The sequence below is a fragment of the Camelus bactrianus genome, chromosome 5 (genome assembly GCF_048773025.1).
Source record: "Camelus bactrianus isolate YW-2024 breed Bactrian camel chromosome 5, ASM4877302v1, whole genome shotgun sequence".
NCBI lineage: Eukaryota > Metazoa > Chordata > Mammalia > Artiodactyla > Camelidae > Camelus > Camelus bactrianus.
In genome coordinates, this window is record NC_133543.1 from 48,677,788 (window position 1) to 48,821,499 (window position 143,712).

At 36.1% G+C, this 143,712-nt stretch overlaps 1 protein-coding gene across 6 annotated transcripts; it reads right to left on the reverse strand.

Moving 5' to 3' along the window:
• Positions 1-313: 313 nt before the first annotated feature.
• On the reverse strand, positions 314-76,218 carry LOC105081966 (sodium channel protein type 1 subunit alpha). 6 transcript variants are annotated; one of them, XM_074363828.1, is made up of 26 exons: positions 75,958-76,218; positions 63,416-63,534; positions 61,242-61,331; positions 59,581-59,709; positions 57,761-57,852; positions 56,603-56,872; positions 53,675-53,738; positions 52,980-53,121; positions 52,291-52,497; positions 50,427-50,708; positions 49,237-49,450; positions 47,698-47,844; positions 46,108-46,346; positions 44,625-44,798; positions 42,722-43,078; positions 41,080-41,562; positions 28,398-28,518; positions 26,559-26,713; positions 24,560-24,733; positions 21,144-21,266; positions 13,556-13,837; positions 11,080-11,133; positions 9,371-9,508; positions 7,464-7,568; positions 5,633-5,903; positions 314-3,531 (listed from the first exon to the last, which is right to left on the reverse strand). In XM_074363828.1, exons 1-26 carry the CDS (start codon positions 76,216-76,218, stop codon positions 2,354-2,356), a joined length of 5,871 nt encoding a protein of 1,956 aa, XP_074219929.1. In that variant the 3' UTR covers positions 314-2,353. The 6 variants fall into 6 exon arrangements, with proteins under 6 accessions (XP_074219929.1, XP_074219928.1, XP_074219926.1 ...); XM_074363827.1 differs by having other exon boundaries at positions 47,698-47,830; positions 49,154-49,450; XM_074363825.1 differs by having other exon boundaries at positions 47,698-47,830; positions 49,103-49,450.
• Positions 76,219-143,712: the final 67,494 nt, after the last annotated feature.

A 143,712-nucleotide genomic window follows, 5' to 3' on the forward strand; every position in this document is an offset into this window, starting at 1 on the left:
TCTTTCTTCCCCCCCTGGGGCCCCAGGCCTTTCTCCTAACAGAGACCATACCCTACTGCTTGTAGCCCCTGGGCGGTCACTCCCCTCAGTCCCATTTCTACCCTAGGTTTTCTACCCCAGGTTTTCTTGCTGTCAGCTGGGTAGACCTATGTGTGCACGCACGCACGTGAGTGTGTGTGTGTGTTTAGCTCCCCTTCTCCCACACTTTGGAGAAGAAAAATAGCCTCATATTGTAATAAAACACTGTTAATTAACCAAAAGTAACTGGGCAAACGATAAAATAAAAAATGTAATCTTTATTAGTTTTGCACATTTTTAATGTTGGTTAGCATCATTTAGGGTAATAGTAGCATTTTCCAGCATGCAGTTCACAAATACAATTTATCTAAGTAGTTTTAAGAAAAAGGGTGCCTATGGTTTGCTTCTGTAAGAAACACAAAATGTCCTGATGTAATTGACTACATAAGTTCACTACTCTGTTCTTGGGGGAAAAAAATTGCAAAACTCACATATTTAGAGCAGTCTAGAGCAGCCTGACTCCAAAGAAATGAAAACATAAACAGAAGTTAGGAAAAAAGGACAAAAATGAAAAAATAAGAACTACCTTCAATCAGTTAGTGTAGGCACTACCAAAAATGTAATAAAAATTTATACCTTTATCCAATTGCAAAGCATAATTTGGATGAAAGTTGTGAACCTATTTTTGCCCTTTAAAATTATGAAATAATCTAAAATTAGCAAATGTAATAAAAAAGCAGCAATGTACAACTACCCAGTCTTGTTTTCATTTCTTATTTAGCAAATTTCTTCCATGAAAAAGTACTATGGACAGAAAGTAAGAAAGTGATCGTGGTATCAATCTTAAGATAATTTCCTCTTCATATTTATGTACATAATGCTGAAAAATAAAATAAAATGACTTTTTTTTTACAGTATTTATATTTGCTTAGAAAATTCTAAACACATTTTAACAGGTTAAGCAGTGGGTTTTTTTTTTTTTTTAACATGTCTGTACAGTCGGGCTATACACCATATGTTATCCACTTAAAATTAAAAACAACCAAAAAGCTGTTAAAGTGCTGCAAACTATTGCTTACTGAGTTAAAGAAATGAGATCTGTTGAACAATTTCCTTGACTTTACCACTGACATATGGTTTCTCATATGAGATTCTGAGCAGTGGGAGAAACCTGATACAGCAGCATGGTAATAGAAACATGCATTGATAGCATCCAAACTACCTATAATGGTACAGAGTACATTATATTACCTGTGTAAAGCTTGCACTCTACATTTCTTGTGGTACATATTTGATGCAATAAATACTGTGCTTAGGTCATTATTTGTTTGCTCAAACGTGCACCACAGGGTAAAATGACTATTTACATAATAAATAGCATTTCATTAGCATATACGTTGTCAACCTTGCTGAGCTGAAGATGGCTAAACAAAGTGCAGGACTAAGCAGAAATTTATAAAGGGTTCTTTTGGTCATTTCCGTCTTTCAGTGGGGAGCAATGCTCATTCTTCAGTTTTTTAAATACAATAAACAGAAACATAACACTTACGACTCCAGACATTTGAGCAAAGTTTGCACCTGCTAAGATTTAATGGGCTACCCACCCAAAATGATGGACTTGGCCTAGGGGCTGGATTTGACAAAACAAGATCAGCAAAGCACCTCCAATCATCACCTAATTACCCTCCCAGAAACATGGACGGAATTTCAGAACTCATTGTTTTCTTTGTGACTTTTTTTCATGCATGATCTCTAGTGTAGCATGCCCTCATGCAAACCATGTCTTTATGCAGATGGGAGGGCCGTGTGTTTGCCATAACCCCCGTGGCATACCTGTTAAAGAGGTCCTTTTGCCTATTTCCCAACAGAAACCCCATTTACAAAAATAGTCACATACAATAGACAACATATGGACTAAAAAAAAAATGAATCCACTAACAGATTTTGTAAAAATGTGACAAATGTGGCAGTTGAAATGCAAAGAGTGGATACAATTACTACACTAAAGTGTTTCATGTTTGACAACCCCCAGATTCTAGGTTTGCACCCCTTTGAAGTGGTCCCTACAGTCTGAGTAGCCATTTTGTCTCTCGTCTTCAGCAGTGTCAGCTGGTAGTGAGAACAGTAACCTCCTGTCAAGGTCGTCTCCCCTTTACACAGAGTCACAGTTTTCCGACAAGGGGTCACTGTCTGATTGTAGGCACTGACCTTAAGTAGACGTGTGTAAAAACAGTCAGTTTGGCATTGACCTCCTAAGGAGTCCTGTTGACAAAAATACATCACCTTCACAGGCTGTAAACAATTTGTCACCCGGTGATTTTTATTTATTTTTTGTTTACTTGCCTTTGGCTTTTTCATCTTTGCCTTCCTGCTCATGTTTCTCCACAATTGGCTTTGTTACCCGATCATAGGAGGGTGGACAAGCTGCTGTGGACATGGTCAGATCAGTTTTTTCTGTAATAGAGTTTTCATTTATTCGGTCAATTATCATGTCTTCTTTTACAAGAAGATTAGCCCCACCTTTGATTTTATTTTTATTATACGTAAATGAAGCTTGTTTTACAGTTCGTTTTAAAAGGTGGCGCCTGTAAGCACGCTGAATAATAACAGCGGACACCTCCTCTTGTTTTCTTTTTAAAGTTGTAGTTATTGGCTGATAGGAGACCTTTGATGGGTTGGAAGCCATGAATCGATCTTCCATCTGTATTCGAAGAGCGTCCATCTCTCCACTCTCCCCTAGAACCCGCTTCGTAAAAGCAAATAAGATGTCAAGACAGTGGATTCGGTCACCACTTACCATGGGCAAATCCATGGCAATAAGCTGGAGTTTGTTCGGTTGTGGTAGATTGAGGGGAGGTTCAAGAGCAGCTGCAAACTGAGACAGTTTTTCAAATTCCATGAACTGGGTGGCATCCGGATCAAACTTCTCCCAAACCTCGTAGAACATCTCAAAGTCATCCTCACTCAGGGGCTCTGCACTTTCTTCAGTAGCAACACTGAAGTTCTCCAGGATGACAGCGATGTACATGTTCACCACAACCAGAAACGATATGATGATGTAACTGACAAAAAAGAAAATCCCAACAGAGGGGTTCCCACAGTCTCCCTTAACTGAGCTGCCAGGGTTAACTTTATTAGGGTCACAGTCGGGTGGTTTACTGTTGAGAATAGGTGCTAGCAACCCATCCCAGCCAGCAGAGGTGGTGATCTGGAACAGGCAGATCATGCTGTTGCCGAAGGTCTCAAAGTTGAACATGTCATCAATTCCAACTTCCCTCTTAACATAGGCGAAGTTGGACATGCCAAAGATGGCGTAGATGAACATGACCAGGAAGAGCAGGAGGCCGATGTTAAACAGCGCAGGAAGGGACATCATCAAAGCAAAGAGCAGCGTGCGGATCCCCTTCGCCCCTTTGATCAGACGCAGGATTCGGCCAATCCTGGCGAGACGGATCACTCGGAACAGGGTAGGGGACACAAAATATTTCTCTATCAGCTCAGCCAGAAACATGCCTATGGATAAAAAATGAGAGTATCAACCAGTGAAGAAGTTATCCATTAAAATAATACTCAAATATCTGTTAAAGCTCCAAGGTAAAGTTCAGAGTACTAAAATTGAGTTACCTAATCTTAAATGTGACAAACATATTACATATATATATATATATATGTATATATATATACACACACACACACATATATATTACATTTTATAAATAAACCTTAATTTTGACATTCAGCATTAAATTTGACTCAGTATTTGCTATGGACTAAATTGTGTCTTCCCCCTAAATTCATACGTTAAAGCCCTGACTCCTTAAGGTGGTGGTATTTGGAGATAGGGCTTTGGGAGATAATTAAGTTTAGATGAGGTCATGAGGCTGGAGCTCTCAATAGGATTAGTGCTCTTAAGAGAGAAGACACTAGAGAGCTTGCTCTCTCTTTCTCCCTGGCCTGGAGGACATAGTGAGAAGACAGCCATCTACCAGCCAGGAAGATGGCTCTCGTCGGAAACCCACCACACTGGCACCTTGACTTGGACTTCTGGCCTCCAGAACTGTGAGAAGATACGTTTCTCTTGTTTAAGTCACCCAGTTTGTGGTAATTTATTATGGCAATCTGAGGTGACTAAGACAATGTTCAATTCAATAAGGATTTTATAGTACCTTTTTAATTTGAGGGAACAGCTCTAGACTATTTTTAGCTTACACAAAATCCCAAGACTGAATCTAACAAAATAAGTAAAAAAAAATTCTCAAGTCTGTCTGAAGAGTAGTAGCCAACAGTATAAATACGTTTATATGAATATAATTAATATAATTTTTTTCTGAACCTGCTAAATCATATACCCTCTATTCAGTCCTTATGCATCTAAAAGTATCTGTAGCTTTTAATGCTATTGTCATCTCTCCATGAACTTGATGCTTCCCTAAGCTTCGACTATAATATTCTTACATATTTTTATATGTGCTCTGGTGCATTTCTAAAAGGTTTTAAGCTGATGCTCCTTCTGGTTTCCTGTGTCTGGCATTGGTCTCTCAGTTTTCTTCTTTAAAGCTTCTTTCTCCAGTTGCCTTTTAAATAATGAAATAATAATTGAGATGAAGAGGAGCTCAAGAAACCAAGTATCTCTGAGTTACACTAACTCATTCTGTAAAAAGTGTGTGTACATGTGTGTGGTGGGGAGGAGACAGTGAGAGAAACAGAGGTGAATGCAGCTAAGTATCCTATTCACAACTGATTACACCAGATTAGTGTGGGAATTAATGACAACACATGAGTTGGATATAAGCTTAACTTTTTGGAGGGGCAAATGGCATAAAGAGCTGCCCAACAGAGATGCCCCATATTAGATGGTAAAATACTGACCCACTCATATCACCTGGTTTAGGAAGAATGAATATCTTAGGCTCACAGGCAGACTTCTTTACTGGAGCTAGAGTTGTATCTTTAATGAGATGAGCTATATTGCTCATGTGACCTGTTTAACATTTCAGGCTTTGAAGGGAATGAATGATAAAATGATGTTCCACGCTACATCACTTCTTCTCTGCATCATTACTACAAACCCATTTCAAGATAATTTAGAAAATCTCTGATCTGCTGCATTAAAGAACCTACCACCTGCATTTGCTGACATTTTGTTCTGAGCCTTATTCTCTTTTCACTCTATCCTCTTCCTTATTTGCCACGAGCTTCCACTCCTTTCTGCATACTAATGACTCTATGTCTGATGCACTGCCTCTCTTGAGTACCAGATTAAATTCCTAGTCCTCTTTTCAAGAGAGCTGTCTGGATATTTTAGAGACTATTCCATCTCAACATGTCAAAAGCATTTTTATCTTAGTTCATAGCACATTTCTAGTTCAAATGAATGAGACTCTACTATATTGACAAATAATATATCTAGTCTAAAATGGGTAGAATAAGATACAATACTCTAGGTATAGCAGGAGCCTCATTTTGTAAGAAAGACAGACACACTTGAGTGAAATACAACAAAAATTTTTACAGTGGTTTTCTCTGAGTGGTGGGATGACCTCTAATTTAAACTTAATTGTTCCAACTTTTACTTTTATTGAGCGGAACTTAAGAGATGTGCAATACTTCTTACCTACAATGGAGAGAATGACAACCACAAAATCAAAAATATTCCAGCCTATGGTAAAATAATAATGTCGGAGGGAGATGAGCTTCAACACACACTCTCCAGTGAACAGCACAATGAACACCAGGTTGATGCGTGACAAAATGCTAGTCACATATTCACTCTGGTCATCAGTTTCCACCATCATTGTGACCATGTTGAGACAGATGAGAATCATGATGCTTATGTCAAAGACTTGTCTGGTTACAAAGTCAAAGACCATTCCTTGAAATTTGTTCTGTAGAGAAACAGAAATGCTTTTAGCAACACAGAAGTTTTCTTGTACATATTATCTTCTGCATAAGTACTTTTTGCACTGACTGTCTAGTATTGTACATAGGAACCACTGGCCCTGAGTTTTGTAAAAGATGACTTATAGCCCATTAATTTTTTAAATTTAGTTATCTAAATTGTATTTACCAGTATGTAGTCCACAGAATAACAATCCCTTGTGAAAAGCGGATTTCTGATAAGAAACATTGCGTACTATATATTTCTCTGAGAGGCACAAAATGCATATTAATGTATTAAAATTACAAGAAGTTAAGAAACCTGCTCAATTTTGTTTTATCAGAATTTCCAATGATCAGTTGGACCATAAAGCAGTTTCAAAATAAAGTATCTATTAACATTCCATTTGCTTTCTTGTCAAAGAATTGTTATGGGGAACTTGGGATTTCCATGACACACCTAGAACATTATGCATTTAAAGTCCATGTGTGTCAGTACTGATGTTCTTCCATCAAACGGTCTTTGCTGACATTGTCACATACAGAATGCTGAGTCTACACAGGGATAATCAGACCAGAATGACATTCCTTACACTTGGATGTCAAAAACGCATGTCCCTTGTCACTAATCTGTGGTTTTGCCCACCCCGGTTCTGCCACTGTCATTTACTGCAGGCCACTGCCTGGCCCATTTCCCTTGGCCCCTCAGGAACTTTGAGGATATCTTCTATCTTACATTTTTCCCATACACATTCCTACTTCCAATGTTAAGGATTAACAGAGCCTTAACATTCTCAAGAAGGCAACTTTTGGCTAGCACGATATGAGTATGAATGAACAGAGTGTTCATTAATATTTTATTCCTCAGTACGCCCCAGAAATTATTTTAACCTCACAGATCATCATCATAAACATCAACACAGCATGGGATAACGCTTCTCCATTTCACAGTGGTAGTTTGGTTGGTTCCTCATAGAAACATGACGTTTGTTATTTATCATCATGAATTGTATTTATTGACTCTGACTTCTGTAGACATTTGTAATTTCTAACTTTGTAGTCATATATATGAATAGCAGAGACTGGAACACCTTCCTTCTCTGAAATACCCAATACCTCCAATGACAAATAAAATAGAACTAAGGTGTTATTTCACTCAATACTTCATCAACTTGTTAACCTAGCAGAAAAGTACATTTTTTTTAACCCCATCCAAGATTCACCCCTCTCCCTAACATCACTCAGCAACCACCCTTGAGTTACATGATCAAATTTCTTGTGCATATCACACTGTCTATGTGAACTTCGCCATGCCGTTTGGATTCCAGTTGTGACATTCTAAATGCCTTGAAGATAACGGTGCATTTTCTGTTTCTTTGTTTTCTTTTTGGCCTCTCCCTTTTTAAAAAATTTTACCATTACCATAAGAGGTATAAATTAATGATGCTCTAAAAGCAGAAGAAATCTTTGCTGCTGAAAATGTTAGCTGCTATCTCTTCTGTGAGAAAATCCATGCAAGTTTTTGTTTTTGTGTATTTTTTCCCCCCACATCATTTGGTATTTCTTACTCCTGGTCGAGGTATAGGCTTCTGTGGCTTTTTTGATCCTAATTTTTTCATTGCATTATAGTATTTCTTCTGTTCTTCTGTCATAAAGATGTCTTGACCTCCGAAGTATAGAAAAGAAAAATCAAAATTGATTAAAACTGTGTCCCTTTGCACATAGTTTTTCAATGTTAAACTTAAAATAGGAAAGGGACAGTTAAAAAAGGCAATGCAAAATTCAACCAATTAGTATAATTATGCCTGGAATTTTAAATTTGAAACATTAAAACCAGTTTTTAGGTACTATAATCTGATTCATTTCTCACAACCATCCAAAACTGACTTTCTTATTTTCATTATTATTTAACAGAGGAAAAAAATCCCAGAAACTAGGGGTTAAGTATTTTAACCAAGTCCATACACTCAGTGAGTGGTAAAATTTGGTTCACTGAGATACTAAATACTTGGTTCCTTACACTATACATACTGCCTTTCTGAAGTTAAAGACAACGATTTTCTTATTCATATATAGTAAAAAATCAGAGTAAGTATTGCATGACGGTTTTGAGTTACTCATTGAAAGCCACTTTCACTCTGCCAAGAATTAGAGCAAAAGAATAGAAAGGAAGCTGGACAAGTTGGTAGATAAGTTAAGGGAAAAGTCAGATGTCATATGTACAGAAGGTATGTGATAGGCCAGTAGGTACAGAGGATTGGAACTCAGGTTCATAAGTGAAATGAAAGAGTTTGATAGTGACAACAGAACAATGTTGATAATAATAAAAGGGGATGGGGCAGAGATGTTCTCTAGAGAAAGCATCCCCTACAATGCAAACACTCATTGTGTAAGAAGAAAACATACTGAGCAAATGAGATGAAGGATCAGTACACAGAGGAAAAAAAGAAATGGCCAAAAAAGCCCTTGAAAATGTATTCAAACCTACTAGTAATAAAAGACATAAAAATTCAAATTAAATACAATTTTCATTTATCAAATATCAAGTATTAAAAAACAGAATATTTAATGCTAGTGAAGCAGCAGTGACATGAGCACATCCACATGTCATTATTGGGAGTATGAGTAGGCATGTTATTTTGGGAAAACAAAATACCTTCCTCTAGGAATTTATCTTAAGGAAATAATTAAAGGCTTAATTTTTTTTTTTGGCACAAAGACTTTTGACCAGGCACTGATAATGAATATATGAAGACTTAACAAAATAGGAAAATATTTAAGTAAAAAAGAATTCATAATTATAGGTAAAATAATTCAATAATAAGGGTATGTGTAGAAAAAGTCTGAACAGAAAAACATAAAATGCAAATAGTGGTTACTTCCAAGCAATGATATTTCTTTACTGTCTGTGGTTTTGATCATGTGCATATATGATCAGGACGATAAAATGGGTTTAATAATGATAATAATTAATAAAATAAAGAGCTGTTCAATTCAACACTGGAACTGATCATTTATAATTACATATCATGGAGAAGTGTGAATAAACAAAAGAAACCAATAAGGGACAAAAATTATAAAAAGAAACACTAGAAGAAGCTCAGACATCCTGCCTGATTTATTGCAAAGATTCTAAGAGTTTTCACTAGAAAATATATTTTAAGGAGGGAAGTTGTAAGGAATAAAATAACAAGTTGACTTTGGGAAAGAGGCATATGCCTGAGTTCTTTTTTAATTATTCTCTTTCAAAAGAGAAAATGTGGTTCCGTGATTTTTTTGAAGAGGAAGAGGTTTGGAACCCATGCACAGGAATATGGGACACAGTCATTCCTGGCTTTCTATCTCCTGAAAGAGATGGGTAGTGAATGGCAGAGGGGAAGGATAAAAAAATAGATTCTAAAATATTCACTTGGTAGAGAAAATGTTTCAAATCATTTATTATTTTAGTGGGAGAGAAAATATTAGAAATACTTATCTTCTTTTTTTGCTGGTTGAAATTATCTATGATGACACCAATAAACAGGTTCAGGGTGAAGAAGGACCCAAAGATGATGAAAATAACAAAGTAAAGATACATGTATAGACTTTCCTCATACTTCGGCTGGAGTTCCACCTACCAAAGGAAGATATTTTGTAAAATATTACAGTACATTTTGATGCTGGAAGTCATTGGTGCTTTTCCACAAGAATAAAAAAGAAAAATTTCTGGTAATACTTAAGCAGTACTTTTCCTTTTTTCCTCTCTAAATCAGCTACCTGTAAAAAAAAAGTCTCTGAAATTAGTCTTTAGGATGATTTTTCATGTGAAAAATGGGGTATTTTAATGTGAAAAGTACAATTACTATGACTGAATGTATTTTTTCTAACTATAAATACAACTAATATCTTGCCATTTAGACAGCAGTGTGCTAAATTTTGCAATTTTTAAGGTACTACATTTTAATAGTTTAAAAATTACTAGTGAAAAAATTTTACATCAACAAATGTGTATAGATTATGTTTGGAAACAATCATTTGTACTTGCATGAATTTATTTAGCAAACAATAATTGAGTTACTTATTTAGGTGTTTGGCATCCTGCCTTCAACATTATAACACTGAATTTTTCAAATTGAGTAGATACAACTATACACTGCATCTTCTAAATCCTCAACTGATAATTTAATCTCTAGGTGGTACTTATGGTAAGTAAGTACACTTATTTACCACTGATTAAAGAGGTAAAGGAGTCACTATAGATAGTGAGTGCCTTAATAGATTCATGTCCTTCTAAAGACAGCAGAATTTAAAATCAACCAAACACACAACAAAATAGTAAGTAACAGAAATAACTCAACTCTGGGGGATATTAGAAAGGAACCCAACATAAAACTAAAGCCATTTATGGGAAATGCACATCAAGAAAGAGAAAAGTGAGCTCTATCAGGTCAATTTGAAGATGACAGGACAAAGGTCATTCCTTATAACGAGAGACTAAACAGATGCGATTTCAGAATGAAAAGATAAAGAGAAAATACTAAATTTTACAAAGTTTTGAAGAGCAGAGTTGGAAGGAGCATGGATTTCAATTCTCATCTTTTGAAGCCTGAAAGAGGCTGTTGTAGGAGAGATCAAAAAAGTGGGTCTTAGGTGGTATAAACTTAAAGGAAACTGTTGATCATGGAAGTGATAATAGTATCGGTAAAGACTCCAGTAAATTTATGGATTGTTTTTATCATACAAAAGAACGAATTTTAAAGTACAAAAGTATAAGGCTGTTAGAAAAATATAAGGCTGTCTAGACAAATTCTCTAACTTGTCAAATATGGAGGGTAAATATACATTCAACTACTGATGACAATCATGTATCTCTTCACATTTGCTCCAGCTTGCCAAAATAATTATTGATTATATAATTGGTGAATAAAAAGGAAACAAAATAGAAAAATATTTAATAGAAGGATATTTGTTAGTTATTAAATATAAGCATGTGTTACTTTACTTAGACTTTCACCATAATTTATGTTTTGATATATCTTAGTAAGATCTTTCTGATAAATATTGCTCTATTTGAATATTAATCTGAGTCATATTTTTACTTTAAAATAAATCATTGTAGAATCATTCCATTCAGTTGCTATGCTCAAATTAATTTTAACACCTAATCAACATTATGAAAAGACTTCGGATATAAAGAATACTTACATTTCGTGAATCAACAGCTGCGTACATTATATCCATCCATCCCTTAAAGGTGGCCTATTAAAAAGGATATGCATGTTTTACTTGGAGTAAAAATAATTCAGACTTGATGTTTAATAAATATCCATATTTCTTAAAAAGGAACATTTTGGAAAGATATCTTAAAACAAAGTTTACATGGATTTTGGACCAACACTATCTCAATAAATCTTTTCATTTCTAGATCATATAATGAGCAAAATCATCCTCTGGTATATCCTCCTGCTTGATAACCAATTCACAAGTACTTCTCAATTCTTCAGAATTAAAGGAATCATGCAATGTAAAGTGCTATCAAAATTTGGTGGAACAGTTTTAGAAAGATTTACAAATGCCAACACACTCGGCAATGTTTGCAGCAGCAAAACAATTACAACTTAGACCTCATGATCATCCACTGAAATCTACCTGCAAGGTGATCAAAGTGACTGAAAGTGTAAGATTCCTCTTCATTGTAATACTGTAAGGATCATACAGGTATACAAAAAGTCAGAGTTGTAACTAACATTTTAAGAATTCTGAAGCGTAATACCTAGAAATAATCCTATGTTCCACTTTCTCCTCTGTAGTTTTTGATGAAAGTGAGTTCATTTGGGTAATAAAAGTGGAAAATAGTACAGTAAACATTTGGTATTCTCAAGTCTAATAACTTATAGTAACTTGTTATTTGTTCTAGGACACGAGTTTTGAGCCCTGTGGGCCTGTGAGGATTCGTTGCTTAGTGAGCAAGTCTAGCAAAGCTTTCAGCATCTGTATCTCAACACATCTTTGTTGCTATTACACTAGCTCTTGTGAAGAGGAAGAAAGCCAAGTTAAGGGTGCTTGTCATGGCAGTGAAGAGAAAGTAATGATTCTTAGCTAGGAAACAGAACCTATTTGTATATCAAAAAGGGAAATGTTAAATGTGTCAGTGGCTGAGGTCAATGATAGAACAAGTTCATTACATACTAGGTACAGGAACAGAACAAAGTGATTCAAGGAACCATTTCAATGAATTGCTAATCAACAGAGACATGATTCTGTATAAAACCAAGTATAAATCGGTACTTTAGAGTTTCTTTAGTAGCAAGATTTATTTAATGGCTTCGCACAGGATCTTTACCCTATCTTTTCAGAATTGTTTAGCCTTTTAAGGGGTTGCTTGAAATTTTAAATTTTTCTTTCTCAGTTTTATGGAGGAAGTGATATACATTAGTGATATTTACAAGTGTGACTATTAGTTAAGGGTGAGGATAAGCGCCCAAGGAAATAACATCATGTATCGACTATATTTATATCATACTCGCCAGATTTTTTTAAATCTCTATTTTAACTGCATGAGCATTCGGCATAAGTCAGAAACATCTATGAGAGAAATAAGAATTTCTAACAAGAAGGTGGAAAAAACTTTAAAGGAATCACAGTACCGACATCTCCGATAGAGATGCAAGAGGGTTTTGACCAGTGCAAGTTTCTGTGCTGGCTTAGTCTCCTGGTTGAACAATGGAAAACGTAACCCCAGTGAAACGAAATCGATTTCTGCCCTAAAGACTCTATAGAACCACAGAAAAGAACTTATACAGCTTTTTCTTTTTTAAGCTGTGTTTTCAGTGGCCAAAATAGAACAGTATTTTTATAATGTTTTCCAAACAATCTGAACTCTTTTTATCCACTGCTTTGCTGTGATGCAGCTGCAGCCAGAAGCAGCATCAAATGGAAATGTTTAAGAGGCCACCATCTTTGGCGTTTTTATAAACTGTAAACTATTTTCTTTTGCATAAATCAGTCTTGGAGACCCAGTAGTGAAAACATTAATATTTAGGGGAAAAAAAGACCTTAAGTAATTATACTGCAAAGTCATTGGGGGTGAGACAAGTGCTTGGATTTCATTTCTGTGTCTCAGTGTCACCTAGTATTATTTCCATCTCACTATGAGGACTTAACCTAAAACCTAAATAGCCTTCCCCAATCTTCAATCCAAATGACACAACTCACTAGCAGTTAATACTGCCAGTTAGTTGCAATCCAATCAGGTGTGTTTGTGTGTGTGTGTGTGTGTGTGTGTTTGGTGGGGGGTGATCCATCAGTGAAACAAGCTTTCCAATTGCAACAGGAAAAAATATTAGCAAATGTATTGATTTATTAATCTAGTTCATGTGGGAAGAGAGAGAAATATGAGAAGAAAGAGAAGAACTTTGGAAAGAACTAAAATACCTGGCCACTATTAACTGTCTGCACTGCTTACATATACTGACATTTCTACCCACTGGGCTCATCAACTTGCACAAATGAATCAAAATTAGAAAAAAGGAAATATATTATAAACTTTCTTCTTAGTAACTAAATAATAGCTGTATGTCATACTTTTTGGGGGGGGTATTGATAACATTTATTTTGCACTCATTACTTTGCTATTACTCCAAACAATAAACACATTTCAGAGAAAAGAGTGTTCACTTACAACTTGAAGCAAAGAGAGATACCCAAATCCTACATTATCAAAGTTTACTTTCACATTTTTCCATCGGGCAGTCTCATTTCTTTCTATCAGTATTAGGCAATCAGAATGATTATTCACTTCTTCGATGTCAAACATGTCACCAGTTGTGGTGTTAACACAGTGGTAGAATTTGCCAGCAAACAAATTTACGCCCATGATGCTGAAAATTAGCCAGAATATAAGACAAACCAGAAGCACATTCATGATGGATGGAATTGCTCCTAAAAGGGCATTCACAACCACCTAATACACAAATGGAAAAAAAGAAAAGTCAGAATTCTTATTGATTAAAATTTAAAAAAAAAATTCCCCTAGTAATCTTTAGCCTTTCTAATTTTTTTTTTTACTATCAAGACTATTCTAGGATATTTAAAAGCAAAGTAAAAAAGTCTTAAGATGAAATACACTCTTTCTTAAGCAATACATTTACAGAAACAAATATAGACAATATAACAAAAAAAAGTTTTAAAACTGAGAAGAGGAAGTATGAAAAGTTTAAAGGAAAAGCAAAATCAGAGGAATCTGCTGCCAGATGAAGACAGAAAATTTGTTTATTAGAAAAGGAGAAGTAAGAAATCCTAACAGAGAAGATTAACTCATTAAAAAGGGCAATTTATTAAAGAATGAAACTAAAATAATGGCATAGGGGTTTATTTGACCAGTATATTTTAATAAACTAAAAATTTAGATGTATAAAGATAAAAATATAATTAAATACCTAATATAATTTTGTCCTTAATTATTCATGCATTGCTATGACTAATAATTTTTGCATAAGAAGCAAGACAATTTAGCATTATGTATTTCATTAGATCATCACATCGTTTATTTCAAGCTCCAGTCATATCAGTTGTTTCATTTACTGAGTTTAATTTGATAAACTTATTTTAAATGAAACATAATTGAAATCAGTTTCTTAGGAAAAGAAGAAAAGAAGAGATGTCATATTTGGGATGACAGTTCCCAAATCTGATGTGATTACATCAAGTTATGGATCAAATAATTATCTACTCTTCTTCTTCTTTTTTTTTTTTTTTTTTAATGGAAGCATTTTCCCCCCTCTTATCTTTATTTCTGGATCACAAATTAAAAATCTGAATTTTTCTATTTAGCAACCCTGTGGGGATGCCTGTCCTTGCCTCCATCTCTACAGTTCCCATTGGAGCTGCATATGAGTAGCTAAGAGAGAGATAAAGACAGGCCCTAAAATGCTGCTAAGTAGCAGAGGATGCCTAAGACTTGAACATTCATCACTAAGTTGAATTCTACCTATGAACTTCTATCATTCTTGTCAATGTGATCTCAAATAAACAACAGACATCGAAGTATCTCCTCTCTGCCATTTGATACTGATGTATTTTTTTGGCACATAGTCGATTTACAATGTTGTGTTTATTTCTGGTATACACCATAGTGATTAAGTATTGATTAGTAATTTTTTTTAATGGAGTTACTGGGGATTGAACCTAGACCTCATGCATGCTAAGCATGTGCTCTACCACTGAGATATACCCACCTGCCCTGCCATAACAATGAATTTTCAGAACAAATTTTTTGACTGTTTGTCTGAATAAAAGAATAGATGAAGCCAATGAAGCCATTCCTTATGCTTCTGAGCCCTTTTAAAATCTGTAAAGAACTCTAGGCCTCCTGGGGTTACAGTACAGTGTCATAAGTGGGCCAAGGGAAATAATTAATCCATTAATGACAGAGGGGAATGATAATGAAAAAACCAAGCCAGCTGAATATTCTAGGCAGATCCTTGCAATATGGGTGATGCAGCCTACCAAGCGGACACATGGTTCCTCACTTTATCTCATTTGGCTGTCTGCATTCACACAACGGAATGAATAAATCTTTGTTTTTTACTTCACTTCAAATGTGTGGATATACTTAGATTTCCTTTGGATGCAAGATTTAAAAAAGTTATTATTTATTTCCCCCCTTTTCCAAATATTTTGCCTGCTATCCAGATTAAAAAGCTGTTTCTACTGTGTATACACAAAGTATACGTTAAAATGCATGTTTTTACCTGTAACAGCCAAGTTAGGGCAAGAGCAGAACACTGGTAACCTATGCCTATTTCTTGAATCCTGGTCACATCAATCTGTAGGTTTCACACTTGTTTCTTCAGAACCATTCTCACCTCTGTCACTTCTCCACTTTCACAGGTCATCATTCTAGTTCTGACACCTATTAGTACATACTTGTACTGTTTTCAGAGTCTAACTTTCTCCTTCCTTTAATTCATGTAAGATGAATTAATCTTCTTCAAGTCTCATTTAAAATTATTTAATGCCTTCCCACTGATTATCAAATATTTTTCTTACCTTGATGTTCAAATCACTCCTCAATCTACATTTCTAGTTTTAACTTCCTGAGCCACCAAGCCTTCATACCCATCCAACTAATATAATTACCCCTGCTAATAACAGTACCAGAGAACTGAGATGCCTTTTCCTTTGTAATTACTCATCCAATATCTCCCCTTCTGACGTACTCATTCTTCTCACAAGCTGTAGACCAAGCAACACTTCTGTCACAGAGTCCGTCCCACCCCTCAGGTTAGCCTCCAAGTTAGAGATGTTTCCTCTTTTGAATTCAAGAATCAGAATTCCAGCACCGGACAGGACTATGGAGATAATTTACTATTGTGTTTTCATCTGAGGCTCAGGCGGGTTAAGTTCAGAACACAGACTAGCGGTGGCCTCTAGTTCCTTCTCCTCTACCTCAATAATTCTCCTCAGAGTTGCTCCCATTTATCTGGTACCCTCATTGCTCTACATTAGAGTTAACTGCATTCCCGTAATCTTGACAAATGGTAGGATCTTTCTTTTTTTAATTTAAGATGAAAAAATGTATTTGTGAATTTTCCAAGGCCTTGAATGCCTTGAATATAGGAATGCAGCAGAGTGCTTTGAATGCAGGACAACAAAAATGGTGATGGAAGGAATGAATGAAGTCAAGATCAGCTTCGCATTTACTGATCAAAATGTAATTCTGAATGACATTTCTGGAAATGGGATGAGAATAAAGAACTGGACACAACAAAAAAATTAGGGTTAGCTCATAAATCTGTGGTGTTTCCTTTGAAACTGGGGATTAGGCTGCACTAAAGTTAACTCTGTAATTCATGACATAAGCAAGCGCTCTGCCGCAGTGCCTTTCAAGATGCAGCTTACAAGGTCAGCATATATTTGGCCCAGGAAAAAAAGTTTATTTTTACGAAGAGAAAAGAATTTACTATCTACAAAGGTCCATTCACATTTAAAATTTCAATAAATTAGGCAATGAAGGATCAGAGGAAGGACTGTCTTTTCCCAAGAGCCTCAAGCCACTCCTTGGTTCAGCACAGAGGGAGGTGCATTAACTGTGTTCAGGCCCTAGGGAACTGCAGTAATTGCTTCCCCTGTGGTAAAGGCACTAGGCAGAACTGGACTAAACAAATTGGGAAGAACAGATTGAGGTTTCAGGCTGCATGAAAGGAGATATCTACAAAAGAAATTATCTTAATGAATTAATACTAGAGGTTGCTTCTCACAAATGTTTTGCAAAATGTCATCAAATAGAATTTCTGTATTTTAGCACAACCTGTTCTTAGAGAAACTCTTCCTGACTCCGGTCCATTTAATATGAAATGAGGGGTTGACAATTAAATATGCAAATTAACGTTGGGAATTTTGTAACACATAGAAATGTTCTCTTGTCTGAATGAATTGTCTTTGAACTTCAAATCAATACTACTCATAGATTCTAATGCTTCTCTAATTGAAACACTGAAAAACTATGTGAATAAAACTCAAAAGTAGGCAAAGGATAAATCACACATTTTAAAGCATGAAGAAGGGTAATAAAATCTTTCTCAACCTAGTATCTCCATTTGTGTTGTGGGGATTTATTTAGGGTAATTATGTTTGAAAGATATGATACATCAATTATCGGAACACAAATTGCAACTTTTTCCTCCCCCTTAAAAATAAAAACTGCCCTCCTTGCACATTATTCCTAAGTTTCAAGAATAAACAAGATGTAGAATCATTTTTGTTTTCACTGTGATAACTTCTAAGATACCAAGAAGTTGGTTGTGAGTGATGTATTCTATGAGGTGAGTTTATGCATTAAATTCTATCTTAATACACACAATAAGATGTTTTGTTTTATTTCTAGGTGGGTTTCTAGTCTGTATAGTTCAAATAAGTGGACCCTTTCATATTTACTTTTTTCCATTTAAGACACAAATCACACATGCTTACTCAACTCTATCTTAATATATCTTTGTTACATTTTGAAAATAACCCCTATAAACTTAAAAATGAGAATAATCATACAGTCAATACCAGTCTTATGAAGCCTGGAATATTGCACCCTAGCATCTGCTCACACATATCAACAAGGCAAAGGAAGCTACTGCTGGTTTCTCAAGGTCAATTTTAAGGACCCAGACCAGCGTAGAAAATAGCAAGGTGGTTTCTGTTTGTTTGTTTGTTTGTTTTTAATGCCTCAAAGAGCATCATTAACTTGACAAGTTAAAAATTTCACGCAACCGTTCTAAACCAGGGTCCCCCACCCTCACCAATGAGATGATATCCCCATACATGGATAACTCAGTATACAAACAACTAAATCATATTCAGTGAAACTTAATCAAGGTATCAGCAGTCGGGGTTCAAATCCACAGAAGGTAAATTCACAAAAGATATTTTGCTCAAAAGAAAATTTAAGACAATTGAAAACAGGGGATTTGAATGTAAATACTGTATTTCCCCTACCGTGGTGCAGTCGGACCCTTCCCAATCCCACCCTCATCCCACTACACAGTCACAGTGAAAGGATGAAAGGAAGCAAAAGGGGTAATACAGTACCCATAATAAAGGGCTGAGGGGCGGAACCAGCGCTCCACCCCATCCAAGTTGGAGCAAGATTATCCTATATAAAATAGAAATATATAGTTTGTTATTAGTTAGAAATCTGATATGACAGAACATTTGGTGTTACTTTTTGTATATGATGCTCTCTGTCTGTTTCCCTATCAATCAAGACTTGAGTTCTTTTGAAAACGAAGGTATTTAAGATTTCTCAGATTAGGAAATTAAAAATACAAATTTCATTTTACTCAAGTTATTCATGACATCAGTTCACTCAGTTCAATTTTACAGGTTGAAAAAATTTGGACTGGAAATTTGAAATACAATAAATGTTTAAAAGCTGTCAGCCATAAATGTGCATAAAACATGCAAAACATAAAGTGCAAAGTGATGATAATTTATTTACTTTCTAACTTCTTATCAAGCACTGTACAACATGCTTTCTCTGGTAATGTTGCATAAAAGCACATGCTTTGAAAAAGTGACAAAACAATACAAATAAAATGAGCCTGATTTATGCTTTAACATAGCTATTGTGATTTTATGCTGCTAGGGAAAAGAATAAAATGAGAGTTTCTGAATATATTCAAAGCTCACTTCCTGATTATAATCATCATGATTATTTCCATCCTCCCCATTACCCATGATTATGTTTTGTACAAAGTCAACAATTCCCAATACCAGAAACCAATAAAAATAGAATCAATAATCAGATTATTTTGTCTCTACAATGCCAAATATCTTGTTGAGATAATCAGCCACTTCAGTGTTGTGTAGATGCTGTCATTATGAGGCAAGGACCATATTCATAAATCTGAGATTTGAATGGGTTCATCTCTTGTCAGCATCTATAAGGAGTTTATGTTTTTAAAACTCCAAATTTCAGCAGGGGAGGGTATAGTTCAGTGGTAGAGTGCGTGGTTAGCATGCATGAGGCCATGGGTTCAATCCCCAGTACCTCAGCTAAATAAAAAATAATAAATAAATAAATAAACCTAATTACCCCCAAAACTCCAAGTTCCAAAAATTAGCCCCTTATTATAAAATAAAAAGAATTATTGATCGAAATTATATATAAGGTTATTTCTGTAAAAATTAAAGGTAGGCCCACAGGGCTAACACCACTATAGAAATGAGGTGTTAAATACGAATATATCTGGCTACTTGACTCACAGATTTAATAAACTTCCGAAGGGTCAAATTTGAAATAATTATAACAGGTTCAAATGCTTAGCATTGTTCAGATTTCAGAAAAGTTTTCAAATTTATTACTTTGATTCAGAAGACATGTTTTCAAGTAGAATGTAGAAAAAATAATGTTTTTCTTCAAAACTGAAACTACCAGTCTAAAACAAAAGTGACATTTTAATTGGAAAATAAAAGTAATTTTCACATATCCTGGATACAATGGCCAATAACATTTTAGTAAAAATGTGAGCATCTCTGTGAGAAATAAGACTGTGCTATATAGTGTTAAATTGCTTCTAGTGAGGAAACATTTTTTATATATGTTAGGGAAATTGAAGAAGTCATCAACTGAAGACTTCATTAAAAAGTCTTATGTTCTTAAAAAGTGACATTTATAATAAACTTTATTTTAGAAGAACTCATAAGGCTATGAACAACCTAGAACATGCAAATAAAAATTTACAATACAGCTTGGTTTCTTAAAACATAGCTAAACCTTAGGCAGCAAAAGAGCAATGCTTTTCCTGCTGAAATCATAGTTTAGCAGCTTTGTATTGGTAAAATTTGAAAATTTGAATTTAAAAAACCCTGATTTTTTTTATGTTATACATCTTATATATTAATGCTTCATATTTCTAAAAAGGCTTAGAAAATAACAAGTCAGCAATGGCAAAATTTTTAACTTGTTATGAATGATTTAATACTTCCTTAAAAGGAGTAATATAAAATTTTGTGTGACTCTGATAAATGACATTTAAGTTATGATTACTTCATGAATCATCTAAGTAACGAGTGAAGATGATATTTTCTGTTCATTATGTTATAAAGGTTTTACTTCATTTTCATGAAAAATTGTGTAGATGTATATAATCTTTAAGTTAGTATTATCATTTATATAAATTAAGAAGGTTAATGCAGCTACAAATTGAGGCTATAGTAACATAACTCTTTTTAAAAGTTTAAAATTCAGTTAATATTTAATGTCTACCCTTGAACATATTCAAATAATGCAAAATTTGGCATTGTACAGACAAAATTTCAGCAATAATTTAAGATTGTTTTCCCTTATGTTTATATTTAGGCCCAAGTATGATTCATATTAGTTTCAATAAAACTCATTAAGTACAGTTTAGATCACCACAAATGAGAAGCACATGATGGAGAATTCATTTAGTTGATTATCAGCGTTATCATTACACATAGTACTTCAATAGCGCATCTGCTTTTTTGTGTACAGGTTTGTAAGGAAACTCCCAAAATGGGTTAGGAAATAAAGTCCTTTTAATGAGCACAGCAGATAAATGATATTCTATCATTTCAAAGGAAGCCTAAGTTCTCTTGCATATCACCTAGAAGTAAATATGCAACAGATAAAAGGATAAGGTAGCAATTTTGCAAGGATTTGCCATTCATTTTGCATGCATGAGTTTTCCTTTTTTAAAATTTAATTTAATTTTGGCTATATGCACTACTTTAGGTTCTTTCATTTTCCTTACCCTCATCCCTTCAAATCGTGATAAGGCTCTCAGAGGTCTCAGAGCTCTTAGTGTCCTGAGAGATTTGATGGCACCAAGTTCTGAGTAACCCAAGGCATTTGCTGTTAAACTGACAAGTGAAACCTGCACACGCACAAAAATAAATAAATTAAATAAATACAGAGAATCAATGTCATCCAATTTGTAGTTACTGTATAATACAACAATTACAGTTTTTGTTTATAATTACTCAGAAGGTGAATGCTTACATATTTTCAGTAAACCTTTTCAAATTTTAAGGAAATATTTTTAGTTTGATGCAAAGAAAGTGGCTTTCATGATGTTAATTGAAAGCTGGCGGAATGAAAAACACTAAATGTCATGTGATTTATCAATTCCTCAATTAGTTAGAAAAACTAAATAAAAATTGATCTTAAAAAAGAAGAAATCCAAGTGTAAGAAAATGTCATTGATTATCTTTATTTTATTAAGTCGCTGCTGAATTTAGGGCTTTGTCAATGGCTAGTAATAAAATGTAAAAACTGCTACTATACCAAATAAAGCAAGAAATCTCTATCTTGTGTTAGAATTTTCAACTAATTATAATTGATACTCTCAGAAATGAATGTGCTAAGTCACATTCATTTTTAAGGTAATTTTTTGTTTGTCTTGCTAATACTTTGCACTTTCACTTGTCTAGAGCTTATTCCTATGTAAATAATGTAACTTAAAAGTAATTCCATCATGAAACTTACTCAAATTTTTTATACTAATTTAGAGCTTCTGTCATGGTACCTGGCCCAAAGTGGACAGTCAATAAATATTTATGAAATAAATAAATAAATAAACTAACTTCTTTGGCATGAAATATGCAATAACTAAGAAATAAAAATTTTAGATGTCTAATTCTCTAAATAAAGACCAAAACTTCATATCCAGAGTTAGAATTACTTTGGTTTGAGAATAGCTAGTATTGGACAGTTCCAAATACACTGGCTACTGTTTTTGCAAAATTTTCTATGCTTAAGTGTACTAAGTGGCTTGTATTTAGTACGCTTTTTACATTATTTGAGATTTGGTATCATTCCTTTTGTCTTGTTTTAGAGCAAAACACTGATCCTTATGAAATGATTAAAATAGAACCTTGAAAAATAAAAGTATTAGTATTACAAAACTACAAAATTCTCTATAGACTTATTCTCCTAAAATATTTCAGAAATGGCTATTAAAAACCAACTTGTAATAATAAATAAAATCATCATTCTTCTACTAAAAAGTTCAGATATGTAACGAGCATAACAGAAAAGCAAAGCTCAGGAATTGTCTAAAGGGCCAAAGTATATTTGGGTTTAAGGCCTAGTGTGAAAAATTATAATGAACTGAAATATAACATCTAATGCTTGAACCCTCGACATTAAAATTTTTTTTCTTTTTGTGATATGCTGAATTAATTATTCTTTTGAGGTTTCTTTCTTTTTTATTGAGATATAGTTGATTTACAATATTATATTAGTTTCAGGTGTACAACATAGTGGTTCAAGATTTGTATACATTATACTCCATTTAAGGTTATTATGAAACATTGGCTATATTCTCTGTGCTGTATAATATTGTAGCTTATTTATTTTAAACATATTAGTTGTACCTCTTAATCCACTACCCCATGTTGCTCCTCCCCTCTTCCCTCTCCCTCCTCGTAATCACTAGTTTGTTCTCTATATTTGTGAGTCTGTTTCTGTTTCATTATAGTCATTAGTTTGCTTTATTTTTTAGATTCCACATATAAGTGAAAGCATATAGAATTTGTCTTTTTCTGTCTGACTTATTTCACTAAGTATGCTACTCCCCCAAGCCCATCTGTGCTGTTGCATGTGGCAAAATTTCATTTTTAATGGCTGAATAGTATTCTATTGTATATATACTACATCTTCTTTATCCATTCACCTGTTGATGGACATTCAGGTTGCTCTGTATCTTGGTAATTGTAAATAATACTGTTATGAACATTAGGGTGCATGTACCTTTTGGAATTGATGTTTTCCTTTTCTTTGGATATGTACCCAGGAGTGGAACTGCTGGATCATATGGTAGTTCTATTTTTTTGTTTTTTGAGGAATCTCCATACTGTTTTCCCACAGTGGCTGCACCAATTTATATTCCCAGAAACAGTATATAAGGATTCCCTTTTCTCCACATCCTTGCCAACATTTGTTACTTGTGGTGTTTTTGATGATAGCTGTTCTGACAGTTGTGAGGTGACAGCTCACTGTGGTCTTGATTTGCATTTCTCTGATGATTAGCAATGCTGAACATGTTTTCATGTGCCTGTTGGCTAACTACAACTTCTTTGGAAAAATGTCTATTCAGGTCTTCTGCCCATTTTTAAAGATGTTTTCTTTAAACTGAGTTGTTTATATATTTTGGATATTAACCCCTTATCAGTCTTTTGATTTTTCTTCAGTTCACTCATTTCATAGTAACATTATTAAGCTTTTCAAATAGCTGTGGGTTTGCCCTTGTTCAGAATTAAGGAGATATAATGCATGCATGACTCTTAGATCTAGAAATAGTTTCCATAAGAAATCTGCATAACTCTGCTGGATTATCACCATTTTTGGGGAATAAAACTGCTATCTATGAAGTTTGTGATATTCTGGACAGACTTTGCTAGAGCTGAATTTATGCCAAACTGATAACATAAAACATGATGTTTACCTTTAACAAATCTCAAAAGCAGGTACTTGTTTTGCATAGATGAAGTATTAATCATTGGGTATACAAACTTGGTGAAGGACTGTTGGTACATTGTGGGCATGCCACAAATCTAGTCCACATTCTAGGGGAACCCTTGTCACTGCATGTAGTAGAGTTTTTCACTACACTCTGTACAACTTACTTCCTATAATGGAATTATAATCCATATAATCTACTCTTGAAACATATTCTTTAAAAACCTTGAGAAGATCAAAGAGAGTTTTTAAAATGAAAGCAGCTCCCACCATCATCACTGTTTATTGAGTGCCTTTAACCCTCTATGTACAAATACCATTATTTTACAGTCAGGAGTCAAGTAACTTACTCAGTGGCACACAACAAGTCAGTGGTGGGGCTGGGATTCAAACTCAAGTCTGTCTGAATCACAAATCATGTAAGCAACGTACCCTATTTCACCACTCTTCCTACAAACTTTTGATATGTTCTTTTTTCCCAGCTTTTTATCCCACAATCACAAATCCCATCCCCCTAGTGCTAAATCAGTACTAAGTTAGCTTATTTCTTACAAAAACTACACTATCATTCCATGAATTAGTTGAGTGTCTGTCAAGTAGCATATCCTGTCAACACAACATAGTGGCCAAAGATTCACTATTTCAGAATTAGTCTATAGATAAGACAAACTACCTTGGATGCAAGACAAAGATATGGACGATACTTACATCAACAATTAAGAAGTCCAGCCAACACCAGGCATTGGTGAAATATGTTTGATAGCCATATGCCACCCATTTTAGAAGCATTTCCAGAATGAAAATGTAAGTGAAAACCTTGTCAGCATATTCCAACATTGTCTTGATCGTCTTTCGTTGATCAATATAGATATCCTCAAATGCCTATAAAGAAAAGTTATCCGTTTTAGCTCTCTGAAACTATTATAATATTACAACTATTATAAGCTATTTTTTCTGATCACATGTATCTATCTATTCATGTATATATATATATATATATATATGACATTTCATTGGAATAGGAGGGCAGAGGAACAGTAACTACTGCTGGTTTTTTTTTTCCCTCTCAAAGATCTTTTAGTGAATCAGGAAAAAAACTTATATTCTCTGTTGATAGTATAGAAGGAAGGGGTAAAAGCATAACTTCAATGAATTAATTTGACTTGTTCAGGAAATAGTTCTTGATGTCACATTCTGCTGCTGCTACCCCAATTTGAAGTTATTTATTCCTTTTGTTTCATTTCTTTGGCTTCCTCTTGTTGGCTTTTTTTTTTTAACCATAGAAAGGAGGTTGACAAAATAAAACCTGAAGGTTTATATTTTTCATAAAGCAGAAATTGTAATTGATCATCACATTGCCTAACTTTACTACATAGTTGCGTTCATTTGTCCCTTTTTTGTTCCTTTCATTTTGTTGATAGTTTATATTTCTCAGCAGAGGCGTGACAAGGATGGTAAGATGAAATTACTTCTCATTTAGATCATAGTATGTATTCTACTTCTAATATGAACTTGATTTTTTATATCTAAGTATATAATATTCATTTAAATGATGAAAAACTATTTCTTGTCTAAAATGGCATGTAGAGAAAATTTATTTCATCAGAGAAATATGCAGAAAAATATATATGTTTGAAATATAAACTTAAAGAAACCTACTGGGTTCATTCCCCAGTACCTCCATTAAAATAAACAAACAAACCAACCTGATTACGTCCTCCCCAATTAAAAAAAGAAAAAGAAACCTAAGTAATTGTGTTTCAATCAGTAATTGTGTCTCTACCATCTTTTCATCCCGATCTGTCTGTTTACATCTACCTTACGGTTTAAGTAGTCTATTTGTTTCAGTGTTTTCCTACAATGCTATCTATATGCTATACTTTATATTTTTGTAAATGATTTTCACATAAATATAAATTGATTCTGATAAAATGAACACTCTTATATAAAGAGAAGCCAATCCTTAAATGATCACTTAGGCACGCTGCCCAATATTTATTGTTACCAATATTCACTGTTTTCTGAAGAGCATAGGAATAGTGTACACAATTCAAAAGGGTCAGAGAAGTGGTCCCTAAGGACTTATTGACTGTCCAGAAAGAGATAATACTAATCTCTTTCCTAGACAAAATTCATGAGAACTTAAAAGCTGTACATTCCCAACCACAGGGCTTCCATTAACTGCACAGCGTTGCCATGCTTACTTTCTTGTTAAAATACGAGTAATTAAATATTCATATTCTTCGGCTGTAATGAATAAGCTAGAGGGACAAATTTTCTAGGTTACTTAATAATAAACAAAAATTAATAAATAGCTTATTACAAATGTGTTTATACATGTTAAAAGTAAATCCAGAACTGCATAGTTATACACTAAGTCTGTATTCTGTAAGGTATGAAGTAGGGTAATTAAAAATGCATTGAAGGTGGGTAGAATGGTGGGTGGGTATATGGGTGGATGGATGGATGCATGGATGGATACAGCGATGTATTCATGTTTAAGGAAGAAGTCATAATTAGAGAGAACAGTTTGGTGGCTATCAAACAGAGGTGATAGCTGATGCCATGGAAATGGATGTAGAATGAGGGTTCAGGAAAAGTGATGCACTGGATAGTAAAGGGATGCAGCAGAAAGGATTAGTAAGTCATCAGCATTAGGTGATTATAAAACCTAGTTTTATAGCACTTTTGCTTAATATTCACTCACCAGAGCACCACTACTAAGGAGAATCATGAAAACAATGAAGGTCTCAAACCAGTTATGCTCAACTATTCGGAAACACGTTCTTCTCAGGTTCCACCATTGTTTTCCTCTCCCTTCTTCCACACTGATTTGACAACACTTGAATCTTTGTACACAACCTGCAAGTATAATGTTCAAACAGGAGCAGGTAAAAAACTTCTGCTGCTTCAATAATACCCTTTGGCGAGTCCGGGATTCACCTTCCTATTACTGTTGCCATCTGTCTTGCTAGGGTAACTCTCTAAGCCCGGGATAGTAAGAGCACATCCATTTGCTGTGTAAAGTTGTGACCATTATTCGGCCTCTGTAAACAGTTCCCTGGCTAACACCTGATTTTTTTCTGCATTAGCTGTTACCGTCCAAGAAAGAACATTGCAAAGTACAAATAAATGTAAAGTAGCCTTGCTTTGTACTGTGCCAACCTGCCACACTCTGCTGAAGTCACTCTAGAAAAGGACTTCAAAATGAAAATTAATAATAAACAGAAAACTTGCCTTTTCAAGAGGAAGCAGAGTAACAGCATAGCCCTTTCTCAACAATGCTGAGTTAACTACTGTTTAGGTTCTCTTGTGGTGCTCCTAGAAGAGCTTATGTGATTTTCAAGATGAATTTAGTCCACTAGAATGTGCTTTTGCATGGCCCTGCTTTGATTTGACATTGCCTTCCTTATGCTGCTTTCACTCACTTTAACATAAGAATTAAATCAACAGATATCTGTGTGTACCTTTATAATCACCACAGACAATACAAAAAAAAAAAAAGAAAAAAAGAGAGAGAAAAAAGGTAAAAAGGTACAGAGCATGGACTTGCCCCCGAGAACCTTACATTCTGGTTTTTAAGAAAAGACAGAAATACAGGAACCCTGCCTCCAGGCAAAATAAATAAATAAATAAATAAATAAATAAAAAAGTCAAGTATGCTGTAAGAACAGGGAGAAAGGAGAGGGAAGGGAAGGAAGGAAGGAAAGGAGGAAGGGGGGAAGAAAGCCAGTAAGGATGCATGGATACATAAACAGTTCAACAGAGCAAGAGAAAAGCTCTCCTAAGATGATACATGATCAGTCATCAGGTACATTAAGTGAATACATTTATGTATAGCTGTTCAGAAGAATAAGTTCTTTTCCACCATTGTCGGAGGAAGGTAGTTTTGAGCAGTTTGAGTGACGTGTACAATTTATACAGGAAAAGAGGGACAACAAGATATCAGACCCGTGAGGAAGAAATCACAAAATTTCAAAGAATACGCAAATATATTCATATCTGCAAAAACTCAAATTTCCAAGAAAATAATGGGAAATACTAATTACGGAGAAAACAGAGCTTTTAGACTCATTAAACAGGCTCAACTAGATACTGTTCAGGGATCATGTATCAGGCAGTGTTTATTTTCTACCCAATGAACATTGGAAAATGATGATTTCATTAAAAAATACATTTGAGCATTTGTAACTCATTGGATTTTAATAGGGAGAAAATTATTTTTCAAGTAAATTTTGTGTATAAGAATTCTAACTAGTGTTTAAGATGCCAACTTGTAAAATCACCATTTTATTTGAAAAAATTATAAATTAGTCATTAATTTTAATTACATTAAAGCATCTCTTTTCCATGCCCTATCGTCCTTTATGCATAATGGACAGATATAACCAAAATATAACAGGTAATTCTAAATCTGTTAGCATATTAAAGGTAATTGAAATAGACTGACTACAAATTTCTATTCTGAGTGGTCCATTTTGGATCGACAGCCAAAAAATACTGCACTCTATAAATGGAAGGTTAACATGAAGGGCATTTTCTTTACCTTCAGTGAAACAGGCTTCAGGTTCAAGGGTTTCCTCAGGTTCCATTACAGGCTGTTCCTCTGCAGGCGCTCCAATGTCCACAGTGCTGCCTTCAGAGGAGCTACTGCTTTCATTAAGTTTCTGAGCATGAGACGGACATAAAAGGTAAATCGCTTTAATTTTGGTAAATAATAAATAGCCTAGCAAGAAAGGATTAGTACTATGAACTGATTTTGGATTCTCCTTGAAATTAAGAGATTTGAAGTTTAGAGTAAAAGAACGATTGAATAAGAGGCGGAAACAAGGAAATCATCTACATTAACTCCCTTATCATAATTTTCAATGTAAACATGAAATCAGATTGCTATGCTGCAAAGTTATAAATGGCCATCAGAAATAGGTGCTAGGGAAATCACTGTACTCGGTATTAGAGAAGCTGCAGAGGGAGGGGCCGGGGAGGAGAAGTTAGTACAATTGTTATCATTTTACAGATAAGGAAATTAAGGCTCAGACAGGTTAAGGCACTTGTCTAACGTCATATAACCAGTAAGTGAGAAAGCCAAGATTTGAGAGAATTGAATTCCCCTTGTCTTCTGTGTAACCACACTGTTTCTGGGAATAAAAAGAAACAGTGTATTCACATGCTTATAATTCTTCCATCACTTTTAAAGAGATAATCATCCCCAGAAAAAATATCAAGATGAGTCTAAAAGATGAAGAGAATCGACAATTCAACCTTAAAGTGAGAAACAAAAACAGAGACACCTGTTCAAAACATAAACTAATATGGAATTTAATCCAAGTGTTCAGTATCTTCCTGGAAATTATTTCATCGGCTGCAACAAACTAACTTTTGGGTAGCTGTAGACATGAGTTCTATTCAATTTTTGTTTACAATAATTCTGACAAAATAATTAGAAACTTGTTATAAAGCAAATGTCATAAGAATAACTTAAGCACAAGCAATAACAACTCACAGGGAAATTTTTCTAAAGTACTACTTAAAAAGTCCTTAACATTTTTGGACAAATCCAGCTTTTGCTTATCGCAGTCCTATGTTCCTAAGTATATTTTCTTTTTAAGGCAAACAGCTGGGAATCAATCTATATTTTAGAAAAATTTTAAATGACATAAATGATGATTAAACATCCAGTATTAGTACTCAAATGGAAGATCTGCTCTTGGAAAGTTCCCAGGTATAGACAAGTGTCCTCTAGATGTTTACAAATTCATTTCCAAACACAACTTAAGCAATATAATTATATCCCACAGTCTGTCTGAACTCTTGTAGGGAAGCAGAAGTGTCCCTAATGTTACTTAAATTCAACATGCTCTCAATTAAAGTCACAACTTTTCTTTCTATCCTAAACCAACTTTTGAAACCAAGTTCCTGATTCTGATTGTTTGTAATATCATTCTTCAGCACCTAGACTCAAAATCTCCTTGTTTACTCTTATTTCAAATATTGACAGTAAAGTCAGATATAATTCTACCTTTGAAATAATTCTTCTCTCAGTCTTATCTTCCAAATTCCTATGAACTTTTCTGCTCACTCTTGTCACCTCCTTTTTGGACAGCTGTAAATAATAAGTTCACCCTTATTCTAGCCTCACCCAATTCTAGATCTTAGTGGACCACAAAGCCTGACTTTTGTTAGATGCCCAAAAAATATTTGGTGAATAAATGAATTCCTCTATTTCGGATATTACTACCAAATGAAGCTTTTGTCTCCAACTTAGCTTTCCAACCAAATTCCCCAAATCCATCTTTCACAGAAGCCGTGCTTTAGTCAAGGTGAATTTCTTAATGCTCTCTGGTTTTTGCCTGTAGTGGTTTTTATCCATCACTGTGGAAGAAGAATTAATCTCTCATCTAAACCTCCTTCACCACTTTTTCTGCACAACTCTTTGGGTACATATTGCTTTTTATCTAACCTACCTCCATTCTAATTGACTTACCAAATTAACAATGCTTGGCATTTTCTCAGTAAAACACAATGACTGATGCTGGTGGCATGCTGAAATTGCTCAGGTGGTTGGTTACACTCTAGTACACCTGTGCGTTCCTGCTCCCACCAGGAGACTTGTAAGCTTATCAAGAATAAGCTATGTTTTTCCAAATCAATTGTATTATTTTAGATTAATGTAATTATGCAATTTATTCTTGCATAATTTGATAAAATGAGTTTAAAAAGAAAATTAGTTGCTCAATCCATAAAAACTAAGTTGAAGCATGACATAAACTTAATAAAGGCAAACCACTCACACATCATACAAACACAAAAAACTTTTTGTAGAATTAGGTGTGAACAATTATTTTTAAAAAGGCAGATTTGGGATGTAAATTTCTGGAAGGATGCCAAATTCGTGTTGCTTTATAAGGTTCTTTAAAATCTTTGTCCTCTTTGAAAAAACCTAGACTGGAATCATAAAGGATGAATTACAGGTGTGACTCATGCTAAAGCGAGGCAGGAGAACTAAAGAGACATTTTAATTTAAGTATGTATCATTTTTCAACATGAAGCAGTATAATGTCTGGGATCCAGAAAGAGTCTGTATACTTTCCAGGAATAGGATGTGATTACAATTTAAGGTTTTTAAATTTAGTATTCATATCTAGTTTAAATAACTTACTAAACCAACATTTTGTAAAGGAAGCTTAGTAAGCCACATCCTGGCTGACCCCTTTGATAGACCCCAATTCTCATACTAGTTAGGGGAACTTGCCCAACGTTAAGTCGTACTGACATCAGATAAAGCGACAGGTGAAAGTCAGAAAGACCAAACCACAGGCAAGTCGGCTCAGGCTAGTTAATCAACCCTAGACAAAGCTAATCAGAAAGAAACTTGAATGCTAAGTTCACACATAATATAAATAAGTGAGCATTAGTGTGGAAAAGAAAAGAGAAACAAACACAATAAAACAGGTACAGAAGTGACTGGTCTGAAGTGTGCCTAGACAGTACATGTGAGGCAACAAGGGTTTTGATTGACAAGCTAAATGAAGAGCATTAATAAGTAAATTTAAAATTAATTAAATACTAAATGTATTAAATCAAAATAGATTAAAATACATGAAAATATTAATAAATTGAACCCTAGCTTATTGAGTGATTGGGGTCATCTTAGGATTCTGATGACCACACTAAAGTTTGTGTGTTTTATTAATTTTTTTCCTAAGGACCACTTGTTATGCTAATATCACCTGCTACATCGATTCATTACTTTTTCCTTATGCTCCCTTTGTTTTGTTGTCCTTTTTCTGATTTCTCAAACTAAGTTAGTTGTCATGTTCTTTCATCTTTTCTTGATCATCCCTGTTAAAATTAAGACATTCAATGACTGCTTGGTTCAATTTCATAGATTCTGAAAGAAAAAGTTCTTATTTTCTAAACAGCTACTTACATATTTTATTTTTTGCTTAACCCAGTATTTTTTTGGAAGAAAAATTTTAAATTTTCAAGTAGTTATAATTTTTGCTATTATTTCATGATTAATTTATTTTTTAGCTGCATTGTGATTAGATAATAACCCTATATGATGTCTTCTATCTTGAATTTATTGGGACAATAACCTATACAATGTCTGCTTGTTTTGAATGTATTGAGGTTTACTGTGAGATCCAGCAATTTATGTAAGTATACCAAAAAGCAGTTGAAAATAAGAATTTTCTGTACATACAATTTTTTGAGATAACATACATTCATATTTACTTTTATTATTTATATTATTTAAATTATCAATGTCTTTATTCACTTTTTCTTTCTTTCATCACAGACTAAAAAAACATGGTATTTAAATTCTCACAACCAGTATACGCCTATCAATATATTCTTATATTTCTCATTGTTGAAATCAAAGATGATGTGGCTGTGAGTTCTTTATCTGGTTGGAGTAATAACACTATTACTCAAAAAAGGAAGGAAAAGATTTTTTGATGTGTGGAAAGAATCCATCTCTACATTAGCACATGAGATATGAATTCAGATAAAATACTAAAGAAATTGGATAACAGCAAAACTAAAACATTCTCAAAAAAGTACTCGTATTGATTTGAAAACCAATAAGGCAATTAATTTCTTCTCTTTTGTTCTTACATTGAAATTTAATTTTATTTTGAGATACACCATTCAAATAATAAAGCAATTTGTTCTCAGAGTCTTTGTGATTAATAGATTACTTAAAATATCCATTTTAATTTTTAGTAAGTCATTAACCAACTCTTAATTTACTAATATCCAAATAAGCCAGTTCATTTTAAAATATGTATATTTTTACACATGATTCTCAGTGGCTCGATTCTATACTGACTTATACTGTCCACGTATTTTTGGCAGGCTGACTTCATAAGCGAGCCGAGAGAATGCAGGAACCACATTGTATTTGAAAGCAGCCACTTTGCCTTGTACACCAGGGCATTCAATAACCACTTAATACCTACAGCCCTGATGGTAAGAGCATTCTTCCTCTTCAACGGATTTATGCAACTTTTTTCTTGCTTTTTAAAAAGTTCTCTATTGTAGCAAATATTTCCACCTTGAGGGTGAAGCAAAACAAAGCAAAGCACATAATATGGTCCACAATATTTCTTTGAGTAGGTGATTAAATGTTTTTTGTTGTTGTTCTTGGACTTAATCTTAGGATGTTTATGCTTTTATTTTAGTCTTAGTTTGTTACAGGGAGCTTATTTATAGGGTTTAATAGAAGTTCAAGCTATAATAAGTGATAAAAATACATTAAAAATAAGTCTGGAATGTAAGGGTCAAAATGATACAGAATATGTGTGTGTATATTTAAAATACTTAATTTAAAAGCTAGGCATATACTATTTTAAAGGTGGGAATTTTACTGTTGTTATATATATAAACGTATATATATATATATAAGATATTTGTCTTAAATCATACATAGATGATGCTCAACAACCTCAAAAATATTACTATTAATATTTAATTGTGTACATTGTGCATTAGTAAATATTTCTCATGTACACTAAGCATATTAAAAATTAAAATGACTTCTATTAAAAACTCACAGCAGAGCAACAATATAATATCAAAATAACAGACACTACTGAGGCTTAGCATTTCCAAGAGCAACTAGAAAAGTCCAATATTAACTCATTAATTCTCATGTCACCCATAAAACTCAGGTGATTTCTTCATCATGCTTTAAGTTGGAAGGACAATCTTCAGTGGATTATTCATATTTAATAAATATTAAGTTTTTCTTATTAATTGTGGAATCTACTGATAGTCCAACAATTCCTAAGGTAGGGGTGAAGGCAAAAGAATACGGCTCTAGTATACTCTGAATTCTGCTTTAAAGTATGTCAAACATGAATTTTTGTATACATGATTAGCTATAAAGGAACAAAGGAAACAAATCTCATCACATATCAAGCCAAGAGAAAATTATTGTGATGCAAATAAATGAGAAACAAACAAAAAATTGTCAAATTGCACTTATAATTCCCAAGCCAGAAACCAAAATTGACCAAATAAACAATTACCATTGTTAAATTTATTTTGCCCAATTGAGCACTGTCTCTCTAATATTTTGGTATTAAATTTTAGTGTTAAATGATGACATATTTAACAAATAATCTTACAGTGTCTACTGCTTAGGGGACTATAACTATAGTGAAAGAGTGAAGAGTTCTATTTTGAGTCAGACAAGCTTGGGTTTAAATCACAATTACTGGTTTTATGAACTTTGGGCAATTATCTTGACCTCCATAAGCTATAGCTTCTAATTTGTAAAATGACCCCTGCTTTGCAAAGTTGTTATAAGGATTGAACAAGATAACACATGGAATATGTTTGGCACTTGCTTACTGGATAGGTGGTAACAATTTTAATAACAGTTTAATAACAGTTATAGTCTGTAATATGTGTAATTGCTAATGTTTGATCTTTTCACTCAAAGTATTAGTATAGGCTAAATATCAAAGTTAGGACCTGAAAAGTGAGTGAATATAATAGACTTTGTACCTGCCCTCAGGGGTTCAACATAAGAGAGGATAAGCAACAACTGGCACACACTATGATGGGGTTAGTGTTGGTAATTCTGAGAGTACCACCTAACTCAGTGTAAGAGTAGGGTAGGAAAAAGTGACATGAGGGTCCAAAAGGATAATCTGGCTGGGGGTGAGTCAGGTGAAACAGTATAGGGTAAAAAAGTATTAGAGACAGAGAGAAGGTGCAGCCACTGTGGAAAACAGTATGGAGATTCCTCAAAAGACTAGGAATAGATTTACCATATGACCCAGGAATCCCGCTCCTGGGCATATATCCCAAAGGAACCCTACTTCAAAATGACACCTGCACCCCAATGTTCTTAACAGCACTATTTACAATAGCCAAGACAAGGAAACAGCCTAAATGTCCATCAACAGATGACTGGATAAAGAAGATGTGGTATATTTATACAATGGAATACTATTCAGCCATAAAAACCGACAACGTAACGCCATTTGCAGCAACATGGATGTTACTGGAGAACCTCATTCTAAGTGAAGTAAGCCAGAAAGAGAAAGAAAAATACCATGTGAGATTGTTCATATACGGAATCTAAAAAAAAAAAAGCATAAATACAAAACAGAAACAGACTCATAGACATAGAATACAAACTTGTGGTTGCCAGGGGGGCAGGGGGTGGGAAGGGACTGGGATTTTAAAATGTAGAATAGATAAACAAGATTGTACTGTGTAGCATAGGGAAATATATACAGGATCTTGTGGTGGCTCACAGCAAAAGAGAATGTGACAATGAATGTACGTATGTTCACGTATAACTGAAAAATTGTGCTCTACACTGGCATTTGACACAACATTGTAAAATGACCATAACTCAATTTAAAAATGTTAAAAAAAAAAAAAAAGATCAGAACCTAGTAAAGCATAGGGGGTTTCAGGAAACCAAAGATCAGTGTAGTTGGCTGGAGAGAGGTGGGAAGTACTCTTACATGAGGCTGGAAAGCTCAGGAACGGTCACTTTTTGCAGGGACTTGTAAGCCATATTAAGAAGTATAGACTGGGAGCAATGGGCATCTCCTGAAAGGTTAGAAAGTGGAGAGAGCTATGACCAGATTTGCATTTTATAAAGACCACTTATCATTATGGGGGAACTAAATTAAGGAGAAGAATATTATTGGAGGGGGCCTGTTTGGAGGCTGCAACAGTAAAACTGAGAGATGACAGAGGTCTGACAACGGGTGGAGGTAGTGGGGATGCAGAGAAGTAGACAAAGATCGAAAGAGTTGGTGATATCCAGTAATCAATTAGGTGTAATAAGGGAGAGGGAGTTTGGGTATCCACTGGCCGGATGGTAGTACTCTTCATGGAGAGTAGCTGCCATTGCATGGGGATCACGGCCCTGAGGGATACATAGCTCAGGACAAGGAAACAGGCAAAAGCTCGAAGGACACTCCCAGTCAGTGCCCAGATGGGACTCCACAAAGTGTTCCCTAAGCATCTGTCTGGTAATGATACAAAAATTCTGAGTGTTTTCTCTTCCATCTTCTTTCCTCCCTGCCCTCTCCCCAGAGAGAGAAGCTGCATCCAAGAGCAAACTGCTTACTTAATTTGTCTTGGGAATAGTCTTGCTTAGCTTATTCTGTCAGAGAATATAACTGACAAAAACGTAGGTATTTATGAAAGGCCTGATTAACTTACATGATGCCAATCAACATTGATCAAGCACCTTATTGATATCAGGTATGTTGGGAACACTATGAGTAATAATAATAATTTATTAAATACTTAAAATTTGCCACACATTGTTTTAAGTACTTTACATTTATTATCTCATTTAATAATACTCCCCCTCAAAGTATGAAGTAGATGATTTTATCCCCATTTTTGAGATGAGGAAATTGACAACTGGATGGCCAGGTAAGGTCACACAGTATGTGGCTGAAATTGAGTTAAATAACCCAGTATTTGGCTTCAGAGAATAATCTATTAACCAAAATCATTATCATTGTGGCCTCACATGTCTAAAAACAAATGCTTCAAAAAAGTGTAATAAATGATGAGCACTGATAATTTCCCAAGGCATTAATATAATTTCAATAGTGCCTTGTTGTACATAAGACTTATTATTGAAATTCAGGAATGGAAGCATTAACATATTCAAATGGATTAGGTCTAATAGAGGTCATGAAAGGTAACATTTTGAGTCAATAAGGTATGTCCTAGCACGGAAATTCATATTTAAAGGTTGAAAGTCATCCTTCTAAAATGCAATTGATGTATGTGTGTATGTATATATATATACAAATATATACGTGTATATTTGCATATATATGTATATATTTATGAAAAAGAGTCATCTTTCTAAAAAAATGCATATATATTTATATATAAGTAGAATCATGGCTCATTTGTATCTTCTATTATCTAATACACTCCTTAGCATACGGTAACTGTGGAATACTTGGAGGTAGGTAGGCAAAAGAATAAAGGCTAAAACTGAAAGAACCAAGATGGCAAGGTTACTTTAATATATTTTAGGCTGCATTCCTAATATCGAATAAAGAATCATCCTCTTTGGGGGTATCTGTTTTCAATTTAATTCCACTAAAGGCAGAGTATCTCATGAATTGTGCCTTGCTTTGATGAAGAAAGTACAATATAAGACTAGGGAAGCAATGGAGAGAAACAATTTTGTATGGCTTTATTTCTGACCCAGAAGGAAGACATGGTGAAGAAAAGTACCAAGAAACGTGGGACAATATGGTAACCTATAAAAGAGTATTTGCAGAAAGCCAGGTTTAAAAATGAATAAAAGAAATTGAAATGTAATGGGGATGAATAGAAGGTTTTAATGTTTAATATAAAAATATCAATTGGATGAGAAACAACTGCATTTCAACAGAAATTCCTAGGGAAAAGATAAGGGATTGTTACTTTCTTAGAAGCCCAATAAAAATTGACAGGTGAAACGTCTACCAGAGATAAAAAATAGCAAGAGAAAAATGGAGTCTGGATCATGGGAAATGAAAGTATATTTTCAAGTATGCTCTCATCAGAGCAAGTGTGATGAATACCATGAGATTTATCCAGTTCTATTAAACTGGTTCTTTGAACTGGTGCTATTAAAAAGAGTTAAATAAGGTGGAAAATTTTGATCAGAGTTTCTACTTTTTACCAAATATGTACAAATACACACGTCACAACATAAAATGAGAGAAAAGCACACATATAAGTAGTTATTATAAAATATTATGATACTTTGTAAGATGCCTGAACCTAGAGCATGAATTGTTTATTATCCAAACCCTGTGCCTGGCAACCTGGAAGAAGCCATCCTTTCTGCCTAAGGTCAGGAAGGCTCCATGATCACTGCCTTCAAAGAGCTAAAGTGGTGTTTCTCACACTTGAGAACGCCTGAACTTCAGGCACTGCTCCTGTGGACCTAGTGGCTGCACGCTAATTAAAAAAGCAATGCCTTAGGAGCAAAAAACAGGCCACGAAAGCTTCATTCACCAGTACTCCCTCAACCCACAATGTGCTCTGATATCCTCTATTCTACTTAATTAAAAAATTAAATTACAGGTACAATAAATTGGTTTATCAACTCCTACTGGCTCATGACTCATAATTTGAGAATTACTGCATTAAATTATCTCTAAAGTTTCTACTAACCCAACATTTGAATTTTCAATTAATGCAGTGTTCCGAGATACAAAATGACAGAGAGTATGAAGAAACAGAACTGCCTCCAGTGTTTCAGTGGGTGGTCACTTGTTTATAAAGAAGTCAGAGTTCCTGTCAGCCCAGACCAATACAAACAAAAACGGTGTGAGTATACATCAGGTACAATTTTTACAGAAAAACATTTACTATGAATGATCTTCATAATAAAATAGTTTTCTTTTAAATACATAGTATTTACATAGATAGTATGTAGTAGCTATCAGTCTTCACTGAATATTAACTAAAGGCCTGAAGAGTCAAGACAAAGAAAATCAGATAGGGAAGAATATAGGCAGAAAGAATACAAACCGAGGTTTATATGAAGAGACAAAAGACCTAGAATAGCTAACACAATATTGAAGGAAAAGAACAAAGTCAGGATTGCCACCACCTCAGTAAACAAGACAGTGAGGTACTGGTGAAAGAATAGACAAATAGATAATAGAACAGAAAGCACAGAAATAGACCCACATGAATACAGTCAACTTATCTTTGATAAAGGAGCGAAGGCAGTATTATGAAGTAAAGACAGTCTTTTCCAACAAATGATCCTGGAACAAGTGAACAATTATATGTAATAAATGAATCTAAAAAAAGACCTTACACCATTCACAAAAATTAACCTAAAATGGATCATAGACCTAAATGTAAAATGCAAAAGTATAAAACTCCTAGAATATAACAGAAGAAAATGTAGATGATCTTGGGCAAGGTGATGACTTTTTAGATACAATACCAAAAGCCCAATCCATGAAAGAGAGAAATGATCAACTGGACTTCATTAAAATTGAAAATTCCTGCTCTGTGAAAAACATTGTAAAGAGAGTCAGAGATGGAGAAGGCTGGGAGACTAGGAGAAAATATTTGCAAAAGCAAAGCTGGTAAAGGACTATTACACAAAATATACAAAGAATTCCTAAGACTCAACAGTAAGAAAACAAACATCTTGATCAAAAAAACAGAGTAAAGCCCTTAACAGACACTTCACCAAAGACATACAAGTGACAAAGAAGCATCTGAAAAGATGCTCCACATCATATGGCATCAGGAAAATGCAAATTAAAAAACAGTATGATGCCACTGCACACCTATTAGAATGGCCCAAATCCAGAACACTGACAGTACCAAATGTTGTGAAGCAACAGGAGCTCTTACTTATTGCTGGTGAGAATGTAAACTGTGTAACGACTTCGGAGACGGTTTGGCAAAGTCTTATAAAATAAAACTTACACTTTGCATACTATCCAACAATTGCCCTCCTTGGTATTTACTCAAATGAGTTGAAAACTTGTATTTACACAGAAACCTGTACATGGATGATTACAGCAGCTTTATTCGTAACTGTCAACACTTGGAAGCAATCAAGATGTCCTTCAGCAGGTGAATGGATAAATCAACTGTAGAACATCCAGACAAAGAAATATTATTTAGTACTAAAAGTAAACTATTAAGCCATGAAAAGACATGGAAGAAACTTAAGTGCATATTACTAAGTAAAAGAAGCCAGTCTGAAAAGGCTACATACTATATGACTCCAACTATATGACATTCTGGAAAAGGCAAAACTATAGAGATGGTTAAAGATCAGTGGTTGCCAGGGGTTAATGGAAAGGGAAGGACGAACAGGCAGAGCACAGAGGACTTTTAGGGCCATGAAACTGCTCTGAGTGATACCATGATGGTGGATACATGTCTTAACACATTTGTCCAAACCCATAAAATGTGCAATACCAAGAAAGAACCCTAATGTAAACTATGGACTTTGGGTGATAATGATGCATCAAGTAGATTCAGCAACTGTCACAAATGCCTCTCTGGTGGGTGATAACGGGGGTAGGGGGGTGGATCATGCATGTGTAGGGGCAGAGGATATGTAGGAAATTTCTCTGCCTTCCTGTCAGTTTTCCTGTGAAACTAAAACTTTTCTAAAAAATAAAGTCTTTAAATAAATTTTTTAAAAAATTAGATTATTAACTTAAGGCACCTAACCATTTCTTAGACTTTCACACAGTAAGTAGGAAGTGAAAGTATCTTTTCTAGACATCTTTGGAATTATATTTTATATCCATTAGAATTTTAGCTTAATATTTCTAAATCAGTTGCTACAGACTGAATTGTGTTACCCTCAAATTAGTATGTTAAAGCTCTAACTCCCAATGTGACTGTATTTGGAGATAGGGTAGTGATAAAGGTTAAATGAGGTCATAAGGGTGCGGCCCAAATCCAACAGGGTTGGTGCACTTACATGAAGAGTAGGAGAGGCCAGAGCTCTCTCTCTCTCCACACATACATTGAGTAAAGGCTATGTGAGGACACAATGAGAAGGCAGCTATTTGCAACCCAAAGGAGAGAGATCTCACCAGACACTGACCCTCCTAGAAACTTGATCTTGGACTTTCCAGTCTCCAGAAATGTGAGAAAATAAATTTTGGTTGTTTGAGCCCCTCAGTGTGTGATATATTCATATGGCAGCCTGGAAGAGTAACACGCAAGTCAACATGATTTTAATTGGAAGAAATACATAGAGTATTTCTTGTTGTTAAATTCTCTTCCATGTAAGTGAGCTAGTGTGATGCAATGTAAGATGTACAGAATTTATAAACAAAGACTGTAAGTGCAGTTCTCACTATACTCCTTTATTAGTTTTATGACCTTAAGATTGTTAAGCTAGTTTTCTTATCTGAAAAGTTAGACTAATCACACATCCTTTTGACATTATTACAAGGATTAAGTCAGATGATGCATTTTCATATCTTGGATCATTCATTCATTCATCATCTAACAAATATCCAACCTGGGATGAGAAAACTTACATATACAATATATTATTCTTCAATTTATTAATCATCTCTCTGGATTTAAATTTTTGGTTCCTCAATGAAATTACATTATATATGATGGCAAAAATATTCTACATGGAGAATATACAATCATAAATACAGGCAATATAATACATGTATATACATATATCTTTATACCCACCCGCATCTATAAAATCTTACCTCTTTGCTTTCTTCCAGATCTGATTCACTACTGAAGTCCTCTGTGTTTAAATTTTCAAAGTCAGACTCTCCTACAGCAATTGGTACAGTCACTGTAAGACTGGGATTGTTTATGAATGACATGTAGTCACTTTCATCAATGATGTATTTTTCAACACTGCTGCCAGTTCCTATTCCACTTGTGGTACCATTTACATCTTTAAGATAGTCAAGATCTTTCCCAATTTCTGTTGTATGATTGGACATACAACTGTCTTTCTTGTTGTTTAGATCATCAAGTGGCTTAATTTCATCTAAAATCTTTTGTTTTCTAACGAAGGACTGTTGAATAAATTCATATATCTTTCTCTTCACAAAAGCTATTCCCTTGTGCATCCTATCCACGGCAATTTGGAGATTGTTCATTTCATTATCATCATCAGTGGCTGCAAGGTTGTCTGCACTAAATGAGCTCAGAAGCAAGGCCAAAAAGAGGTTCAGGACCTTAAAAAATAATACAAACAGGATTACAATTTCACCTCAGTGTAAAGAAGAGCTGATTTGAGATCACTTATTCCTCAAAGCGTAGAAGAAACTGTAAGTTCCAACAACTAGATGAGAAAGAAACACCACAGCATAGTGATTAGAAGTTGGGTGATCTGAATTTGTTGTCTACCTCAATAGATACTTCACGATTCATCCATGGGCAAGACATGATTTCTGCTGGTCTCAAGTTCTCCTACTTATAAAATGAAGATACTGAATGAACTGACCTAAGATTTAACTAAGATAAAAATTGTATGACTGTAAGAAGCAAGATTCATACATGGACAAATTCATTAGTGTTTAAAATTATGCATTTACATGCATTTCATAGTTTCTTTTATGATAAACAGAGATATTAAATTGAATATTGATTGAAAAATAACCATTATAACCCAGGATGAGAATTATGGGCTTACCACAGGCATCAACACTTGTTTTCTTGGTCTACTGTACTTCTCATACCCTACTGTTGACTAATTAGCACAACTATTTATAAACAATTGCTAATATTTCCATTAGACTGGCACATTAATGCACATACCTTTTGAAATATATATTTCTACCCTATAAACAGTCATATTCCAGACGTAGAGTGGGAAATATCAGGCATCATTAGCTAACTTTTGTTTTGATGTAGAGTCACTAGAAAATTGACTAACCCAGGTTGGCTCATCCATCTGCCATACGACATAGAGTGACTGAATGCAAATGTACAAGGAAATAGGGTAAAAACTAGGAACATTTAAAAGCACCACTTTTTTGTCCTATACTGTCAAGTAAGATTGGGCTTTTTCTGAATTTCTTCTCTAGATGTCTCTCTTCCTTGAATTTGAACTTGTAAAATGTTCCCAGTGTATCCTTCTAGGCCTGATTTCAATATGATATTCTTCTGGAATTCACATAATAAATAAGATAAAATGACTGGCAAGATGGAGGTGAGTATGAAAACTGTAGAGTCACTATTACATGGCTGTGTTGTCAAAGTGAGACTATAAGCATAGCCAAGGTAAGAGACTTTTAAAATTAATAATCGTAGTCTTTGTTTTGGACAAAATGGTCATCATTTCATTATGCTCTTAACCCATTTCTGAAATACGTATCTTAAACGGGTACATACCACTAGGTTTCCAATCACCATGACCATCATGAAGACAGTGAGGCACATGGCTTGACCGGCAACCTCCATGCAGTCCCACATGGTCTCTATCCATTCTCCACACAGAACCCGGAACACAATCAGGAAGGAGTGGAAGAAGTCATGCATGTGCCAGCGTGGGAGTTTACACTCGCTGTTGATCTTGCAGACACAATCTTTGTAGCTTTTACCAAAAAGTTGCATGCCAACCACGGCGAAAATGAAGACGATGATGGCCAACACCAAGGTTAGATTTCCCAGAGCTCCCACCGAATTGCCAATGATCTTTATTAGCATATTTAATGTTGGCCAAGATTTTGCCAACTTGAAAACTCGGAGCTGGAAAATAAAACAATAATATATATTATTATGATCCATCTTATTAGCATCACATATATCGAGGTTTACCAAGAAATGATGATTAAAATTGAATCTCTTACAACATCTGCTCTGCAGATGTTACAACTATGTATGGTGATGGATATTAACTGGACTTATTATGGTGATTATTTTGCAGTATATACAATATGAATTATTATGTTATATGCCGGAAACTAATATAATGTTATATCAATTATACCTCAACAAGAAAAATATATATAACAAAAGACACTTAATAAAACAAAAAGCTAGTGAATATCCTGGACCACTACTGACTGCAGAATTTATATTCTACCAATCTTGGTTGGGGAAATATGCTAAAAAAGCCAACTTCTATTCTTGCACTTTGTCTTCCAGACTTTTAAATCCCTCTTTCTCTGGACCTTCACTAATTAGAAATGACTTGGGGCCATCGCTTGGTCATAGTACACACTCCTAAGCAAAAGGCACGGAAAGCAGGCTGTCTGGATGTCTTTGGGTCAGTGCTTGGCTCTTCTCCAAGATACAATTCCTGATTTATTTATCAGAGGCAGAGAGCTGTGAGCAAATGCTGCACTTCACCAAACAAGAAGTAAAGGTCTTCCCTTCAGGAGTGTCTGATCTAAAAAACCTTTCTTCTTTCTTTCTTTCTTTTTTTTTTTTAAAGAGAATCTCTTACATCTGCCCTGCCCTTGAACACTTTCAGGGTCATGGCTCATTTTTGCACCCCCAGGAAGAATCTGATTCTTCCATATTTTAACCATGTAGATCAGTTTCCCTGAGAGTGAATTTTAATGATTACTTGGGGACCAACTGTCCTTAATTTGTTTTGTGACAGAGGTTCTAATGCATACCAGGGTTGATACTAATATTAACATCTGAATCTCAGTGATCTCTGCTCAAAGATATTAATTTGTCAATAGCATGCAAAGCAACATCACATTGAGCCCTACTCTAAGTAAAGTGTCTGCTATTCATAGTGCTCCTCTGGAGCACTGGCATAGCTAGATGCATCTACAGTTATTTAAAAATGTAGAATACTTCCCATGACTTTGTAATTCTTTCCCTGATTTGCAAGGACATATATGTGAATCAATGGAGATGTTAAGTAACCCTAAAGATTTCTCTCCTCTGATGTTGGGAAGGAGAATGTTTTCCAGAGGTATAATTAGAGAGTTTCTACATGCACGTCTTGTATCTGATTGTCATCCACTGCTATAAAGGGGTGTTTATAATTTCAAGTTACCATTAAAATGTGACACATTTCCATTAAAAATATTTTCTTAGGATCAGAAATATTTACTGTAGTCATCTGTAGAACAAGAATTAGAATGGCAACTGAGTAATACGTTAAACTTTACTTGCCTATGCTTTTTGCAATGGTTTTTTCTAAATAAGTTTTGACAATGCAAATGCTACACAAAAACTTAAAATGTTGATGGATGTGTGGTAAAACCTCTGATACAAGAACCCTGAGTATTGGATAGGTTTGTGTCTTTGCTGCCCTTTTGTTTTGTTTTTTTACCAATCGGAATGAACGGAGAACAGATAATCCTTCCACGTTGGCCAGACCAAGTTCTACCAGGCTAAGCGTTACAATAAAACCATCAAAGATATTCCAGCCTTCTTGGAAATAATAGTAAGGATCCATGGCAATAATTTTCAGAAACATTTCTGCTGTAAAGATCCCAGTGAAAACCTAAGATCAAAACAAAATTATTCTAATTCCATCAGATAACGATAAAGGAGAATGACATAATATTTGCTCTTAGAACAAAATATACTAGTAATGATTCTATTACTGGCTTACATTTGCATAGTAATTTATAGTTGATGAAAAGCTCTCACATACATTGTTTCATTTTATCCTCACAGAAATTCTACTAAGCACATAATGCAGGTATTGTAACTATTACTTTACTGATGAGGAACTTGGTCTCCAGATAGGTGCAATGGCTTGCCCGATGTCACACAATTAGAAAATGGCAAAACTAGGATTTGAGAGTGAATCTATTTTTACCCAGTGTTCTTTCCATTACATCAAATTGTATTTTCCTCCAGACTTTACACCGCACAGGTACTGACAAGATTTGCCCATAAACAGTTTTATTCACCTATAAGCGTACTCACATTTCCTTCAAATCAAATAGTTATCACTACACATGTGTATCTATTATTATAATATGTGCATTACTATTATCATTATTTGTTAAACACATGTAAAAATAATTTACTCCCATAGTACAAATACTAGAAATACTATAATTCAGGGTGTTTTGCATGTTTTGCTTTCCATCATCAAAAACCTTAAACCTCAAAACAAGTATTAAGGAAAATGCATACATTCCTTTAGAGCCCTCTTTCTTTCTGAAAATAAAAGCTAATATTCCTAAGTTGCATCAACAAACACTTTAATAACTTATGTTTTTTAGGCACAGCAGAGAAAAAGAATTAAGTAGCAACCTGCACCAAAAAATGCCCTTGCTAATCGTATAACACACAAAATGTACTAGAGATTTTCAATATTTTCTGGTTTGATACAGAATAGATGGACTAAACAATACATGTCCTACCTAGATCCTGGAAGTGGAAAAGCTGGAGACATTTTTGAGTTGTTAAATTATTGCTTACAATGATGATGACTAAGCAAGATAAAAAGATCTATAATTTTATTTTAGCCTTCTGCAGGTGGAGAAATGTGATAACATCATTTCAAAAAGTGTGTCCTTAAACTATGAACTGCTTCTGCATCTTGAAATAGTTACAAATATCAATAATGACTTTTCAAGTAGTACTGCAGGCCTGTGCCTAGTGCTCTTTTTTCCAGTTTTTGCTTTGCTGTTATTTTTGGCAAAAAGTAGGGTATAGCCAGCTGGATGTAATTCCCATTTTGGGGGAGCCAGTGGGTAGGAAGGGTGGTGGAAAGATTGCTATCAGCTGCTAAATGCAAACAGTTTGTCAAACAGAAAACTTGAAGACTGAACACATTTACCTTCCAATATGCTTACCAAGTTTCCTACTGTAAGCACATTATTAAAATGGTCCGTCATGGGATAGTGCTCCATGGCCATGAAGAGGGTATTTAAGACAATGCAGATGGTGATGGCCAGGTCAACAAATGGGTCCATCACGACCAGGTTGACAATATGTTTCACTTTTAACCAATATGGTGAACAGTCCCAGATTAAGAATATGTTGGAAAACTTATACCAACAGGGTGGGCATTTCTGCCTGGATTCTTCAAGCTCTAGATTAAAAAAAATCATCAAAAGATATTTTTCCACATGTATATTTCTTACAGATCCACTAGCCTTCTTTTCAGTAATCAACCCATTTCCATTTGCTATAGTCAACCTCTTTTGAACTTGATTTAAAAAACACTGTAGAATTTAATCTTTAGACCCCCCCCCCAAATATATCTTCAGACATAAACACAGAACAGAGATAGCAAAGAATGGTTTGTTTCTCTTATACATTGATACTGTGGTTCCACACTTGGCCTTAAGTTAAGGGAATGGTCCTTTTAAGGAAGTCTCAATAGGAACATGGGTTGGGGTAGTGTAGATACTGTGTGTAATCCTATGTTGATGTTTGGGGTGCTGTCATCCTCAGGCTATAAGAGATAGGGCAGAGATCGATGTGAGCCAAGAATCTTCTTTTTCATTCATTTTTATTTTGTGAGAATGACCTACTTCTCCCCTCCAATCTTGAGAGTATTTAGGAAGATAGAGGTCCTAAGCTGTGGTATATATAAACACAGCCATAAAAAAGAATGAAATCTTGCCATTTGGGACAATATGGATTGCCAAGTGAAATAAGTCAGAGAAAGACAAATACCATATGATTTCACTTATATGTGGAATCCAATAAATAAAATAAGCAAACAAAGCAAAATTCATACATACAGAGAACAGCTTGGTGGTTGCCAGAGGGAAGTGGTGTTGGGAAGTGGGCAAAATGGGTGGAGGAGATCAAGAGATACAAATTTCTAGTTATAAAATGAAGTCATGGAGATAGAATGTACAGCATAGGGACTATTGTCAATAACGTTGTATTGCAGATTTGAAAGTTACTAAGGAAGTAAATCTTAAAAGTTGTCATCACACACACACAAATTGTAATTCCATATGGTGACAGATGATAACCAGACTGACTGTGGTAATCATTTTGCAAAGTATACAAATGTTGAATCATTATGTTGTATACCTGAAATTAATACTGTGTTGTGTATCAATTATACTTCAATAAAAAAGATTTGTTTCCCTAAAATAAAGAGAAATCCTAATCTAAGTGGAACAGAAGAGAGGGTCACTATGAATAATGGGATTAGAAACCCCTAACAAAACACTTTATTCTGCATTTCCAAGGAATTCTGCCACACAAAGGATGCATTCTTTAGCATTCCAGTATTTCAGAGTTGAGGTAACTTTTTTAAAGCTTCTAGACTATAGGGGTAGGTGTAACAAGTAACTCTAAAATAAAACCTATCATATTCTCTTTACAATATACTCCTTCCAACCCACAGAGACATTTGTTTCAAATGAGACAATGTAAGTTCAGTGAAAATAACTGAGATGGACAAGAAATTTGTTACAAACCTTCTACTGTATTTGTTAAAATGCTGGCTATACTCATTGCTCTTTGCCTTTGGGAAGGATCTTCTAGAAAGTCCATGGAAACATGAAAAGAACTTGACCTTCTCTTTCTCATTTCAGTTTCGGTGGTTGTTCCCTGTAAAGAAAATGCTAATATATTAAAGGATTAACTTGAGCAGTATGATAAGCAAACAACCAATGTGACACAATGAATTTCATGAGACGCATGCATCATGCACGTTCATATTTAATTCGTGATGGCAGATATTGCTGACTTATTGTATCATTAACCTGGAATGTCCAAACTGTTAACCATTTACTCATACAGCAAAAACTGAGGGATATTTTTCACTGAATACTTAATTTTCTGAGACATAATATAATTTGGATATAGTTGATAAATCTCTTGAGAGACATATTTTAACAATTATATACTAATAGTAAAAATGAATAACTTGAAAAGTCATCTAAGTGACCAAGGCATTTTATTTTGAGAAGGTAGCCCTTTATTTAAAAAATTATACAAATAATTACAACACATGTAGCTGCCATCTCATTTTCTGGACACAAGACATAGATGGTCACTGACAACACAGACTGTATGTTACAAAAAGACAACACATGCTGCATGGACAACAGTTTCATCCAGGGTACCAAAGCAATAAGTCATCTAATTCTGACTTAGTCATGCCTCATCATGCTGATATATTTCCAAGTCTCATCAGAGGCAGCATGTGTTTAGAAATTCCTCATCTGGGTATACATTCACAAACACATAACATACCTTTGCACACAGACAATTCTTTTATCTGTCTGTATTAATAACTGATTTGTGTATCTTCATTTAGATTAGTTTTGAGAAGACCTATATCAGCATTTTTTGTAATAAGACAGATATGAGTACTAGAAATTTTAAGATAATAAAGAAGCTATCTATATAGGCACAGTGTTCTTGAAAATCTTCTAAACTAAAGCAGAGCTATATTGAAGAATCTGTTGGAAAGATTTATTATACACCCTTTACACTTAAACATAGGAAGCACTCATTTACTCTTATACCAGGGCTTTGGAGGATGTCCTGTATCTTAGTTCAGCATGGGTATATAGCAAATCCTCCAACTGGAGGCAGCCATTTATTATTGTCTCTAATTTATCCTTAGCATGTTTAATAAGTAAAGGCATTCAGGTGATATGCAAGAGAGTGTTGAGGCATTACGTTTTAGTTGGTTAGTCTACTAAAGATATTACAAGATGCAGGTGCATTCACAGCCTGACCAACCAGGAGTCATTCTCAAGGGGTTCCATTCTGTAGAAACACTGGCTGGTTGCAATAATAATGGGCCAGCCATGCCTGAACTATTTAAAACTTCCTTACATTGTCATCAGTAGCTGGCTTATCTATTATCACCTCTGGCAGAAGCTGTCCAACAGGCGATGTAGGCACTGAAGGTCCACCAACCAAGGAAACCACACCGTTGCAGTCCACAGTGCTGTGCATCTTCCCATTCGCTGGAAGCATGGCCAGCATCCGGGACGACCTACTGGTCTGGCTTAGGTTGCTGTTGCGTCGCTCTCCGTGTCGTCTGGGCACAAACAAGGAGTCTCTGCGGCTCTCGTTGTCCTCAAAGGTGCTGTGCTCATCATCGGCAAAGTCATTCTCTGAGCCCACATCCTTTGCCCGCCCTCTGAAGCTGAAAAGGCTTGTTCGGCTGTTTCGTCTTGGAGAAAATAAGGAGCCACGGATGCTCAACAAAGACTAAAAGTTTGAAACCAAAAACATAAAGAAATAAAATCCTATTAATATGGCCATTGGCAATGTGCTTTTATTTTTGCAAGACTAAGTTGAAGGAGATTTCGGCGTTCAAAACAGAATGTGACCCACCCCTTTTAACATTCTCGTTTTATGTGCATCCAGATTAAATTAGACTAGTTTTAAAGGAGAAGGTTTCTAGCCCTTGAGATTAGTGACTGGGGAGATAGATTTCAACTTAAAGATGTTGAAAAACAAAACCCCGAACCACCATTTTTCAAGTTCAAAAGCTAACATCTTAAGTACCTTACTAGAGACATTGTAAACACTCGATAAACACCGGCAGCATGACCTTAATAAGCTCAGATTTCCGTCTGCTCCTTCCCTTCAAGAAATTTCAACACTTTTCACAAATTGTTTCAGTCCATCTTTCTAAAGTCATTTTAAATTAATTATTATTCCTGTTTTATCTATAAGGCACCACGCTGTTGAAACTGAAGTTAAAACTTCTGAAATTCAGAGTGATGTGCTTTTAGACAAAGGATACCACGACTAACACTTTTGGAAGTGTGCATAATGGTTTATAAAGAAGTCAGGGGTAAAAAACATAAATAACATAAAATAACCCAAAAGATATTACTGATCAGTTAGCCACATATCCATATTTTTTTTTCTTGTTAAAAAGGCTGTGGACCAGAAAGATGAAATGTTGTTAGTTACAGTAAATACCAGCAGACAGTGTCAGGTGAGAATCCAGGTCTCCTGACTTGCAAACTGGTGTTATCTCAACTATAGCAAGCTGTAGATTTACATACATGTAGAGTAAAATGTTCTCATAACTATGGGCAGAAAGGATCAGTTGAAGTATCATAAACTTGGCAGTCAAGTCAGGTGATAAAAATTCACAAGTTGTGTTTAATTCTCTCCCTTTCTTCGTGTTCTAATTTTCATCCACGCATCATTCAACTCAGCAGCGCCATACCTGGTGTGGGGAGGAGTACCTCTTTTCATATGTCAACCGATTCCCTTCGATGGAGAAGCGAAACCCTTTCCTCCGGATGCTGTCTTCAGATTCAGATTTATGGAATTCATCATCATCCTTCTCTTCTCCACCCGACTGCTCCTTCTGTTTTCTTTTCTTTCTCCGATTTCTTCTTTCCTTAGCACTCTTGGAACTCAATTTGGAGGCTTCAGATGAGCTGTCTGAGAGCCTGCCTGCTGCGCTGGGTTCTCTGGAATGCTCTGAGGCAGTTATAGCTGCTGCCTGCTACATGGGGGAGACATGGTTTTAGCATGGCACCAGAGAAGACTACCTTTAAAAAAAAGAAATAGCCAAAGTATTTGCACGGCATTTAACAAATACATTTAGCTGACTCCAGCCAATCTTACACAGAAGAAACTGTAAGTAGAAGAGGGATTTTTTTTTTCCTTTCCACCTAATAAAGGCTTTTAGAGTTAATTTAGTTTTCTCTGTGCTAACATTTATTATGTTTGTATTATGCTTTGCAAACTTCATATTCAAAAGGAACAATCAGACATCAACAAGAGCATACATTGATAGTACTTTGGGGGATTTGATTTACTCTAAAAATTGGTATTTAATTAGCATTGCCTTGTTTTTCATTGAAAAAGAAACTGGAGCATGAAAGAAAAACTGAGGAGTTACTTTGGGGTCGTATCCAAAGATAGGAGGACTGAGATAAAGAGCTAAGGGCCTCCTTCCAGTTATTGAAACAGGGTTGTCCAATACCCGCAAAATATCATCATTCAAATTTATGGAAGGTGATAAAATCTCTTCCTCAGCCCTCCACAATGCTCTCTCCAGAAGACTGGAGAAGGGAGGGTCAATAATTTCCACTAAGCAAGACAAGACATTCATTTCTCCAAATACCATCTCCCACTTCTTCAAGTCAACGCTGGTTCCTCCTGGCCACGTGGTCATGGAATGAAAACAATGCTTTTTGATTACAACTCATACTAGCACTAGGTTGGCACTTCTGGATTATTATCACTGTTCCAAGATTACCCTCAATACACAGATTCTTGCAAATAAATTAATATTCCCCAAACAACTTTCTTCTATAGTAAAGACAACGAGTTTTGATGCTAAATAGAAAGAGAGAGAATTGTATGGTGAGTGTTAACACACTACAAGAACAAGTAACTCTTAGGTTACCTGATCTCCATAAAATTGATGACTTTCATATACTGGATACTGCTATATCAGAGAACATTACACTATGTGATCACTTCCTTATGTATGTAAGAAAGGCAATTAAGCAACCACATTAAAAGGCAATATATTTTTGGTTAAAGAAAGTAATAGAATATGTAAACATATACGTATATGCATGACTGGCACATTATGCTCTACACCAGAAATTGACACATTGTAACTGATTGCACTTCAATAAAAAATTTTTAAAAAGAAAGTAATAGACAATCTTCTATGAACCAGATGAACATCTTTCATATAATAACCAATACATTTTTCCTAAGAAAATATGATTTCTTGGGATTTTCTCCTAATGCCAGTATACTCCTTCAGGAAAAGGTTCTCACTAAGAAGACCCTAAAAATCACACTGTCCTTTATATTCTAAAAATTTTAAGATGATTAAAATAGCATAAGCAAGTTCTCTTGGGGTGAATATTGTAAAAATCAGAATAATTAAACTAAATGATCTATAGATGATCAAAATGTAGAAATCTTTACTAATCTCCCATGTTACCAGCTTTTCTTAAGTACAATTATCTCTCACTTTCTCTCCAGTATTTCAGTAACCACCTAAACAATATAAAAGGCTCATACCGTGAAACAGAACGTATTTGATTTGGTGAATTTACCTGAGCTGCCTCCTGTTGCTTTTTCAGCTGTTCGAGCATCTGCTGAAATTCAGCCTCTTTCTGTTCTGCCTCTTCCAAGGTGGCCTGATTCTGTTCCTCATAGGCCATGGCCACCACAGCCAGGATCAAATTTATTAGATAGAATGAGCCCAAGAAAATGACCAGCACAAAAAATATCATGTATGTTTTCCCAGCAGCACGTAATGTCTGAAAACAAGAACATCAGAATTTTTTTTCAATATTATTTCACTAACTGGTGGCTTCAACTATCACCTTACTGTGTATCTTATAGGACTCTGATGTAAATAATTATGATGGTCACATCCCCTTCTACCTCATTGACTGTCTTTCTTTAACCTCATCCTCTTCCTTCTCCCCTAACTCATGCATTCACATTCTGATCTGTAGGAGGGAATTCTTGTATTTACCAGGAATAGAACAGAGTCAAATAAAATACCATGGAGATTTCCATCAACTTGCTGAGCCTTTGAATAAAGTCAAGGAAGAGACCAAAATCATCGTTTTACATCTGCCTTATTCATTTTTATCACCTGCCACCTGAATGCTAATACTTGAGGGAGTAAATGGAGTTGAGGGGAGGACATGCCTTCTGTTTGAAAGTATATAAGAAAGTTAGTTTTCTTATATACTTCCAATTAAACGCAATGTGTGTCTCTTCAGGTTCTCACCAATTGGTAAAGATTTTCCCAGAAGTCCTGAGTCATGAGTCGAAACAGAGACAAAAAAGCCCAACTGAAGGTATCGAAGCTTGTGTAGCCATAATTGGGATTTCTACCAGCTTTCACACACATGTAGCCTTCCGGACATTGGCTGTAAATGGGGCAAAAGGAAGTATTACAAAAAGTTCTGCTGTCTGTTTATTCTGGTAGCATGCTATAGTTATAATATTATCTAGCTAGGAAGATTCACTATTTCAAAGGATAGAAGTATAATCAATAATTGATACATTTCCCAACTTTTGATTTAATATAATTTTACTAGCCACTTGATGTCATCATTAAAATATTACATAACATTTCTAATATTTTACAAAACTATTTTCTTTGATAATTAGTGTGTGAACATATCTCTAGTTCATTTTCCCTACTATGGACACTCCAGAGTTGACCCATAGCTCCTATGTACCCACCTAAGGGAAAAGACATTAGGGCTTTTTGTTTTATGAAAAGAGAAAGCTTGTCTAATATTTAAATAATCCCTCACCTTATAAATAACCTTAATTATAGAAAATTAGTATGAACACAGTTAGTTGGCTGTTATCGGTCAGTTTCTACAAAAAAAAGAGAAAATACATGTGTGTGTGTTTATAAACACACACACACATGCACACAAACACATACAAATTATTGGATCAGACGCTTACCCTGCATCAGAGCTATTTCCACATAGAAGTGCATCTGAAAAACCCTCCAGAAAATAATGATATCCTGTTTAGGAAAAAAAAGGTCGTATGACGAACATCTACATTATATTGCAAAATGAGAATAAGATCAGGCCCTGGTTTTAGGGTTCAGTGAATAATTTTAAATACATTATATAATTCATGCAAAGCCACAGGTAGTTGCCCCTTCTCTTTCCAAATACTAGCTATTATATTAAGAGGATTGGATACTCACTTAATAGTTCAATGCATTTGTTCTTTATGATTGTAAAATTAATGATAATCACAGGTACTAACATAATATCTTAAAAGGTATCAATGTTTTTCCACCACCCTCATGAAAAGTAAAAATTGCATTCTGTAAAAATAGATAAGAACGACAGGGATTTTTTCTTCGGTTTCTCAAAACAGCCACATGTTTCAAAATAAAGGGATTTTATCTTTTTTGAACAGTCTTCTGTATTTTGTAACACTTTGTAAGTGATTAATAATTAATTATAATTTACATCCTACCAACTTATAGGATATATCATAGGCAGCTTATAGTAAAGGATGCATATATCATGTCAACTACTAAAATAAATGAAATAAAAAAGATCTTAAATACTAAAACTAAAATAATTACTATAGGCAAAGATTACACTATCTCAAAGTTTTCTGTCTCTGGCAAATTCCTTCGATTCTTTCAAGATCCTGTTAAAGTGTTACTTCTTCCATGAATCATTCTTTGATACTTTCTTCTTTCCTCCCACTAAAGACTGGCCTAATTAAGAAGTCTTCTTACTGTGCTACCAGTAACATGTATATACTTCCATTGTTATTATATTCACTGTCTTCTAATTATTTGTTTACAAATACTGTTCCTCCTTGAAAAAAAGTTTAAATATTAATTATGTCCATATTCTAGTGTTTGGAACCTAGTAACCTTTCAATAAAGTTTACTGAATAAATAAGTAAAAAGGATGACAAAAAGAGAAACACATGAATTATTTAAAGAATCATTAAAAAGGACAATTTTGGATTTCGTAAGAAGAAATATTTTCTAGATGCTAAATTTTCTGAGAAATTTATTATATGCATAGTTCTGTAAGAGATACAAAAATACTTGATGGTAAATATCATTTTAATTTTCAATGTCTTTATTTCTTTGAACACAGGAAGATTCAGATACGATTTCTTAAGTTTTTTTTTAACATTTTTAATTGATTTTAAATCATTTGATTTCTTAAGTTTTAATTAAAATTAAACAATGTGAAAGGAATATGATAATTTCTGGATAAATTTTTGATACAAACTATTGATAAGTAAAGTTTTGTCCATTAAATCCAGTCATCTAGAAGTTTAATCTAAAGAAAATGTAACTTTCTGTCATAATGTTTATCTTTAATTTTAACCTTTTTAATTTTCTATTACTTTCAAAGATGAACTATTTTATTTATATATTTGCATTTAGTTTAAAATAATCTTTTTTAAACAAATGGAATATTGTTAGGGAAAATGGTAACAGATTTTTAGAGCTGAAAATAGCCTCAGATGTTCTTGATTTCTTTTACTTTGGAGTCCAATAAATTTTCCCTAGAGTGAAGAAATCCTATGACATCCTCATAATAGTTTCTTGATCTTAGATACAAATAAATAAACAGATTTCAGGGAGTTGGCGACAGCAGTGAATTACAGGCATCATATGAAGTGAATAAAGGACATTATATGTATTCCTCAGACATGTATTTTTCTTAATAAGGCATTTTTCTTAATCTAGCAATTAACTATTTGCAAATTATCTGTTGGTATGCCACTAACATCATGGAAGAGTTCATCTGTATCAACCAAGGTACAACTATAAAAAGACACTGAGTAGTTCTTTTATGATTCTATCATTACTTTCAGAATTATCAAACCATCAGTAACCTTAATGACTAATTCTACTTGTTCCACATAACCAGTCACTAAGGTTCTCCTTCTCCTTTGACTTTTTCCTGAGTATTACTCATCCCCTCGAAATAATATATAGCTATATTTAAGCACATCTAGAGTCTGTCTTACATATTTAACATTTTTCTTTAAAAGGACGTTCCCTTTCCCCATGAATCACGTTCTAACTCTCTCTCTGCTTTCCGAATATTGCTACTGGCAAATACTAAAATTATATAATAGAGAGAGAAATTTTTACTTACTTTTATTGTCAATTTAAAAAAAGAAAAGCTATTAGGACAATTATTTTTTCATTCTTCTTGAATAGACTACTTAAACGTCTGACTCATTTCATCTAAACTCTTGTAAAGATAAAGTGATTCTCGTAACTTCACAGATCTATGACATTTTTTATTTCTCTTTCCTAAAGCTTAAGTGACTCTAATTTCCTTCTCTTGATGTAATACTACTTTCAATTCTTATTCCACAAATAGAAGAATAATGTTTATCTTTGGGTCTCACTTAATTTCCATAAAAAAAATCAACATAACCTATTAAACTATAAGCACCTGAAACTGTGTGCCATGACCATTAGTTTCCTAGCATCCTGTGCAGTTTCTGGTACATAAAACACATTCTGCAACTAGTGTTTAATGGGTTACATTTGCATAATAGTTTATAAAGTACTTTCAAACATTTTATGTCATTTGATTGTCTCAATCACCATGAAAAAGAATTTACAGAAACTCAATATCCTAAAAAAATTTCTTTCTAGCTGAATTTTTCAGCCTCCCGTATGATGATGCAACAGAAAATGGCATTTAAGAATCGTAATTAGAATAGTTATCAATAAAATAATTAAGTGTATATGCAAACCATTACAGGTGATGAAGAGATCACCACTTGTTATTAAATCACTAAAAAAATTTTTTTCCATACCTAGATGGTAAGCAGATCCACAATGAAACAAATAAATCTATATTAACAGTAAATTCTTACTTGAATCTTGAATGTATGACTTCCAGTCAAACTCAATGAACGTTTCGTTTACAAGCGTGCCATTGTAATTCATAGTTACATTCTTCTCTACACTATGTTCCTCCAGGGAAGCATTGGTGGGAGGCCACTGTACACACTTATTCCGCAGGTTGCCCATGAAGAGCTGCAGCCCTATCAGAGCAAACACGCTCAGACAGAACACAGTCAGGATCATGACATCCGAGAGCTTCTTCACTGACTGGATCAGGGCCCCCACGATGGTCTTCAGGCCTGAAAGAAAGAAGGTTATTACTCTGGAGACACAGAACATCTGAAACAACAAGAGCATTACACAAATATCTTGAAAACACAGGGTCCATGCATATGCCTTAAAATGATTGCACTGCTAGTGGGAGAGCAACACTTCATGGAAGGCTAAGTGCTTACGGAAGAAAACCATGGAAATGTAATGATCCAAACAATGAAGTGAAGATCTTTATCCCATCAGGTTGGGAGAAAATAGCTGGAAGGTCATGGCCTTTACAAAGCCTGTATTAAGGAACAGGTCTCGTATTTCTCCTTCTTGCTAATGAAACTTGCCCCACACTTTCATTACGGTCAGTTGTCACTTTTATAACAAATCACTTGAATGAAAATATTTAAAAATTCCTACTTATAAGTATGAAGGATTTCGGTATAAAACTAGTGTTGGTTTGGAGTACATTGTACTTTAAGATAATAAACGCTCCATGCAGACCCTTGCTACCCCTTATTATCTTTTCCCTGTCTTTTTAACCAATATTAAAATTTGCATTGTATATACATACTTATCAATGCCTAAAATGAACAAAAAATTACAATAGGGAACAAATCCTTAGTACAACTGATATGGAAAAAAAAAACCCAGGACATCTCTTAAGTGCAAAGCACACAGACTGTATTACAGAGTCTCACGCAGGAAATCGTTAAACTCCAAGGCTGATGAAAAATGTGAAAACATAAAAATTTATGTTCAGATAATAAGACTCATTTTCTGAATAACACCCAATTTTAATGATTATGATGGTGATGATTTTAATGACTATGATCCCCGATTTTCTGTGATGCTGAGTGTCAAGCAAAGACACTGCTGCTGAAAAAACATGATGGATGAGCCTCAGTGTTTAACCTGGCTCTCACCTGGAATGACTGAAATGGTTTTCAGTGCTCGGAGAACTCTGAATGTTCTCAATGCAGAGACATTGCCCAGGTCCACAAACTCTGTCACATATCTGTAATGGGGAGTTCACACACAAACACAATAACAGGATACAAAGAAAGAGCTGCAGGCACAAGGAGCCTATGCTTTACACTGATCACATCTTACCTGGAATTACAGAAATAGTTTTCAAAGCTCTCAAGACTCTGAAAGTGCGAAGAGCTGAAAAACTGCCTAGGCTTACAAATTCTGTTACATACCTGTAGAATTAAATCAGAGTTATTCCAGATTTAAGCAGGATTTATATTACTTGCTTGGATCTTTTATCAAGACCTCCATGGTGATTCTGAATGATAATATTGTAAGTGACAATTTAGAAATCAGGGTCTATCACTGTGGTTTTCTTTACTTACATAATTTAAGGCCATTCACTAGATGGAAACTTCTTAAGGTATACAATCCTGTTGCCATTTCAGAAAGCAATACAATCAATATCGCATTAATTTGGGAGAATTAAGTAAAATGAAAATAATTCTTGGTTATTGTTTCAGGGTTTCAATTTTTAAAAAATGCATGAAATCATCCAAGAGAAATTTAGACAGATTGCCTGATCGCCTATCTGTATGTGGTCAGGTTTTGCTAGTGTAACCATTAAGAGAAAGTTGGGCAAATTCAGAGCAATATTTTATGGGGGCCCAATGCTGGCTCCTGCTGTTACAGCTATTTTATTCTCAAGAAACAGTAGTCCCAGTACGCCTTCTTTTGAGCTGTGGCCAGAGGGAACAGTGAGGCATTGGCTCATCCTGACTAGATATGGAATTAAGACGAGACAGGCAGCATCATAGCCCTGAGAATATCCGCGCCATTTCTCCTCAATATCCGCGCCATTTCTCCTCCACCCATCCACCTGCCTCCTGACACCTGTCAGAGGCCAAGAAGCTCCTAAAGGATGAGGGTGATGCTACTGGTCCGCCTTCCTCCACACTCTAATTTCACCTACTCCTGAGCGGCCTTCTATTACTTTTCTGAGTCTCTTCTTCCTTAAGGAAGTCTATCACCAGAAAAAATGAAAAACCCCAGAACTGCAGAAATTGTGCATAGTACTGATTGTATCTGGATAGGAGGTTAGGATAAAAGGTTTATGTTGAGAGTAAAGAAAGAGATCAAGAATATCACAAAGGGAAAGAGGGAAAGAAAGGAAAAGAATCATCTGAGAAATTGGAAGAGGCAGAGAGAGTGTTGTAAGTCTTAAAAATCAATTTGCTGATGAAATAAGTTTCATATTAAATACATAACATATTAAGTACCTTATTTTTCCTATTAGTTTGATTTGTTACAATGTTTTGATGTTTATTTTCTATTATTCTACCAAAGAACCTGGGGAGAGTGCACAATATGTGTAAGGTCAATAGAAATTTGTAGGGCCAGCAGAATTGTTTGTGGCTGTAATTTTAAATAGCCATTTTCACAGATGTATTATGAATACACTTGTGCTTTCATATTAGGGTGTGTGTGTGTGTGTGTGTGTGTGCGCGCGCGCGCATGTGTTGAAAAAGCAGCGTGTGAAATTTGCTGACAGATGTTTGCTACATGTGAAAATTGTAATTTCAATTACTGCAAAGCCTTAATGCCAAAGTGAAATGCCACTTTGACCTCTGTTATGCTAAATCAAAATCCGGAACTTAAATATATAAGTCACACCAAAATATCTATGGTTGAAGCAAGCTTATTCTTTAAAAGCACAGGCCCTTATAGAAGCCAAACTCTATTCTCTTTTGAAGCTTTCAAAAAAGGCACTTACGCAAATGTAATGACGGTGAAGTCGAGCCAGTTCCATGGGTCGCGAAGGAAAGTAAAATCTTCTAAACAGAAGCCCCTTGCAATAATTTTTATAAGTGATTCAAAAGTGTATATTCCTGTGAAGGTGTACCTGGAGACAAGTGTCCAAAAAGAGTAGACATACTAATCATTTTCTTCAACAGCACATCAATTTCTTGTCACTCCGTTAGTGGAGTGGACGAATATTTAACAAGGAATCTAAGCAGGTTAACACTATTTTCATGGAAGTGAAACATAGCCCTAAATTTAAATTCAACTCCCTAACACACAAAGAGTTGTTTTTAAAGTGTCCTAACAGCAGAGTGAGAAATACATACTACATCAAGTCTATCGAGCTACTGTCTGAAATATCTTGCTATTGACATAAATGAATAGAGCCTCTGGAGAATTACCCAGGACATTTACACAATGGAGAGGCCAATCAATAATACTGCAGAAGCATAAAATGATTTTCCTTTAGAAAATTAAAAAACTCAATTTCAAGCCTGTGTTATGAGTGAGGGAACACTGACAAATTAATCAGTCTTAAGTTTTTTTCTTTCTTCAAGATAAGATAGGTTAACTTGCTTGGAAAAAGACTTGTTACTATCAAAGTGGATGATTCTAGGGTCATAGAGGTGAAAATTTAATTTAGAATAAAATATTGAGACTTAGATTGGAAACTGAGATGTTTCTAAAATTTAAACCTTCTACTCAGCTTACAGGAGTAGAAATTAAATATTTCCAAGTAGAAACTTTGATGTTTCCAAAGTTTTAACCTTCTCCTTAGAGGATGAAAGCACAGAAATGAGGGTGACTGAATACCCGTGGGTCTCACATGTTAGCTTTAATACTTTAGAAATCCTTTGTATATAAATTTTTTATTTCCTTCAGAATCTTTATCTCTTTTTTGATTGGCTCTGACCTAGAAGTGTCCAAGAAGGGAAAAGGCACTTTGGAATACCCCCCGTGGTTGTTGTTTTAAGGCTCAGCAGCCACAGGGCAACAGTAGTCACTGTGAACGGCCCCAGCAACACTTATCACAGGTCTGGCCTCTCTGCCCTCAAAGCTGTCCCAGAGCAGCACTCATCAATACAAGGAGCAATGCATCTGGTTTCTGAAAATGGTATCCCAGCTTTCACTTCAGTTAGCTTAGTCCTCAGTCTATTGAATTTTCAAGTTTGAAAATCTCAAATTTGGGGAGTTTTCCCCCCATTGTTTGGTGACCACATTTGAAAATGATATAGGCCTGACATCGAGTGAATGTGCCTGATGGAAGTGAAAGCTCTGTGAGGCTCAACATTATCTTTGCACGGTGTGTGTGAGACTCACTGAATTCATCTGGGAATTATCTGGAACCAAGGTTTACCATATTGGCTCCTTTCTGCAATTACTTTGATCACATTTGCTTTGGCCACTGCAGATCCTAAAGGAAAAGTGATGAGTGTCCATGAATGATGGGCTTCTGGTAACCAGCAAGTACAGGTGAAGGAGAGATATTAAATCTTAACTACATATATTACATGTATAGATAGATACAAATATATATGTCTATATATCTAAACACACACACACACACACACACACACACACACACACAAATACATGCTCACGTAGGTAGTTTCAAACATAGGTTGAACTTACTCTACATTCTTTGTCCAGTCAGGAGGATTACTCATTGTCATAAACACACAGTTCGTCAAAATAGTGCACATAATTAGCATGCTGAATAATGTAGGTTATTGTTAAGGAACATACAAAAGAAAACCCAAATCCATGTATTATATTATATAAAACCAACACTGAGAAGCTCAAACTGCAGATTAGTCAAGACTCAGTGACAAATACACTGTCAGCAAGTCTCTTTAAATTTCAGTTTTGTCATCTGTAAAGTGTGGGTAATAACATCACCCTCACGGAGCAGTTGTATAGATTAAGCGAGATAATGTATGAGAAAGCTTTCTATAAGTATAAAGTGTGGCTTTTGCTACCATTATTAAATCAGTCTCTTTCCATCCCAGAGCATGTTAGTGGGGAAACTGGGCACTCTGGAGTTGTAGTTTTTAAGCAGAGAGCACTGACATGAACTAATTCAGGTGATTAAAATAGTAAACTGTTAAGGAAGGCACATCCCTATAGTATTGTAATTTCTTAAATACATGCGATACAGTATTACTCAATGCATCTTAAAAACTATGTAAACTACTGCATGGTGCTAGGTGCCAGGTTGCTCCATTTTAACTGAGTTTGTACATGTGTAGCTGCACTGGATAAGATTAAAAGTGAGTATTCTTCAAGGCCATGACTTAACGTGATGTGAATGTAATTAAAATTCAACATAAGAGTGATCTTAGCAACATAAAAGTGCTTGGGCAAGTCACTCAGCCTCTGTGCCACTGAACCTTCTCATGTGTCCACTGACTTTAATGAAGTGGAGCTAACAAGTGTAGAGCTCATCAGTTTGCAGTACTGATTAAATGGGTTAACACGTGTGAATTACTTGGAACGGTCTGCATGTTAGCAGATCTGATCTAAGTGTTTGCCGAAACAAATGACTGACGTAACAAAATTATGGAGCTAAGAGGGAGCTTGAAAAACTAGTTTCATCCCTATATTTTAGAAATCAGAGAAATAAGGCCTAAGATCTAGAGAGATTAGATAACCTGGCTGAGGACTAAAACACAGGTTTCCTGTTTTCACATCCAATATTCTTTCCACTACAGTTTACTGCCAAAGCAAAAATTTTCCATAGTGAAACAGAAAGTTTTCATCAAATGACCACATGATGGCACTAGGAACACAAACTCAGATAAGGAAAACTCCATAATGTAAAAATCCCAAACGTATGAGTTTTATGTCTCGAATCTTTGAACTTTAATTATAACATATTTATACCACTAGGGAATCTCTAGCTATCAGCTTAATAATAAAATGGCTTTTTAAGTTTTAGAATCTTTTTTTAAAAAAAAAATCAGATAGCATAGATTTATGATAATTCCAACAGTACTTCTCTATTTACTATTCCCAAAGCCATCAAATGAGACCCAATCAGAAGTGAATGTTTTGCCAGTGAAAATGAACAGATGAATTTAGCTGCAGAGTCCTTCTTTTTAACACCAGTAAGAATTACGAAGCCAAATCCCTAAAGACCATTTGGAAATACAATCTCAGCTTCTTTCATTAACTTCCAGAGTCTTTCCTAAGCCATCAGTTTTGCACGGCTGAGTCACAATTCAATGACTTAAATTTGAAATTCAGCCAATAGTCCAGTACTTCCTTCACAGACTTCATTAGGTAAGTTCAAAAACTAGCTAAATATTGGCCAAAGCCCCCTGACAGTCTCCTGTGGAAAATATGCTTAAAAGTTTATTCTAAGGTACACTAAAATGCTTTATATTATAGATATGTCTATACTTAGCTCTGGATATAGTTTTGTTTTTGTTATTATATCATTATTCACTGCAAATTCTAGATAATCACAAACTTTGTACAATATTATAAAAATAAATACGGCTATTTTACACTAGATTTTGTAGGACTTGATACATATAAGTATTTTTAGAAAGATATATAATGTTAAAGACTTTGATATATGAAAGATATATATAGCATATATAATGTTAAAGACTTTGCAAGTTTCAGTGACATCTATGTGACTAATAAATTTTAAGATGAAGGCTTATATGACAAAAGAAAATACAACATGAGAGTGATAAAACCACAGAATACGGACATTTCCCAACTTAATGTTATATTTAGCTACAAAGCACTTATACATTATGTACAAATAGTTAATGTTGATCACTTGAAAAGGATATGAATGTACCAAAATCTTAATAGCTATTTTCCTAAGAGGATTGAAGGGAGTTAAAATGTACAGGGCAGAGGTGGCACTGAACCGGAAGATGGCCTTCCCTTTATTCAATACTATAAAAGTCTGTAAGATAGAAACACAACATAGAAGTATAAAAGTATAAAGCATTTAGACTCTACTGCCCACCTTCTGTTATTTGTCACAATGAATCATTTCAATGTTACAACTTTTGATGTGCACCGTGAAGAGTTCACTGGATCTCTTCTCAACTGGAGAGAATACCCAATGGTATCACTTACCTTTGACCTGATACTTACCTATAATTTTACCATACGTAAGACAATTAGGCAAGAGAACTCCTTAATTTTCTTGATATTTTAAATATCTCAGTTAAATGAAAGTCTTAAATGGGTACACATTTCATTTTGTTCTACAAATCTTAGGACACTATATTTTTTTCATAGCAATTTTAGCTTTCCCAAATACCTTGAAAATTAATGCTGTGGATTGCAAAATCGTTCAATAAAACAATACTATTTTTGAAATATTCTTTTATCATTTCTGCTTATAAAATGAACATTATCACTCTATTTGTAATAGGAAATAAAAACAGCCACCATCAAACCCACCCTTGTGTTAGATGGATATAATCCAATAATTGATTTCTGGAGGCCAACCTCCCTCAAGAGTATCCGTTGACCAGGAGTGCTAAATTCTGTATTGGGATTTCTGAGTTAGCTGACACACTGAATTCTAATCCTAATTGACTGCCTATTTCATGTAGTGCTTTCTTAGCACAGAGGCAAAGCTCAAAGCCTCTGCAGAATCTAGGATCCATGAATGTGAATAGAATTAGCATTCCAAAAATTAGACATATTTGAGCACAATTAGCAGTGTGTAGACAAAAACAACAATAAAAATAACAACCACAAACCGCCCCCCTACTACCACCACCAAAAAAACAAAGCAGCCACATACAATCCTGTATCAAGGATTTTGACTCTCTTCTTCTTAGGACTTTTATATATATTCAGATAGCTAGGGGGTAGGGAGAGGAAGCCTATTTCTCTATGAAGAACATATCCTAGAAAGGGAACTTCAAATCTTTTACATTTAAATTCACCCATTCTTCAAAAATTCTATTCTTTCCGCCTTAGGATGAATATCTCTGTAGGTCACATTAGGACATAGCAAGTATTAACCACATGTTTAACTTCCTACTAAGAATCTTTGACAAGGATTTATTCTCTCCATTTAGTCTTCAGATCATTCACAGATTTCTCATTTCTTTTCCCCTCTACCTTCAGGGTTTTCTAAATTCAAGTAGAGTAATCACTCCAAAACATTTACTGAGATGCTGTTTGAAAACAGTGCTTCCTGGCTGGTATGTGCAGAAGTGCCCCAAATCAGGGCTGTGAAAATGCTCTTCCAGCCAGTGCTGGTCTCCAGTTTGTTCCTTGTCTGTGACAAGACATTGAGAGCAAGTGTTTAGAACCTTGTAAGACAATTTGGCAAACTAATTTTAAATCTGTTGAACGTGTTAATTAAAAAAAAAAAAGGAGAGCGTACTTTGTGGGTCTGTTTTTCATTTCAATTTTCTGGAAATTAGTTTCATTGTAAAGGGACTTCACCTTCACAACAGAGAGTCTGAGAAGCATTGCTCTGCATTTAACTTTGATTCTGTATTTTCCCCCTTCATCTCTGAAGGACTGTGGTCCAGAATAGAGAGAGAACTGTATTACCAAGTTTATCTGTAGGAGGGCAGAGTTTCACCTGTGCTCATTGGAGGAGCCATCAATCACCTGTGTCTATAATACTTGGTGCCCTTCTTTGATTCATTCAGTGCTCCTGTCCCTAAATGACACTGTGAGATCATCATAAAATGTGAACAGACTTGCGCAATGGAAATGCCTTTGCCCCAGAGAGTACACACATGCAAGGACACCAAAAGACCGGAGTAAGCTCATTCAGGACTGAATATGGTCCACTTTGCAAACCTACTGCATATTCCCCAAAATTATGCTGAGTGAAGCCTGACAGAAATACTGTGGGCTAGGAGTAGGAAAGCCAGTGAAAACATAATGGAGAATATATATTTTAAAAATTAGAATTTCCTTACTTCAAATAATATTACAAGCCTAATTTTGGAATCGAAGAAGGAGTTATAAGTTATAGTCCATATGGGACTTAAATCATGGGCTTGAGGGAGAGAGGAATGAAGATGGTACTGGTTGTAGCTCAGTGGATAAGAATAATAATCCAGCAATTCCTGAGGAGATGGGACCACATGCAGAAGAGGTCACCTGTGACTCTGGCTGGGTGGCCACCCTCTAGCCCAAACCAGGAGCAGATGTAATAAAGGAAGAATAAAGTAGAAAAGATGGAAGAAGGGGGTGATGAAGCAAAAGGCAAAGCTGCAGAGGCCAAAAGAAAGTATGGAAGAGAGAAGGAAATTCTGTCCTGAGGACCACTAGGAAAAAGAAACAAGACTCAAACTGCAAGAAGCCAGCCATTTAGTTTATAAAAGTTAAGGATTAATGAAAGGACACTTGCCCCTAAAGACTCAAATACAAGTTTCCCCCAGATAATGGTATTGGTGGTACTGAACGATGAAGAGAGTCAAAAGGGAACACTGTTTACTTAAAAGTCGTCAAGTAACTCCAGAAGTTTCAAACATACAGATATTTGCCCTCCTCACTTCCCAGATAAGAAAGTAGTCAAAAAGGAAAGACTTAAAAGACTAGGCAAGATGTCACTGAACTTCAAACTGTATAAATAAATATTACGTAGCTTTAAGCAAATCAAGATTTAAGAGCTGTTCAACTGAGTGCCATTTTTTACCTTTTCCCCCCAGTTTGGTTTTTTTTCTTGTGGTTAAATATACATAAAACTTACCATCTTGGCCATTCTAAGTGTACAAGTTCAGTGTTCACTTTTTAAAAGAATGTACTGGATGGCTTATTAAAGTATCTTATCATCCTTTATTAGTTCAATAAAAATTTCATCAATGTAACTACTCAGGATAATTTTTATTGCACAGAGTCACTTCAGTAGAGAAGAAAAAGTTCAAAATTAGTGGTGGAGGAGAAAAGGCAGATACAGCAGTATCTAGCTTGAAACAGGCTTCTTTTTTATAGCTCAAGGCTATAGGAAATTCATGAAATCATTTTAACATGTGAATAATATTGTGCCTCAGAGCAAATTTTAAACAGCGTTTTGACTGAATTAGAAATGAGATTCTATATGTAAAATATCACTTTAAAGATACAGCTGCAGGACTGTTAACTCTTTATATACTAGATATTGATCAGACTTGTCACTTACCTCTTCACGTATAGTTACCAAACTCAAGTAGCATCTATTGAGTCCTTAAATGCTAAACTGTTAATGTGTATGAGCGTTGCAGACATCTGGAAAGCAGCCTGGACCTAGTTCTCAGCCCAATTGTTAATTCAGTTGATTTCAATGCAAAAGATGTGTGCTAACTGTTTAGTACAATATTTTTGCAAAGCTCTGTGCTAAAATTTATAGGAAAAGCAAAGATGTGTAAGTTAAGACCCCAAGAAGCTAGAAAATTAGTGAATGTTTAACTATCTACACTAATAGAAGAAAATCTAGAAGGGTAAGTGAAAGTTTCTTAGATTGGAAGTAGAATAGAAATATTATGTGAACTACAAATCTGAGCCACATATGTGATTTTAGATATTTGAAAAAAGAAAAAGAAGCAGATGAAATTAATTTTAATAATATTTTCTTTAACCCAATATACCCAATATATCATCACTGGGGGATGAAATCAGTGTTAAAAATGATTGAGATAGTTTACATCCTCTTTCATACCAATTCTGTCTTCAAAGTCTGACCTCACCATATTTCAAGTACATTTCAAGTACAGCAGCCGCACATGACTAATGTCTACCGTAATACTGGACGGCACGGACCTCCGCGTAAACCATTCACTGTTCTGCCAGGTCACAACCTCGCCAGCAAGCCTTGCCGGCTAAAAATCACTTCTGGCTCCAAAGAAAATAACAGCAGCAACAACAACAACAAAACCCAAACAGGCAAACATGCCTGGTAATCAAAGCTCAGTCACCTAGAAAGCAACATCAGGAAAACACAAGTAGGATTTGTTTTAACTTCTGTAGTTAAGAGTGCACACTCTGGAGTTGGATGCCTGGCTCAAAACCTGGCTGTGCTGCCTTCCAGCAGTGAGATCCTGGGCAAGTTACTAACTTGCCTGTGACTCATTTGCCTCTTTTGAAAAATGGGAATAAATACACTGAGCTCACAGAGGTACTGTGATTCCAATCTGACGCCTAGTATCCTGTACTTTCAACAAGTAACTCAGTGAGTCTGTAATAGGAGGGCTGGGGATCTGTTTTCATTGTCAATGCTCATGTTGTGCGCCTGGATTAAAACCCGTCCCCTTTATCCAGGTGCACAGTCAATAAGGAAACAATTACAATAGTGTGCCAGGATTGCTGTTTATGAATCTGTACTTGTTACTATTTAGTAATCTTCTCTTGTCTCTGGGTTTTTAGAAAGTGATGTGTTTATTTGTATTCCTCAGGATGGACACTGACTGTAACAAGCTACAGTTTTCCAGCTCCCTTCTAAAAATATGTCCATTATCTCAACTTTTCTTTCAGTTTGGGGGTCTTGTTCCTTTAAATAATTGTTTAAACCTAAGGCCCAGGTTTGTGTTTATCTAAAAATTATTGAAAAATAGCCAAATAACAGGATTGACTCCAAATGTACTATATTTGCCTGCTCTTAAAGTAAATGTACTGGCAAGAAATAACAGAGGAAGGTAAGCAATGATCATGAACAATAGAAAAATGCAGAATATGCTATTGGTGGATTACATTTATGCCTTAGCCTCAAAATTTAAACAGGCAATTTTCAACTTGTACTTACACTGTGATCCATAAATGTGTATGAAGGTGAATTGTTTGGAACTTTGAACATCTTTTCCCAAAGAAAGGATATAACCATACACACACACACACACACACATATATATATATGAATATTTTTGTTTCTAACTGAAAATGTTTTTAATTTTATTTTTTATTGAAGTGTAGTTAATTTACAATATTAGTTTTGGGTGTACAAAAAAGAAATTCAGTTATGCATATAAATATATACATACATACATAAATGTATTATTCATATATAGATTTTTTCATATATATGAATTTTTTAACACACAGATTCAAAAGCCTGTGTAATTCCTAATGAAATAGAATTCTGTATAATGACACTGTGGAACTTTATCACTGTGTATAAGAAAGTGTGACTCTGAAAACGGGAACAGACTTCTAAGTCCGGCTGCAGGGTACACCTCTCTCTCTTTGATACTGCCCTGGCACTCAAACTAGGGAAATCCCTTGGCTCTATCTTCTGCCAGAAGTGGGGTCAACTTTTTTCTAGCTCTAAGCTGCTGGCTCTTAAGAAAAGTTTCCAGAAGGAAGGGGCAGAATGAGAGTGCGGGGCAGGAGCAGAGATGCTTCAGAGGTTTGGGTATAAAAACTGCATAGAAAGTGAAGAGATTCCTATTAGTACCCATCTCTGGGGACATTTCTCATTCTGGGCCAATTCCATGGCATCTAATTTTATTTTATTTTTTTCCTATGAGCTCTCTAAATGGCCTCACTACTTCCCTGCCTATTTTGTACAACTTGTGGATTCAGGCCAAGATTCCCCTCCTTTTCTGGCCCCCTGGGATGGAAAGCTTCCTTACAGGTTCTTTATCTGACTCTGAAGTAAGCATGCAATATTTAAAAAAAAAAAGTTTTCTCTGCCAGTCTCCGTTATATTTTCCCCCTTAGATGAGGGATAATCAGCCTGAAGAACAACCCGTGAACGTGTGCCTGCCCGTGGTCCACCGCGCTTTAATATCCAGCCCTTATCGAATTGCACAGTGATCTTGACACCAGGGAATCACAAACCAAAACACTCACAGAGGCCAGGTAGTGCGAGGTTCCCGTCAATTTGGGGTATGCAAATCAGTGACGCCAGATCTGATATTGTATGATAAATCCTAAATATGCATGATTATATATGTGCATGTGCAATCTTCTGATTTATACATGTCAGAAACTAATTCAAAACTTTAAACAAGATTGTATGAGTCAAACAAAATGTGTCTGTAGGCTCAATGCCTCACAGTCAGGATTTTTTATCTTTGCTTTAAGCTCATGCAAAAGAAAAGGATTTATACCCGGAGAAGAGTCTGTGAGATTGCTTGTCCCTAGGCTTTAGCTGGGTGGAATAGTTGCAGTGCGGCCAGGGCAGGAGATGACCCCATCAGAGATGCCCAGCTGGGCTCCCATCAGCCAGGGTTACAGACGCCTCTGCCTCTATCACAGACAGAGAAGAAAGATTATATAGGTGAAATGATAAAATCTGGGGGGGTCAAATATTTCTCAACCCTGTATCTCCAGCCAATGTCATGTGTGTGGGATGCTATTATAAGATCAGTTAATTTTTCATCAACTGGAAAGGATCAGTTGGAGGCCTAGTTTTACTGCAGACTTTGCTGTGTGAGAACTTCAGGCAAATTATTCTGGGTCGATTTCTACATCCAAATGGAAAAGATGATTATAGCAATACTAACCTCAGGGCTGTTTTAAGGATGAAATGAAATGAAACATGTGAATTCCCTTAATGAATTCCAAAGTGCCATATAAGCACAATTACAAGATTAAAAATGTGTATCTCTCTGGTCCTCAAATACATACACAAACACTTACGTATTTCAAAGCGGTACCAAATTTCACAAGGAAACTTTGCCGCTTAAAATTTTCCCTCTCAGATTTTATATTCAGAAAACAAGGCCATCCACTTGCTCCCATCTGATACCTAAACATCACACTCCAAAACAGATTCTGATCCCACCCATCATTCTTTGTCTTCATTGTCAAAAATCTAGACCAAGCCTCCATAAAGACTCTCAACTAGATCTTTTAAAATGTAAAGTGGACATTATCACTTCTCTACCCAAAGCCTTCAGAGAATTCATTTTGCCTTTAAACTTCAAACTCTTTACAATGTACTAAAAGGTACCTTTATCTGGCCCCAGGCTCACTTTTCCAACCACATCTAATTCTCCTACTTACCACAGTCCCACTATATTATATCTTATTGTCGTCTGTTCCCTCTCCCTTTTTCTACCCTTGAGATCTCAACTTGAACGCCATTTCTCTACAGAGGCACACAATTTAAATTTCCTGAATCTGTCCTCTTTGGGAAAAAAAAAGGTGCTTATCATTCTATTAGAATCTTATGGGAAATGTAATTTTCTAATGATTTTAGAAACTGACCCAGACCCACTGAGTCTCAAAGATTTTAGTTTTTAACAAAGGCAGAGGATGTCCCTGATTGAGCAAAAGCAGTGAAGCAACCCATCAGGTTTGGGAAATAATGCCAGCCTAGGAGACAAGGAGTACAGCTAGCAAAGTGGCATGAGTAGAGGGGCAGGAAGAGCAGCGACAGGCTTACTTAGATCCTACCACTGACTTCTCTTTTCCACCAGTATCATTGGTGGGATGAGAGCAAACCCAAAGTAGCATAGCAGTGAGCCACGGACGCTGACAGATCTGGTTTTAAATCTAGTCTCTATTACTTAAGAGCTTTGTGATCTTAGGCAAATTACTTCACCTCAGTTTCATCATTTTAAGTAAAGATAAGAATTACCTTAGAAGGACATGTGGGTTAAATGAGAACTGTAAGTTTCCTGATACGTAATGCATAGGACAGAGCTATTGTTTTTGCTTGCCTAGCATCCCTCCTTCGACAGTCTCCATCTCTTCCTTCTAGAGAAAACCTCTGGCTCTCGTCTGGCCTATGGCTTGGGTGAAGCTGATCCACCCCTAGTCAACAATGGTCAACATGTGACACTGATCTGGCCAACGAGATTATCACAAACCCTTGGCTACAGTGATTGGTTCTGAAGAGGCCATGTGACCTAATTAGAACAAATGCCAGGACTTTTGTTAGAACTTTTGAAGAAAAAGTGAGCCCTTTTTCTTGGAGTTCCTAGGCTGTAGGATATTACTTTAGTGCTACTGATGGCTATTTCTATCATCTTGTGGTAAGAGCCAGTCTGCAAATGCAGTCAGTACAGACGAAAGGAGAACCAAAAATAGAAGAGGACTGTGTCCTGACGACGTTGTTTTAGGTACTGGATCCTGCGCTATTAAGACCAGATTTACCCCACACACACAGTTATTTGTTTGTTTTCAGAAACTAGCTTCTGTTGCCTTTTGGTCACTTTCATTTGAAGGGAATCTTGCTAATATGGCAGGTCCTTAATAAATGCTAACCATTATTTTACTACCATCCTCATCATTTTGGGATTATTTCTGAGGCAGAGACTGTGAGGTAACAAAGAAGGAAGGGACATGAGGATGAAATAACTGGTGGGTAGGAGAAAGAGTTGGAAATGAACTATGGCGCCTTGGATGTAAGGGAGAGCCTGAGTGGTAATTCTAGAGGAGCTAATAATATGCAAAGAAATATTGTAAACTGGGGACTCCATATGCACTTCATAGAATCGTGAACTTTTTCATCTATTTTTCTGATTTTTCTCTTAAGTTACTTTTGCAAGAAAAACTCCCTAATCCCAACTGAAAACAAAAGAAATGACTCTCCTTCCCCAATATAATAATTAAAAACTCCTGTGACAATGATACCCAGGCATGAATTTAAAATCACAAGTTCATATGTGATTCTTCACACAGCCTGAATAAGGAGGGAATATGCATCTCTTAGAAGAGCTGATAAAAAGGGAGAATAAATTGTTTTTAAATGGTTGATGAGACAACCAAGGAAAGAGTACATCTTTAAAAGGATACATATCTACATTTCTTAATTAATGAACATCCATTTTCACCACAGATCTAAAATACCTCATTCTATTTCCAGTATGCTATTACACTGTGAAAAGCACATTTCCTTCCATAGTACTATTGAGTCATCTGTAATTTTAAGAAGAACATGAGAAGGAAGAAGTTTTCTGTAATAAGAGTGGGTGAAGAATTTGAATGTATAGCCAAATGGTGCAAAATCAACCAAAGCTATGAAAGGAAACTATGAAAAAAGAAGAAAAAATGAGGAAATAAAGGTGGGTTCACAAGCTGAAATCTTCCTCACCACACAGCTTAAGTAAATAAACAAACAAAAGGAACCCAACCTGGGATCATGTTCTGAAGACCACGGGACCAGAGCTAACATGGTATATAAAATTCTGTGACTCTATTCTGCAGCCCTGTTATTTTATTCCTTAGTTCTTACCTTGGACTTCTGAAGGCTTACAACATCTGAAGGTCTGGAAAGGCTTCCATGCATCACGAGTGTTCATGAGATGGTTGCTACTATTTCTCCAGTTACTACTACAATATCACTGACTGTGGATTAAACTACTTTAACAAAATTTGAACATTATATAACTTGTACATTTTAAACCGGGACAAAGAAGATAAAAATATGTGGGCATATGCCATCTGAAAATACACCATCAGCAGTGACTTTTCCACAAGCTCACTGACACCTTTGTAGAAGATCACAGAGGACTTCACTGTGGTTTGTGCCCTTTCTATTCCTTACACATAAATCTCTTATATATGTATGACTGTACTTTAATCTAAAACATAACACAGATTCTGCAACCATGCTCATAATAGGCTTGCTTTGTTTATTCTCTATACTTTAAAGAAAGAAATTAGAGACTCGATATATAGATACAGATGATACATTAAGTATTGTATTTAAGTTAAGCCTTAGGGAGTCACCAGCCTGACTGATATTTGCATATTCCAACTCACTCAGGCAATAAAACCCACATGCCCAGTAACAGTAATGGTGGGAAATCTCATCCTAAGAAGCATTTTCACCAGAGACATTTCCACCATTAGACCCTTTACCCATGCCAGGAGCCCTGTTCATGTGTACTGCATTGCTTCATGAAGATCACCCTGCCAATCTCAGATACTCAAGTCACTAAAATGAAATTGGTCATTAAATATCAAAAGAAATATTTATGATTTTTAAAAGGTTATTATTTTCTAAGCATTCCAACTTCAATCAGAGGAAATGAGTTCAGAATTTAAGACGATTCCTCAATACTGAAATAATCCAATTATGAAAGAAAATTTAAAACTAGAAAAGAGTGGACAGGCAACTACAACAAGGTTTAAAACATGAGGTTGCAAAAAAAGGAAATTTCAAACACATAGCTCACTCATGTGTCCTAAGTCTGCCATGTTAGTTTTTAAGGATTTCAGTCCTGCAAAAAGTTTCATTTGTATTTCTGATGAATGACTTACATTTGGAGGCTCGCTTGATGTCAGCTCAATGTGAAAGCAACAGCTGCTCCTTACCTTGGGGAAAACTCCTTCCTGATAACAATATTTCCCTTATCAGGTTGTGCTAAGTGCACACTGCGATTTGTTCCAAAATGCCAAAATGTTTTTCCTTCCCGCACAATGTGCATTTGAAGATAAGGATAGAAGATGTTAAAGGCAAGTTTGAAGGTGAACCTCAAAAAGTTCACAAGGGTTACTTCAGCACAAGAATCTGGCCGGCTAGTCATTCCTCCTGAGCTGGTCTTTCACCCTTAGTTTTAAGACCTTTCTTTTAACTATTTGGAAGGGTTTGCATAATTTTGTTTTCCATCTGCCTTTATATCCTTTGTTCTGTCTCATTCATTATAAACCAATCGTGAATTGTTTTGTTTGGGGACATCCCCTCAAGACAACATCTTTTATCAGTCTGCAAACTCTTTAATCTAAAGGAAAAGATTGATTGGATGATCTGATTTCTGCAGAAAGAATAGCTACCCTTGTCAACAGGCATTAGTTCAATCTTTCTCAATGTATTCATTTATTGTTTTACAAATATGGACACAGCATGAGCTGGATGCTAGATTTCAGCCTTGTTTGGTAAAGAGGTAGACTCAGGCTGGCTTTTTATCATTTTTAGATGGTGATTACTACCAGAGCGGTGAGGGCTGGATGTCTAGGGGTAGCAAAATGCCCGCTGAGATGGAGCTCAGCATCCCATGGTAAGAAGAGCTCTGAACAGACTGATTATGTCCAATGGTTATAAATAAAGTAACATACTCTAGTGTTAATGAATTTCTGTCTAGAACACATCAGAGTCATTACTTCAAATAATAATTTTAAATAAGTTAAATGTTTGAATAATTGGATTATCCACATTTTTACTTTTTATACAAATAAACCCCTCATAGTCTTCTTAATTTGGGTTTGAGCTTTTCAGATGTCATATTAAATTAATTTCCAAGGGACTGATTTGATGATAAAATGCAATTTTTCTTGGAATTTAAATGGCAGTTATGAAACAGATAATCACTTACCTACTAAGATTTCGTAACACTATGTTAAAAAGCAAAGCTAAGTAAAAGTTAATTAATCTATGGAACGTGATTAATCTCTTCCTTTACTGTAAAATGGGCAAATCCGTTTGTAAAAGGGAGAAGTGTGTTCCACTTAAACCGGCTATATCCTGAAAAGTTAAAAAAAAAAATCTGAACATAATGAAGTTTTTACCTCTGAAAGCTGTAGTAGTCAATAAGTGATTCATAAAAGTGTCTCAAATCCACATACTTATGCACTCCATAAGGACTAACTTGACACAGAACTGTGTCAGCACCCAGGAGCATCCCTAAAACTTTCGGGGGTATTTTTCAGGCACATGTCCAACTACAAAATTTCATTTGCCTCATTACAATCTTTGTGCCTACCCTCCCACCAAGATTTCACAAATATATTGTGTTAGGCAAAAAAAGATAAGATTAAAAATTAACTAGTTATAAATTTATAGTTATAAATTTAATCTAAAATCAATATAATAATCTTTTTTTAGTTTACCTTTTTCTACAGTTTTCTTCTTGGTTTGGTGAAATCACGGTCATAATGAAAGGTTGGGTGCTTAATATAAAGTATTCACTTCAAGCATGGATATTCAAATATCATAATAGGTTCTTCAGAATACTACATTTTTGTTCATTCTTACCAATATCAGTATTTTTCTACCAAAATATTAAATAATTTTTAAACTGTAGTTTGTACAGGAATGTTTCTTTCCAAGTGAAAAAAACTTTCTTCAGAAGGTGAGTTGATGTATAATATATAATATGATACAGAAATTGAAAACCCTGTGGCATCAAATTTTGTTCCATGAGAAATTAATACTAATATTTTTGAAGTCTTTAAAACTTGTGATAATTTCAGGATTTTCAAGTACAGAAAACTGATAAACAGTAAATACGATCTCTGGGAAGATTTTTTAATTTGTTAAATTAGCTGCCTACAACTTAACATTTATTTTTAGGTATCTGTGGTGGTGCATTTGGAGTAGCTCCATCTGTTATGATATAATCCATTTACTTCTCATGTATGTGCATAAAGCAGAAGGGTACTTAGACTTTGTGCTAATTTAGCATGTGCTGGTGCTGTAACAGTCCAAGGTATATTGCGGCAGTTAGCGGCAAAATATGCCCGATTAAAAAACACTCACTTTCTTATTGACATAGTACGGGTCCAGGTCCTCCAGCGGCTCTGACACCATCTCTGGAGGGATGTCTCCATAAATAAATGGAAGGTTCTTTCCGGCTTCCAAGTCACTGTTTGGCTTTGGGCCATTCTCATCATCATTCTTGTCTGGTTTGGGGTTCTTAGCCTTTTCTTCTGCAATGCGTCTTTCAATAGCCGCAAGAGATTCTCTGGTGAAGAAGCTGAAGCTGTCAGGTCCTGGTGGTACAAGCACTGTTTGCTCCATCTTGTCATCCTGCACATTTTAATCACCATTTACTCTGCATATGAAAGTCCTTAAAAAAAAAAAGAATGCAGATATTTTAAGATTAAGAGATCTTAATATCAACAAACTCCTGTCTTGAAAAATGAAATAGAGGATTGAAATGTCCGTTTCCAATGAAACCGAAATGGAATTACTAAATATAAATTCTTCTTTTTTTGTAGTAAGAACATTTAACTTGACATCTTTAACATGACCCTTTTAACAAATTTTTACGTATGCAAGACAGTACTGTTAACTGTAGGCGCGAAGTCGTACAGCAGCTCTCTAGAACGTATTGATCTTACGTAACTAACACTTCCTGCCCAAGGATAGCAACTCCTCATTTCCTCCTCCTCCAGTTTCTGGGAACCACCATTCTACTTTCTGCTTCTGTGAGTTTGGCTTAACAGATATGTTTTCTATCTCAGGTTTTATTAAGTGTCCCATGTTTATTAATTCTTGTGCTTTGCCGAGACAGGAACTGTGCCATAACTTAAGTAGTTCAAGTACAGCCTTAATTAGAGTACATTAGCTAAATGCCACCATGTCCCAAATGGGCTGTTCACTCTGCGAGCCACCCAGAAGATGAAGATGTATCCCCACAGAGATGATGGTTAGCTTATCAACAGGATGAAGTGGAAAGGGAGTTGTCTCGGGAGGATATAAAATCCAAATCTCTAATCCTGACAAGTGGCTACTGGCCAAGCTGGTCAGAACAGTTGGCTGCAGCCAGCCTTAATGACCAGTCAAACAGCCACTACTGTCTGGATTGAACCTTCATCTCTTCTGAGACACAGACACTGCATCTGTGACCTCTCATGTCATCAGCCATGCTAGGGTCGGCTTACTCAACACATACTGAAAGAGATCATCCAAGGTCATGACAGTTGTGTGAGCAAGAATGAGAGAAAGACTAGGCTGGAAAGAAATAACTAGATCAGGCTGTGGGTGGGAAAAGAGAGCATTAGATTCAGGGACACCAGGATTCTCTTATTTCAGGAAGAAAATGAAGAAGAAGGCAGTACCACAAGCTCAACAGGAACTGAGGTGTTTTTCTTCACTAAAGTAATAATGATATTCTGCTGATTCCATAGTCCTGCAGTGCGAGACATATCCTGAGGATCCGAGGCAAAACTCTTGATTCTGTGTTGCTGTCAGACCTGATCTGATGCCAGAGGCCAAATCCCAAATGTATTGCTTTAAGGAATATTTAATACCAGCTCAAATTTCACAGATATGACTGAGCCAAAACTTCCCAGAGCCTAAACTACTGTCTGGCCACCAGTTTTATGTGGACATTGCATTAACTCATTAAAGCAAGCTATGACACAGTTAATTGCAGCTTTGGTGCAAATGAACTACAATAATAAAATTGCAGCCCTAACTATCTTTTGAGAGGTAATACAGGAACCTCACATTTCACTGAAGGAGGTTCCCACTGCTATGAGGTTTGTGATCATATTTTTTAGGGAGGACCAGAAACAAGGGAGGGGGATGTAAGTCTAAATTTGTACTCTCTGTCCATTAAGTGAACCAATGAAACTTTCTGAGGTTCTTACAATCTAGCTGCAATCAGCTTAGGGCCTAGAAAAATAGAAACATTGAATCAGTAAATTTAAATCAAGGGAAAATGAATGTTTTGCCTTAAAACTCTACTTCTCCCATAAGGCAACAGGAAAATACTGGCATTTATTTATCTGGAAATAAAGGTTTAGAGATAACAAGCATGGTTCATTTTCTAAGAGAAGTATTGTAACATAGATGTATGCATGGTTTTATTTTTAACTAATTGGTTTTTTGATTAAAAAAACATGTAAATGATATAAATTCAAAACATTTAAAAAATACAGTGCAAATTGTCCCTTCCATCTTGTTCTCCAACAATCAGTTCCTGTTCCCAAAGGTAATCACTGTTACCTGTTTACATATATTTTTCAGATACGTCCTAGGTAAACTCTAATCACAAGGGTGTATGTATACTAACACATTTTCTGTTTAAAAACACATACACACAGTATCTACTATACAAACTGTTCTGCACCCTGCATTTTTGACTTAAAAATATATATTAGAGTTCATTCCTTATCTGCTTTATAGATTCAACTTTTTTTTATCAACTACATAGTTTCCCATTGTTTGTACATACCATAATTTCTTGAATCAATTCCCTAGTTATGGGTATCCAGGTTGTTTTCAATCTTTTGTTATTATAAAGTTACAATTAATCTATTTTACACACATACTTTCACATACCTGAGGATATATTTATAGTATCAATTTCTAAAATTGGACTTACTATGCAAAAAGTGAATCTTTAATTTTGTTATTATCACAAAATTACTCTCTATGAAGGCTGCACCAAATGATTCTCTTGATGACAATGTAATAAGATGCTTGCTCATCTACATCCTCACCACAGTGTGTTATTATATTTTCAATATGTCCAACCTGACTGGGGCAAAAATGGGGTCATATTATAGTTTTAATTTGCATTTGTCTTAACTACAAGAAAAGTTGAAGTTTTTCTTCATACGTTTAAGAGAATATTTTCTTTTCTGGGACTGCTTATTTAAATAACAGTTCATGTTTTTATTTTCTTTTCCTTTTTAGTTTATAGCACCTTTTTAGATACAACATGAACCATTTAATTTTGGGATGTAAGGGCTTTTAGAAAAACATACAGTGTATGTGCTTTGACTTTATGATGTTTTTGTGCTAGAGACTAAAATAAATAAATTAAAAATTTTAAATGTTATATGATGATCCAACTATTACTCTACTTTGGTGTCTAGATTTTGTGTCATGCCCTGAAAAGTATCCATGTTCCTGGGGGTGTGGAGGGACATACCATATATCATGTTTTCTTCTTGCATTTTTAGCATTTTATGCTTTAATTTTATAAATTTATATCTTTGATCTGTTTGGAATTTGTTTTCTATATGGAGTGAGGTAGAGATCCACTTGTTTCCAGTTGTTCCAACATTAATTACTGACTAAGCTAACTTTTCTCCATCAGTGAAATATATATATATATATATATAACCCCAAAAGTCAGCAACAAACTTTGCAAATCCTAGATGTATTTTCATTAAGGCCAAAACAAAAAGCAACACTATTATTTAACAATTTTCTGGAGGTACAAACCGATCCAATTAGGAAGTAAAATACAGTTATTTGCATAGTATATGATTTCATGCCTAGAAAACTCAACAGAAACATCTGAAAAATTCCTGAGAATGGTAAAAGAATTGAGGTGTCTGAGTTCAACTATAACATAAAAAAAGTCAACAGATTTCCTTTATAAGAATAGCAAAAGTTTAAAAATAGAAAGAAGAAACCAGAAGCTTTCCCACTAAGATTAGAAACAAGGCATGGATGTCTCCTCTCACCACACCTTTTCAACATCAACATGGAAGTCCTAGCTGATGCAGTAAGACAGGAAAGGAAATAAAAGGTATACAGATTGAGAAGGAAGAAATAAAAATGTCCTTGTTTGCTAAAGACATGATTGTTTGTAATAAAATATCCAAAAGAATTAACAAAAGAACTCCTGGAACTAATAAACAGTTATAGCAAGTTTGTAGGCTACAAGGTTAATATACAAAAGTAAATTGCTTTCTTACATACCAGCAATGAACAAGTGAAATTTGAAATAAAAAACAAAAAATCATTTATATTAGCACCACCCTGAACAAAAAAATACTTAGGTATCAATTTAACAGACTAGTGCAAGGTCTATATGGATAAAATTATAAAATTGATCAAAGAAATCAAAGTACTAAATAAATGGAGGTATTCCCTGTTCATGAATGGGAAGATTCAATATTATCAAGACGTCAGTTCTTCCCAAATTGATCTCTATTGATCTACTGATCCATGAAATCTTAATCAAATTATTTTGTGGATATTGACAAACTGATTCTAAAATTTATATGGAGAAGAAAAAGACCCAAAATAGAAAACAAATATTGAAAGAGAGCAAAAAAGTTGGATAATTGATAGTACCTGAGTTCAAGACTTACTATAAAGCTACGGTCATCAGGACAGCATGGTATTGGCAAAAGAATAGGCAAACAGATCAACAGAACAGAATGGAGAGACTACAAATAGACTTACATAAATATAGTCAACTGATCTTTGATAAAGGAGCAAAAGCAATACAATGTAGCAAAGACAGTTATTTCCAACAAATGGTGCTCAAACTGGATATTCACATGCAAAAAAATGAATCTAGACACAGATTTTATACTTGTCACAAAAATTAACCTAAATGAAATCACAGACCTAAATGTAAAATGCAAAACTATAAAATGCATAGAAAGTAATATAGGAGAGAATGTAGATGGTCTTGGGGAGGTGATGACTTTTTAAATAAACACAAAAAGCATGATCCATGAAAGAAGTAACTGTTAAGCTGGACTTCATTAAAATTAAAAACTTCTGCTCTGAGAAAGACAGTATCAAGAAAATGAATAGACAAGCTACAGACTAGGAGGAAATATTTGCAAAAGGCAAAAGCTGATAAAGGACTGTTATCCAAAATATACAAAGAATACCTAAAACTCAACAATAAGAAAACAAACAACTTAATTTTAAAAATGGGCCAAAGACCTTAACAAATACCTCACCAAAGAAGATATATGGATGGCAAATAGGCAAATGAAAAGATGATTCACATCCTGTGTCATCAGGGAAGTGCAAGTTAAAACAACAGTGAGATACCACTATATACCTATTAGAATGACCAAAATCCAGAACACTGACAATACAAAATGCTGGCAAGGATGTGGAGCAACAGGAACTCTCATGCATTGCTATTTGGAATGCCAAATGGTATAGCCACTTTAGAATAAATTTTAGTAATTTCTGGCAAAACAAAATTTACTCTTAGCATATGATCCAGCAGTTGTTCTTCCTGGTATTTACCCAAATGAGTTAAAAATGTATGTCCTCACAGAAGCTTGTACATGGATGTATATGGCAGCTTTATTCATAAAAGACAAAATTGGACATGAGCAAGATGTCCTTCAGTAGGTAAATGGATCAAAAACCTTTGGTGCATCTAGACAAAGGAATATTATTTAGCACTGAAAAGAAATGAACTATTGAGCCATAAAAGTGCATGGAAGAAACTTAAATGCATATATTAGTTACTAAGTGGAAAAGGCTAGTCTGAAAAGGCTATATACTGTATGATTCCAACTATATGACATTTTGGAAAAGGCAAAACCGTGGAGACAATAAAAAGCTCAGTGGCTGCCAGGGGTTAGAGGGAAGGGAAAGATGAATAAGCAGAGCACAGAGGATTTTTAGGGCAGTGAAAACTGCTATGTATGATACTATGTTGATGGATACATGTCATTATATATTTATCCAAACCCACAGAATGTTCAACACCCAGAGTGAACTATGGACATTGAGTGACAGTGGTGTATCAGTGTAGGTTCATCAGTTGTAACAAAGGTACCACTCTGGCATGGAAGGTTGATGGTGGACAGTGCTTGTGTGAGAGCTGGGCATATATAGAAACTCTACTTCCTGCTTAGTTTTGCTATGAAGCTAAAAAATTCACCTATTTAAAATGGGGAAAATACAATTGATGAAAATTTCCTGAATACCATGTAAGAATTTTCTAAAAGCTTTGAATAAACCTAAAAAGAACTGTAAATGGATAGAAAAGCACATTGTATTCTTAGGTAGGAATACTTTATAGATATGAAATTTCCCTAAATTAATTAATAAGTTAAACGCAACCCCCACAAAAATGAGAAAAATCTTAGAACTATTCAAGTTCTTTGAAAGTTTATATGGAAAAATAAACAAAAATAACCAGAAAATTCTTAAAGTGAACTTCAGTTTCAAATTCCTCTTTATTATAAGAGCTGTGTAAGATAAAGTGTTTAAAATTTCCAAATGATCATTTTTTCCACTAATTTGTTTATTTATGTGTAGCTTCATTACATCATAATCCATTAATATGGCTTATACCATTTCTATTTCTTGGAATTTACTGAGATTTCCTTTTTGTCCTAATAAAAGTTTTTTTTTCCAGTGTCAGTTTTTTCTTAAATTTTATTTTATTGAGTTATAGTCAGTTTACAATGTTGTGTCAACTTCCAGTGTAGAACACAATTTTTCAGTTATACATGAACATACGTATATTCACTGTTGCATACTCTTCCACCATGAGCTAACACAAGATCTTGTATATATTTCCCTGTGCTATACAGTACAATCTTGTTCATCTATTCTATATATATCTGTCAGTATCTACAAATTTTGAACTCCCAGTCTGTCAATAAAAGCTATTTTTAAATGACTTCATCAAGAACACAGAAAAGAAGCTTATTCTTTGTTTTAAAGCTATGGAGTTAAGTATATCTCAATTAAATCTACCTTTGTTCTTATTTATTTAGACTTTCTATATCTGTACATATTTTTGTTCTAGTTGATCCATTATGAATTGTGAAAGGTGAACTAATGTCTATTTTTAATGTATTTCTATTTTTGTTGTACTTCCTGTAATTTTGGTTCTATGAATTTTAATGCTGTACTATTTGATGTGTAGATATTGCTTATAATGAGATCTATGCAGTGGATTGAAGCCTTTATTACCTTAAGTAGCCCTCATCTTACTTTAATTTCTTTCCCTCTGAAGATATCTTTGTCTGATATTACGTAATGACTCCTACTTTCTTCTTATTTGCATTTATCTGGTATGTCTTTGCCCATCCATTTTGTTTCATCCTTTGTATTTCACTGCTTTAATGCTTTCCTTAATGTATATGTCTAGATTTTGTCCATAGATTTTTTTTTGAAGTATAGTCAGTTACATTGTGCCAATTTCTGGTATACAGCATAATGTCCCAGTCATGCATATGTATATATATATTATATATAGAATACATAGATATATATATATATATATACACACATATATTTGTTTTCATATTTTTTCATTAAAGGTTATTACAAGATTCTCTTACAAGTGTTTCTCAGGTTGTAGCTTTTACGTTTTTCCTTACAGACAGGTATAGATATATAATCCTTAATATAAACATATTTTAATGTGGAAGAGGTCATGTCATTAGAGTTTATGAGACAGGCTTTCAGGCAGAGAAGACGTAGTTTGCCTTAATATCTGAACTTCTAAAAAGTTAAATAAGTTACTTTAAGAGAATCAGACAAATAAGTAAATCATAAAATTAAGAAATAGTAAATGATGAAAGAAAAATTAGAAATCATCTAATCCATCCTTCTCATTTAATAGAAAACAAACAAATCAAAACAAAATTGACATTTCTTTGTTTAGAATTTGTTTCTAAAATAAATATGTGATTTGTCCAGGGTCACAAGCTTATTAATGAACAGGAATCAGAACTTTATTTCCTGACTCCCAAACTAGTGCCTGCCCATTTCTGATAGTTATGAAATAACCTTCAAGTTCTTACATGATTTTAAACTTAAATAAAATGTATGCAAATATAACACAAGTGTCCAGGTTAAACTTGTATTCATTCAATGATTTACATTCCCTGGAAAAACTTAAAGCAAATCTAGTATTTTGGCAGAAATGGAAATTATCTTTAAACACCTGAAAAACAGGAGACACCAAAAAGAAAAAAGAGATGATCATAATATTTATATTTAGAAATTGTATTTTGCAGGTTTGAAATCTGATGATTTATCTTTTCACAGTCAATTTATATTTAACTTGTGTAACTGTTTTGTGTTTTGGTAAACCTGGTTATTTCTATTTGCCACTATGTAGATCACTTTGTATAATTCATCAGCCCCACTCAATATCCCCAAAGGTTTTCTAACCAAAGTTGTAATTATTACAACATTGATGTGTCTTGACCACCTTGTACCTTATAATTTGAAGTGGGGAAAATTCATATATCTGTAATTCTGTCTGTAAAATGGTGTGATTTTCAAACTAAGGAGAAACAAAACAGACTGCTGCCAAGATGACTGCCAGCTACTTGAGTGTCCCATTCCTATTCTGGGGAAAACCATCTGGGCATGGCCGTTCGTGAAGAAGTGTTTCAGCTGATTTTTGGTGTTTCTGCTGCCCACTTTACAAAAGAATGTTACTGCCAACAATAATAAAAATAACTAGGCAAAATGTTATTCTTAGGTTCTGATCTCACATCATTTTTTTAATACCCAAGAAAGAAACTGCTTTTACATAAACTTTCACAAGTCTAGGAAATATTGTTTTATGAATTTCTTTTCTAGAAATAATTGGATTTGATGTTTGCAATAAAAGCCTTCATTTCATGTGGTTATTAATAATACCCCTTTTTAGTATTATAATTGGGATTAGCAAAACAACATATTTCATCTATGTGTTTAAAACATTTACATTCTTTAAAAACTTTGTTACCCACCCCTAAATTTTCACACTATATGCAAGTTACACTTAAAATAAGGTTACATATGTAATATATGTCTACATGTACATGGGTTCATTTCAAGAGTATTTTTCAGGACATCCTAATAATAAACTACCAACTACAAATCTCAGTCAATCCCCTAGTGCCTTTATTGATCCAACATTAATAAGCTTCTTTGTTCAAACTGACAACATCATTTATTACTCTGTTGAATAAATGGTCTATATTTACTTCAGATGCTAATGCAAAGCTAACATAAAGAATGAAATTAAAAAGTATTGTATGTTGAACTAAAATAAAACACTGCATTCTAGGAGTGTGTGGTTTCAAGAAATATACAACCAGCACTTTATTATTAATAAAACTGTGCAATTATTGGGCATCTTTTGCCTCACTGTAATTATTGAATTAAATGTTGAGAAGAACAAAATATCAGTCCTAATGCTCCAATCATATCAGTTGGAGTTGACTTTGAAGATAATCCCATTTGGCAATATATTTCCAAACATATTTGCTGAATTAAAAAAAATACATAGACTCATTAATATCAGTTCCCATGATGTATTTGACCATGTAGCCCACAGGCTTGTACTCTTGCCCCACAGAGAACTCACCCACTCAAATATAGCTCTAGTAGAAATTTTCCGTCTTTAATCTTGTTTTTCTTTGTTCAATGGAAAATTTTATTTGGCAAAATAATTAATTGGGTCCCGTTTTATGGGCAATTGCTATTTCCAGACTATGCCTTTACACCATTAATTCGTTTACTAAACTCCAGAAACTACACGACCACGACCTAGTATGAGACATATCTTGAACTTAGTGGATTCCTGAATTAAAAGATGCTATCACAGTATAAGTGCTGAAATGTATGTGTCCAACTTGGACTGAGAGCCTTAGCCATTAGAAAATTCATTCTGTGGTGGCACAGTTAAGTGAAATACAAGTTTGTGTGTTCTGTTTATATATTTTTCTTTCTCTATCATGTCAAGCAAATTGAATTGTGGGATCTTTATTACCTCAGGCATTTTAATAGAGCAGTAAATAGGAGTTGCTTGAAGTCCATGCTTTCCTCTCTCTCTTGGTAAAATCTGTTTTTTTTTTGTTTGTTTCTTCTTTTAAAAATTTTTTAATGGGGGGAGGTAATTTTAGGTTTATTTACTTGTTTAAACAGAGGTTCTAGGAATTGAATCCAGGACCTTGTGCATTCTAGGCATGCACTCTGCCACTGAACTACACCCACCCCCTTAAAGTAAAATCTTTAATACAGTGTAGACAAGAGGCTAGAAGTCCCAGAACAGGGGACAGAGGGGAGAGGGCTGCATAGGTGAGTAGTGAGAGTCTCTAGGCAGGGAAGGGGATGGCGGTGCCCTAGGTATGGGATAAAAATCTCAGAGAGGACAGCTTGGAGGTTAGATCCTTGACAGAGAAGATCTTAGTCTTGCCAAAAACTCCTGTATATCAAGCATGGCACAGAGTCGCAGATCTTACGGACTAAAACGGGTGAATTAGGCACCATGGTGGCAATGAAGTGGTAAGAGGATTATACCTCTCCACCTACTGCCATGTTGACTTGCAGGCCCTCCCAGTAGGTGGGGTTCCTGGAATGTACTTCGTTGCCCCATTGTCCATTTGACCATGTGACTTGCTTGGGTTGATGGAATGTGAGACAAAAAGATAGCCTTCAATCAAACAGAAGCTTTCAAGGCAATGTTGTGGCCAAGCTAGACTCTTACTCTTTTCCCTCTTCCCTGAGACTGGCGTGCCTGAAATAGGGGCTGTTCCCTTAGCCTGGGTCCTGGGATAGGAAGACACATGGAACAGAGCCGCCAGGGCCAAACGGCAGCCACTTATATACCTGTAAATCACTGAGACTTCGGGGGGGTTGTTTAACAGAGCAAAGCTGATTTATCCTGTCTGGGAAAGCCATTCATCAATGGCCAGATCACTGAACTGATCAAACAAATAATAAGGAAACATATCTCTCAAACAACTTTTGACTGAGATTCAGTCCTGCTATAGTTTTTCAGGCCCTTCCTGTACTTCTGTCATGAAGAACGTAAGTATTGTTAGGATGTTTTTCTTCCCTTAGAAGCCAGCTATAGAAAGTCAGGTGGTGGAAAGTTCACATTATAAACCTTGTGAAATTCAGGTTCTTGATAGTCATACTCGGAGTAAAGTGAAGGAGGCTCTTGGCCACAGCTTTGATTCATTCATATTAAGAATACTGATGGCCAGGGCAGGGAGGTTGTAGCTCAGTGGCAGAGCACCTGCTTGGCATGCGTGAGGTCCTGGGTTCAATCCCCAGGACCCCCATTTACAGAAGTAAAATAAAATAATAAATAAACTTAATTACCTCCCACCTTCCCCCCAAAAAGTAAAATTAAAAAAAAAAATACTAATGGCCTTAATTACAAATTATTTAAGTTAAACTCTTAATTATAAATAAATCATTTACATTAAACTTAATTATAAACAAATTATAATCAAATTAATTAAGTTAAAATCTTTTAGTAAAAGAAGACTTCCATGTTAGAAATACTCTTATTTTGTGGGTGAGTCACAGAGATCTGGGAGGTAAGAGAGAGTAGAAGACTGAGCTCACGGCTGTGTCTGTGGGTACAGATCTGGAGAGACTGCGTATGAGGTGAAGGGCACTACAAGCCTCACGGGTGTGGGTCTCCGATGCCTGCTTAACCCAGCGGAGGGAGGCGCATCCAAGTCCAGGCTACTGCACGCGGCAGTTAGAGCGCAGTGGATTAACCGGAGAGCAGAAGTGCAGAAGCCAGTCCTGCTCACCTTCCCTTCCTGGTTGTTCCATTTTTCTGTCCCAACTCTCCCTGATTCTCCATTTCCTCCCTTTCCTCGGCCTCCGTCTCACATCCGTGGCTCATCTTCCCCCCACTATCTGCTCCTTTGCAGGAATGTCAGTAGTCCATGTAATATATATATTTTTTGAAAACCACTGTCAAAAAGTAATTTAATATAAACCCCACAAAGATTCAGGGAACGAATGCCATTTTCTTGCTGCCATCTCTCAGGCAATGCAAGTCATTTGTGCCGAGGGCACTGGTCAAGGTGGGGCTTACGTAGCTATAAGCAGCAGCCGGGGAAATAGTGCTAGAGTCAGCATGTGTCCTTTTATTGCTGTGGGACAATAATGGGAGGGAAAAAGTCAGGCTTACTTGGTACAATTCCCATTGAAGAAAAACAGAAGCCAGCATGGTACTTTTTCACATAAGATGTCAGGGCTGGGGGGGCTGAGGGGGGGAATGATAACATTTCCTCCTTGCAAATATTTATCTTGATAATCATTTCAGTGAAACAATGCAATATTTTCAATCAGGTGAGGGGCTTCTCTTTGGCATAAACAACTTGAAGTTACTTTCTGCTCAAAGAAATTTCTCTGACACCATCTCTTCACAAAGCAAAACTGCCCGTGGGAAAATATTGCAGAGAAGTGAGGGGCAGCTGGGTAGAACTACAGGGGAAAGAAAGAGAGAAAGAGATGGAGGAGGAGGGGGGAGAGGAGTGCTGCACACAAATCACCCACCCTGGGGGAGGAGTAGCTGCTGTCCAACATTTTCACCTTTCAGACTGGCCTGAAGACAATGGGAACCTTCCCGAGTTACAAGGAACTGAGACCTGAAGTATCAGAGCTGCAGAAATTCAGTTGAAAAATATGAACACTAAACAATTATAGGCAAAACAATAATATTATGTGCAATTAGTACTATAGACACTTGTTCAAAGAGAAACTGTACCTGCACTGGGTAAGCTGAAAGAACTTACAGAAAACAGATCTAGAAAGATTAGAGATGGAGATAATTTCCTGACAAAAATTCACTAGATTATGTTTTCTTTATATGTTATTTATCACCTATGACATACAATTATGATTAATTTGTTATATATGATTTACACTTATATTAGCTGCTTTATCTTTCAGCCTACAGTGTGAACCCAGTCATTCTCACTATATTCCTTTTCTGGTGTACTGGTCTGGGTTAAAGTAACCCTCTAGCTATTGCTATAGTTTTTTCTAGATTGAGTGCCCACCAGCTAATGATAATCACAGATTTGTTTGGAGCGGCCACGACCAGATGTCCAGCACATCTGTCACAGCAGACAGAGCCTTAGCCAGGACTATTCCTGTCTCTCTGTGCGGCACATGGTGTGTGCAATCAGTTTTGTTTGTTCTTCAAATGTTTGTGCAATATATACCATTTACAAGGCTGTGGGCAGGGCTGTGAAGGATGTAAGTTACTAAGTGGAAAAGAACAATATTGGGGATACTGGAAGGTAAGCAAATTCTTTTTATAACCTACTTTATAAAACAGCCACTTGGACGTTGACTGGAGAATTAGGTATTTTCTGATCTTAATGGATTCATTATTTTTAGTCCCAGAGAGGAGGGAAGTGAATGTTGAACACTGAAACTGAAAACTGAGTATCTCCCTCAATCCCACAAGTCAAGAGAATGTTTGTGTGGTTGGGATGGGGGGTGGGGGGTGGGCAGTGAGCTGCAACACTGTTCTGAATTATTACCAATAAACCAGGTTTTAATAATGGGCAACCACTGTGCCATCTGTATTCACAGTCTCACACAAAATTATCAGGCCACAGTGATTTTTCTCTAATCTAGATGCACATTTTAACACTCATCTCATTTAAAGATATTTTTAGTACATCAAACTGAATGTTAATGAACATGTGAGACAAGAAAACACAAAGTTCAAGGCATGTCCTGCATTCCTTCCACCTCACCATATTCGTGGTGCCAATGCCTTTTATTTTTCAGGTGTCAGTGAAGCACTGGAAAGAGAGAGTTAAAACAAAAACTCCAAATGAAAAAAAAAAAGCATGCTTTTTGGATCCGTTTCTATTCTTCCATCTTAATATAGTTTCTGACATTTAAATGCTGAGAAAAGTTTCCCTTTTTGTTATCCTCCATAGCAGGTAGCAGCTGAAGTTGTTCAACTATATGCTTTGTTAAATTAAACCTTATAAATAATTTAAATACTATTATCACATTCAACTAAAGATGACACTCAAATGATTTTTCCTTCTGCTTAAATTCCCCAGTAGTTTTCACCTACTACTTCATCCCTAACCCCCAATAAAGTCCCACAGCCCTTGGGCTAGGCAGGGTTTGATGGTTTTTAAAATGTAATGGAGTTGGTTTAGAAGAGTGCTTGACATGTTGAGATGACTGCTGTTCTTTTCTGGGTGGAGTATTGGGTAGTGGAAACATCATGGTGTCCAAAGGCCGACTCATCAATGGGACTGGGCTGGTAGATTGGAGTAGGAAGAGCCAGGGCCACCTTAAGCCTTGAAGGATGCTAGTAGCCACCATGATGATTTAAGGAATCTGAACAGGGTTGCCAGAAAGAGTACATGACACGCAGTTAAATCTGAACCTCAGATAAAAAAACAGATTCTGTTTTTCAGTGTAATAAGCATATCCCATACAATATTGGGGTAGACTTATACTAAAGAACAAGTTTATCTGAAATTCAAATTTAACTGGGTAGCCTGTATTTTTATTTACTAAATCTGGCAACCCTAAATCTGAGGAAAGGCTTCTCTGCTAAAAAAATTATTTTCTCATTGCCTAAGATTCAATTAATATTTGACATGAACATTTTTAGTTCAGTTAACCAGCATTCTCTTTTAAAAGACAAATATCTCTAGGAATTACATGTCATTCCTGTGTCAGTGTGAATTAATTTAAAGAGACTGCTTACTTCTCAATGTCTAGCTCATTTCTCAGAATCAAAGGGGTCAATCAGTCAGACAGAGGGCCCAGGAGCTCCTTCTTTTTGGCGGGAAGAGGTCAAGTGTGTGGTTGGGCAGAAACTTAACTTCAGTGGGAGGATACTTACGGATGAACTAATCTTACTGGGGACTTTGTGACAGAATCATCAAATGGCAGGATGGAATGGAGCTAAGAGTATAAGGTAGTAGTGCCAGAGAAAATGCACTTATTCTAGAAATTTTCTTGAAGAGAGTGCTTAATTCATGAGGGGAATCAGGAGTGAGCTCTATTTTTCAGAAGTGGATAATGGTAAATGCTAACATCAGTAGCAAGGAGATTTTCACAAATGGTGGAGAGATGGCAATAAAAGTAAAATTTTAAGACAGATCAAGTTATCTAATTTCATGGCACCTCAGTATGTCTAAACAACGGTGGTTATGTTTATCATACTGGCTTCCATTTCCAACGGACATCTCAAAGTGAAGGTTCTGAGAGCCCAGCTCTTCGCCTGGATGATACCTGCCTCCTCACATGCTATAAAGTCAGATCACTGAGGATGAAACTGGCAAAGCCGAACAGCCACAATCATGAGGAGAAAAATGTTGTCATGCATTTGTGTGAGTCACAAACTATTAACTTCTCAGAGATAAAGCAATTATATATTCCCTTCCATCTTACATATGAAAAGGACAAGTGAAAGCGAAAGGACAAGATCAATTTGGCGACATTACCTCCTCTTAAACATAGTCTAGGCCACTAGGCTTTCCCATCACCAGAGGCCCCCAGTCTATGTTATCTTCACCACTCACTGGGCAGAAGACAGATACTTTCTTATAAAATGTAGCTAATATGTTATATATTTACCATAGTGACAAACCCCTTTTCACCTCCCATAACACCCAGAAGAGTAAATATGTACTTAACAGACCTCCAAAATTTTTGATTAATTAAACAATTGTTCTTTAAAATTCACATTTTAAAACAAAAGCCCCCATACATAGTCTAAATTTCAAAATCTAATATTTTGTTATCTATTAATTTATTCATATTGCTGTTACTCTTAACCAAATAATCTGTTCAAAATTTCATTTTCCTAAGATTTGTGTTTTAAAAAATATAATTTACCAAAACTCATTCGGACTACAATTACATTCTATATCAATTACTAGCATGTTATTGCACCACAATCTGCATGAAACAGATGTCAGAACATAATGATCTAAGAGACACACACTACTATACATAAAATAGATAAACAACAAGGACCTACTGTATAGCACAGGGAACTATATTCAATTTCGTGTAATAAGCTATATTGGAAAGGAATCTGAAACTATCCTGCATTGTATTTTAATTTTTTTACTCCTTTTAAACAATGACTTTTGTGGTAAGAAAACTAAACAGCTGTCTGACTGATGGGGAAAGTTATACAAGCACAGCTTCGCAGCAATGTACTAATGCAGCACAGAGATGCTGCAGAGAGGCTGGAATTAAAATCATTTCTTTCCAGAGCAGCACTGCTTGCTCTAGGCTGAGATAAAAAAGCGATTTTCTTTTCCTTTCTTTCCTTCTTAAAATTCACATAACTAATCTAACATTAATTCCTTTAAACACTAGCTGCAAGGAAAGAATACTGCTTAACAATTTTTAAAAACTAGAGACATAGCACTTTTAAATATTTCTATTTCTCTAGTAACCAGCAGAGGGTCTTTAGATGCTACTGATTTGAATAAAGGAAAACACTGATGAATGTATTGTATGTTTTATTTAGTTTAAGCTTCATTTTGAGCCTAGAAGCAGGGTTATAAAACATCAGGGGTTCAACAGCACTGGGAGAAGACATTAACCCAGCTGGAGGGGTGGGGCTGACAGGCCTGCTGCATGTGCGGGCATTACTCAGCACCCTGGGCATCTTTATAACCTGACAAATATTGCTGGCTGAACAGACAAGTCAAGAACCTTTACACTACCGCTCAATTGGTTTTTTGAGGTTTCTTTCCCCTACCAAAGAGGAAGACACAGAAGATAACTTCAGCATTAAGGAAAAAGGCAAATTACACAAATATCGAACAAGAACTAAATCCACTAAATCTCTTGGATCCTATGTTCTCCCTCAACTCTCCTAGAAGTATACGCAAAATCATTCTGTCTGATACACTGGAGAACCAAAATGTGTGCTCTACACTGTGTTCAGTAAAAGTTTCCTTGAATGAATGAATAAATGAACAAATTTATATTCAGTGACACACCCTAGGCCATCTGCTCAGTGCACAGGTCGTAAGAAGGGCAACGCCTGTCATTCTCCCACAACTCATTCTCGCGTGCATGTTATCACCAAACTAAGGGGATTCAAACACAGAGCAATAATAACAATTTTCAGAGCTTCATTCAGATGAAAATTCTTCTTTCTATGAAATCTAAGAATGTAATGTTAAATTTCAATTACGTGAAGAATTTTTACTTTGCAGAGAACTAAAATAATATAGCATATTGCTTGTTTATCTATTTAATAGACACAGAACTTCAAGGGTATAAACCATTTTATTAACAAAAATCACTTGGGGAGCTTTTTGAAGACATAAGTCCAAGGCTCACTCCAAGATTTTGTTTCAGAGGTCTAAAGCGGGGCCCGGAATCTTTTTAGACTAGCTGTTCAGTTGATTAAGATGAAGGACTTGTACTTAATCAATGGGCAAGTGTTGAGAAACACTGGTACAGATGCATGGACCAGGTAAGGCATCCTTTACAAATACCAAAAGCAAGCATTTGATACCTAAGAAATGATTCATGCAAGTATTCATGCAAGTATCAGTTTATTGATTAGAGATGAATCCATCATTCAGTAATATAAATGATGGAAGGGTCAATTCTGACCTGGAGGTTTATTTTCTCAACAATGGAAGTTTTGTGGTGAGATCACTGGATTTAAAATGAGGATATCTTGGCTCGAATTTTAGTTCTAATCCTTAATAAAATTGTGACATTAAAAATAGTTTCCTGACCTTTCTCAGTTCAATTCCATCATTTATAAAATGTGAATAATTCCTGTAACAACACATTTGGGGTGCTTCCTAGCCCCACATGTAACCCATGCTAAGAAATGGACCTAGACAACCACGCTTGTACCACCTGACTTCCCTATCCCTTTTCACAGCCATAGCCTGGTAGGTGAAATGAGGACACTTGATCACAGGGGAACCAATCCATAAGCTTAACTGAGCTGATAGGATTCTCTTTCTGGAGAACGATTAGACTGGAACAAGACTGAGTGAGTCAGAACGTTATGGGAGCCTGGACTGAGTGATCTAAAGTGGAGACTGGAAAGCAATATCTGGCCATGAGCAAGCAGAGGATAGCAGCCAAAGCAGCAAGAGCAAGAGCAGCAGAGACAAGAGGTAAGTGTGCAGACACTGAGACAGAGGGAGCTGCTGGACGTGGCTCCTGACTTCCCAGTTCCAGTTCAGTCTCTTCATGGCTTAGCTGTGTTTTGGTCTATGGGATTTCCAACAAATAACCCATTTTACTTACACTACCTTCAGTGTATTTTTATTCCTTGAAAACAAGCATTCCCTGGCCCCCTAAAATTGTAAAACCACTTGGCATGTAACAGGTTCTTAAATTTTTATATTAACTGCCCACCTTATAGAGGAGAAAATGGAGGTTCAACAAAGTTATGTATCACAGATAACAGAGTGACCAGCTCCAGTCAGATAGTTTGTAGGAAGTTTGGGATTCAAATCTGGGTCTACTGTTTCAGAGTTCAATGCTCTTGTTATAAAACTAGAAATTTAGGCAGCAGGGCTGATATCTTCTTAGAGATATTTATTGTCCCAATATGTTTTCTCACTGAGAAATTGAACCATTCTAATTTTTATTAACAGTAGACTAAAAGAAACCTTCCAGGCCAAATCTTCCTTGAAAAGTTGTCTAACAGTTTCAAGCACTTGGACAAATACCTAAAAACCTATTTGGGACATCTCTGTTAAAAAGAACAGATAAAAGTCTTGGCCAGAAAAAAATAAATGGCAGTCATTATTACCATATCATAAACATTGAAAAAGAAAGAAAAGAATGATTCTTGGAGAATGACTGATTTTGAGGAGATTTGTATCCTGTTAGTTCTAATTGAATGGGTTACCTGCAAATGGAATCTCTGGGCCACTTAATGAGTCGAGTGGTCCTTTTAAATGATCAATTTACACCTTGCAGAACATCTGCCAGAAAGGATAAGTTTTAGTGCATGTGACGCTAAATTGGGCCCAGTATATTAAACTGAGCCAAATTTATTTTCTATATAAAGTCACAGTTTTATATGTTATTATGTAATCTTTTGGCAGAAATAAGGACTAACATTCAGAATGTTGTGCTTTAAAATGCAAAGAATCCTAGCAGAAAAACATCTAGTGTTTTACATGTTTCAAAGTAGAGCCAAATGCAGAAAATAAGTTTGATATGATAAAAATACCAGGAATTTCTGTTTAGCTGGCATAGACGTACAATTGCTAGGCATAGAGTAGAATGGAATTCAACAAAAAAAGATCACAAAATACTGATTAATTAATGAATCACCAAAGAAACTATTAAACTACAGCCATGCTCATTACATGCTAGACAATGCAGGACCATTAGAGATTTCCAGTGTGCTCCCCTTCATCAACTTTCCCGTGTAAACAATGGGGTCTATCTCGTTAACGCCTCAGGTCCCTTCACCTTCCCCTTTAGCTATTAGAAGCACAAAGCTAAATTCGGAACCAAGTAAAAATCATTATAACACTTCCAGGTTTGGCAACATCTAATTCACCACTCCTTTTAGCTTGTTTGGTCTTTACTGTTCCCATTTAAACTGTATTTGATTTTGCAAGTCAGATGAAGTCACTTTTGGAAGTAGAAAAGAAATAAACAAATGAAGCTCTCCCCTACTACAGTTTATGCCCATTTCCAGTGATTTATCTTTCTACATAGATTTAAAGAATTCAATTACATACCCTCCTTGTGACAAACCTAAAGCCATTTGAAGACAGTTATCATGTCTCCCCTTAGTTTTCGCTTTTCCGAACTGAAAATTTTTCAATCTTTCAAGCTTTTATCGTGAGTACTATATATAATTATTTGCACTGTTCACTTGCTCCTTTCCAATTTCTGTCCAACTTCACTGATGTTCTTAGAGACTCTCATGGAATAATAGTAATAATAACAGCATGAAGATGATGCCTGACTTTTGCATACATTTTCCTTAATACAAATTTACTGGGTCAAGTGTTTCAGTAATAGGGTATCTTTATTCATTTAGCCTGCATCTTTGCACAAGTCAAGTTGACATTAAAAAAAAAAAGGGATTGGAACAATAAAATTGATCTTTACATATAAAAATGTCCTACGACTGTCTTCCTGCTATCAATCAGAAACAACAAACATTTACTGACTTCCTGCTAACCCAAGGGTCTTGATTCCAGCAACTTGTGACTAATTAGTTTTTCCACCCATTCTGCGATTTGTATAGTTTGTTCTTATTCAAAATATACTACACCTTGGTTGTACTTTACACTAGAATCTGTCTTGTTTTAATGAAACAGTTTCTAAAAGTTTCAAGGTTATTATCTGTCCTAATCCTATATCCCTCAGAGCTATTAATATCATTCATTATACACCATGTAAATTTTTATTCTCAATTTCAACATCGAAGTCAGAGAAATGTGATTTAACAGTAATAGTCTGTGGATTGATTTCTCATGGAATCATTGTTAACCATCTTGAATTACTTGAACATTACCCTAACAGTGATATGATATAAGCCAATAATTGCAGGAAATCAGGTTCAGAGTTATTCTAAAAGGTTCTAAGAATCTATAATGCCCACTCTGGCCTTTGGTCATGCTGAATACATGCCTTGCATATATTCATACCATAAGCTCTTTTAAAATGATATATATGGTAGTATTTAATAAAACACATACATTCTTTCATAGGTGTCTTTTTTTGACAGTCAATGTGTATTGTTACCATCCACAGATACTGGAAGTTCAGATTCTTTCATGTGGTGGTCCTTCATAATTCTGATATAAAAGTTGGGAATTAATGATGAAAGATCATGTACAGATATGCAGAAGCCTCCCTGAAGCACAGATAAGTGATATCTATTATTTGTCTTGATTAACATGACTTTTTACTTTGTCACAGAGAGAAATTAAATTGGTATGACACAATTTCTATTCACAGGGCATTAGTTGTTTTTATCTCTATTATTCTGGTTGACTATCCATTTCAATATATGTGTGATGCTTGTTCTGTTTTCTTGTTTTTTAAAAGATCTCTCAAGATACTAAGTTAAGATGAAGGTCCTAAAGTTCTTTAATCACTTTTCTCAAAGACCCTCAAATTTGCCCTTTCATGGAGTTTACAAAATACTCTATGTACTTACCACTAATGATAGAAATCTTCTAAAAATATTATATACTTTTTCTCTTTTTATTTAAGAGTTTACAAATACACAGTAATCATACTTTGTTTCTACTTTTAAGATCTTCTCTCCCCGTCTTCCCTAGAAGAGAATGCCCAGTTCTGGACATCTCCATCTCTATGTTATCCTCTAGTCCCTATTAATATGCTTTTTCCAAATGCTGGGTTTAAAAGAACTATTTTAAATAGGAATTAATTTAAAAAATTGTATGTGGAGAAAAGGGAACCCTCCTACACTGGTGGTGGGAATATAGTTTAGTGCAGCTGTTATGGAAAATAGTATGGAGATTCTTCAAAATCTAAAAGTAGACTTACCATGCAATCCTGCAATCCCACTCCTAGGCATATATCTGGAGGGAACTCTAATTTAAAAAGATACATGCACCCCAATGTTCACAGCAACATTATATACAATAGCCAAGACATGGAATCAACCTAAATGTCTATTGACAGATGACTAGATAAAGAAGTTGTGGTATATTTATACAATGGACTACTCAGCCATAAAAAAGAATAAAATAATGCCATTTGCAGCAACATGGATGGACCTAGAGATCATTTTTCTAAGTGAAGTAAGCCAGAAAGAGAAAGAAAAATACCGTATCACTCATATGTGGAATCTAAAAAAAAAAAGAAGAAAAAGGACACTATGAACTCATCTGCAAAACAGAAACAGACTTGCAGACACAGTAAACAATCTTATGGTTACTGGGGAAAGGGTGTGAGAAGGGATAAATCTGGGACTATGAGATTTATAAATGTTATCCACTACATATAAAAATAGATTTTAAAAAGTTCGTGCTGTATAGCACAGGGAACTATGTTCAATATCTTGTAATAACTTTTAATGAAAAAGAATATGAAAACTAGTATGTGTATGTATATGCATGACTGGGACATTGTGCTGTACACCAGAAACTGACACACTGAAACTGACAGTACTTCAGTTAAAAAAAATAAATTATATGTGAGGCCATCTAGACTTCAGTTTGAAGCAAAGATACGAAAAGATATTTGGGATGTTCAGAAGCCTTTGTATTCAATTCTTTTTTGTTGTTTTTTTTTGGGGGGGGGTGGTAACTAGGTTTACTTATTTATTTTTTTTTAGAGGAGGTACTGGGGATTGAACCCAGGACCTTGTATATGCTAAACATGCCTTCTACCACTTGAACTACATCCTCCCCCTTCAATTCTTGATTGGAGGTTGAGTTCTAGAAGTTTGAAGAACTAGAAAACTTACATCCAGATAAATGGAGTCAATTACAGATACTTATGTGCAACTTGCATTGTTTAGATTGTTTTCTTCTCAAATGCATAAACAACAATTCACAAGAAATACATATACATAGACATATATATCTGTGTGTATGTGTGTGTATGCTGAGATTAATATTAAAGTAGAGAATTATATCCTTTGAGTTAGTAATATGAATGTAAGGCTTTTACTCATTAAAGTTACATGAAGATAAATCTTATTTTACCTTCCTCATTTATAGTTACAAGAGCTAGTAAGTAAATTTCTATGTTTGAATATTAAGACTGCTTGCCAACAAAACATCTTTTCCATTTCTGTATTTTAGAATACTGACATTTCAAAAGTTTTATATTGTCACATTACATAAAATAATAAGAAAAACATATTACATTAATATCAAAAAGGAGAACGACTACATGTCTAAACAGCAGTCTGGCTGGTCAGTCCTTAATTCAGCATATCTATTCAAAGCTAAGAAAATACTGCCTAAGATCTAAAACAATGATATAAATAAGAAATAACTTGGGTTTTTAAAAGTATAACAAATGACGAAATAATCTTATTGTATTTATCCAAATCAATGCTTTTGTTTTGAAAAAAATAACCCCACTTTAAGACTGAAGAGTTACATTATACTTTTGCATATCTTTGTTAATTTAAAGACAAAGTTTGAACACTTTAATATGATAGTTATCTCTAAGAAAAGATTGTAAAACACTTATTCAGACTGCAAAACACCTATATTAGCATTCAGAAGACATTGAAATAAAGATACAAATTTTGCTTGCTAAATATATGCAGAATTATTTAGACAATGTAATAATTATGAATGTGTTATATCTTATTGTTATTCATATAGATATTCAGGTATAGAGAAAATATATTCAACAAATAAAGCTTTAGTAATTTTTGATGCTATTTTGTATATAAAGCAAGACTTTTGAACCTTAAGGTGCAGTTCAATTCTATTTAAGAGTAATTACTTCCTGAGTTGCCTAACAAGTTCCAACTCTGATTTCGAGTTTGGGAGACACTCATGAAAGCCATGGTTTCTGTTTGAGAGGAGCAGTCTACTAGGAGGGACACACTTGAATGCCAATAGATGACAACATTGTGTACGTGTAGTAAGTAGTACATTATCTATGGGACACAGAAGAAGCCATAATCAGCTCTTTCAGGATAGGGGTAGGAGTAAGAACATTGCTAAGACAAGTTCTCAAAGTAGGTGAGAGCTGAGATTGGTTTCTAAAATAAGAGAAAATTCACCAGGAAGACAAAGGAAAGGGGCTAAGAACATGTAAGGCATTTAAAATTAACATGATCTTTTTGATCACTTAGAAAAAAGCAAAAATAGATGTTAACAGTGATTAAAAGCATCTACTCAATGCCAAGCACTGTGCTATGTACTTATTAAATGTGAACTTTACACTTCAGCCACACAATTTGCAAATAGTATTAATATCACTACTTTATACAAGAGAAAACAAAAAACAGAAAAATAAACCTTAACCATAGGTACACGGGGCACAGCTGGAGCTGGGACATGAATACTGATTTGTCTGCCTCCAGCCCCTCAGCTCCTTCCACTGCCTCATATTTGCTGGAAATATCTCTCTGCTTGTGGCACAGTGCCTGGCACTATGCTTAGAAATATCTGCTGACTGAAGGGATAAGCGAATGATTTGATAACAAACTCAATTTAGTCAGTTAATTTGATCGGTGGTACTTATGGTTAGCAGAGGGAAGAACTGAGAACAGAGAGGAGAGACATGAAAAGATCTGTTGTAACTTTCTAAGGAAAATGATGAAACTAGACATTAGTTGTTTTTTTTTTTTAAAGAAGGAATGCTTGCATTCTTAAAACTCAAGAATTAATTTTTGCAGAAAGCAAAAAGAGTAATCCTCATTTTCTAGAAGAGAAGACTGGGGAAGAAGAGTGTAAGAAAGAGACAATGATGAATATCGTTTAATGTTACAGCATAATTTAGTAAGGTAAGAATAGAAAAGAGCCCACAGAATTATCCACATGGCTGTCCTTATGCACCTTAATAAACATGTAAAAGTTCTAGAGTGCTAGAAATATAAAAATGATCGTGGTGGTTTAAAAAGTAAATGTGCAATGAGAAATGGAGACACTTAGTCTCTTTTCAAGAAGCCCAACTGTTAGTAGGACAAGATGTTACTGTAGCAAGAGGGAGAAGGTGCATTTTGATAAGAAGGGAAATACACGTCATACGCTAGAGGAAAAGGGCTAACTAGAGGATCAAGATCTTCGAGAACATGGATGTGGAGAAGACAGAGGAACTGGGAAGTTTATATAGAAGACGGAGAAGCAGTTCACAGTTCAGCTCTTTATTTTGGTAAGCAGGGAAACATCACGCCATCTCCCCTCATCTCTTCTTCATCTGCCAAATGTGGGGTTGGACGTCGTTTCATAAAAGGAAGGGCTGGATTACATTATCTGGACGTCGTTTCATAAAAGGAAGGGCTGGATTACATTATCTCTAAGATTCTATTTAGCACCCAAATCCTTTTAACATTTTATATTTCTCCCCCTCAGAATAATCCCTCTTAAAAGTAAATTGAGGTGCATTTTATATTTGGATCTTCAACTGGTATTTCTTGGTCAACAGCCCTTAAAGGAAAAGTTTCTTCATCTTTTAAATGTCTTGCCAGGCTGATCTTTATAAGAAAGCTCAGGGATGCTTGTAAGAAAGGAGACAACTAATATCACAGTCCTGAGAAAGTACTTGCTCAGGGGTTAAAAATAACAGAAAATACTTGATCTTTGGGTGATCACTTCTAAAAGAAATGAAACAACTTCTCAAAGAAATGAAACAACTTCTCAATATATTTCTGATAAGTTTCAAAGAACCTCAGTTAAGTCCTAAGCAGAGTAGCTTATTATCTTCTATCTTATTTTTTAAGATTTTTGCTATAGAGGAAAGAATGTGAAAGTTTCTTAATTTAATGTTTTGTACATATTTGCTTCATGTACCTCACCCCTAACCAGTGGGCATTCTCTAGAAAATGGTAAATACCTTCATTTTTAAAGATACCAGAGTTAATGAAATTGTAATCTGGCTATTATTGCTTTTGGTCTTTTTTGTTTCTTTGTTTTTATCTTTGAGCTAAAATTGTCACTTGTGAGTTAAAAGAAATCAATCATAAAAGTTTAAAGACTGTTTTATTCAGGGCTACTCTCTTTTGCCAAAGGATCATAAGGTTAAGAACGAGGGACTGAGTTTAATTATTAACATGGCTGACACCAGACCTGAATGTAAATCAGGTTAATGTAAATCAATTAACAAATGATTTTGTTAACTACAGACCTTATATAACTTAAAACTTCTACCTATATAGTTATGCACTATTGAAACCCTTTACATTAAAATAATCATTGTATATATGACCATATGAAAAGTTTAAATATATCTCATTTGGTTTACTTTGACCAAAACAATCAATTCCTACAAAATCTATTATATAGATAACTCAATATGAAACCAAGTATTTGAATTGGAAATGGAGTCAACAACACTTTATTTGGTCAACGAATGCCTAATATTTATTGACAAATGGGAATGCTACACCATATTCAATATTCACTAATGAAAAAGCCATCTTCCAGGAAGCCATGTGAGGAAGTATGTCACACCTGCCTGATTCTTTTCCAGGGATAGTGATATGAAATTAAGCCTTTAACACTATAGACTGAGGAACTGGAAAATCAATAATATTAACTGAGCATAAGAACTTACAGCAGCAGGGACCAGTCAGGGATCCAATAAAGAGACAGAAATCACATCTTAAGTTAAACAGGAAAAGTTTAATACAAAGGATTATTAAGTTATGGTAGAGTAACTATAAAGACGTAGGAAGAGTATAAAAAAATAGAAGGAAAAAAAAGTTCTAGGGCTGAGGTAGAGCACCCAAAGGAAGATAAAGAGGGAAGGATTCTCCAAGTAAGGCTGTGGTTCAGACCTCATTGGAAAAGGTGTGGTTGAAGCCCTCTCTCTGAATGGCAGCATAGTTTGCTGGGGTGTTCTGACCAGAGCTGGGCTATGCCGTCAGGCAAGCAGGAAAAACCTTCTAGAACACAGGTTAGCCAAGGCTGGTGGATGGGCCTTTAGGAGAAGTAGGGCACTGCTGTAAGTGTGAACCCAGGAGTAAGTGGCTTCCTTGTTGGGGGTGCTGTGGCAAAGTGGTCACTGAGCCCTTATCTGTGCTGTGAAGCCACCAGGGGCTGCCCCAACTGGGCTGTGGCTAGGGAGGAACATCACTACATGTCACCCTACCTGCACATCTCTAAGGGCCCATGCACCAGGAGCAAGTCAAGTCAAAATGGAGCATGGAGAGCAGCCCCTTGCTCCTGCAACGTCCCTTTAGTGCCCTCTACTGACAAAGCTTAACATCCTGCTCAAGGTGCAGGACATAAGGAGCCCAATGCACTATGGCGGGCTAGGTTCCTAAGGGTGAATTTGGAGCTGAGAGACAATAAATTGGTAACTGGCATGTCATGTACAAGGATGATTATTATTCATAATTACTTCTTTCACAAGCCATACTTCTTGATAGTTACGTATATTTTTTATATTCATCAGTCAGATACTTACTGCTTATTCTTTGTGATCTCAACTACTTATAAAGGCCAATGTAGAGCCAAATTCACTGTCACATAGACTGTTAATCCCTTTATCCACAGGCGCTTCTCCAAAATAAACAGCAAGTCATATCTAAGTTCCCATGAGCATTATTCTGCAATTCTCACATCACTTGCCAACTTCTACCTTCTATTATATTTACTTGTGAATTGTCTCATCTTCTGTTTTAATCTATAAACACCTTGAGAACAGCATCCATTTCTCATTCTTTACTATACCATGCCAAATACCTTACTTGTGACAGGTACACAATAAATAGTTTCTGAATTAATCAATAAAGTAATTGGAAGAACAATGCCATTTCTCAAGACTGAGAAGCACAAAGCACAATAGGTAAACATTCAAAACCTATAACAAAAATCAAAACCTAAAATGACATTTGATGTATGTAAATAAGAAATGATTTTTATTCTGATCCATTCTTGAATTAATGAGAAGACAATACAACTTTGATAAGAATTTTGATCAATTCAGTTTTTGATTAGCAACTAATAGAACATCAGTCAACTGAGTTTTGAAAAAGACACCAAGGCAATTTGATTGGGAAAGAATAATGTTTCAACAATTGGTGTTGGAAAAACTAGATGTCCACATGCAGAAGGAAGAATTTGGAACTGTGTATAGCACCATATAAAAAGTAGTTCAAAATGAATCATAGAGATAGATGTTAGAGCTAAAACTATAAAATTATTTGAGAAATACAGGTAATTCTTCCTAACCTTAGATGAGGTAATGATTTCTTACATATAACACCAAAAGCACAAGCAATCAAGGAAAAAAACTGATAACTTGGACTACATAAAAAATAGTTCAAAAGACAACATCAAGAAAGTAAAGACAGCCCAAAGAATGGGAGAAATTATTTCAAATCATATATCTGATAAGGAATTATATATAGAATATACTCCTAAAAGCCTTTTACAAGTCAATAATAAAAAGACAAAAACCCCAGTATAAAAGTAGGCACAGGATTTGGATAGACATTTGTTCAAAGAAGATATATAAACCAATAAGCACATCAAAAGATGCATCATTAGCCATAAGGTAAATGCAAATCAAAACCACAATGAGGTACCACATCACACCCACTAGAATGGCTATAATCAAAAAGACAGATAATAACAAGTGTTGCTGAGGATGCAGAAAAACTGGACCTCATATATTGGTGGTGGGAATGTAAAATGGTACAGCCATCTGGGAAACACTTTGGCAGTTTCTCACTGGGTGTTATATTATATGGCCCAGTAATTTTACCCCAGGTATCTAACCAAGGGAAATGGAAACATACATGCATACAAAAACTTGTATGGAAATATTCACAGCAGCCTTAATTATCATAATAGCCCAAAAGTAGAAACTTCCCAAATGTCCATTAACTGGTGACTATATAGACAAAATGTGGCATATATGCATACAATGAAATATTATTGGCCAATTAAAAATAACACAGTATTGATATACATGCTGCAACATGGATGAACCTCAAAGATAATATGTTAAGTAAAAGAAGCAAGACATAAAAGGTGACATATTGCATTATCCCATTCACGTGAAATGTCTAAAAAAGGCAAAGGTACAGAGACAGAAGGTAAATGGTGGTTGCCTAGGACTAAGAATGGAAGTGGGGAGTGACTTCAAATGGGATGCATTTAGTTTCTTTATGCATTAAGTTTCTTTTCAGCTCAATGGAAATGTTTTAAAATTAAGTTGTAGTGGTGGTTGTACAACTCTGTAAATATACTAAAAACACTGAATTATAAAAGAAGCTTGTACCACAACAATAATCATGTAAGCAGTGATAATTATTGATTTCCTTTCTTTTTCATTTATGGATCAGAATGTCCTGATCATTTCTCTATCCTTAACTCCTCTAAAGGAGTACAAGAAGAATTTTATAGACACATTAACTATAATATTTGAATGATAAATGCATTTCTTTATACAATTTTCTTTTTGTCTAATGTCAAAAATGATAGTTCCTCATAGAGTGTCCATTAATTACCTTTGGTGTTATGTTGGGCATTACAAGAGAGAAAAAATCTTTGTTCTAAATTCAAGTTGAAATTTTGAATCCCATTATGACCATTCAAGGCACAATACTGAATTTGCATTAAAAGACTAGTATATGTAAATAAGAATATTGATTTTCCTAAGGTCAGTAATATTGAGGCTTAGAGACAGTAGGCAATATATTCACAGTCTCAATGAGACAATGAATTCTATTTTTTTTAAATAAATTTTTATATATCCGGCTTATGTTTTTTTATTTAGAATCCAGTAGTTAAAAGATGGTATCGTGGAATCTCGTGTTATACATAGCAGGTTCTCAATACGTATTTGTTAAGTGAGTGAATAAATAATGAGAATGAATGATGATGAAAATTATTTCTTGCTCTGACTTGCCAACTGTTCTACTCTAAAGCCCAATAATTATGAATGCTAAAGCTAAGAGAGTGTTGGTCGAAGTTTCCTCTCATTTGTCTATCAGACTGAACTAACCTATCAGTTTATATGCTAATCATAAATGTAATATGGAATACATTTACTATAATTTTCAATAATTTCAGACAGTACTATATAACATTACATTTTATACGCAAACCAGTCCACTGTTCTATTGGTTAGGGAGTTTTGGGCTTCTAAGGAAGCCTAGAAGAAGAGTAGGCTTCAGGGTTGGTTCATTCAATAATTTCACCACAGACCCAACCTCTGTTCAAGCCTCTATTCCATCATCCTCAGTAATGGCTGAGTAAGGAGGTCTGTAGCAGCTAAAGAGTGTCACATCTGAAGAGGGAACACCCAGAGGAAGAAGAAAGACCATCTTGTGGCTTTTTCATAGGTGAGAAATGAGTTTTCCCAGAAGCCCCGTGGTAGCCAGCCCTCATATTTCATTAGTTAGTATGAGGTAATGAACCATTGCTCAACTTATTATTGGCAATGGGAGTCACCCCTAGGTCACTCAGCCCATCCTTCAAGTTGGGTGGAGAATTGGGAGAAATCAGTTTCCTCTCACCCTTAAAGGTTCTGGGGAGGATGGCACCTGCACAAAATTAGAGAGATGCTAAAAAGAAAGAAGGTGACTACTTGTCTATTAACACTACCAAATTGAAGAGAAGAAAATTTTTTCTCAGGCCTTTCTGAGTGACCCTAAAAAATAACAACTGTTCTCAGAGCTCTAATATGTGGATTATGCTCTGAGAGCTAGATACACACACTGAAGTTTATTACTAGAGGATATAAATTACTAGGCTTTAAGACAAAGTGATAAATAAAAGTGTTTTTAACACTGTAATGTTAGCCTAATTTGGGGACATAATGTGATTCTTTCGTATCATGGAGGATATTAATGATTCTTTTTTAGATAATATCAAGCTTATAACTACGTATATTTGAAAAATAAACGAGAACTATAAAACTGTCACTGCTTCTTTACCTCCCTTCTAAATCTCATCATATTCAATATGCTCATTAAAGATAGATTTCAATAGACATTTTAAATCTCTTAAAACTGTATCTGAATGTCTAAGAATAGTGTTATTTGCTACTGGAAAGGGGTAGAAAAATCAGAAACCAGTTGGACAATGCAGTGGGTTTTGGATAGTTGTTCAATGTTAATATTTAAATTATTTTGTCTCTATTTATAAAGGGAAGAAAGACTTGAAAAAATTAACGAACTAACACAAAAGGATATATTTTGAACAAACGGTGAGAGGAAGAGTGACTAAAAGTAGTAAGCCAAGCCCTCTCTTTGATCTCGACTCTTAGTGGGGACCAGGAAGAAGCAAAAGTGAAGCTAAGACCCCCACCGTAGGAAGCTACCCACCTGGTATTGTTTGTCCCAGATGTTATGGGACTATATCTTCTTGTGTGCACTATGTGGACATTGTGGGAGTTCCGTGTTATTATCAAGAAAAGCCTAAGTTTGGGGCTCTGTTTTATACAACCAAAGATCTTATGACTATTAGTAGAAATGTAAAATACTTGGTATTTTTAATGTGTTATTTAAGTTTACCTCAAAAGTAATTACCCAACTTGAAAGAAACTAAATTTTCACCACTATTGGAATAATTAAATAAATGTAAAACTCTACGCTGGAATATTATGGACCCATTAAAATTATCTTCTTAAATTATTTCCAACGACACGAAAAGATGTTTAAGATATAACACCTGATAGAGAAGAAATTGAAAACATCATAAGCATCCCTACAAATGATCCCCCAAATCCCCAAAGACAGCAAAAATAAAAACAATCTAGAGGAGAATATTAAAATATCAGTAGCAATACCTCATTATTCTCAGGAAAAAAAATCACACAAAAGATTATGAGATTGTCAATATTATTTTCTTCTTTACACTTTTAAAAATATTCTAAGTTTTCTGTAATAACCATTAAATCATTTTTATAACTATAAAAAGATAATACCTGGATACTTTTTAAAAATTTTGACTCAAGCAAAAACCAAAGCATGACTCCAGATAAGGGAAGTAACAGAATTTCTCAGAATTGAATCAAGTCATAAAAGCTAAAATAAAAAATAAGAAAAAAAAAACATTCCAAAGTGCTTTGAAAAGCAGTGTTAAATCATAGCATATATGGGCTTTATGACAGGACTTCGGAATTCACATAAAATATTAAAATTATTATACACTTCTTACGTATATTTTTACAAAAATGGTATTTGCAAAAACATTATTTAAAGTATAGAACTGTCAGGTATTGAAGGTTACCCTGAAATGTTTTTGTTTCATTTCCATTTAACAAACATCCATCGAGCAACTCTGTGCCCCTAAACTAAACAAGGCAGTGGTGATGATAGTTCGTCACATTGGAAAATAGACTGCAGCATATTGCAGAGAAGGGATAGCAGAGGGAGGCTGAGAGACAAGCACAAGAAAGTGCAGATGGTGCTCTGATGGAAGTCTGCCCCGGGCACAGCCATAGCTCGGAAGGAAATGAATCATTCTTGGGGGAAGAAGAGATCGTGGCTTTTTCAAGGCAGAGAAAGAAGCAGTAGCAAAGGCTTGGAGACAGAGGCAGCTTCAGACATTCACAATGCAATGCAATGATTTCTGCAGGACTAATGGTAGAGTAGATAAGCCATGGGGAAGAGAGAAACTTAGACAGCTCACAGAAGCCAGCCATCCTGAAGAAACTGGGCGTTTACCCCTGGAAATCACTGACTGTTTTACACAGTGGAGAGTTGATGTACCTACTAGAAAGGTCACTTGTGACTGTGAGAGAGCAGATTCTAAGTAGGGAAAGGTGGGTGTTTGAAAACAGACGATAGAAAAATTTTACATTGTTTTAGTAGAGGGATGATGAAAATCCAAACAAGAGTATTAGACCATTTATCTTTTATAATCTCTGATTTACTTTGTAACACTTTTTACTCACTTTTAGAATTTACTGGATTAAACTGATGATATGTGCAGCTCATATTACAGTAATGGAAAACATACAGGTATAATGTGATAAATATTTTCCTTATTCAGCATAACTTCAAGACCTCAGTTACCTGCATTATAATAATTTCAATGAAGACAATGTCTACAGTGTAACAGATATAAATATACTATAGAATCAGATGAGTTATCAAATTTATCCATGTCAAACAAGTTTTTGGTCTCAGGACTTCTTTAAATTGTTAATATTATTGAGGACCCCCAAAAGCTTTTGTTTATGGGGCTTACATTTATTAACATTTACTCTATCAGAAATTAAAATAGAGAAATCATGAAAATATTTATTACTTAATTTATAAATAACAATAACAAACTAATAACATGCTAAAATAATATTTGAGGTGAAAAAAATCATAGCCCTAAAAAATCTAGAGTGGCATTATTTTATAAATTTTTAAATCTCTTTAATATTTGGCTTAATGTCTAGATTATTAAACTGCTTCTGCATTCAATCTGTTATAATTTACATTTGGATGAAGAAAAGCTGGCCTCTCATAGATACATAGTTAAAATTTTTTATAGCATTTTTAATATATGTTCAATATGTTGAATATATTTAATATAGATTTCAATATATATTCAATAATAGCCTTGTGAATAGTTTTCTTTGATAGCTTACCAAGACTAGACAAATGGGATCTCAGACCATATCAATGAACTTATATTCTGCTACAATAAAATCTGTTGCTTTATCTTATACTTTGAATGGATCTATTATCCATTTATAGTTTTGTATCATTATCCATTGCTCATTTGTCAGATATTGGTTGGCTGAGTTCTGCAGATCTTTGAAATGTTAACATCACCACTAATTGTATCAGAAAAATCCTTGAACTTTTGAGAAGTTCTTGAGCTCACAGTGGCAGATTCAAGTTTTCCAAAATTCTGATTTTTCTCTTGAATTTTCAACTGTAGTCATTGGTAACAATAGTGTCAGCTATTTTTCTTGAAATGACAGGCTCACTTGACTTAATTTCAGAAAGTCATCTGCCAAATATCCAAGTCTGAATAATGACAATCTGTCTGTCAGTCGTACTTTCAAGTTAAAATTGTTTCCATAGAAAAGCAGCTACTTCAGCTTGTAACTCAATGGCATGAGTGCTGTTTTTCAATCAACTATCATCACAGTTTGGTTTGTGGCAGCTGTTCTTTATGTTTACATTCCATTTCAGCACACAGAATGTTAAAATATGTGTACCTTTGTGTCTAGATGAAATAGAATTAATACTTTTTACTGCTTCATCAAAAGTAATTTCTTTAGTAAAACTGGCTTTTAATTTTACTTACATATTTACTTACTGATTTTTTCCTGGGGGTGAAAGGTAGGGAAGAATACAGTGACTACGAGGACAGTTTGGTGCCACCGTCTTGGTAAAGGTTATGGCCAAGAATTTTAATTGCTCGTGCACCATAAGTACAAATGCCAATACAGTGAAAAAGGCAAAAAAAAAGGTTTTTTTTATTATGAAAATATTTTTGCCCTGAGGGACTCCCTAAAAGTTTTCATGAGAACTCAAGAAGGTCTGTGGACCACACTTTGAAGCTAACTACTGAAATCATGTTAATAATTTTTCTGTTTTTTAAACTACATTCTATATTCATCAAAGGCTATGAATGTACTGAGGATACAACTATGGAAATATTTTTACATAACCCAGAGTGGAGGGAGGGTTAGAAATGAAATGCAAAAACAGAAGGTAAAACAAAATGCCTAATAATGAAAAAAAAAAAAAAAAAAAAAAAAAAAGAAGAGAGAGAGAGAGTAAAGGTAAGTAAGATAAGATTTGGCTCCAGAGACGAGAGAGCCCAGATTCCATCCTTTGTCATCTTAATAGTTTTATGGAGATCACCTTCTTATTTTCTTTTCTTTGCTTACAGATATCTATTTAACTCCTTAACTATGTTCAAACGTCTTTTTTGGAATTTCTTCATTCATACAAGTTGATCGATAATCCTCTAAATGCCTTAAATACTGGTGTGCAAACTCCTAGACTTCTCAAATCACCCGAAACCTGAAACGCCAAGGCCCTGGCAGCACAGAAAGTATGGTATTCTACACCTGAAATCAGTCTGCTGCCTCTCTGGTTTTGTGCCAACACACTGACATACACAGCCCCAAATACCTGGCCTTTATAAATGGCATATCACATTCTAGGGTAATATCAAAACTGCTGTCTGGTAGCATTTGTCAAGTCTCAAAGTAACTCCTTCTAGGATTTTCAAATCCACTGAATTTCTTACACTGAAACATTTTGTTACAGAATTCTCTTAGTTTTCCTTCCTCTTTGAATATAAAATTAGAAACACTGAACTCTTGTTTCTTTTCTTTATTCAATATTTCTCGTTAATTTTAAATGATTAATATTTGCTTTAAAATAATCTAGACGTTACCTAAGGCTTGATATCAACCATCTGTTCCTCTTCACACAGATTCCTCCCATGACACCTTCAACACAAATAATTTCACATCTCCAAATGCAACACAGATTATAAACCCCCCCGTCAATGCTCCACCCCATCACCTCTGACTCAATGGTATAATCTGCTCATTTACTCTCGTCATCCTTTCATTTGGTAATTTTGATGATAATCTTATTGGGATTTTCCCAATTTGATGAGTTTTTTTCTAAATAGTTTTTTTTTTTTTAAGTATGTGCATACTTGTCAGTATTTACAGGGCTTTTTTGTTTGTTTTTTAGTTCTCAGTCTGAGGTCAATTTTTACTAAAAACAATCCATTGCAAATAGTAAATGCTCCATGAATATATAAGAAAACTTTGCTCAAATTTTGCTGAATTCTAAAGGAAGGAGTTAGATTACCAGATTACACAGTTTTTAGGGCAATACCATTTTGACATTTCAAAAGTAACTTTATATGAGATCCTTTCCCAAAGGTCATCTATTGTTACCAATTTTTAAAAGATATTATAATAATATTATAGAGGGGTGGGTTTGGGGCTGATAAAATATTCAAATATTCAATGTTTTCTCAGTAACTTTGAGTTTACTATGTTGATTAGAGATACAATAAATCTTTATACAAAATACTTACCTAATTCCATTTGAAAAATAATGTATGCTAACTTTTATGTTGATTTTTAAAACAATACATGCTTATTTTGGAGAATTTGTACAAAAAATATTTTGGTATATAATGTAAATTATTAATCCTGCTAACTTTGCATATGTAGAATTATAGGTGTCATTTATTATGTTTATTCTTCAATAGTTTCTTTTTTGCTTTATGTAATTAGCATATATTAATTTTGTTATTAGAAAAATAAAATGTAATACTCTATTTTTTAAAAAGTAGATTTATAAAAAAGAAAATTGAAATTGCAATCCCATAAACTAGAGATAATTATCACATTATTTCTAGGGTTTTTTTTCTTAAGCAAATACATTTTTTTTGTTTTCTGTTTTTCACTGAGATCCTATGAGATACCTATGCTTGTGTGGCACTTTTTAATGTATCATTATATCCTGAACAATTTTGCATAGAAGTAAATATTTCTGAAATACTACGTTTAATGGCTCTAGAGCATCTCATCATTTGCACAGACCATGATTTATTTAACCATTCTTCTAACATTGTGCATGTAGACAGTTTTCAATTTTGTTTGGTGGAATTACCCTTCCTAAATGGGGAATAGTTTTGTGGGACTGTGAGGCAAGGGGCCCAGTTCACCCTTAACTAAAGGGATCAGATTCACAATCCAAAGGTAACCAAACAGATGCTCACTTTCTAAATTTTAATCTTACACCTGAATGTCAAAAAAAAAGCCTGAAAAGAGTTGAAATGATTCATCCCAGGAGATAACAGCACATTGCAGAAACCACGAAAAAAGTCCAAAATCTGGGCTACCTGACTGTCATAGTTTCCCCTATTCTTGTCACTTCCAGTGTCTAGATTTTAGCTACCCCTCAAGTCTGTGAGCTGTGATAGCTTTCCAAGACATTTTTTGTATATTTAAATTAACCTCAGTCTCAGGTGCATATTTGTACTGAAACACTTTGAAATTCATTATTTTATTTATAAGTTTCTCAATACCCAATATTTTATATCCCTTTTAATCACTTTTCTCACTGAAACAAATAAGAGCCTTAGCTTCATAACCTTATCACAGATTATGAAATGAACATGACATCACAGGCATACAAGTGGGATCAAGGTCACTGCTATTTTGCTTCTGTGGACTTTTGTTATTCATCATGCCTCTTTAAATGCAAACCTAATTAAGTGTCTTTATTTGACTACTAACAAATACACAGACAACTCCTTATTAACCAGTGGGAAGAAGACACGAATGATGAAAGACTATTATTAATATAACAACAACAACAATCATCTCTGCTCATTATTTTAGCAGTTATAAATGTAGCCAACAACAACTGCTATGGGCTGAACTGTGACCCCTTCAGAATTCACATGTTGAAGCCCCAAACTCTGGAAACTCAGAATGTGACCGTCTTTGGAGACAGGCCCTTTAATGAGAGGACTAAATTAAAGTGAGGCCATTTGAGTGGCTTCTATTACAACCTGACTGGTGTCCTTATAAGAAATTTGAACACAAAAAGACACCCCCACACACAAGAACACACACACACACAATATGAAGACACAGTGAGAAGGTTGCCACCCACAAGTCAAGGAGAGAGGCTTCAGGAAAAGCACAAACCTGCAGAGACCCTGATCTTAACCTCCCAGCCACCAGAACTGTGAGAAATAAATTTTTGTTGTTTAAGATATCAGGTCTACGGTATTCCATTTGGAAGCTTCAGCAAACTAACACAACAACCAACACTTTTGAAAGGCACAACTTTATCTTGGGTTCAACATTTTCCCATCAGTGGTGTTTATGAAGCAAAAGCAGACTAGCAGTATGTATCCTACAGATAATGGCTGTGTAAGTTTGGGAGCATGTGCAATACAGTAGAGATGTTTCTTAGCAATAACAAGTAATCCTTCTCCAAAAATGTTAGCTCATTACTGAACTGTAGACTGTCTCCTTAAATTTCCAATAGAGTCACAAACAAGTATGCTTTCAATTATATAATAAAAACTTGACATGAAGTTAGGTCAAAACAGTGTTTAACAGCTGAGGGCATATGGGCCAATTTTCTTGTACTTTAAAGTTGAGATTCTCCAGAAGGGGTGATCTTACTGCTCTTTTCTTAAAGAAAAAATTCACTCCTGGTACCCAGCGTATGAAATTATTGCTCACAGTATTATGCTAAAAATACAGATGCACTTAAATATGGCATGGCAACAAGATTAACAAGACAATTCAATAGGGAAAGAAGAGTCTTTTCAACAAATGATGCCGGGACAATTGAATGTCAACATGCAAAAGAATGAAGTTGGACCCCGCCCCCCCCACTTCATATTATATCCAAAATATGACTCGAAATGGATCACAGTCCTAAATGTAAGGGATAAAACTAAAAAACTCAGAGAGAGAAAAGAGAAGTAACTTTTCAAGACCTTGGATGAGGCAATGGTTTCTTAGACATGATATCAAAACCACAAGTGACAGAAGAAAAAATTAAAGCCAAAGAGCACAAACCCTCAAAGCCAAGGTTGTAGATGGAGCATCAGAGGAGGAAGAGGGCACAAGAGAGGTCAAGGACTTTTTACCACTTAGAGGGATACACTAAGAAGCAAGGATTATTCTAAGCTAGAAGAGAAACACATTTGCTCAAGAGGAACTACAATGTTAGCAGTGACTGAGAGGGAGTGGGAGCAAATAATCAGAAAATATAAAAAGATAAACCATTAGGATGTGAATTTTGAAATGGAAAAATAACAACAAAAGGTTTAATAAAGACACAAAGGAAAGTTGATCCTTATGTCTAACCATATTATTTAAAAATTACATTACTGTTAGTTCATTTGGAAAAAAATGATTTGTTCAAACACCTCTGAACACCGACTGTGTCCTGACCACATTCCGGGATGTACACTCTGGTCTCCATCTTTGATGTCTGCTCCCAGCCCACAGCGCCTCCATTTGTTCATTTTTGGGGGGAAAGTCCTTAAGTGCAAGCAAGACTGACTGGTGATAGGGGATGCTTTTTATAGTTTATAGATTGCTGATAGTTTATAGCAATCTAACCAATAATCTCATTCAAACAGGTTTTTTTCCCATCAACAATTCTCTTTTAAAGATTTCTGAGCCAATTTCACCGCATAATGGATACTATCACATTTTTCACAGAACTTTACAAACTGTTAAAACTTTGTGTGTTTGTGAAAATGACTTGGTTTCGTGTTTTTTTGTTTTAAATCTAGTAACTGGTTGCCATTACATACGGGACTTAAACTGACTCAGCACTGTTCCTTGATTTGTTTTTCACAAAGGCCCGGGACAATCAGAGCCCTAAGCACACTTGCTGAGACTCCACAGATCATGCTGGTCACCTGTGGGGCCCCATTTCCTTCCATGTCTTCTGCTGTCATGATCGCTCACCAGGCAGGTGCCACTCCTCAGACCTGCCAGGCGCTGTGCCCTGTGGGGCTTGTGTTTTCTCCCTTCCCTCCTCCCAGAATGCTCTTCTCTCACCTCACTCTGGTAAAAACTACTCTCTGCACCTCCTGAACATCGTGTTCTCTCTGCATGCCCATCTCATCCTCACTATTGCCTTATGCTGCCTTCGTTTTCTTCAGAGAACGTGTGTTCAGTTATTTCCTTACACACTGATTTGTCTACTGTCCAACTCCATCTTCAGACTGAAAGCACCTTGCAGGCAGGAATTTTGTTTTATTTACCATATTCTGGCACCTGGAGGAGGGACTCTCCAATAATACAGAAAGGCACATTTTTAAAAAAAATGAATAAATGAAGTAGATTTAGAGAATCATTCTAAATCAAAGTACTCTGAAATTTTGGCATGTAAGAAAGCAGACGAATTACAGCTACCATGTACACCTTGTACCAGCCTGAGTCTTGACTATCCGGGCTAACGCAGAGTACTATCATCACACAGGTGACAAGGAAGAGTCAAGAGCACAGACTCTGCAGCCGGGGAGCCTGGGTTCAGGTTTGGGCTCTGCCGCCCACACACTGTCTAACTAAGGACAGGCTAACCTCCCTGTGCCTCCTTGGTTTCCTCAGCCATAAACTGGTGATTAATAATCATACCCACCCCACAGAATTCAATGAGAAGATATTTGTGAGGTGCTACTTAGAATAACGGCTGGCCCCAAGTAAATGCTATACATCTTTGTTAAATAAAATAATCACTGGGAACCTGGACAAAAGAAAAAGTTGGGAAAGCACAGTTTGGGGCAGTTTGGAGGAAATCTGGCTTAATTCTTTTTCTGACCACAGTTGCTCTGAGAATGAATCTCTTCCCCACCCCTACCTTAAAGCGATATAATCTAAACTCATTGTGACATGCTTGAGTAATCAGAATTTCAAAGGGAAGTGGTGACTCCACAGATCACAGCCCCACTGACCTTGAGGTTGAAGACTGCCAGAGCTCTCTCTCCACCTTCCCTAGAACTTCTTCCTCCTCCCCTCCCCCTTCCTCCTCCCCTCCTCCTCCAGCTACCACTTCTTCCAGGTAGCTGGGAGACTGGCCTTGTGTTCCTGGTATTTACAGGGGGGAAGTGATAGGTTCAGCCTCTCTAACTACCCAGGAGCAAACTAATGCCTTGTGTGGGAGCCTCGGCTAAAATTCACAGGGATGCTCTGTGCCGAGCTCAGACCAGTATTAACCTGCGAGGACTGCGTGGTCTGTAACATGCTTAGCTCTAAGCAGAGCCCCAACTTCTCCGTTCCTTATCTGCAATACCCAGAGAAGATGCTCTTCCGTTTTCCCCCTCTGAATTTCTGGGTTCCCTGATAGTGCCCTCTACACAATGAACTGGAATGTTTCTTGCTGGATTCCTCTGCGAGATTCCAGAGTTTTCATTCCCTGTGTTGGTGGCGGTAGTTTACTTCCGGGTCTATAGCCTGTCCCTTTGCCCCTGGTATCTCTGGTTGGTAAAACAGTATCCTGGCTGAGAGCCCCAGTGCCTTCGTGGATACTGTATAATTAATTAGGCCTCAAACTGTGCCCTCTCCGCCCCTCCCATAGATGGAGAAAACCTCTCCACCATACCTTAAAGGGAAATTGCCCTAGTAAGTCTCCAGATACCAAATTTCCCAGCAAGAGGGGGCCATGTAAATGAAGACTACTAGAATTGGACAGCAAAATCCAACATGTTATTTTTGCCAATCTGAGCATTCTGGATGTACTGGCTACCTAAAGAGATATTTGAAAAAACAGACCAACAATGTGAAGAGAAGGGGAAAAAAGCCATACAAATGAGCTGCAATGAGTTTCATGGAAATTAATTCCCTTGCTGGGTTCATGTGATATAACCAGCCACTGGAGCTCTGCTCTGGTGGTTTGTGATGTTACCTCACCCTCTCCACGAAACTGTTTTCCCATAAATCTCTGTGGCCATCCATTCCTGTCTACATATTATGTTCCTAAAATAGACACCATCTAAAAATCTCTTCAAGGAGCTTTGAGGAGGAAGGCCTGCTTTGCAACACTGCCCCTGCAAGAGGGATGCAAGCGCTTGACAGCAGTTGCACAAGCAGCGACCACAAAGGAGAGACTTCAAGGAGTCCCCCCGCCCCGTAGTTGTTTGGCTTCCCAAATGCACAGGTGAGGGGAAGGAAGAGTGTCAGACGCCGGGGCAGGCGCTCCAGGTTGCATCACCCTGGCGTGCAGGTATTGCAGCAAATGGGCAAGGTAAGCGACCAGCTGCTCTGGACGGGAGAAATGAAAGCAGCGATCACCAACCTCAGCATGGAATTTTCCTGTTTCAGTTTGGTATCAGCCTCTCGGGATGATTTAAAATGCTTAATGGAGAAATATGTTCTGTTACTACACTGGCGCATCAGAAATACCACGTGAACTTGTAAATCCATAGAAAAAAGCAGCCACATTGTATAGGTGTGAGAGCAACAGCGTTTGGCAATTTGCAGGTTTGCTACTGCACCTCAGAAATATTTAGTCACACGCACAGAGAGAATGTTACCCTGCTTCGGCTTTAATCATTTCATGGGACATGTGAAAAGCACCTACCTGCCACCCTCTTTGGACTGACTCGTTAAGGAGAAGTGACAATTGTCAGTGAGTAACTGAGGGGAACAAAAAAATTTGAGAAGTAAAGGTGGCGGCAGGGTTGGGGGGGTGTCTTTAAACACACACCTCAAACAGGTAGGAGAGGGGAAATCCAGGATAACAAAGACATCTGAAAAAGCCTCATGTCCACCCAGAGCCGTTTTTTGCACTCTTTGGAAAAGGAAGCTAGTTCACACTGGGAACCAAACAGCATCTATCTGCAGTATCACTGCTGACAGTGACCTCTATCTAATTAAAAGTAACTCAACCTTTCCCAGTTGGCATTCCAGGAAGAAGGGAATCTTTCCCACTGCCCTCCAGCTCCTTTTTTAGCCTGCTCAATCAGAATTACAGGGAATAAGTCATTGTCCCCTTCTTGCCCAAGGCATGAGGCATCTCTCCTCAAAAGCCCAGCCTTCCAAGGAGGCTCAAACCCCTGCAGTGCTGGGCTCCAGCCGTCCTGCTGCCGCCTTTCTTCCTGTGGGGCTAACGCTGAGCTCTAATTTTTGCTCCAATCTTAGGAACAATATGACCTCTATTCACAGCGAAGCTAGTCCAGTTCTAAAGCACCAGTGAAGCAGGGGGCTTCAAAAGGAGGCGAGCAAAGGCAAGAAGAACTGGCCAGGTTCCAAGCTATTTCAGGCCAAAGAAGCCCATCTTATATCAAAATGCTGGACTGCAAAACAAACCAGATTTCAGTTCGTGGAAGGTTGGGGGGGGGGCGGGGAGGAGAAGGGGAGGAGAAGAGAGGGAGGAGGGGTACCCGTAGGTCCGAATTCACAGACAAAAAGGGACTTCCTGCTCTGTCCAAACTGTATTTCCACAGGCTCTTTTTTTTTTCTTCCGAAAAGAATAACTAGAACGAATATGCCTAAGATCGCGACGAAACAACCAGATGGCTTACCTGATAAAAAGGAAAATTACCCATCTGCAATGAGGAACAGCACCTCCCAAAGACCAGATGATAACAACGTGCCTTCAGTTGCAAATGTTCAGATTCCTTCTTGCAAAAGGTGATCAAGTATTTACAAGGGCTGCAGTCTCACTGGGGCAGGACACACATACACAAGCACACACACACGCACACATACACACATGCACCAGAGACCTCTGCAGTATCCTCTCGGCTTCATCCTCGCCTCACTCTATGGTACCTAATACAAATCAGCAAATAGCTTGTTTTAAAAAAAAAAAAAAAAAAAGTCGAGGTAGCACCTTACATTACATCGCCATCTAGTGGTCAAACATTAAATATCTTCTCACCGGCCAGATTTATGTGTTTCTCAACCTCTTTTCTCTCTTAGCCCCATTTCCCTCTTCCCTGTGTCTCTCACTATTGCATCCTCAGTTTCCACATCCTTTTTAGTTGCTCTATCATATCAAACACCTAATGACTCAAAGATGAAAAAGTTTAAAACTAAATAAAGCTATTTTCAAGTATAGCAAGTAACTTTAGTGTTGTTTTTGCATTTTAATTTTATTTAAAAGTGTTACTTTATTCCTACTATGAATCATCGTTATCTTTACAAATTATAGAATTTGCAAATAAAGCTTTGTCTTTTTTATTCCACCAAAAGAAAATTGGGTGTGCCTTTACTATAGATTGATGGCTTTACATTGGGGATCTACTTGAAATTTTTTTCTCATTTTTCATGTTGTATTTTAATAGTAGGTTCTGTATTACAGTGAGCAGCTCAGAGTGAGAAGATTTGAGTTTTACTTCAGGTTCAACACTAATGAGCATTTGCCCTTGAGCAAGTCACTGAACTCTTCTATGAGAACTTATATTTCCCCATCTTCATCTGTGATTAGAGTTTAAACAAGATTATCTTCCCATTCTAAAAGTCTATGGTTTTGTTATCTTTTACTGCAATATATTCCCCCATTTTGTGGACATGACCTAAAGCTTAATTATAATAACATGTTTTAGTAAGCAAATACATATTTTGACTCAAATTAAATATTACCTACTGGTAGAATTATGAAAGTCATGTATATCAGGTTTTCCTGAGACAATGAAGAATTCATGCTAAACTATTTTTAACTCCAGGAACTGAGGGTGCAGCTTTCTGTGTTATAAACTGTTAACATCTGGTCATGTGTAAGCTCACAATTAATCATGTGTGGATTAGTCATTTGCAGTAATTTGCAATAAATATTTCATCCTGGTTGTCTTCCATCTAACTCATTTATTGTTGGTAACCAGCTGCATGGGCTTTATCATTTATGAACATGACATCACCTTCAACACTTAATTGTTCTATTCCTTACTGCAGGACAATGCGATAAATACTATTAATATTATAATTATTGCCATTGTACAGCTGGGAATACTAAGGGTTTTCTATGCCTTATTGAGAACTATTCAAGGCCACACATAGCTTGTAAAGTAATAAAACTATGGCTTTTGGTCCCAAAGTCCACTGGTTCTTGGCAACATACTCAAAAGTCCTCCCTTCTTTCCCTGTTCTAGACTCACAGGAATGTAATTTGTATTTCTGTGTTTCCAAAATACTTACTAACACTTCTTTATAAATTACTGGTCCATCTTCTCATCTATCAAAGAAAGAAACTGAGTGAGATCAGTCTCTGTTCCAACTCAAAAATCCTATACTTACATGAAAGCCAATCAAGGTAGCATGAACACATTAATTATAGTTATTCAGTGTCAGGGAAATGGTGTTCTTCAGTCCCTGGTCAAATCTGGGCAATGTGGAAAGGAGCTGGAGAGACAATGTTTGCTAAATAATTACCAGGATGCAATCGATGAAGAGGAGGCAGGAAATATGTGAACTAAGATGCAGTATTTAAAAAAAAAATGTTAGACTAACCTGTTCCATATGAATGGTGCTTATAGTTTAGAGAAAATAAGAACACCCCTGGCCACAACTTTAATGCCTTCCAATTGCTTGTTATAGAGGTCAATTTTTTGAGTGGCTGCTCCTAACATTCCTCTTAATAGCTCTCCATCCCTGGTCCCCAGAGGTGAGCCTGTGTTCCTGGCTCCAGAAGACCAGAGCAGGGGAGGGTGCGCCGTGTGATTCCACCAGCTGTGGGGGCCAGCCTTCCCTTATGATACAGATTTGAGACCAAGGGGACCAGGGTGCTGAGAGCAAAGAATCCTGCAAGTGTAGAAGAAACAGTAACAAACGACAGGGCCAGAAAACTCCCAATGACTTCCTATTTCTGGCTCTAGTCTCTCCTCAAATCGAGATACTTTCCTGATTTGAGGTTCCATGAGAGTCACAAACTCCATTGTTAACTGAGTGGAACATGGTTTCTGTTCCTCTCAGAAGTCCTTATGAGCCCACTCACTGCAGGAATCCAGATGCCCCAGCCCCGGGGAACTCTCAAGCACTGCTCACAGTCTGGGCATCTGACGCATCATTTATTCACTTCTTCAAGCCCCTGCTGTAAGCCAGGCACTTGTCCACATACAGCAGTTACATCAGTGAACAAACCAGGTCAGAATCCCCCCACTAGGGGGGTTCACTTACTCTGACACGTCAGACAAACGGGAAGGCGCGCTGTTTTCCATGCACGTTTCACCCTCCCACCTCTGCACAGGTGTTCACGATCTTCACTTGACGGACCTTCCTTGCAGCTGTCCATGGAGAATTCTACCAATGTGTTAGGTCACATAGTCTTTCTCCTCTAGTGCCTTTCTCGTTTTCTCAGTAGGGAGAATCTCTTTTCTTTTGTTAACTACAGAACAACTTCATGTTTTATTTTGCAGACTGCAGTTATTTGTTAAACTGAAGGCATTGGGGGTCAGAGAATAAATGGCTAGAACAGACTCTGGAAAAGAGAAAAGGCCAACACTGACCTCATGGCACAACCAGGATGCCTAACGAGTAGCCTGTCCTTCTGCACGCAAGACATTTCATCTGTCAGAGTTGAACCAGCTTAAGAAGATTGGTCACTTTGAATGTTCCTTAGGTGAGGCCTGGCCTAAAGGCAAAACATGAGATTCTTCTCAGTGTGGTGTACACTTAAACTCACATATTCATAAAAGTTGGCAAAAGATAATTTAAAAGGAATCTTTCTCTGTGTTACCTTATACGGAAAGGGACTTGCCCCTTTTGGCTTTGTGCTGAGAGTTTTACGGACATATCTTATTCGCCCTCCAGATTATAAACTCCCTGTGGAATCAGTTCTGCATTTTATTTTTCTTTGCATAGCAAGTTAATTTATGGAGATAGAATTTTTCTCTTTTCCACTGTTATGTTTCCAGTTTCAAAGAATGAGAAGGTAATTTCCCCCCTTTCCTTCCCACCCTGAATGTTAGTCATTCCAGGAGATCCTCTGTACCCTCGTCTCAGAAGGTGGGAAGACTGCACCGGCCACTTCCTTCCTCTGTGACGACACTTCTAACTTTGAAGACACGGACTTATCAAACTGGCTGAGAGGCTCAGGCTGTGCCTATCCTGTGAGGGGGTTTCTAACAAGGCGAAGAGAATGAAAGCATAAGATGTCCTTTAGTCTTTGAAGACTTCTCTCTGTCCTGAGGATGGGACTGTTCTTTTGGCAGAGCTTTGCTGGGGGCTAGCGGCTGCAAGTCACTGCTCAGTGACCAGCAGAGCAAGGGAAGAGTGTAATGGGAACTCATCACCGTCAATAAATCTCTGGCATTAAAGAGGGAGACAAGTCACTCGGACGGAAAATTCTGTGCCACATCCTTCTGCCTGTCAGTTCTAGGACAGCCTGGAGAACCTCCTGCTGCGATTAGAACTTTGAAAGGGTTCAAGGAGACAGCACAACATCAGGAGGCTGAAGAGTTGGTGCGATTAATAACTAAATATCATTTAATATTTTGTTGCATAGAAAATAAAGGGAATTGTTATCGAAACATTCTGCCTGATGTCCAGCTCTTGGAGTTTTTAAACCCTTAGGTAGCTGTCTTATGAAAAGAGTTAATTAACTCTTAATTAACTGGGAGCTTGGCAGGGAGAAGGGGATCACCCTTGGTCTTTGGCCAAAAATTTCCCAAACTAATGGTCAAATCTTTATGTTTGAATCTTAGATTTCCTTGCTCAGGGTTATAAATGGCAGTCGAGTTTAAAAGCAGAAAATGTTTCTAGATTCTCCTGTAATTTGGGTATCTAGGCTTAGAGAGCAGTGCCCTGACCTTGGGATGATGACCTGGAGGATATAATGATGATGCCACACAGGCCTTGGGTGTGACAGACCTTCTGATGGAGTGAGTGATTCCAACATGGATAGAAAAACGCCAGAGTCAGAATATGAACCCAGACTTTATGATTCTAAATCCACAGGACCACTGTATCATTCATCACCCGGCTTCCAGTGTTGGCTTTGCCCCTTGTGACTGAAAAAATGGAACTCAGCTAAAGCACAGTACTGATGTGGTCCCAGGGTAAACATAATTTACCACTCCAGGCCTTTGCTTTTGTAGCTGTGAGTTTCCAGTCGTGTGTGTGTGTGTCTGTGTGTGTGTGTGTTTGTGTGTGAACATGCAGCATTCTGCAAAGACTTACTACCAATTCCTTGCTCTCCCCAAGTGTTCAGGAACACAGTGCCTTTAGCAGCCACTATTTTTGAAATGGAAATCATTCCTGAGCAGAAAATAATGAACTCTTTTAACTTTAGCTTTCAGGTTAATTTATCCTTTTGAAAATGAGCCAGAAATGACTATTAGATAAATAAACAAACTGCAGTTAAGAACTCTCTTTTAGGAGGATTTGAGCCAGCTAGCTTTTCAGCAAGGTTACAGTTACAATTTCTTAACAGCCCCAAATTGGCCTTTTGGTTTCATAATATTTTGTAGGCGCTAAAAGTAAACGTTTAAACTGCAGTGAAGTCCATACATCTCACCAGAAAGAAAATTGGCTGTTTTTTCAAACATAATACCAAAATATTTGAGGCTCCCCCACTTGAATTACCGAAATAAAGCTGTATAGATGTGATTTTCCACCCAGAGACTGTCATTTTTTAAATCTCCTACAATGTATTGAGCTTATATAACTGGAATTGTGTCTATAGAATCAACGCGTCTGCGGGGCACACAAAATTTTACTAAAGGTTTCTTAAAAGTCATTAAAATTAATCCTGACTCTCCCTCTGGTAGTGGAGGAGAATGAACGGTAAGGGTTATGTTTTAAAATGAGAAAGAGATGGGGGAAGGCTGTGGGATCATGACAGAGATCATCAGATTCCCCCAAATCTCCACGCCTTCCCTGCCATTCCATCTGAAGCAATGAAAGCCAGAATTTCATTATAAATCCACAGACGATCATTCTGGTTTGCAGCTACTTCTTGTTGGAAGAGTCACTGCAATTTCCTCTCAATTACACAGGTAGCCATTGGTGTTGGAGAAAGAAATAATGGTGTTTGTATACCAAATAAATAGGCTTTATGGACAAGACATAGGAATGCACAAACCTGATTTCTCAAAGGGTAATTGAATGTATAAATGTAAAGCATGTGATGAGGTCAGCATTGTGAGACTGGTTCGAGATGGATATTAAATTACAAAACTATTTTTCATCATTTCATATAAAAAAGGTATTATTCTTCTATTATCAACCATCCAAGAAACACTTTTAAAAATCACTCCGTCATTTCACAGTCTATCCATGTATCAAACAATTATGTTGTATACCTAAAACGAACACAGTGTTATATGTCTATTATATTTTAATTTAAAAAATCACTTTAGTGTTCTGTATAAATTTCTATTTTAAAGCCTTTATTATTTGGGGGAGTGGTTTACTTTTGGTCTTTTTTCTTCAGCTGAAGTGGATGAGAATGCTATCAATATTTATTGAGGACGACCTCAATGTCATTTTTCATAACAACAAACTCTTTGCCTTTCCCTAAATAAACCAGGAGCCATCACACCTTCGAGACTTTGCTTCCTTTGTTTCATCTGCTTGAAGACCTCCCTTTTTTATCTGAGCATCTCTTCATTGTCTGACCCTACCCCATAATCTCTTTGACAGCGAGAACTATGTCTTATTTATTATTTTATTTCTCAAACATATCCCAGTGTCTGTGGTGGAATGAAGGTATTTTCTGAAGATGAACTGAAGGTATCTGCTGTGAACTGATAAATCAAAATTCCAGAACGAAATTCCACTACAGTTTACAGGCAGGATATAATACTGCTTTAAACCTCATAAACTGATATAAATCTTCACCACTACTCTACAGAGATGATCATCATTGAGGAAGTGCAGTGCTGGAAAGTTCTCAGAGGTCACCCAGACAAGGATTTTTATTTTAGATATGAGGAATGATGTCAAGAGAAGTGGCATTACTTGTCCAAGGTCACATAGCTAGTTTTTTACCCCAAATGTCCATTCAATTTTTCTCCACAGTCTAACTATGAAGGAAATTAATATTGAGTAGGTACATCAGCACATAAGAAGCGAAATGGAAGTGACTGAAGTATTTCTAGATACGCCAAGATTGATTTTCACTCATGTTTTGACAGAGAGATGAGTGCGATGGAGTGAGTGACCTGCAGTTACTGTTTAAGAAGGTGCTGGCCCAACCAACACTGGTTTTAGCAATGGATAAAAAGTCACTGTCCTTCAGTCTAGCTCCACATACAGATCTTAAACACTAACCACAAAGTGTTCAAGCTCAAAGGCTTGAGTCTCAGGTACTCAGAGTGTAATGCTGACAGCTTTCAGAAATGCAGCCCCAAAAAGAGCCCCAGGAAATATCCAGGAAGCAGATGGTCTTGAAGTTGTATTTTTTTTTGAAAGGCCAAAATGTAATCTAAAAATATATTGTTTGTTTCTTTAGGCTGATAAACCATATATATATGGTTGTTATATCTCATATAGGGAAACAAAATTTAATGTTCCACATGCCTGAGTTTATGCCTCTTTCTTGAGATATATAAGGGCTTCATAAAGCTTTGGCTCTTGAAATAAGATCAAAGCATATCACAATAGTTAGAGCATTATGCCCAGATCTACTGCCATAGGAGGATAAGGAGAGAAAAGAAACATCAATGTAAATAAAGAAAATGCATGGACAGTTATAAAAAAAATTAAGTTACTTTGCTGGGTCCTATTCTGTGCTCTTTCCCATCCTTTTAAGTCAATTATGCTTGGTTTTTGCCTGATCTATTCCGTGCAGTAATTTCCCCCTTTGCAAAGATGAGTCAGTTAATGCTACTGCTAAGAAAAATATGCTTGAATACTTATTGGAACCAAAACACCAGTTTGCCATTTTAATGTATCTTTAAATCAACCACATCACTTGTCTATATATTGAAGAGGTTTAATTAGATTTTTTTTTATGAAGAGGACTTTCTTTAAACTAAAGGAAATAGCTGAAATTTATAAAGATAACTCTTTATTTACAGAATAAAACTGAACTTTGCTATAACTTAGCATAAGCAAACATGTAGTTCCTGTTCCCCTAAAGGATTCTTATCAACATCTTTTTCCTTTCATGTTCAAAGGCAAAAAGCCACTGACTGTACCAAGAATATAAGAAAGCTCTCCATAATGTATGCATGTCACTAGGACTAAGTGATGCCGTGTTTCTCTGGGAGAGTAACACCTTTCACATATTCCTAAGCAGTTCTAAGCTTCAGAAATCTATTCACAAACTCCCCTGAATCTCATACAGTTACATCTATCTTCTCCTCTCTCTCCTTGGGAAAAACAAGAATTCTTCTGTAGGCCAAATAATGCACAGAGGTCCTTCAGGGCCCACTTCAGGGCTTTAAACTCTTTAGAATAGACTGGTGAGTGATTAGGGGAGAAGGCACATGGAAGGTCAGATGATAATTACATTTAGCCTGATTCTCCCAGAATGCCTTGGAAATTTTGTGGCTTGTAAACTGAGTTACTACTTCTGGGTTGGCTCTTATTCATTTTGGATAACAGAGTGCGAGGATATAATACCACCCGGGGATCCTGTGGTCTGGGTGTGGGAGAGAGGTGCTAGACAACTGCGTGCCCGTGGCTACGTGCAGTCTCCTATACCTGGTTGTCTACAGACCGATGAAAGACAAGCACATTTGTGATGGAACCACTTGGTCTCAATGTTTTTCATGGCACTTGGTACATCAGGAAGCTCAAAGACCGATACACTCATTTCCATGTTACACTCAGTCTCCTTCAAAGTCTTTTACATTCTGGTTGTTATTATGACATCAGAGTAACCTGTATTCCTCCTCTCTGTGGTGAAGACCAGGCTGAATAAACAGGAAAGGGCCCCTTCTGTGTCAGCACCTCTGTAAGGATATCTATGGGATGTGACCATTTATATTTCTGCTCTCTTACTCTTTGTGCAACTAAGCAAATAGTGGATCTTTCCATGATTTCAGCAATGATGAGACTCAGAAATCATCGGCCCTACTTCACACAGGAGTTGCTGCCCCACAAGGCAGCGGTAACTTTATCCACATCTTCATCTGCCCAGAGCCTCCTCTCTTAGGCTTCACAACAGAGCCACCCTTCCATGAAACATCTATTGCTTAAAAATTTCACCTGATTTTGTCAGGATCCTGGCAGAAAATAGAAGCTACATATAAGATGGGTTGAATGAAAACAGTTTAGTGGAGAAACTATTTGCTAAGTAGTTTCAGATGGTGGATGAAGCACACAGGTACTAGCAATGGAGAGAGCCAGGGCCACCCCTGGGTCTTAAAAGGTAAGGAAGGAACAGAAGTCCCAGTTCCCACTGAAAACTCAGCTGGAGGTTTACTAGAGGAGAATGCAGCCACCTAGACCAGAAAGTACAACGTGGTGATGGAGATCCTCCAACTGCCTCCCTTGGGCTAAACTCAAAAAACCCCAGAAGACAAGGGCTCCCAGATTATGTCAAAACATAGAAAGTGGCCTTTGGGGACTGAGTCTTTCCTGGGAATTGCCCCTTGTTCCACAGCTACCAGATGTTTCACCACTCTCCCACTTCCTCCTCTGGACAGAATGCAAGGTCCAGAAAAGGGAGTACAAAGAATGTGATATTGCAGAGAATATCACACTCAGAATCCTGGGGGTGAGTCTCTGGGGCAAACAAGTGGGCGATGACACAGCTGCTCCTCAGGGGGCTGGATTACGTCACATTAGGCTCACAGAGGACACAATGGAGGAAAGGCAGCTGTACATGTGGTCAGCCCAGGCCAGCTTGCAGGTTTATGGTAGATCTACAGCCTAGACTCCTGCCAGACATCTTGGGGTGGGGCAGCTTATGGCAGATGGCAGTTCTCCCTTCTTTCTTGTTTTAGAGTCTTCAGTCTTCCACAGAAGGGGAAAGAATGTCTCTACGTTTGGAAATCCTCTCCCCAAGTCAACAAATAAACCAAACCCATAAGGAGTGGAGGGCAGAAGCTTGCCTCCACCTGGCAATGCTCTAGTTTCCAGGAGTCTACATTTGTCAAACACGGAGGGGCGAAAAAAGCAGATGAGTGGACTGTGAACCTTTGCCAGTTAGATCGCTTTGGCAAAAGCTCTGTGTGCCAAACGTCGTGTCAACGAGCTGTTTTGTCTCAGCTCGTTTTCTAAAAGTGTTTTCTGGCTCTGCTTGATATTTGTGAAGGCGCAAGCTACACACATACACAACAGTCTCTAAGTTTTAGGATCTTGCTTCTCAAAGTGGGGCGGTGAACCGGCTGCCTAGGTAACCCTTGGGAGCTTGTGGAAACACAGAATTCCAGGCTCCCCAGCCCCCTGCTAAAGACAAATTTGTGTTTTAACAAGGTCCCCAGGTGATTCCTGGGCACATTCAAGTTGGAGAAGCAGCGCTGTAGAAAATTACTGTTGGTGATCATGTCCACAGGCACCTTAGTGCCTTAAGCCTCCCCACTTCTCTCTGCAGCCAGAATAGGTAAATATACACCTTGCTCAATGTATGTAATTAATCTCACATCTTTTCCCCTGAGATTATGTAAAGAGGACTATTTTGGTATGCATGTAGATGGATATACCAAAATTTATTTAATCAGCCCTCAAATGATAAATACATTTATTTCCAGTTTTGTTTTGTTGCTACTTCAAACAGTGCTGGCATAAACATCACTTTACAAACACTTTCACTACTCGTACATGTTTTCCTGTAGCGTACGTTCCCAAAAAATGGAGGGCCATGAAGTGGAAGGGCACGTGCCTCTTAACTTTGGTAGATATCACGAGACTTCTATCCAAGGGTGTGGCACCATTTCATACTCCAGCCACAGCAGAAGAGAGACCCACACCTTTGCCAGCACTAGGAATTCTCAAACTTCTTTGTTGACCAGGAAGTGAAATCTAGGCCACATCTTGACTTTACCTGGGAGTTTTCTATGGGACTTTACTAGGAGAAATACAAAGACGTGTGGAGGAGGAAGAGAAGCTGTGTTCTAAGAAGAAGAGATACCGTGTATGCAGAGATGTTAGGTTGGGTCTGTGGGAATGGTTAGTGTTTGGACAGGTGGGCAGATGCCTGGTCACACAGGGTCAAGCATACCTGCTACATAAGGAAAGATGGAGCCCTTGTTCACAAGGAAACCAGGAGAATATGATACTGAGAAGCTAAAACCAAGTATTTTGTTTTTTCTTCCCACCAGTTTGAGGGAGCCACCTACTTCCTGTCAGGGCACTGACAGCACCAGTAGTGTCCTTATAATGGGCTTATTTGCCCCTAAAACTACTCAAGTCAAGGTGGGTGTGGGTATGAGAGGGCTGGCTAATTGTCGGGAGGACAATGTTTAGTAAATCTGGAGACTAAAACATTTCTTTTCCTTCTGATGTCTTGATCGTGCTGACTAATATAAAGTTTTCTTTAGTGCTTTTCCTAGGAACTGCACATTTGAAACCAAAACACTCTTACTATTATTGCCACTTTCCCTTCTCCCAGTGTTATATAATCACAATAATATTCTTTAGAAAATTTCGTACAGACGATTAACACCTGTTCTATTTTCCTTCCATCCCCAAGTGAGACAATCCCAGAGAAACATTTAACAACTCTTTTAGATAAGACTGTTTCACCGCTGCAGTTGTTGGACATAAAAAGTAAGTATAATTATCAGAGAACTATAATTTCATTTTAAAAAACCCAAGAAGGATTAATTTTTCATGAATCAGCATATTTATCAAGCAAATTCCAGATCATGAGACCTATGTGACTAACCATGCACTGTAGGATAAGTGACTAAAATGGCAAAATCAAGTCACTTATGTTTCTTTAATTACCAATGGATACATGAAATGGGTCTATTAAATCTAATCATCTTGGTTTGGTTGCTGTTTGGATGATCAGATTCCAGAGTCAAACTCATTAGCACAGAATGTTAGAATTAAGAAAAAAAATTCAAGGAATGATTTAATTTAGGCTTTCAGTTGTCAGAGAATTTAATCTAGCTTGGTAGAAATTTATTTGGCTTTATCTTTAGGTCCAAATTGTTTCTCAAAATAAATTAAATTAATCAGTATAATTTTAAATTTATTTTTGAGTAATAGGTACTTTCTCCCCCAATAGATGTTTCTTCTACTCTGAAGAAAAATTTCTACATTTCCTAGGTTTTTCAAATCTCTCAAAGGATTATAATCCTGATAGTATAATTATATAATTATTATATAATTAAATTATATGTAATTATATATAATGATTATATTATGATAATATAAGATTATATTATATGTAAATAATGATCATAACCCTGATAATATAATTTGTAAAGAATAGGAGGTAACATTTTAGGAAAAACAAGTAAAAATACTAGACATATGGTTGGCTAGGTATCTCGGGATACTGCATTTTAAAATCTATTTCTAAGGAAGGGTGAGAGTCAGGTGATTGTCCGTCCTCGATTAGCCTTGTCCCACCTAATCTTCAGTTTCTGACTCTTCAGTTCTTTGAACACTGGTCCTTGAATTCAGCATCTTTTGAGTCCCAGACCCTGATATTGACATATGTGTCCTAATTGCCCAGAAGATACTAGGAGGATTCCCTGAGACAGCCTGATATATTTAGGAGTATATTATTACAAACTATTATTTTTTGAACATGTTTAATATGTAGAAGACACTGTAATCAACCACTTGACATACTTTATCACCTTTACATTCTAACAAGGGGATGGTATCATTCTCACTTGGCAGCTGAAGAAACTGAGATTTTTCAGAGAGATTAAATAAATTGCCTGTGGTCACAGAGCTTACCAGTGGTAAGGAAAAGGGCTGACAATAAACTTGCACCCCTAACTCTGCTACGGTAGGATGTAGATTGAGAAGTTCCACTCTCAAAAGAAAACTCTAATATTGAACTGGAGTCACAGCTTCTGAAAAATGAATCCACATATAATACCAGCTCATTTGAAGTTCACTGTATTTAATATGTGTTTAAATTATCTTCCATTCTTGAATAATATTTTTCCTGAATTAATAGTCTAAAAAGATCTTTTAAGTTCTTCTCGAGTATTTAAGATCAAATAAAATTGGAAGTGACTGTGATCCTGGTGTTGGAAAACTGGTAATTTAAAGGAAGAATTTCTATTTGATAGTGGGAGTAATTTTTCATGTTGTAAGTCTGAGAAACTCTGTATATCAAACTCAAGGTAAATATAGAACGTAGCATGAATAATTGAGAGTTGCAAAGAGTTGCAAATGTATTGCAGTCATAAATGAATTCACCACTTCCTTTTTTGGAATTTGATTTTTCCTTCTAGATCTTATTTGGAAGTTGTTATTTAATTGACTTGAGTGAATAGTGTGACGTAAAGTCTAAAATACAAAGGGACTAGATAGTAATACTAATTATTCAATATACATTCAACAAACATTTCCTGAGACTTTGTATATGCTCAGTGCCATGCTGTGCACTGGAAAGTAGCAGTGAAAAGAGATGGTCTGTTGCTATGGCTTCCCTTTGTCCCATGAAGACAGAGCAGACAGCTGAGTGTGAGCAGTAACTCTGCTAAAACTCAAGTTTAGGTTAAACTGAATTCAATGTCATCACTTAAAGGTGCTCTTGGAGATTTTGAGAGCATTAAGTGACACAGTTCATGTGACTATGACTGGAATAATAAATGGTGTGTTGAAATCATTCCATAAGCACTTTAGTAATACATATGAAGAACAATAAATTAAGCATATTATACAAATCAACGTATGGTAAGTTGGGGAAAATGTATTACTCCTAGAAGCCAAAGCAAAGAATTGGTAACACATATCAGCCCTTATATTCTCTGAATGCCTTTGGAGCAGGAAGACTCTTGAAATAGGTCTTTATCAAAATACACTTGGAAATTACACTCACCAGTATGTTGAAACTACATGCACTATGGAGTCTTGCCTTGTAAAATAATAGAAAGAGAAATAGATTTGCCATTTGGAGATACTGAGCTTTTATTTTCTGATGTGTAAAATGGGACCTGTCTTACAGGGTTGCTGTGAGTCTCAGAAAAGGTCATGTCTACAAAATTACTTGGAAATACAGATATAATCATTTAAACATAAGCTATTATTATTTTTATGAATCAAAATATAGCTACCTACTACATTTTTTATACCTACATTTTAGATTAAGTCCCTTAATTCACAGGTATCTTAGAATAACACAATTTGAATTTGTATTATGTTCTACTGAAAAGAATTTCTAACTCTTGGGGGGAAATGTGTGTGTGTGTGTGTGTGTGTGTGTGTGTGGCTTATCTATTTGTATCATGTATATCAGCTCCAGAAAATAGCTGGACTAAACTGCTTAACTGTTTGAGGTAACAATTCACGGGCAGATATAAAATCCTGAAACTCTAGCATGCAAATATGTAATTTTGTGGGCCAAGAACTATCATTCAGTATGACTTCTAAACACATTTAAATGAATGTAAGTTCAATACCTATTCCAGCCCCATGACTTTATGATTTTATGATGATAGAATATGACCTCAACTGCCTTCCAGGAAGGCAACATGGTCCTAAACTGAAGACCCTTGATCTTCTAAACTCTTTGATGAGCTTGGGCATTTATATCTGGATATAAGAGCAGTAGAAAGCTAGACTACCATGCCTACTAGAAAGAGAAGAATTTGGAGCTCTCAGAATATAATGCAGGGAGGAGTGAGAAGCAGAGATGGTAGAGAAAGGAAAGAGAATGAGGGGAAGAGCCCAAATACTTAGTGAAATTTATTAAACCCAAAAGATGATTGATATGCATAAATCCCTGGTAGAAATGAGTGACAGATGGAATCTGGGTCACTTGTTCAGAGTGATGAGTTTACATGGAACCCGGACTCAGGACTTAAGAGGGTGATATATAAGTTTTTAAGGAGTTGCAGAAGGTTCTGGACTTCTACAGACTATGAAATTGGTAAGTATTTGTGCAAAGTATGTGTAGATCTTCAAGAGGACAAAGAGGCCCTGGCTTATAGCTGGTTTACCCAAGTAAGACACATATTTATTCATTTATTTATAATTTTCAAACTGCCTGCTTCCCAAAGGAGAAGTAACACATGTGTCGTATTATGTAGTATCATATAACTTTCTTTGGAGGGGTTAACAGTGGTTCTCAAAGATGGGGAGGAGATGACTAGGCTGTGAGGAGGTGGGAGGGGCAATTTTGCCCTCAGGAGAGATATGCTCATGTCCAAAAATATTGTTGGCTGTCAGAGCTGGGGGCTGCTCCTGGCACCTAGTGGTTGGGACCAGGGAAGCTGCTTCACATTGTGTGATGTCCAGGACAGACCCCACAACAAAGGGTATTTGACCCAAGACGTCAGTTGTGCAGAGCTGAGAAGCCTTGACTTGGGCCAACCTATCATTTTACAAGTGAAAAACTGAACGTCAGAGAGGGTCAGTGACACATGCCAAGTCACACAGTGAGCCAATAGAAGAGATAGATCCTAGTGTTTTTCCCATCACACTAGGTAACTTCTAAAAGCTAAAAATGGAACTGTTGGAAAATAAAGCCCCTTATGAACAAATTTAGGCTTAAGATGTACTAAATAACTGCATAAATCTTTAAAACATTGTACTGCTTAACAATGGGAAATCTGGGCCACCAGGAAGATACAAAACGTCATTATGTAACATAGCTTTGAAATATATTCAATAATATAAAAAGGACCTATTTGAAATCTATTAGAGTAAAAACTATTTTTATGATACTTAACCAAAGTTCTGCCCAGCACAGTGGTTCTCAACCATTACCTTCTTCACAGTCACCTGGAGGGTTTGGTAAAAGACAAGCTGCCCCGCCCCAAACCTCTGAGGTCCTGACTCAGAAGTCTGGAGTGAGGCCTGAGGACCTGCATTCTGAACAAGTTCCCAGCTGATGCTCTGCTCAGGAGATAACACTTTGAAACAACACTAGCCTAGCATTTGGTAGGTACTCAATAAATGCCGGCCTAGTATTGTAGGTATTTAAAAAACACAATCTCATCAAAATATGTAAACTCACTTTAGCATAGATTAATAAATAATGCTAATTCACATTCAGAAGAATATGCTCTAGAGAGGGTAGAACCAAAACTAAGTTTAGACCTCATTTAACTCAAGCCCCTTACTTTAGAAATGAAGAAATTAATATAGCCTTTAAGCTTCATTACCAGCAAGAAGAATCCCTTTTAACAACAGCCAACAGAAACAGTATTCACTGAAAATCACTTATAGACAATACTGGCAGATTTTTCCTAAAGATATGTAAACTCAAAGATTGTAAATCCAACTAAATATGTATACATTATCTGTAACATTATGTTTATGAGGAATATTCTATATGCATAACTGAGTAAACCCTGGTCTGATGGGGCTCTTATGCCAAGCTAAGTCTATGGGGAAAATGCCTACTGAACATCAGTAATACAAAATCAGGCCCTGAGGGACCATAACTGTCTCTTTAAATTATTTGGGAAAACATGTACATGTTTAATCAATTAAATATATCATAAGAAGATAAGCAGTATATTCCCATCATAAACAATCAATGTGCTACTGTTAATCATGATTAACAGAGGGAAAAGTACCCTCAAAGAAATTCATTTCAGTAACACTCATTTTCATTCCATTCATTTAGTAAAAAGAATGCAACAAATTTCAGATACCTAGAAAACTACCTGTGCACCTAGTGAGTGTGCTCCAATTAACCTGCCTCATGCCAGTCCTCACTTAGAAACACCCAGTGACTGAACAGTCAACGTCCTCTTTACCTCTTTAACATCATGAAGACAGTTTACACAGCCTTATTTTCCTAACTCACGACATCTTGCCCAAGGTACCGAACTTTGCTTGCCAAGGGCACACGAGAAGCCAATCCCTCTCAAATGTGCTGCACCTATCTTCAACTTTTTAAATACCCACATATCCTTTAAATTAGGTGCCATCTGTTGTATCATCATCTCTGGCTAAATCTTATTAAATTTTTTTTTGCCATTATCACACTGCTGCCACAATCTTACCAGGCTTTTCTGCAGCAGAGAAAAGAGCCTCCTATTTTAACTAATTCCTGGACCAGGACACAGTGTGAGAGTCTAAAGCAGAATCAACGCTATATTGTTTCTACTTTTTTGCTCGTAGAGTAACTGTCATTGTTAAACCTGGGCTAATGCCTCCAAGTTCCCAGCAAACACAGCACAGTGTGAACCAATGCAGTTAACTCAACACCATTCAGTGCTTGTATCGAATGGTGCTTTTACTGCAGTATTCACCTTGGAATAAGTAGGCAGGATTTATTATTTGTTGAAGTCACATAACTGCCAGGTTATGCAGGCTCTGTTCTCATATTATCACAAACAATCACAACAGAAGACAAATACAAGAAAACACATTGCTCATTTACAAGCGAAGCAAATTTGCAATCAGACAAGGGCAATGAAACAGCCAAGAACTGCAGTAAATCTCTTTCAGCTAATAGCCCCATCTAATAATGCTCTCCAACACCTCTGAGCAAATGGATTGCGTTCAGTTTAAACAGTCAAATCAACATGCATTCCTCGATGGTTAGAAAGATGCTTGATAAGCAAACCCTAATTTATGATTCATTTACTCTTTAAGTGTCTTAAAGCTAGGATTGCTAGAAGACTTCCTATGCTTATTCAAGCATGCTGACAGAACTGAAATCTCTTAGTAATTTCTCTCTGCACCTCTCAGCATGGCTGACAGGCATCTGCCAAGACTATAGCATATAAACCACTGATTCATGCAAAAATATTTACCCCCAAAAGATGTAGTAAAAGCTCAGCTTCCTCCAGCTTCCATAGCCCCTGAAGTGTTAATCTGAAGGAGCAGCTCCATGAGTTTTCACAGGCCAGCAGTGTGTCTCCTACACTTGACCTAGACAGCCTTACATAACGAAGCATCGGGGATGGGGAGCTTGCTGAATGTCATCACCAAGAGTGAGGAGCATTGGCAGCAGCAGGCGGGCGGGCGGGCTGGGAGTTTGCATGGAAATCATGAAGTCTTGTCTTTCTTTTTTCAAATGTTTGGGAAGCAGAGTTAAGAACAGCTCAGAAACTGGTCTCATTCTTTTTTTGTGGGAAGAATGACCAGACGCATAAAGGCTAAATCTTCCAGCAAGTGCGAGACACCTCTCTCAGTGTGTGCAGTAAACCTAACAGAATGAAAGGCTGTCTGTGAAGGACTGTGCCACAACACCTAAAATGAAGGGAATGGGAAAGCCAAGTAACGACTCAAAGGCTGCCACAGAGCTTTTGTCTACCTTTAACTCATTGTGGTGAGTATAGGGGGATATGTGTGAATGTAACAGGGGAATACTTGCAGGTGTGAGTTTGTTTGCAGGAGGATAACTAAAGGATTTGTCAAGAGTGTTCATGTCCCTTGAACATCTTGTTACAAGCAAGATGACAGCGTTTTTAATCTCGTGTATCAAATTCAGAATGTGGTGGGTTAAACTGGTTGTGCTTAATGTATTTCAGTTTCAGATATTTTCGTGAAAGTAATGAGAGAAGCAAATACCTCTCTGTGGTGGTTTGCAGGTAACTGTCAGATGTGTTAATTAATTACTTCTATTGTCTATACTAAAAAGATCTGAATTTCAGCACTCAGATTTTGCATATAATGAATCTCTTTTTAGACTTTAAAAGCAATGTTTCAGGATGAGGCAAGAGGATCACTGTGCTTTTAAATAAGCTTTGTTAGATTCACTCCTGGATATCTGGGGGCTACTTTTAAACAGCAAATTAAAAACAATGTACTCTCCATCTAATTTTCATTCTATTATCTCAAATGTGTGCAATACAAGTTGGGTCCTTAAAAGCTGGAAATAATAAAGCCAGTCCTATACTCTGATCCTGAGTAGAGTGATATGGCTTTATTAATATAATATATTATATTATTTAATTATATATAAAATTGTGGTTCGTATGGGATATGGGCTAAGATGTATAATTCCCGAGGCAACAGAAACAGAGCAGAAGCCATGCATCATTTTAAAATAATCTTAATGTGCTGCTCTTAGTTGGGAAACTTGTCTACTAATGCATCACACTGAGAATAGAGCAGGGAAATATGAGAATTTTAGGTCTATGAAACAACACAGTAATTTAATTCCACCCTATCATTTAACCCCTAAGGAAACAGAGGTAGAAAGAAGTTAAATGATGTTCTGAAGGTGACAGAGGAAGAGGTGAGTGGGAAGTGGTCTTCCTGTTACTCACTAGAATTTTGCTGACCATACCCCAGTGAATAATTGTCCTTTGATACTGGGGTACAGGCCTGATGTACAATGACTTTTTTTTAATCATAGAAATGACAGATAACAAAGTGCAATAGCACTAAATACCTGCTTTTAGCAGTATTCTGATTTTGGAAAAACAAGTTTTGTAGCAGACGGAATGAGAAACTTTCTTCAATTATTTCTCACAACTCTAATGAACATAGTGGTGTGACATTTAATTAAATTTTCAAATTATGAAACAGTGTTCTGAACATTTAGTGATGGATACCACGTTGGTGGCTCAGATCCTTTTATTTTGTTAATGTGATTGTGGTACTAGGCTTATCTGTCTCTTGGAGAGCTAAGGTACATGAAACAAACAACCCATGGGAAGCAAAGAACTGGAAAAAAAATGTTTAAAAAAAGATTTTATTTTATCATTTTCAAGCAAACGGAACCTCTTATAGTCAGGCACTTGTTTTTCATTTTTGCATCCCTGTCCACAGCATAGTGCTTACCTGGCCCTCAGCAGATGTTTGCGGAATGAATAAATGGAGAGGGGAAATGTATTCATACTGACCCACGGATGGGAGTTGCATATGTTACTGCCATGTAGAGCTCCTTGGAGGAATTGTTTTAATAAATGTATAAAAATGATTTATGAATGTATCCGCTTAACAATTGCCAAAGTAAATGAATGCTTCTGAAATACTTGTTCAGAAGCTGCTCTTATAATTATTTTTTTTTTTTAGTATTTTCCTTGCCATCTAATTCGATCAACTTAGTATAAGTTTGGCAGCCCAGAAAAGATAATCCAACTTTCACTAGGTTAACCAGAGGTTTTGTTTTACTCAAGTGACATTAAGGTCAAGTGACATTAAGTTAGGATTTCACAAATCTAGCAGACTGAAAGTCCTCAGGGATTTAAGCTCATTTTTCCTTCCTCTTGGCCATTCTTAGTATGTGGCTTTTGTCCTTTGATTTGTTGCCTTGTGGTCTCAAAATGGCTGCCTTACCTCTAGCATCCCGACTACATTCCAGGCAGGAGGACAGAAAGTACAAAAAGCAAAAGGCAAGTGCCAGCTGAATCAGCTTTCTCCAAGAACTTTCCCAGAAGATCACCTAGAGACTTTGACTTACGTCTTATGGGTTATAACTGTGAAAAATGCCACCCCTACTGGGGTGTAGGGGAGTCTGGAATAACTGTGTTTTTAGCTGAACCCATTGCCATTCCCAACAAAGCTGAGGTTCTGTTTTTAAGGCCAATGGGGTTGCTTCCCCAATATCCATTCTCCCTTAGCATGTAGTTTTGGTAGTTCTGATAAAATCCTAACGTGTGATCATTTAATCTAAGCTGCTTTATCGTCCAAGAAACGGTTTCTGATTTTATATCTCGGTCTTCTATGGAAAAAAATTATCCTACTTTTGTAATACAGTGTTACTTGGGAAATAGGTTTATAATTACACCACAGTCGAATGGATGCAAAGAGAAAGCTGGAGATAAACTTTTCAGAATGAAAAGGGAAAATAATCCCATGTACCATTTCACCCCATAATCACTCCCAAAATAAGGTTATCTAAAGCCATTTCTTTCTGAAAAGATCCTGACTATGGAAGCATAAATGGACACTGAATTAAAGCTCTAACCCTTGAAATTTATGCAACTACTAAGTAACATAGTATAGTTATATATACATATAATAGTGCCTCACTAATTTAGAAAAGAGGCTTTACTTCAATTTTTTTTTCAGTTCTGTTGTCTTGCTGGAATCAGAGAGACTGAAAAGCATGTGGCTCCTCCCACTGGGCCACCTTTATCAGATATCCCAACAAGGTCACCAGAGTGCCTCTCTAAACCGGAAGCTAGTCTTCATATTGCAATTCGGAATTATACTGACATCTTTTGAAAGACCTGGAACAAGATGACCTCTCAAACCAAAAGTTTCACTTTAAACTTGTAGAGGGCTTCAAAGCTTAGTGAAATAGAAGCTGTTTAATTTTAGAAGAGAAAAATGATAGCATTTAATAGTTTCTACTAACTTAACTTTCAATGGAAGATAGTTGACTTCTGAACCCAAGTCACAATCACCTTGAAATAACCTATTCAGAAAAAAATGAATATTGCAGTAGCTTCTACTTTACCATACAGCCACGTGGAACACGGTATTCATTTCACTTTCTTACAAGAGATAAGGAAATCCTTTGCAGAACAGCAAGACTATATCCAGCCTAACTGGAAACAACAAAATTAAAATATGTTTAGTACCTGGCAGGTGTGAGTTTTGCAAGTCGCAAACTCAAGGGAGAACTAAATTGCAACTTTCTTTGTTTTTCCATAAATTAATTTCTATTTTAATATCCCATTTTTGCCTAGTGGCAGAAAATGTAATTATTTCTGGGTCAACTCAATAGCTTTAATACTTTTTCAGTCATCTCAAGTTTAGCTCAGTAAAATGTGAGATTTTAATTTTTGCCCTTTATTAATTAGAGTAACACTAGCTTCAGCAGCAAATGCATCCAAAAGTCTTGGTGATTGAGCACAATGCAACAGTATTTCTTACTCACACAAAGATCTAGGTGGTTGTTCCTGGTTGGCAGGTGGCCTTCCCTGTGATCATTAATGGGTCATTCATGGATCCTTCTTGTGGCTTCTCTTCCTTCCAGCTGCCCAGAGTCAGCTAGCTGATGAAAAAAGAGATCATGAAGAATTACACCTACCTCTTCAGCCCAGGAGAGACACACGTGACTGGCTTATATGTAAATGGTGAGCAACAGTCACACAGCTCCACCTAGATGCAGTGAAAGGCTGAGAAATGTCGTCCCTCGCTGGGCAGCCACTTCTCAGAAGAAGCATACATTACTATAGTCACCAAGCTCTCCCTGCCTACCTTTCACTTTTGCATTTGAAGCATCTCTTGAAAATATATCATCTTTGGACAGTTACTGTCTTTTGAGATTAGAGAACTGAGAGGATTTAATGGGCAGGTTGAGGGAGTTTCCCCTTGGACTTGTGGCATGATTGATTATATTTTGTACCTGGATATGGGATTGCATCCTTTTCCTTCTACCAGAGATCATCGAAACTCTGTATAGATTTTCAAATGTTTATATTATAGTACCTGGAATTCAGGTCCATAATTTTACATTTTAAATAAAGTACCCCCAATTGGAGCAGTTTCACATGCTATGAAATACATGGCTTGTTTATATGAATTTGGAAAGAATGGTTTCTAAACCCATTCTGATTATAGCATCCAGCTAATGCTTGGATTTCACTTTGGTTATTTCAGGCAGGATTAAAAGAAAACTGAAGGAGGAAGGGCTAGAGCCTAAACCAGGAAAGCAAACTTCTCTGCAGTCCTCAGCAGACTTCTTCATGTGTCCCATCGGCCAGAATTGATATATGGCCGCTCATAGGAGCAAGAGAAGAAGCTGGAAAGATAATTTCAAGTTGGATTAATAGATGTTTCAAACAAAATTTGGGTTCTCTTAATAAGGAAGCAGGGTAAAAAGAATAACTATGTCTGCCTCAACATAAATAGTCCAATTATTCAAACTTGTTTTACACTTTCCAGAGTGCTTAGTATCAGTGGTGTGGGGCGGGGGGCCAGGGGAAGAGAAGGAGAAGGGGAGGAGAGGAGAGGAATGAAAGGGACACAGAGAGACACATAGAGAAACACAGAACTAAGTGGAAGTGACTTGACAGTGAGAAAATTGGGGGTGGTAAACACTAAGAATCAGCTCAAGAAGAAGAAAATTCTACAGAACTCTGAGATGAACCTGAAGTAGTTAAAATATGAAGGATATTCTGTAATAGTGCAGTAGGTTAGATATCCATAGGAACACAGAGAAGTGGTCTGAAAAACGTATTACATACCTGGAGCAGGTATGTCTATAATTAGTGCCCTTAGTCTGTGTTGGAACTGACAAGGCTGAGGCTCCCTCAGTCCATGTGGTAATGGCCCGAGGAACCTGGCTATTTCAAGTGACCTCTTTCCTTAGGGAGCTTGGAGAAGCAACTATGCATCAGAGATGCCACAACCCAAAGTCCGGTTTGTCCATCTAAACATGTGGTCAAAAAATAAAAAGATGAAAGGAGACGTTTTATCAAGCAGGCCAGCCACTGTGGTAAGGCAGATGGGGGCCAGTGCCAACGAGGTTTCCTTAAACTTATTGTTAGGGTTTTGTAGCTACTGCTGCTCTGCACTGTATCTGATGCTCTGAATCAGAATTCCAGCAGGAGAACAGGAGGAAAGCGGGGAAGAAGGGAGGAGCCAGACAGAGACAGAGAGATTGGGCGGGAGGGAGAGAGAGAATGAATATGTTATTTGGTCCTGAGGATGAACCTCGAGGCAACCCAGAGACTGCCTTTACTGATTAATTGATTGACTGATTGATTGCAACAATCAATTGTTACTGGTGTACAGCATAGTGATTGTTATACACATACATATACTTTTTCATATTCTTTTTCACTATAGGTTATTATGATTCTGTAATCAGTGGCAAAGAACCTGGGTGTTTGTAGATTTCTAATTTTGCCTTTCTATATTTTTTTTAGTCTTGGATTCTCTTTGGAAACTGCTAGAATATACTAAAAGTAGGTGTTCTACTTAGAGTAGAAAGAGGCATCCTTAAAAAAACTTTCTTTTCTCCCTCCCAGCTGCTAGTCTTCATTAAACACACACACACAGCCCCTTCAGAATATGTAAGCTGTTGATAGAAAGGAGAATCATCAAGTTTGGAGTAAGTGTGTGCAAGGGAGGATGTGTGCCTGGGAAGAAGGAAGAGACGTGTTCAATTTTTGTCCTTCCTGGTGTTTTCTCTTTCCAAGTTGGTTTCCCAGGTGGCACCTCAGCACGTGCAGGCCCGGGTGCATCACCAATGTGTCAGGTCACCTCCCCTGTAGCCCTAAAGCACTGGCATGACTGCACTGTCTTGGCTTTTCCAGAATCCCCATGTTCTAATTCTTGTCAATCTCTGCATAGTGAGCTTTACTCAGGAATTTCTTTTCAGATCTATGAGTAGTTCTCAAGATCAGATCAAAAGGAACACTTTATTCTCCTGCTCACTAATGTTGGCCAATGTTCCAGTCTCGCTGAATGGCTTGCAGATATGAGAAATCTTTATGCTATTTCACGACTATCAAATTGCTCAGCCTGTTCTCCCTGTTGGGGGTCACCCGTCCCCCACTCCCAGCACCCCTGGCTTTGCCTTTCCTGCCATCTGTGAAACCTACTTGGTTTAAGGACAGCATTTCAGATCCCGCTACCTCACCCAAGTGGGAGATATCACTGCTTGTTGGGGTATTACTGTGATCTCTGAAGCCCTACTGTGCTTATGACACCTTATTAGATATATTTGCTTTCATACCACCCCCTTCAACTAACTGGTTAACTGCTTAAGAACCAATATTGGGTTTTATTTATTTTTTAACTTCCTGGGTGGGACACACTATACATTTAGTAACTATTCCTTGCAATAAAATACTGTGATTAGTAATAAGAAAAAGATGAGCCCCATCTACTTTAAGAAGCCCAAACACATACACAGATTTATTAAATAGAAAATACTAGGAATAATGGTGTATCCTATGAAAAGATGCTTCACTTGGTAAGAGATCACCAGATTTTCATTGAAAGTGTCATTTAATAGTTGTCTTCACATTCAGTTTTTCCAGAAAAAAATGTATTTCTTAAAATAATATCTGTTTTAAAAATCCTATTGCAGGCAATGACTTGATTTAAAAAAAAACAAATCTGAAAAATCTGGTCATAGTAGCAGCTCTACTTTGCCTGTTCTCTATGTTTTATTAAGTCCATACATAAGAACTTGAGAATACTTCACACTTTTGAGAAGCTAGACATTGTTAGTCTGTTTGAAAATACTCTAAAATTATAAAAATGGTATCATACTAATAGAGCTTAAATTTAATATTTTGGCCTAATGTTTTAGTGTCCCTAAACTCCCACATTTGGTTTACTGTTTTATTCTTGTAATAACCCTGTGATAGGTGTTACACAGATTTCAGCACCCTACCCCACCTCTCCTCTTATTGGAAAAAAAGATGGAGAAAGCGCCCATGACCTCATTCAAGATGTCAGTTAGATTGCTGATTCTTTCCTTCTAATTAATTAATTTACTTTTGGAATTTGTGTTTTCTTCGGATGAGCCTCAGTTCTATTCAATAAAAAATTTTAATGTGTCAGCAAATCAAGCAGTCAACCCACTTTCTTGTGTGCCACCCTTTATTACTTCTGCAAAGTCCTCAGGCAATTTTAGTCAGAATTCCAAATTAAGGTATTTGGAACACAGTTTTAGAAATGCTGTCTTCAAATAGCATGCCTTGGCTCTCTCTCATACATTTTGATGTGGAAATCTGTGACTACATAGAACTCTAAACCAGCAGAGCTCCCTTTGCTTAAGGCTAGGGTTCTCCTGGAGGTAGAAGTGACAGCTGTAGATGGTGACCTGGGTAACCCAGACCCATTTGTTTGTTCCTTTTGCTTCGTCTCCTTCACACTCTCCAACTTTTCAGTTGGAAAAAAGACTTGGAAAAATTTGATGACTCACCTGAGTCCCCACTGCTAGTTGTCCCTAGGGCTTGGCCAACATATAGGGTTTCTTGACTAAGGTCAAATAAATGAAAAATCAATTATTGAAATGAAAAATAAGCAGCCCAGATTTTTTTGTAGATACAGCTGGATTATAAAAAATTTAAAATATATTCCATTTAGCAAAACCTCTAAGCATGTTCTTCATAGTGGGATGGTATATGC

Excerpts from the sequence above, each read along its gene's own strand:
- LOC105081966 (XM_074363824.1), bottom strand. The coding sequence starts at position 76,218 with ATGGAGCAAACAGTGCTTGTACCACCAGGACCTGACAGCTTCAGCTTC. Across the intron at positions 53,122-53,674 it reads GGAAATAGCTCTGATGCAGG|CCAATGTCCGGAAGGCTACA; the intron begins GTAAGCGTCTGA and ends CCCCATTTACAG. Across the intron at positions 46,347-47,697 it reads TTTAACAAATACAGTAGAAG|AGCTTGAAGAATCCAGGCAG; the intron begins GTTTGTAACAAA and ends TTTTTAATCTAG.